This window comes from Mustela erminea, chromosome Y (genome assembly GCF_009829155.1).
Source record: "Mustela erminea isolate mMusErm1 chromosome Y, mMusErm1.Pri, whole genome shotgun sequence".
In the NCBI taxonomy this organism is placed as follows: domain Eukaryota; kingdom Metazoa; phylum Chordata; class Mammalia; order Carnivora; family Mustelidae; genus Mustela; species Mustela erminea.
In genome coordinates, this window is record NC_045636.1 from 2,961,892 (window position 1) to 3,086,546 (window position 124,655).

General features: G+C 45.1%; 4 protein-coding genes across 5 annotated transcripts; 1 reads left to right on the top strand and 3 right to left on the bottom strand.

Annotated features, from left to right (window-relative positions):
- The first annotated feature begins 8,719 nt into the window (after positions 1-8,719).
- Positions 8,720-48,128, top strand: LOC116583898. 2 transcript variants are annotated; one of them, XM_032331896.1, is made up of 15 exons: positions 8,720-8,747; positions 10,489-10,608; positions 10,926-11,088; positions 11,428-11,675; positions 12,076-12,212; positions 15,595-24,040; positions 24,901-25,098; positions 25,625-25,793; positions 26,978-27,237; positions 27,404-27,537; positions 27,643-27,943; positions 37,848-37,983; positions 38,433-38,680; positions 46,425-46,558; positions 47,486-48,128. In XM_032331896.1, the coding sequence occupies exons 2-15, from the start codon at positions 10,551-10,553 to the stop codon at positions 47,756-47,758; spliced, it is 10,905 nt and encodes a 3,634-aa protein (XP_032187787.1). In that variant the 5' UTR covers positions 8,720-8,747; positions 10,489-10,550; the 3' UTR covers positions 47,759-48,128. The 2 variants fall into 2 exon arrangements, with proteins under 2 accessions (XP_032187787.1, XP_032187788.1); XM_032331897.1 differs by having other exon boundaries at positions 10,986-11,088.
- Positions 48,129-54,617: 6,489 nt separating this feature from the next.
- LOC116583940 (testis-specific Y-encoded protein 1-like) lies at positions 54,618-58,343 on the bottom strand. The gene is made up of 6 exons (XM_032331961.1): positions 57,789-58,343; positions 56,325-56,402; positions 56,053-56,164; positions 55,706-55,851; positions 55,511-55,600; positions 54,618-54,845 (listed from the first exon to the last, which is right to left on the bottom strand). The coding sequence occupies exons 1-5, from the start codon at positions 58,341-58,343 to the stop codon at positions 55,529-55,531; spliced, it is 963 nt and encodes a 320-aa protein (XP_032187852.1). The 3' UTR covers positions 54,618-54,845; positions 55,511-55,528.
- Positions 58,344-61,967: 3,624 nt separating this feature from the next.
- Positions 61,968-70,277, bottom strand: LOC116583941 (testis-specific Y-encoded-like protein 1). The gene is made up of 7 exons (XM_032331962.1): positions 70,141-70,277; positions 64,149-65,187; positions 63,410-63,518; positions 63,198-63,302; positions 62,953-63,098; positions 62,774-62,858; positions 61,968-62,147 (listed from the first exon to the last, which is right to left on the bottom strand). Exons 1-7 carry the CDS (start codon positions 70,275-70,277, stop codon positions 62,131-62,133), a joined length of 1,638 nt encoding a protein of 545 aa, XP_032187853.1. The 3' UTR covers positions 61,968-62,130.
- Positions 70,278-77,511: 7,234 nt separating this feature from the next.
- Positions 77,512-81,566, bottom strand: LOC116583942 (testis-specific Y-encoded protein 3-like). Its single transcript, XM_032331963.1, has 7 exons — positions 81,415-81,566; positions 79,742-80,474; positions 79,051-79,128; positions 78,801-78,912; positions 78,556-78,701; positions 78,377-78,461; positions 77,512-77,676 (listed from the first exon to the last, which is right to left on the bottom strand). The coding sequence occupies exons 1-7, from the start codon at positions 81,564-81,566 to the stop codon at positions 77,654-77,656; spliced, it is 1,329 nt and encodes a 442-aa protein (XP_032187854.1). The 3' UTR covers positions 77,512-77,653.
- Positions 81,567-124,655: the final 43,089 nt, after the last annotated feature.

Genomic DNA, 124,655 nt, shown 5'->3' on the forward strand with positions numbered 1-124,655 from the left:
TACCAGAATTCCAGAATTCCAGAATACTTAGCATACAGTGTTATAATAGTGTCAGATGTGTAGTATAGTGATGCATCAGTTCCATACATAACCCAGCACTCATCATGACAAGTGCCCTTCTAATCCCCATCACCTCTTCCACACATGTGCCTACCCACCTCCTCTCTGGCAACAATCCGTTTCCTCTCTCTAGTCAAAACGTCTGTCCCTTGACTTGCCTTTTTCTCTTTTGTTTTCCTTTGTTCATTTGTTCTGCCTCCCAAATTCCACACAAGGGAAATCATGTGGTATTTTCTCTGACATTTTTAATTTCACATTATCCACTAGCTCCATCCATGCCATTGCCAAAGGCAAGATTTCATTCCTTCTACAGCTGGATTCTATTCCATTATATATCCCACAGATTCTTCATCCATTCGTCAGTCAGTGGATACCTGGACTGCTTCCATATCTTTGCTGTTGTCAGCAATGCCACTATAAACACAGGAATGTATGCATCCCTCTGAATTAGTGTTTTTGTATTCTTTGGGTAAATACTTAGTAGTGTGATTGCTGGATCATAGAGTATTTCTATTTTTTGAAGTATAACGAACAAAAACAGAGAAACAAAAAGACTGATAAAACAGGTGGTGGGTATTATAGAGGGCATGGATTGCATGGAGCACTGGGTGTGGTGCAAAAATAATGAATACTGTTATGCTGAAAATAAAAAATAAATTAAAAAAAGGAAAAATAATGAATAATGTTATGCTAAAAATAAATAAAAAATAAATTAAAAAAATAATACTGTTATACTGAAAATAAATAAATAAAAGAATAATTTTTAAAAAGTATATGACAAGAGAATATATATATACATATATATATATATATGTATATATATATATAAAAGAAAAAAAAAGAACCTCGTCAAAAGGAACCCCAAGTATAAGATTTATGTACTATCAGGACAAACCCAAATACACATAAACACTTAAACACTGCTGGAAGAAAAAGATGGGAGAGCGGTTATAAATTCTCAGTGTGTGCGAGGAAGGTTATTTTGATTCTTCCTGGATGTATCTTGATATCTTTGTTAAGGGACTCAACTTTCTCAAGATAAAGAGGAATTAAAAATTGGTTTACCTATAGGGGCAGCATTGATTGGGGAAAGAGAATTACCTTGAAGTTTAACTCTATATGAATATTGAAAAATAAAAATTAAAAAAAAGAACAAACTAAACTAAAATAAAATTTTAAAAAATTAAAAAATGGAAATGCAAAAGAAAAACATAGGTGTATGTATCAAAAATTTCAGGTTAAAAGGTTATTTTGGAATTTGATGTACTGGACACCTCACTGTGATGGTAAATAGGTTAAAGATTATCTGTATTTAAAAATAATGAGCCAGAATAGTGGGAACGAATTAAAAATAAAAGTTGTATCTCTGAAATAGTGGTAGTTCTCTTGTCATCTTCCCCCCCCACCACCCCGGTTGGCTTTCTGGGGGAGGAGCCTGCCACGTGGGTTTTCAGGCCAAGTTCCCAGAATTAAGTACCCCCCCCACCCCCCGTCAAAGGGGTGGGCTCTGAGGAAACCAGTTTTTCAGGCTTTTGTGCTCTGGAGGTTTTTATGTTTATTTGTTTGTTCATTTGTTTTCTCTTTCCTTGATGGCTTTTGATGGTTTTTGGAGGTTTAGAGGAAAGCAAACTGCACTCAGACCTCCCTCTCAGAGAGAAGCCTCAGTCTGTTCTCCTCTGGGTGCTCCAGAGCATATAAGATCCCTCTTGGCTGCTGGCAGAGCACGGTCCGAATCGCAGTCCCTGGGGACACAGGAACTCCTGCTTGTCCCCAAAACCATGACAGCAGTGGCGTCTGGGCAGGTCCAGACCGCTAAAGAGGTTCCAAGCAGTGGTCGCACACTGAGATTTTCCCTCTGGCCCAGGCTGGGAGTGCCTGGTCTTTCCCGGTCCGAGAGCACCTGGCTGGTGCCTGCACGCACCTCTCTCAGGGGAGGGTGTGGGGCACAACTCAGGCTCTGATAGCATGGTAGGGCGCGTGTGTGGGGACTGCAAAAAGTCTGTGCTTCCGCTGGCTGGTGAGGCTCCCAGCCCCTCATGGGAGCTGGACCCCATGCACTCTCAGGCGCGCTGTCAGGGACCAAGACCTGGTTTCTCTGCTGCGCTCTCTCTGGCTCAGCGCCAGGGGCAGCTGTCCTGGGTCTGGGGATTTAAGCCCCTGTCCCTAACTGCCCGGATTCCCACAATTTCCTCCCGCAATCCTTTTCTCTTTCTAAGTTCTTTCAACCAGACTCCAAGTTAATGCTGGTCCCCAGTCGCAGGGCACTCTTGTATTGGGGTATTACTTTCCAACCGGTCACCTCTGGTGGCTCCCTCCCCCTTTTGTTTATCTTCCGATATCAGTCCGCCATTCCCACTCCCCTTTACCTGCCCACTGGCGTCTTCTGCCCCTGTAGAGATCCAGATGTGTATAATTCTGATCTCAGGCTGATTTCATGGGTGATCGGAGTTCTTTGGTAGGTAATCAGCTCACTTTAGGGTGCAGGTTGAAATAGTGCCTCCTCCTACTTCCCCACCATCTTGTCCAAAAACCATAGAGTACTTCTATTTCTAACTTTTTGAGAAAGCTTCATACCATTTTCCAAGTAATTTGCATTCTCAGTTTGCATTCTCAGCAACAGTGCAAGAGGGTTCCTTTTTCTCCACATCTTTACCAACACCTGTTGTTTTTGTGTTGTTGATTTTAGCCATTCTGACAGGTGTGAGATGGTATCTCATCATTGTTTTGATTTGTGTTTCTTTGATGATGAGTGATATTAAGCATCTTTTCATGTGTCTGTTGGCTTTCTGGATTTTTTTTTTAGAAAAATGTCTATTCATGCCTTCTGCCCATTTTTAATTTGATTATTCATTTTTGGAGCATTGAGTTTTATAAGGTCTTTATATATTGCTGTCCCACTGTTGATTTTGATTGGAGTTCTTTGTGTTTCCTTCCCACATTAGGGAAATCTTCAGCTATGATTTCTTCAAATAAATTCCCCACCCCCTTTTCCCTCTTTTCTTTTTCTGGGACTCCTTTGGTACAAATATTATTATGTTTGATGGAGTCAATGAATTCTGTCTATTCTGTTCCATATCTTATTTCTTTTGTTCAGCTTCATTAATTTTTATAACATTGTCTTTTATATAATTTATTCATTCCTCTGCTTCCTCCATCCTTGTGTTCATTCAATCCAGCCTGTGCCAGTCTCAAGTTACTGCATATTTAATTACTGACTGTTTTTTCAACTCTTTTATCACTGAAGAAAGGGAGTCTCTTATGTTTCCTATGCTTTTCTGCAGCCCAGCTTGTATCCTTATGGTTGTTCCTTTGAATTCTCAAACAGTCAGGTCACTTATATATGTTTCACTTGGATATCTGGCTATGAAATTGATCTTGTTGTTTTTTTGGGATGAATTATTGTATCTTGGCATTTTGTCTAAGTCTCTGTCTTCTTTATTATAGAAAAGCCTATTATGTCCACTGCTCATGAAAGTTATGTCCTGTATAGACAAGGTAATGTATTGTCCAGGGCCTGTCACTTCAGGGAGTGTCTCTGCTGTGTGCTGTGTACACTCCATTGTTGTGTTTTGCTTGCTCTGTTCTTCAAGCCAGTTTCCTGCAAAAGCTTTCCTTGCCTGCTATGGGCAGTGTTTAGTCCCTGGTGTGAATGTGGTGGTTTTAACTAGGTGTGCTTTGGTCTGCTTGTGAAATGAGACCTGATGCTACTTCTACCAGAATTGACATCCTGAAGAGCTCTCTGGTCAGGAGCCATGATGTGAACAGGGATATCTGCTGGTCTTGTGAAGAGGCCCACCACACTGGGAGTGAGGCAAGCTTGACCAAGAAGGGAAGTACTTCTAAATCTCAGGGTTGTGAGACTTGCTGGAAGCTAGTTAAGTTGCCACTGTCAGTGCTGTACTGGTTATTGCAGGTGGCTCTATGTTTACACTGAGGAGCAGGCAGCAGAATGGTCCTAGAAAACTCCTTCGTACATGGAGAGGGGTTTCTGTGTTTGTTGATCTCAGAGAAACACTGTGAGAAGACTGAATCATCTCTGTAATGTGTGTCCCAGGTTTTTTTTTTTATTTGTTTTGTCTTGTTTTGCTTTGTTTTGTTTTGTTTTCAGATCTCAGTTTCTATACTGTTTGTCTTTGGGTTGTTTGCCTGCCTTCTGCCAGGAGCAGGACACTTTGAGTTCTATTCTAGCCCAGTCTGTTCCCTTTTAAAACTCCAAGATTTGGGGACAGGCTGTGTCAGGTGTTTTCACTTGTCTTGTATTGGAGGGGCTAGCCATCCAGGGACTGAGAAAGGTTTGGCCAAGATGTGCAGTTGTGCCAGAGCTCAGGGGCATGGGACCTGAGAAAATCATGCTGGGAGCCAGTATTAGGGCTGAGCTGCCCTTGGCAGGTATCTCTGCATTCATATTAAGAGGCAGGGAGGGCAATGGCACCTTTTATACCCTTTGTCCCCAGAGAACCTCTGTGAACAGTGGCTTTAACAGATTATCTGTAAGAAGAGTGAGCCATCCACCTTCTGTGTGCATATGGCTTTCCTTGGTTTACTGTTTCTGTGCTCTCTACCTTTGAGTTGTTCAACTGTCTTCTCTCCAGAGGCAGGGGAGCACCATAAGACTCTATCCCAGCTAAGCCTGCTGACCCTTTAAAGTCTAGTCTTCAATCCTTCCTGGCTGCAAGAATTACAAAAATTAGCCCTTCTCATTTTCCTAGTCAGTTATTTTGGGGAAAAGTTCTCCTTGTGCATTCCCCTGTGTGGTCCTCCCCCCCACCCTTTGTATTTCTGTGACAACTGCTCCCTCTCCTCCACAGTGTGAACAGCCTTCCCTTAAAACGCATTCCTACCTTCTTTGATGTGGCCTTTTTTCTCCTTCTAATTATAGAGCTCTGTCTGTCCTCAGGTTGATTTCTTGCATTTTCAGACTGATTTGATAGCTATCTAGTTGTGTTGGAGGAAAAGACTAGTTGTGTTGGAGGAAAAGCCAGCAGGGATTGAAGACTAGACTTTAAAATGTCAGCAACCTTAACTAGGATAAAGTTCTATGGTGCTTCCCCCCCCACCCCCCTTGGAGAGATGGCAGTTGAAAACTCAAAGGCAGATAGCACGGAACAGTGAACCAAGGAAGCCAGATGCACACAGAAGTAGGGTCCTCCTACTACCCCATCATCCTATCTCTCTCACAGAGACTGGTATCATAAGCTATTCTTTCCCTTTTACTCATTGTCATTGATTTTTCATTTTACACTATTGTGATCAGAAAAGATACATATGATTTTATATTTTAATCTTAGAGAATTTATTGAGACCTGTTTTGTGATTTAACATATGATGTTTTCTGGGAACTATTCTATGTGCACTTGAAAGGAATGTGTATTCTGTTGTTTTGGGTTGGGTGTTCTGAATATATATGTTTGACCCATATGGTTCTATGTGTCATTCAAAGCCACTGTTTTCTTGTTGATTTTTTTTAACTTTTTTTAAAAATTTTATATTTTTTATAAACATATATTTTTATTCCCAGGGGTACAGGTCTGTGAATCACCAGGTTTACACACTTCACAGCACTCACCAAAGCACATACCCTCCCCAATGTCCATAATCCCATCCCCTTCTCCCAACCCCCCTCCCCCCAGCAACCCTCAGTTTGTTTTGTGAGATTAAGAGTCACTTATGGTTTGTCTCCCTCGCAATTCCATCTTGTCTTGTTGATTTTTGATTGGATGATCTATTGATATAATTGGGTTACTAAGTCCTCTAGCTTTATTGTGGTAGTAGTAATTTCTTCCTTTATGTCTGTAAATAGTTACTTAAGTTTTTAGCTGTTCCCATCTTCTTTGTCTCCTCTTACAGTCTTTGCTTTAAAGTTTGTTTTGTCTGGTATAGTATTAATATTCCAGCTTTCTTTTTGCTTTTATTTACATTGTGAATGTTTTGCCATTTCTTCATTTTTTATTTGCATGTGTTTTTAGGTCTGAAGTGATAATCCTTTAGGTAACATATAGATGGTCTTTTTTTTTTTAATCCATTCAGTCTCTGTATATATTTTTACTGAAGGGTTTAATTAATTTACAATTATTTTGCCATCTTTAAAACTTGTTTTTTTAACTCTTCTCTTTTCCTTTCTTCTCTTGGCCCCTTTCTTTGTGGTTTGATGGCTTTCTTTGGTGTTATTTGACAGGAGCTCTCTGTGCCTCCTGGATCTGGATGTCTGTGTCCTCCACCATATTTAGGAAGTTTTCAGCTCACTTCTTCAAATAATTTTTTTACCCTATTTCTTCACTTCCTGGGATCCTTATAATGTAAATACATTATGTTTGATAACGTCACAGAGATCCCTTAGCTTATTCACATTTTATATTATTCTTTTATTCCTTTTTACTGCTTAGCTTGATTACTTTCTATACTTTGTCTCCCAGCTCACTGATCTAATTTGCTATTGAGTTCTTCATGTGTGACGGCTTATTTTTTGTATTTTCTCTCTTTGTGTTAAGGGTCTCACTGATGTCTCCACTCTTTTCTCAAGTCCAGCAGTAATTTTTTGATTGTTACTTTAAATTCTGCTCAGGTATGATCTCAGGCTTGTAAGACCACGTCCCGCCTGGGGCTCTGCGTTCAGCAGGGAGTCTGCTTAAGATTGATTCTCTCTCCCTTTACTCCTTCCCCTACTCACACTCTCTCTGTTTCTCTCAAAATAAAAAAAATCTTTTAAACTTAGATCTGGGTGTTACTGGGTGGCTCATTCAGTTGAGCATCCCACTCTTGGTTTCAGCAAGGTCATGATCTCAGGGTGGTGAGATCAAGCCCTGCACTGGGCTCCACACTCAGCTGGAATCTGCTTAAGGATTCTCTTTCTCTGCACCTCCCCTCCATTGGCGTGCATGCTTGTTCTCTCTTGAATAAATAAACAAATCTTAAAAAAAAGGAGATATTACCACAAGAAAAAAACTTGTAGCTGTGTGTTGATAAATGTCAATTAATACTATCATGGTGATCTTTTCACAGAATATACAAATGCAAAGTCATTATGTTGTACACCTGAAACTAACGAATGTTATATGTCAATTATACGATAGTTGTTTAAAAGTATAATTTAAAAAAGCTATGTCATACATCTAAAACTAATCCAGTGTTATAAAATAATTTTAAAAAATTTGAAAAAATAAATTATTTATTATGCATATTGTTTATCTCCATTTCATTTAGCTCTTTTGCTGTGCTTTTTGTCTCATTATTTCATTTGTGATGCAGTATCTGTCTCATGTTGTCTGACCCTCTGTGTTAATTTCTACAAATTAGGGAGTTCAGTTACATCTCCTGGTTTTGAAAGTAGTGGTCTTCTGAAGTCTTATATGCCTTATAGGGAAGTGTCCCCAGGGTTCACAGGTATCTCCTATTTGTTCCTGGATTTGTGCTATATTTTGGTTGAGGCTTATTTACTTCACTTCAGTGAAATGACGTGATCCCCCTTTGTCTGCTGTGGATGCACTGGGAAGCTTTTTGTCCCTGTGCTGTTAAGGCATGATACAGAGCCAGCATGGTCTTATATTTCAGTCATACCAGATGCTTGACTTCAGCACATTTGCTGGACTGCATTCACACAAGATTGTATACCATGACTGAGTGTGGTTATGTTCCTATCACCATGAATCCACCATGGCAGGATTCAATTTGGAGTGGCACCAATCCCTGCTTGGGCTTCCTTGCAAAAGTGTTTTGGGTCAAGAGCTACTTTACATGGAGGCTTGTTGAGTGGGTCAGGTTGAATGGAGTGGATCCACAGGAGCATAGGAAAATTCATAGGAGCATAGGTCAGGTGGAATTAGCAGGCTGAGTGAAGAGTGTTTGCATTGACTCCTATATGTCTGGGCATCTAGACTCTGAATTTGAGGGAAATGGTACATGCTAGCTCTTTTGTTCTTCGAGAAGTCTCCTAAAGATCCCTGCCCCTCCAGCACGTTATGAGATTAGTAAATACATTTCCTTCCTGTGTTCCCTAGTAGTTTTTCAAAGTGCTGTTGCTATGCTGTATATTAGGGGCGTTGTTTAAGGATAGAGACTCAGTAAAAAGAAGGGCCATCTGTACCCCAATGTTCATAGCAGCAATGGCCATGGTCACCAAACTGTGGAAAGAACCAAGATGCCCTTCAACGGATGAATGGATAAGGAAGATGTGGTCCATATACACTATGGAGTATTATGCCTGCATCAGAAAGGATGAATACCCAACTTTTGTAGCAATATGAATGGGACTGGAAGAGATTATGCTGAGTGAAATAAGTCAAGCAAAGAGGGTCAGTTATCATATGGTTTCACTTATTTGTGGAGCATAACAAATAACATGGTGGACAACGGGAGATGGAGAGAAGGGAGTTGAGGGAAATTGGAAGGGGAGGTGAATCACGAGAGACTATGGACTCTGAAAAACAATCTGAGGGTTTTGAAGGGGCGGAGGGTGGTAAGTTGGGTGAGCCAGGTGGTGGGTATTAATGAGGGCACGTATTACATGGAGCACTGGGTGTGGTGCATAAACAATGAATTTTGTTACACTGAAAAGAAATTAAAAAAAAAAACAGAACTAATGATGTACTATATGGTGACTAACACAGCATAATAATGGAAAAAAAAAATTTGATCTCATTTACAGTTGCACCCAAACCATAGGATACCTGCAAATCATCCTAACCAGAAAGGTAAGAGATCTGTACTCTGCAAAAATTTAACACTTGTGAAAAAAATTGAAAGGGACACAGAGAAATGAAAAAATACTGCATGCTCACGGATAGGAAAAATAAACATTGTTAAAATTTCCATAGTTCCCAAAGCAGTGTACAAATTTAATTCAATCTCTGTCAAAATACCACCAGCATTCTTCACAGAGCTAGAACAAATAAACCTTACATTATTTACGTTATTTTACATTATTTACAAATAATGTAAAATAAAATTTGTATGCAACCAGAAAAGACCCCAAGTGATCAAAGCAGTCTTGAAAAAGAAAAGCAAAGCTGGAGGCATCACAATCCAGACTTCAAGCTGTATTACAAAGCTGTAGTCATTAAGACAGACACATAGATCTATGGAACAGAATAGAGAGCCCAGAAATGGACCCTTAACTCTACGGCCAACTAATCTTCAACAAAGCAGGAACGGATGTACAACGGAAAAATGACAGGTTCTTCACAAATGCTGTTGGGAAAATTGGACAGCCACATGCAGAAGAATGACACTGGACCATTTTCAAAAATAAATTCAAAATGGAATAAAGACTTAAATGGAAAACATTAGATTTTGTCTTTGCTCTCTCTTCTGTTTTTAATTGCTGTTCTGTACAAGGACATCATAGAGATAAAGCATTTTTTAGTCTTTTTAAGGATGGAATTCAAAGTAAAATTGCTGACCAGAATGATAGAATGAACTCAGATAAAATCATGAAGCTGACTTCACTGGTATCTCATGATGTTATATGATATCTATATAGATATATATATCTCCATATATATATAATATGTTATATCTATCTATATATATAGATCTATATATATATCTCCATATATATAATATGTTATATATAACATATGATACATATATAGATATATAGATAGATATCATATATATAGATATCTATAGATATCCTATGATATCTAATGATATATGTGATATATATCATATAGATAATATTGATTATATGATATATATGATATATAAATAGATATATGATATATATGATATTATATATCATGATATGATGTTATATGCTATCTATATATCATATATATAATATATTTTATATATATTTAAAATATATATATTTTGAATATAATCAGTTTTATGTTTTCTATTCTATCCAGCAGAAACTAATCTTAACTAATATATCCCTCCACTGAATTGAGAACCCTATGAAGCCCAAGGCTTCCTTTCCTCAGAATTATGTGTTCAACTTTATAGTACACTCTATATGAGATTAGGTAAAATTTATTGAATTGTTGCTCTTTGCACGAGATTTTCATCAGAGAGAAGTATCTACAGCTCTTGAGATAACTTTCCACAGTTTTAGTTTCTATCATTTTCTATACTGATCTGTAAGTTGTTTTAAACTATTATTAATCAGTATTTCATAAACTTATTTCTGTGTTAGATCATATGGATCTAATTCTTTTAATTAGCATGTATATGTGGCAGGTAAGTAAAGCTACATGGTAATGCCAAATAGGTAATATTCTTTACAGGGTGTTGGAATGATATTCATTGTCTCACTCCAAAAATGAAGGTTAACCTTGAACTAAATAAAGTTTCTTTTAATTTTTAAATTATATTTAACTTGAATAAACTTGTTGTGTGTAACATTTCTAGGGCGGTGATCATAATAGAAGAAGGCAGTTATCTCATAAGTAGGTATTATGATGTCAAACATTCTATATCTTATAATTTCAGTCTCAACTCTGGCAGCTACTCAAGTAGAACGCTGTTTTGCATTCACATCCACTTGAGCCAACATGAGATCTCCACTTTGCCTCTACCAGTTTTGGGGACTGTTTTTTCACTGCTGTGGTGGTAAGTCACAGCTAATTGGGATTTTTTTTCTCTTCTTGTTTGTCTTAATACTGGGGAAAATATTTTTGATTTTCCTTAATCTTTTAAAATATCTTCTGTTTTTCTCCGTGATGTTTACCTCATTTGCTACTACTTATGCTTCTCTTTCACCTCATCTTACATTTTGCCACTTTTATTTACCTTTCTCATTATTCTCTATATTCTCTTATTTCCCATCTTCAACAAACAAAGGTAAGATGACAAATCTCATTAATCATACAGAAAGATGTTGTTTTCATGTTATATTTACTTCTTCCCCTCCCTATCTTCCCTTTTAGTACCCAATTCTCAAAAGCAGTGGTTAAGCTCATTGACCCCAACGTTTGCCCCATTGACAGCATCCAGAAACAACCCATGGCTAGTGTCTATGGCTGAAACATGCCAGGGTGTTATTCTGAGTCGGTGGTGGGTCCTCTCCACAGCCAGCTGTCTGAGTAAACTGTAAGTACAGCTAGAGTCACAATAAGAGATAATAGTTATATATACATTTTATATTTTTTCCAAAATTAATTTTATTTGCATTGGATACTGATGCATTCAAGGGACTTTGTCTTTGGAAAATAATATATTAACATGAAGTTTGGAGTTCTAAAAGTCAAATTCTATTCAATGTGTAATGTAGAGCATCATTTTACAGGCATGTAAATAGAAATTTGTTGGATTATATTGTTAACTAAGTTCAAACTTTCCATTAAAATTTCAGCTTAAATGGAAGTAAAATGAAATGGTTTTTCTCAGTATAACTTCATTATTCTGTTCTTCACTTTTCTATTCCTTTAGGAAACATTTGCACTCTGACATTTCAGGGATCACTGACCAAGAAGATTTCTTAATTGGCAAAAAAATATGCCTGCACCCCAGTTTTGATCCACAAGTTGGAATGAATCCAGTCAAAGGAGTTATAGGAGTGGTCCTTCTGCAGTACCCTATTAGAGGGGAAAAAATACCACTTTATCAGACTCACAACATCTTCTGGAAGAGCTGTTATAACTGCCAGTACAGACACTGCAGGGTATACCAATATCAGAGTAAGCCACAAGAGTCATGTTCTGTCATATCATAAAGGTAGCTCATATAATGATATAGAAAAGCAAAGCAAAATAATGTAAAAATAAAATAGGAAGTTAAAGAATCTTGTAAATAATTAAATCCATAGTATTCCACTTTATATGGAGTAAAAAAGGTAAAGTAATGATATCACAGGTTATAATATTCTGTGTTACATTATGTAAGAAGGATTTAAGAACAGCTAAAAAAAATCCAAGAAAATATGAGATAAATTTGTATGAGATAAGATGGAAGGAAAGGAAAAGTCAGAATATCTTGGTAATTTTGTATTAGAAGATTGGAAGCTATACCAACCTAGTAATAGATTATAATAATATAATAACCCATATCTCATCGTCCTTTCTATCTCTATTCCCTCAGAGCACAATAACTTTGGAACCAGTATCAAAACGCTGTCAGTTAAACTGCTGGATCTCTCATTCTGCCACCATCAACACATCCACCTAACCAAAAGTAACAATTTATGCATCTGGAGTCAGCCACAAGAAGACTGCTGGGTACTTACTGTATAAGGGCAAAGTTACCATTGGGGGGGAGACATAAAAACATATGTAAAATATAAAATGAATACAAGTTCACTTATGCAAGGTGAATACGTTCTGGCGATCTGCTGAACAACCTAGTGTATACAGTTAACAATCTTACACTGTACACTTAAACATTTAAGAGGGTTAGATAACGTGTTGGATGTTATTCCTTTAATGAAAAAGAAAGGTTTTTTTGCTTTCACATGCAACCCACTGTTAATGTTCATGTGATTATATATAATCATATATACATACATATATTATGTCAGAAAAGATTCAGAGATATATTTATGTTTAAGATCACAAATAAAACAGGAACACCTTCATCAGTAAAATTCCTTTATAAAACTTGTTTATTATAAAACTTGTTTAAATATATCCAAAGCAATGGGAAGAACAGGTTATCCTTGGATTGAGTTGGGTTGTTAGAATACAAATAGAATTCAGTTTTATAAATACACACTGAGTACTTAAAAGTTTTCAGTTAGAGATAAAATTATTATTTCTCCATCTTGAAGATGCAAAAATATTTAACAGAATTAGTGATGAGGAGTACCCACTACCACTACCAACATAAATATATATATATATATTAGAAAAGTGAATTTTATTACCTAAAATATCCAGCTTTTCATATGAGGCCATCTTTTTTTTTTTTTCCAGCATAACAGTATTCATTATTTTTGCACCACACCCCGTGCTCCATGCAATCCGTGCCCTCTATAATACCCACCACCTGGTACCCCAACCTCCCACCCCCCGTCCCTTCAAAACCCTCAGATTATCCAGCTTTTAACAACAACAAAAACAAGAGACAGGCAAAGAACAAGAAAATTTGAGTACTTCTATAAAAAACAACAATAAATAGAAACTGGCTCTGAGTAGAGCCAGATGCATTTAGCAGAAAAATATCTCAAAGCAGGCATTATTAATGTGTTCAAAGAATTAAAAGAAATATGTTGAAATGTTTAAAGAAATCATAGTAGCAATGAACAAAATATTCAGAATTTCTTTTAAAGCACAAAATTGTTTAGATCAATATTTACACTATTGATTTTGAATTGTTGGTTTCATATAATATATAAACATTGCCATTATATTATAAACATGAAAGGTTTAAAGACCAGTGTGACCTTTTTTCCTAAAGTTCTACCTAGGAGATCATATATTGCATTTTAGAAAGAGTAATATTTTGTTTGTAACAGATAAAATTTAAGAAGTCACTAATATCTACAAAGAAATTTGAAATAAAAAATAAGATAGGCAAAATTAAAAACATTGTTTGAAATTTACAAATAAGGAAATGTTAGAATCCGTGCTGGAAAAGGGATACGAAATGATATCAAATTCTTCTTAACAAACATATTGCCAAAACTTTCTCATACCCAAAAGACCAAAGAAAAAAAAAGTGTTGAAATCAATATTTGGTAAACTTGAAATTAAGGGAGACCATGTAACTGCAGCATGTTAGATTACAGATTGATAGGGTACAGAGAGAAAACAGCCCTGGTCCCAGTTCTTAGAAGATCCCAGCCTGGGCCAGGTCACCAGAATTTATGATTTAATAGGAGAGAATAGTGCAACATATTGGTAAAATATAATTTTGTTAATGTTCTTATTGAAGTCTTTATTGTGAACAGTGGAGATGACAATTATATCTACATTTGGATAGGTGAAGGGGATTTTTTAAATTTTGAGAGGAAAGTAGCTCTTTGCCATAGAGATAAGATGTGCAAATGTAAAGACCATTTAATACATAGAAAATATTTGAGTGGGAAAATTTGTAGGGGGAACATGGTTAGAAAAATATTTAAAAGGTGAGAAAAGAAAACCTTTTGGATCATATTATGAAATAATGGTGCATGGAATTGATGTTGAAGCCCTTAAAGTCACAGAAAAATTTTAATGCCAAAAAAGTGGATTTTAGAAAAATCAAGCATTTTGTGTTTTGGAAAGTGGTATGAAACACAGCCTTTAAAAAATCAAGTAAGTCAGATTTACTTAGGAATCTAACCAACCGAGTCTAGTAACCTACCTTTATACTCTTCACAGTTATTTTCTCAAAATAGTCTAGCATGAACTGCAAAAACTGTAAGAGATCATTCATTCATTAAACATTGATTGCCTAAACATGATTTGGGACTATTTAAGATTTAACATTTAAAAAAAACATAATTATCTTTATCCTTATGAAGCTTATTTCCAAGTTATGGGAATGAAATAAAAAAGTAAAACTTTAAGGGTATAAAACAAATTTGTTTAAAAAAAGATTTTATTTATTTGACACAGAGAGAGAGATCACAAGTAGGCAGAGAGGCAGGCAGAGAGAGAGGGGGAAGCAGGCTCCGTGCGGAGCAGAGAGCACAATGCAGGCTCGATCCCAGGACCGTGGGATCACAACCTGAGCCGAAGGCAGAGGCCCAACCCCACTGAGTCACCCAGCCAACCCTAAAACATACTTTTAAGAAAACAATTGGTGATAACAAAATGATGAAAATGTGCTATCCAAAGTAGGAGAAACGCAGAATGTCTTTAAAAATGTTCTATTTGAACAAAACCTTAAAGCCCTTTAGAGATCAGTCCAAGTAAATCCCATGAAGGAAGGCAATTCCAGGCAGAGGAGACTACTTTGGAAAAATTTCTGTGAAGAATGAAGCAAATATGATGGTATTAAAATGAACAAAGGAAAAATGTTGAACTGAGTAAAAATGCCTTTGGCTTTTACTCTGAATATCTGCCTGTCAGAAGGAGAATTAAGCAAGAAACAAGGCTGGGTGTGAGAGAATAGCAGCAGTGATGATGACGTGAAAATAAGAAATGACATCCTGAATCAGAGTAATGACAATGGAGGTGGTAAGAATGAACATAGTCATTACATATGATTGTATAAGTTGTGCCCTGCCTAGAAATATTCGGCAAAGAGAATAAGTGATATACAAAGGAAAATGCTAAATGTTGAATATGTAATTGCTATTTAGTGTTTTGGAGTTTTCTCTACATATCCTCTGTCATTTGTTTTTTCTCCTTTAATTTGAATTATAATTATGTGTGTGTAAATCATATTCTAGACCTTTGTGAAGTATGAACTAGGTAACATTTATTATTGTTCACTGTGTCATATGGATATATGGTAGAAAATATATAAATTATATATATTTTAAAGTATTTACAGATAATACTATGTGTATAACATAAATGTTATTTATAACATACATATGTAGCCATATATTTTATAATTTATATATATATTTACATATAATTTGTTACATATATTTTAATATACACCTACTATATATGTTTATCTGCCTGTTTGTCTCATATAACTTATGACTTATATTTTTTCCTCATTCAGGTACAGCAGGGTAGTCCTGTTCTCTGCTTTTTTGGCAAACACTGGAAACTGGTGGGCTTGGTCAGTGAATCCTCAATGGCCTGTTATGACCCTATTCTTGTCATCAAGACAGCTCCATATTTATCTTGGATGAAATGGCTTATCAAGACTTCCCAGAAGACACTGGATCCTATTTTTTCTCTACTCTGCAGTTTTACTCCAGGGTTAGAACATGGTCCACAAGACAGGCTTAGCCTGAACAGGGAAACTGCCATTTTGACCTCCCCTAGATTCTCTCTACAGTCAAGGAAGAGAACATTAGGCACTTTCCCACTGAACAGACAGCGCCGGAATCCTCCTCCCATATTTTTTCATTCAAATAATAGAGACTATTTTCCAGGCAGTAGAGAGTTACATCTTAAAACTAATCAGCTCTCCTCACCTAGCCAATTCCCAATGATACAATCTTGGACATCTCTTGGTACTAAACAGTGGGATCCTTCTGATATGTCTGAACCCTGGAATACCCCAACAGTTGATACTTCTGAAATTTTGGTTATTTCTGGAACACCAAAGACTCCAACACCTGACAAATCTATACCCTGGGAACTTCTTCAGAAAAATACAATGAACTATCAATACCAAACTATTACCAATTCAGTAAATTCTTGGGTTAATCCTTTAGCTGGTAAAATTGGGCTTCATACACTGCCATTAGTTAATTCTTCTATATCCAGTGTTTTGTTTTCAAATGGCATAGATGGATCCCAACTTCTTTCTGGGGTTAATACTGTACAGTCTCAAGTTCAATCTAGTAGGTTTCCTTTTCATGGTCAACTTCTAGCTAGACCCTGGCTGGAAATTACCCCTGACATTGCACCTTGGAAACATATTGTACCTGATAAAACAGAAACAGTGATGCAAATCCAATCTACTGAAGAGAATGTTGGAAGCCAAATACACCATGTAGTTGATAGAGTTCACACTGCTTTTAAACCAGTAACTTACAACTTGAATGGATGGGTTCCTTTAACAGCTAATAAAAATGAATTCTGGACCCATTCCACACTAAATTCATATGGATCTCTGTATCCTACAGTAACTCTTACCTTGGAACCTTGGTTCAAGTCAGTCTTGAGTTTAGGTGGATCCCAAGAACTTATAGAAAAGACCAATGAATACTGGAGTCTTCCTGAATCTAAGTCAGCTCAATTATGGACTTCCTCAGCACTTAATATTCCTTTTACCTGGATTCCACCTTCAAGCAATAATATTAAGTCTTGGGAAAAATATAAGACCAGTATTATCAAAGCATCAAGTCAAATGGATAGAATAAGTCCATTGATTGAACATGATGAGTCTATTATTGTCAAACCTCAGATTCAAACTGCAGATACAACATGGTTTTTGATACCTACTATTACAAATGTAATTAAGCCTTTTGTTCAGTCTAAAGCTGTTACAATTAGACCCTTGACTAAACCTGAAGCTGACATAGTCCAAACCTGGACCCAGCCAGAAACCCAAACAAGAAAACAACTGACTCAGCTGAAAGCAGATAAAATCAGACCATGGTTACAGACTAAAGCTGAAAAAATAAGATCCTGGATTCAGCCTAAGTTTCAAATAGTCAGAGCTAGAGCCCAGAATGAAAATGGTAAAGACAAATATTGGACCCCACCAGAAGCAGATATAATTAGATCCATGACCCACACTGAAATTAAAACAGTCAGACTTGAGAACAAGCCTAAAGGTGGTATGGCCAGATCCTGGTTATGGACTAGATCTAATCAAATGAGAACAAGTTCCCAGCCAGGCTTTCAAACACTTTACCCTTGGACTCAGCCTGAAGTTGACATGATAAGACCATGGACTCAGTCTGAAGCTGGTAGCATCCAACCATGGATGAAACCTGAAGCATCAACATTCAAAATCTGGACACAATCTAAAGTTAATACAATTACACCCTGGACAAGGCCTGAAGATGATGCAGCTAGACTTTGGTTGCAAATACAAACCAATACAGTCAGAACATGGAGCCAACCTGAATCTCAAACAACCATTTCCTGGTCTGAGCTTGAAGCTGATAGAGTCAGATCTTGGTTTCAAACTTTAATGCATACATTAAAACCTTGGATTGAGACAGAATTTCAGACAACTCACTTCTGGACCCAACCTGAAGGTGACATAGCCAGGTTTTGGACTAAATCTGAGGCTAACAATGTCAGAAATTGGTTCCAGACTCAAGTGGACACAGCCACAATGTGGACAGAGTCAGTATCCCAAGCAGCCCACCCATGGATACAGTCCAAAACAGAAATAGTCAGGCCATGGAACCAGCCTGTGGCAGACAAGTTAAGAGCCTGGATACATCATGACATTTATACTGTAAGGCCCTGGGATAAGCTTGAAGGTGATAAAATTAGATTCTGGACACAGTCTGAATCTGACACAAATCCTTGGATTCAGCCAGATATAGGTATAATCAATTCTGGGACACAAAATGAAGGGGATACATCGACACCATGGGCATGGGTGCAGGCTGAGACTCCAGAAGTTAATCCTTGGGTACGGACTGAAACTGAAACAGTTATAGTCTCAACCCAAGGAGAAGCTCCAGCAATTAATCATAGGACAGAGGTTTTACCTGATACTACATGGGCAAAGACTGAATTTCCAGGACAAAAGCTCTTGACGTATCCTTTGTCTCATACAGCTACACAGTTGACTCAGCCTGAACTGCCAGTGGCCAGTCTCTGGACACAACCTATAGATGATACAGTTACTCAGTGGAACCATGATGAACCTTCAGAAACAAATTCCTCAACAAAGACTATAGTTGATACAGCCATGAGGACACAGGCTGAATCTCCAGCAGTGAATCCCGGGATACAGTCTGAAAATGATACAGTCACATCATGGACCCCGGATGAATCCCTAGTCATAAATCCTTGGACAAACTCTATAGGTGATACAGTCACAAAGTGGGTCCAGAGTGAACCTTCAGAAGTACTTCCTTGGATAAAAATTGCAGCTGATACACCATGGATGCAGGTGGAGTCCCCAGCACTAAACCCCTGGATGCAGTCTGAAAGTGATATAGTCACACCATGGATACAGGTTGAATCCCCAGCACTAAACCCCTGGATGCAGTCTGAAAGTGGTATAGTCAAGCCATGGATACAGGTTGAGTCCCCAGCAGTAAATCCCTGGGTACTGTCTGAAACTAACACTGTCCTACTATGGACTCAGGCTGAATCTCCAGCAGTCAATCCCTGGATATATTCTATAGCTGGGACAGGCACTCAGTGGACCCAAACTGAATCTTTAGCAGTAAATTCTTGGACACAGCCTGTAGCTGATACAGTCACAGTGTGGACTCAGGATGAGCCTCCATTATTACATTCCTGGAAAAAGTCTAAAACCCATACACTTACAACATGGACTCTGACAGAATCTTTAGCAGGAAATTTCTGGAGACCATATGAAACTGATAGTACCACATTGTGGACCAACAAGGGAAATCTAGAAATAAATCCTTGGGCACAATCTGAAACTGATGCAGTCACAGCGTGGACCCAGGCAGAAACTCCTGGAATAAATTCGTGGCCACAACCTATAGCTGAAATAATTTCATCATGGACTCTGGCTGATTCTCCAGCAGTAAATCTCTGGGCAGAGACTGTGTCTGATAGTGTTATACTGTCGACCCAGGTTGAATCTCCAGTAGTAAATCCATGGTCACAATCTATAGCTGATGTGGACACACTGCGGACCCTGACTGATTCCATAGCATTAAATCCCTGGACAGAGCCTGTAACCGATACTGTTATACAGTGGACCCAGAGTGAACGTCCAGCAGTAATTCAGTGGACAAAAAGTGTATCCAGTACAGTCACATCATTTACTGGGGATGAATTTCCTGCATTAGAGACCTGGATAGACCCTTTGGCTGATATCACATTGTGGACCCAGACTAAAACTCTAGTAGTAAATCACTGGACAGAGACTGTAGCTTCCACTCTCACATCATGGACCCAGACAAAATCACTGACAGTAAATTCACTGACAGGGGTTGTAGCTGCCACAGTAATACCATGGAATCAGGCTGAATCTGCAGGAGTAAATCCCTGGATGGATGCTGTAGCTTTCACAGTATCACTGTTGACTCATGATCAGTCTCCATCAGTGAAAACCTGGACAGAGGCTGTAGCTTTCACAATCACACCACTAACTTATGCTGAATCTCTGGCAATAAAGTCTATGACAAAGGGAGTATCTGATGCAATCATACTGTGGAATCAAGCTGAATCACCTCTAGTATATCCTTGGACACAGTCTGAAACTGATGCAATCATACAGTGGACTCAGGGTGAATCTTTAAAAATAAATCCTTGGACAGAACCTGGCACGATCACACCATGGACTCGTGGTAAGTCCCTAGCAGTAAATCCTTGGACAGATGCTGCAGGTGACACAGTAACACCAATTAACCTAGTTGAATATCCTTCAGTACATCCCTGGACAACATTTGAAATGGATAATGTCACATTCTGGACCCAGGCAAATTCTGAAATCATAAATCTCTTGACACAGACCATAGGGGTTGATATAGTCACACTGTGGACCCAAGCTGAATCTCCTGCAGTGAATCCCTGGACACAGTCTGAAACTAACATAGTCACACCATGGACCCAGGCTGAATTTGCTACAGTAAATCTCTGGACCCAAGCCAAAACTAATCTAGTCACACTGCAGACCCATGGTAGATACCCAGCATTAAATCCCTGGGCAGATCCAGAAACTAACACATTTAGATCATGGTCTCAGGTTGAGTCTTCAAGAGTAAATCCATGGACACAGTCTGAAACTGACACAGTCACATCATGGACCCAGCCTGAATCTGCTACTATAAATCTCTGGACACAACCTGAAAATGTTATAGTCACACTGTGGATCCAGGCTGAATCTCTCGCAATAAATCCCTGGACACAGCCTGAAAATAACTTAGTCACACCATGGACCCAGAATGAATCGCCAGAAGAAAACACCTGGACACAGGCTTTTTCTGAAACATTCTTACCATGGACTATGGGATTTTTTCCAACCATAAAGCCCTGGATAGATACTGTATCTGTTAAAGTCATACCAGGAACCAAATATCAATTTTCAGAAGTAAAACTTTGGACACTGGAGTTGTCCAGAACTTTGGACACTGAGGTAGGTACAGTCAAAATGTGGATTCAGTCGGAATCTCCACCCTTAATTCCCTGGACAGAAGCTATAGCTTCCATACTCCCATTGTGGACTCAGACTGAACATCTAGCTGTAAATCAAAACCCTAGAGCTGATAGAGTCACAAAATGGACACAGACTAAATCTCCATCAGTAAATACTTGGACTCAGGTTCAGTTTCCAGCCATAAATCCATGGTCACAGTCTGAATCACCAGAAGTAAATATCTTGACAGAGTACAAATCTCCAGCCCTAAACCCATCAGTTGAGGGGAGTATAGGTACATTGTGGACTCAGACTGAATCTCCATTAGTAAATCCTTGGATAGAGCCTGTGGCGTCCATAGTCATTCCATGGACACAAGCTGAATATCCAGCAGTAAGTTCATTTACACAGACTGTAGCTGATACAATTATACTGTGGGCTCAAGCTGAATCTCTAGAATTAAATCCCTGGACAAAATCTATAGCAGATACAGTCACAGTGTGGGTCCTGGATGAATCTTCAAGAACAAAACCTTGGACACAGATGTTAGCTTCATCAGACAAAATTTGGACCCAAGCCAAAATAGTAAATCCATGGTCTACTTTTGGAATATTTCCACAGTTCACCCAAATTCAATCTGTACTGGTTAAAACTGGAACACAATTTGAGAGTGACACAGTCATAGCATTAACTCAGGGTCAGGCTCTTGCTCTGAATCCCTGGACAGAGATTGTGACTTCCAGAGACATTCTATGGACACAAGCTGTACATCCAGCAGTAAATCCCTGGACAGAGTCTAGTGCATCCAGATTCATTCCATGGACGCAGGCTGTGCCTCCAGCAGTAAATCCTTGGACTGTCACTTCTACCCAAGCTGAAACTCCAGAAGTAAATCCCTGGACAGAGGTTGTCACTTTTAGAGTCACTCCATGGACCCAAGCTATACCTATAGCAATAAATATCTGGACAGAAGCTTTCACTTCTAGAATCATTCCATGGACGCAAGCTGTACCTCCAGCAGTAAATCCCTGGAGAGAAGCTATCACTTCCAGAGTCACTCCATGGAACGAAATTGTACCTCCATCAATCAATCCCTGGACAGAGGCCATCACTTCCAGAATCACTTCATGGACCCAAGTTGTACCTCCAGCAGTAAAACCCTGGACAGAGGCCATCACTTCCAGAATCACTCCATGGACCCAAGTTGTACCTCCAGCAGTAAATCCCTGGACAGAAGCCATCACTTCCAGTGTCACTCCATGGACCCAAACTGTACCTCCAGCAGTCAATCCCTGGACAGAGGCCATCACTTCCAGAGTCACTCCATGGACCCAAGTTGTACCTCCAGCAGTAAATCTCTGGACAGAGGCCATCACTTCCAGAATCACTTCATGGACCCAAGCTGTACATCCAGCAAAAAATACCTGGACAGAGGCTGGGGCATCCAGATTCATTCCATGGACCCAAGCTGTATCCCGAGCATTAAATCCCTGGATAGAGGCTATCACTTCCAGAGTTACATCATGGACCCAAGCTGTAACTCCAGCAGTAAATCCCTGGACAGAGGCTGGTACATCTAGAGTCACATCATGGAACCAAGGTATGTTTCCAGTAATAAATCCGTGGACAGTGACGCTTGTTTCTACAGTCACACCATGGACCCAGGTTTCCTATCCACTAAATCCTTTGACAGAGACTAAAGCTTCTACAGTGAGAATATGGGCTCAGAATGAATATTCATTAATAAAAACCTGGACACATTCTGCTATTTCCACAGTTACATCCTGGACTCAGGCTGAATATCAAGCAGTAAATTCTTATACACCAAGTATAGCTGATATGGTCATATTTTGGACAAGGCTTATATCTGAGTCTAAGAAATCCTGGATTCTGCCTGAAGCTAGTATATTCAGTATTTCATTGCATCCTCAAAATGATACTACTCAATCCTTGATTCAAAGTGAAAATCAAACATCTTTTCTATCAACACATCCTGGAATTAATAATATCAATATATGGACTTTACTTGAATTTGAAACACAGGTATCATGGATAGTGCCTTTGTCTCAAGAAGCCAGACTCTCACCCCTATCTGAAACTGATATTAGCATATATTGGTTTAAAACTGAAACAGAGAGAGTAAGAACCTGGGACCACTCAGAATTTCAAACAGTGAGTACTTTGAAACAGTTTGAAATTGGTGGATTTGAGCCCTTGGCCAAACATGAAACTCCTGCAGTCATATCATGGGTTCCAACTAAAATTGGTGTATTCCCGCTCTGGAATAAGTCTGAAAGAGACAAAATAAGAACCTGGACCCTTTCTGGAGATGATGTCTTGCCACCATGGAGTCAGGTTGAAGCTAGTATATTCAGCCTCTGGATCCAGTCTAAAAGTAATACAATCACACCCTGGACCCAGGCTGAGACTCAGTCAGTCAGTATCTGGACTGAAGGAAATTCAGGCACATTTTGGCATCTGAGTCAAAATAATGTAGTTAAGCCCTGGTCCCACCTTGAATCTGAAATGACATCTTCCAGGATTCAAAATGGTATAAATAGTTCTTGGACTCAGTATGAAACTAGTACCATCAGATCTTGGACCAAGCTTGAAATTAGTACAGTGCAACCTTGGAATCAATTGGAAACTGTTACAATTAGATCATGGACCCAGTCTGAAAATGTAGAAATATACCCCCTTACCCAGAAAGAAGCTGGTACAGTAATAAGACATTGGTTCCAGACTCAAATGGATTCAATAAAACCTTGGAACCAGGCTGAAACTAATACAATTAGATCATGGACTCAGACTGGAACTGAAACAATCCAAATTTGGACCCAGACAGAAAGGCAAATAGTAAAACCTCCAACTTTATCTGAGATTGATACAATTACATCTTGGTTACAGACTCAGAGTGATACAAATAGACCCTGGATTAAATCTGACTCCTTGTCTGCCAACCCCTGGAGTCAGGCTGAAGTTGGTACAAATCACCCCTGGACTCAGCAGAGAGGTACTGTGAATCAACCCTGGACCTACTCTGAAATCCAGAAAGTCAGACCTTGGATGAAGCTAGAAGCTGATGCACTTAAATCTTGGTTCTACATGCAAATGAATAAAATCAGACCATGGACCAATTCTGAATCTCAGATCTTCAGCTCCAGGTTGCAGCCTGAAGTTGGTATGGTTCACCCTTGGATCCATCCTGAAACTCAAGCAGTCAGATCCTGGGCCCAACCTGAAACTGGTATTAATGCATCCTTTGCTATTCATAAACATGACAAAATCAGAACATGGATCCAAATGCATTATAAAGTTTATAGAATTATATCATTTGCTCCTTCTGAGGTTGAAGCAGATGGAGCAACTCTCTCCCTTTTATAAATTAATTTATTTATTTTCAGAAAAACAGTATTCATTATTTTTTCACCACACCCAATGCTCCATGCAATCCGTGCCCTCTATAATACCCACCACCTGGTACCCCAACCTCCCACCCCCCGCCACTTCAAACCCCTCAGATTGTTTTTCAGAGTCCATAGTTGGAGCAACTCTCTTAACTAGCCATTTTGGTTCCTAGTCTAAACATGTACCTTTTTTACCAATAGAAGTAATTCCTTCCCCACATCAATATTTAATAGCTTTGTCAACTGAGATAGGTACAACAGAAAGGCAGTATCAAATCAATTTTCTCCATTTGAGTGAGCTCACAAACATTCCCTTTCTTCCCTTTTCAAGTATTTGGCTTCCTGAAAGCCTTCATTACATGCAGTTTGTTAATAAATTACAAATTATCAAAACAAATGGAAGCCCTCATATAACATCTACTTCTCTTAGCCCCCTCTCTCCAACATTTTCCTTTCTTCTTCCTTGTTCTCTCCTACCACCATGTGCATTGTCCCGTTCCTGTTTGGTCATTTCTTCTTGCACATTCCCTTTATTCTGTATTTTCCCTCCTTGCTTCATTCTTTCTCAAGCAGCCTTTTCTCAAACTGTTCTCCTGCCCTTAGCCTCCTCTCCTGATAGCTCTATCAAGGAATTGTCTTCCTTAAAATTTATGAAAGACCATTCTTTCTCATACTTTTTCATATCTTCTTGCTGCTCCAGCCACACTTTTAACAAAAGAACCTTCTCTGATGACTGGATCTCAATCTGGAACCAAGTCAAAACAGCCTGAAGAAGATCCTCTCAAGTATTCGGAATTCAATGTTTCTTTGGCTGAATGTCGCCTAAGTGTGGTCTGGAAAGAGAGTACCCAGGCTTTCTGGCTCTTCAAGACAGCTGTTATTTCTCATGAAGCCACAGGCAAGTTAAGGGCATCTATTTGAGTTATAATCCTTGGGACCAAGATCTTTGTTGGAGCCTAAGACAAGAATTTCTGTATAGGTCAGGTTAGGTCTTGGACCTGGACCAGGACTTGGACAGGTCAAAATTCAAAGCAGTTTTTTGATCAGAGAATGGGGAATGGATAATAAAATCTTAACAGATGTCCACATACTGAGAGAAGACTAATTTTTGCTAGAATCAATTTAAGTTTTATAAATATAGATCCTTTCAGAGCATAATATTGACATACTTTTAGTGCTTAGAATGGTTTATTCTGTTTGAGAAATGAAAAGACATATGTTATTTTCAGAGAGTGTATACAGGCCATTTCTGTTCTCACCCCCAACTCTATAGGATTAAAAATATATATTTTTTCAAGCATTTTCCTAAAGTTGAAAATTTACAAACACTTTTATAAAGTCAAAATATAGGAAATCAAACTGTTCAGATAAAGGAGGTGTTAATACTAACTTCAAACTATTAAAAACATGGATTCCTTCTGCAGAATGTGGGTTACGACCTGGCCTTGTTCCCCACTGCCCCAACTGCTGGGAAGCTGAATTGGGTGAATTTCCTTGGATGGTTTCTGTGCAACTCTCTTTCTCCCATTTCTGTGCTGGCTCTATACTGAATGAACAGTGGATCCTTACCTCAGCTAGATGTGCAAATTTCATGTAAGTCTAAGTATGTCATTTCAAGATTCTTTAAAGAAGGTACATATTCTTTGTTTGCTACAGAAATCAAATTTAGTATATCTTTTTTCTGTAATCTCATCTGATACATTTTCTTAACTATAGAGAAAGCATCTCCTCTTGTATCTTGTCATATCCTTAAGTATCCTTAAATTAGTGCTTTCCCTATTTTTCACAGATAATTTCAGGATCCAAATCAATAGGTCTATAAAACTATACCCTATTTTTGTATAATTTTACCTGTAATAAAATGATGGAATGTTTAAATGGTAAGGCTCACAGTTTTCCATTTTCTGACTTCAACCTGTTATCTCTTAAAAATATGAATCTGTAGAATTATAACTATTTGAAAAATGCTCTTTTATAATTTATTTTTTATTTATTTTCAGCATAACAATATTCATTATTTTTGCAACACACCCAGTGCTCCATGCAATCCATGCCCTCTCTAATACCCACCAACTGGTTCCCCCAACCTCCAGCCCCCCACCACTTCAAACGCCTCCGATTGTTTTTCAGAGTCCATAGTCTCTCATGGTTCACCTTACCTTCCAATATTCCCCAACTCCCTTCTCCTCTCTAACTCCCCATGTCCTCCATGCTATTTGTTATGCTCCACAAATAAGTGAAACCATATGATAATTGACTCTCTCTGCTTGACTGATTTCACTCAGCATAATCTCTTCCAGTCCTGTCCATGTTGCTACAAAACTTGGGGATTTATCCTTTCTGATGGAGGCATTAATACTCCATAGTGTATATGGACCACATCTTCCTCTTTTGAGTATAGTTTTATTTCTTTGTTTAACATAGTGAAGTTAACCCATTAAAAAAAGCAAAGAAAACAAAGGTCCCCATAAAGGAAATAACTGTCCATAGTTATTTATATATTGTTAAGTGAGATATTTCAACTCCTAACTTTAAAAATGTATTTCACTATTAAAAAATAAATATTAGGATGCTTAATAATTTAATTTTTGACAAAGAAATGGTGTGCATTGTAACATTTAATTCCTCATCCCTGAAGGTGTCTAAATGAAGTAATGAAGGGAATAGGAGTAGTACATTAATGCTCACCTACACTTTATCTGATTCATGTTAACTCCAGAGTTCTTTTTCACATCAAAATATGTAATAATAAAATGATTGGTAAATTTCCCTCCCAGAAAAAACTCAGAAGCACTGGCCCTGGTCCAAGTGGGACTTATTGATCTTCAGGAGCCGGCTCAAGCTCAAACTGTAGGCATTCATCGTGCCATGCCCTACCTAGGTCCCAAGGGACCTTTGGGTCCTGGGCTAATCTTCCTGAAACAGCCACTACATTTCCAACCACTGGTGCTTCCTATTTGCCTAGAGGAGAACCTGGAGCAAGAGAAAAATATACAGCTGTATGACTGCTGGCTACCCAGTTGGTCCCTCATGAGAGGTAAGTAATGCTTAATATTTACAGGGATGGCATAGTATGATATATTTGGAAAGAAAATCGTATACTCTCATGTAATAGAATATTTATCATTATCTTTTACTTCAGACATATTTGTCCCTCACCTAGGATAAATCTAAAATCCTTTCTATTGTATGTTTTCTACTAGGAAGTCCTGGAATTCTGCAAAAAAGACACCTAAGCATTCTGCAAGTCAGCACATGTGCCCAGTTTTGGCCCAAGCTGAATGAATTCACTTTCTGTGTGGAAGCCAAGAAAGCTATGGGCGAGGCTGGCTGTAAGGTAATAGAGTTGAGGGGTGTGGAAAGCAGTTTTTCTTCAATACCAGAAGTTACTTCCTAGCCTCCTTTAGTATGTACATGGACATTTTCTCCTTGTTTCTTGCAGGGTGACTTAGGGGCACCTCTGGTGTGCCATCTACAACAAAAGGACACATGGGTGCAGGTGGGAATTTTGAGTCACTTCGATGAACATTGCACAAAGCCCTATGTCTTCAGCCAAGTGAGCCCATTCCTTTTTTGGCTTCAAGGAGTTACACGACCCAGCCATGCACCATGGTCACAGCAAGGGACCATGACTACCTCTGCTTCCATCTCCTTTTCAGTCTCTACTTCAATGAATGCCTCGGCTTTTACTGCCACTCCTGCTTCTATTCAGCCTCAGTTCATCTCTCTGCCGCAGCCTCAGAGTAAGGCCCAAGAAAATGGTAGTGAGGGAGGCATTAAAAAAATAAGGAAAGAAAAAAAAATAAGGAAAGAAAGAAAAGAAAAGGATAGGGAATTAGATAAGGAGGGGGAGAGTTTTTTTTCGCAGAGAAATGCATGAGTTTTTAATACAACCAATTAATAGGAATCATTAACCTCATAACTTTCAAAGGTATTTCATACTTGGTGTATTATTTAAAGTTCATAATATTTCTTTCTTATATAGATTACATGATTTTAGTAATTTTCTTACTGTGATACTCATGATATTATCAGAATAGAAAGAGGAAACAAGGTGAGTATAGACCCTCAAACTTTTTATTCTTCTAGCATAAACTTCTTTACTATTTTAGAGTCTTATAAATGTAATATCAGAATTTCAAGTTAATATATAATTTCTTGGTAGTAATATGTAATAATTTCTCTACTATCATATATTGAAATATCTTACATTGTGAACCATCTTTCTTTTACTATTATGAAATTTCTCATATTATTATCACTGACAACCTCACTTTTCTTTCCTTACGAATTTATTTCTAACATGGTAATATTTCTTCATATTATATTTTCACCTAATTAAACTTATTTATCATTTTCTTACTGTCATATCCATTGTAAAGGATGCTTGATTTTATTTTTATTTCTTTTCAGTGTAACAGTATTCATTTTTTTTGCACCACACCCAGTGCTCCATGTAATTCATGTCCTCTCTAATATCCACCACCTTGTTCCCCCAACCTCCCACCCCTCACCCCTTCAAAACCCTCAGATTGTTTGTTTCAGAGTCCATAGTCTCTCATGGTTCACCTCTCCTTCCAATTTACCCCAACTCTCTTCTCCTCTCCATCTCACCATGTCCTCCATGCTATTTGTTATGCTCCACAAATCAGTGAAACCATATGATAATTGACTCTCTCGATCCATTCATCTGTTGATGGACATCTAGGTTCTTTCCATAGTTTGGCTATTGTGGACATTGCTGCTATAAACACTCTCTCTGCTTAACTTATTTCGCTCAGCATAATCTCTTCCAGTCCGTCCATGTTGCTACAAAAGTTGGGTATTCATCCTTTCTGATGGAGGCATAATACTCCATAGTGTATATGGACCACATCATCCTTATCCATTCGTCCGTTGAAGGGCATCTTGGTTCTTTTCACAGTTTGGCGACTGTGGCCATTGCTGCTATAAATATTGGCCATTGCTGCTGTACAGGTGGCCCTTCTTTTCACTACATCTGTATCTTTGGGGTAAATACCCAGGAGTGCAATTGCAGGGTCACAGGGAAGTTCTATTTTTAATTTCTTGAGGAATCTCTACACTGTTCTCCAAAGAGGCTGCACCAACCTGCATTCCCACCAACAGTGTAAGAGGGTTCCCCTTTCTCCACATCCTCTCCAACACATGTTGTTTCCTGTCTTGCTAATTTTGGCCATTCTAATTGCTGTAAGGTGGTATCTCAATGTGGTTTTAATTTGAATCTCCCTGATGGCTAGTGATGATGAACATTTTTTCATGTGTCTGATAGCCATTTGTAGGTCTTCATTGGAGAAGTGTCTGTTAATATCTTCTGCCCATTTTTTTTAAAGATTTTATTTATGCATTTGGCAGATAGAGATCACAAGCAGGCAGAGAGGCAGGCAGAGAGAGAGGAGGAAGCAGGCTCCCCGCTGAGCAAAGAGCCCGATGTGGGGCTCGATCCCAGGACCCTGGGATCATGACTTGAGCTGAAGGCAGAGGTTTTAACCCACTGAGCCACCCAGGCGCCCCTCTTCTGCCTGTTTTTTGATATGATTATCTGTTTTGTGTGTGTTGAGTTTGAGGAGTTCTTTATAGATCCTGGATATCAACCTTTTGTCTGCAGTGACAGTGAAGGATACTTTAAAACACAAGTGAGATCATTCAACTTCTTTGCTCAGATATTTCAAAGTCTTTATCACTTTGATGATTTAGATACTGTAATTCCCTCAGTAGTCTAGTTTCTACCTTCAGCTACTCTCTACCCTTATTCCTTTTATACATATCTCTTCCATATTTTAATTTTTATATGTATGAGCTATTTCTTCAACTCAAAACTTTTATGACAAACTCCAAACATAACTTTGCAACTTCCGAACCTGAAAATCATACTTAAAGTAACAATTGCACATCACTCTAAGGTTTTATTTTCTATAATTTTTTATTTAAAATCCAGTTAACATACAGAGTATTAAATTATCTTCAATTAATTTACGATATAGTGATTCTATACTTCCATACAACACCATGGTGCTCAGTTCAGCAGCACATATACCTTACGCCATGGGCTCATCACAACAAGTGTACTCTTTCATCCCCATCACTATTTCACCCATTCCCCTCAATTACCCTCTGGCAATCCTTAGTTTGCTCTCAAGAGTTAACAGTTTCTTTCTTGTTTTGCTTCTCTTGTTCTTTTCCCCTTTGTTCATTTTTGTTTGTTTGTTTCTTAAATTTCAAATGCAAGTGAAATTATATAATATTTGAGTTTCTCTGAATGACTTATTTTGCTTATGACAATACCCTATATCTCCATACATGTTGTTGCAAATGGCAACATTTCAGTCCTTTCTGATGTCTGAGTAATATTCCACAGTGTATGTATGTGTGTGTGTGTGTGTGTGTGTGTGTGTGTGTGTGTTGTATGCGTATACACTGCATCTTCTTTATCCGTTCATCTGCTGATGGGGATCTTGGCTCTTTCCACATCTTGGCTATTATGGACATTGCTATTTTGAACATCAGGGTGCAGATATAGTACTGAATCAGTACTTTTTATTCTTAGGGTAAATACCTGGTAGCACAATTGCTCAGTCATAGGGCAGTTTACTTTTAATGTTTTGAGGAGTCTCTAGAACGTTTTCCAAGTTTGCTGTGCCAATTTGCATTCCTACCAACAGTGCAAGAGAAGAGGTCTCCTCTTTCTCTGCATCTTTGCTAACATTTGTTGTTTCTTATATATTTTATCTTCGTTATTCTGACAGGTGTAAGGTAATATCTTATGGTGGTTTTGATCTGTATTTCTCTGATGATGAATGATATATTGAACATTTTTTCATGTGTCTGGTAGCCATTTGGATGTCTATACATGTTTATTCATGCCTTCTGACCATTTCTTAACTGGGTTATTTGTTTTTTAGGTGTTGACTTTAACAAGTTATATTTATATTTTAGATATTAACCCTTTATCAGATATATTGTTTCCAAATATTTTCTCCTGTTCTGTAGGCTGCCTTTTATTTTTGTTGATTGTTTCCTTTGCTGTACAATTTTTTTTTACCTAGATGAAGTCCCAGTAGTTCAATTTTTCTTTCGATTCCTTTGCCTCAGGAGATGTGTCTAATAAGAAATTTCTGTGGCCGATATCAAGACAAGTTACCATCTGTGTTCTTTTCTAGAATTTTAATAGTTCAGTTCTCATATTTAATCCACTTTGAGTTTTTCTTTGTGTGTGGTGTAAGAAAATGGTCCAGTTTCATTTTTCTGGATGTGTCTGTCCAGTTCACCCAGCACCATTTGTTGACAAGAGTTTCTTTCCCATTGGATATTCTTTCCTGCTTTGTCAAAGATTAATTGAGACAAAATTGTAGGTTTATTTCTGGGTTTTCTATTCTGTTTCATTGATCTATTCTTATGTATTATGTATCTGTATACATTGTACCAGTACAATACTATTTTGATCATTAGAGCTTTGTAATGTAACTTGAAGGCTAGAATTGGGCTGCTTCCAGTTTAGTTTTTCTTTTTCAACATCACTTTGACAATTAAAATTCTTCTAACTGGACATAATAATAAAACATATGTATGTAAAAATAATTTTAAAAAATAAAACTCTTCTTTGGTTCTATATAAATTTTTAGAGTGTTCTAGCTCTAATAAAATTTTATAGAATTTTTTATAGTATTTTATAGTTTTTATAGGATTGCATTAAATTTATAGATTGCTATGGGTTGCAGATAATTTCACAATAATTTGTCTTCCAGTGCATTACCATGGAATGTTTGTCATTTTTTCCCTGTGCTCTACAAATTCTTTCATCCATACTTTACAATTCAGAGTAAGGTCTTGCATCCCTCTGGTTAGATTTATTCCTAGATAATTATTGTTTTTGGTGAAACTACAAATAGTTAATTTCTCTTTTTTGCTGCTCATTATTAGTCATAAAAATGTAACATATTTCTGTATTTTGATTTTGTATCATCTGACTTTGTTTTATCAGTTCTACCTGAATTTTTTTGGAGGGTGAGTTTTCTATACAGAGTGTCATGTCATCTGCAGATAGTGAAAGTTTAATTCTTTTTTGGTGATTTGGATGCCTTTTATTTCTCATTCTCTGAGGCTAGGATTTCTAATACTGTGTTTAATAACAGTGGTGAGAGTGGATAGATAACCTTGTTTTTTTCCCTAACCTTAGCAAGAGAGCTGTTTTTCACCATTGCAGATGATGTCAACTGTGAGATTTTCATATACAGCCTTTATTATGTTGAAGTATGTTCCTTCTAAACCTACCTTGTTGAGGACTTAAATTCATCAATGAATTTGTACTTTATCAAATGCTTTTTCTGCATATATTGAAATAGTCACATGGTTTTATACTTTTATTGATGTGGTGTATCATGCTGATTGATTTGTGATAATTGAACCCCCCACAACTCAGGAATAAATCTCATTTAATTGGGTGAATAATTTATTTAATGTATTGTTGGATTTGACTTGCTGGTATTTTATCAGGAATTTTTCCATCCATGTTCATCATAGATGTTGACCTGTTGTGGTCTTTTTTAGTGGAGGGTTTCTCTGGTTTTGGTTTTAGAGTAATTCTGTCCTCATAGAATGGATTTGGACATGATCTTTTTCTGTTTTATGGAATGGCTTGAGAAGAATCAGTAGTAACTCTAAATCTTTGGTAGAATTCATCTGTGGAGCAATCTGGTCCTGGACTTTTGTTTGCTGGGAATTTTTTTTATCATTACTATTACTGATTCAATTTGTATGATTATATATAATCAGCCTTTTCAAATTTTCAATTTCTTCCTGTTTCTATGAATTTACCCATTTATTGCAGGTTGTCCAGTTTGTTGGCATATAGTTTCTCATATTTTCTTATAATTATTTGTATATCTGTTTGTATATTTGTGGCGTTGGTTGTTATTTCTCCTCTTTCATTTGTAATTTTATTTATTTTAGTTCTTCCTCTTTTCTTCTTGATAAATCTGTTTGGAGGATTATTGATTTTATTGGTATTTTTCAGAGAACCAGCTCCTGATTTCATTAATCTGTTCTGTTGTTGTTGTTACTGTTGTTGTTTTTACTATTTTTAGTTTCTATATCATTTATTTCTGCTTTCATGTTTATAATTTCCTTCCTTCTCCTGGATTTAGTTTTTTTGTTTATTATTTTTTCTCTAGCTCCTTTAGGTGTAAGATGAGGTTGTTTATTTCAGACTATTTATTTATTTACCTAGTTATGTTAGTCATCATACAGCACTGCGTTAGTTTTTGATGCAGTGTTCCATGAGACATTATTTGCATATGTTACACCCCGTGCTTCATGCAGTACATGCCCTTTTTAGTACCCATCACCAGGCTGACCCATCCGCAATCCCCCTCCGCTCTGAAATCCTCAGTTTGTTTCCCAGAGTCCGTAGTCTGTCATGATTTGTCTCCCACTCTGACATTCTTGCTTGTTGAGGTAGGCCCATATTATTTCCCTCTTAGGACCACTTTTGATGAATCTCAGCAGTTTTGGACTATTGTGATTTCATTTTCATTTGCTTCCATGTACTTTTTAAATTCCTTCTCTGATATCCTTGTTGACTCTAAGTTCCACATATGTTTGGTCTTCCCAGATTTTTTTTTTCTTGTGGATGCCATCTTCTTTTATAGCACTGTGGTCAGAAAAGATGCATAGTATGACTTGAATCTAAAATTTGTTGAGGCCTGTTTTGTGGTCTTATATGTGATCTATTCTAGAGAATGACTCACGTGCACTTGGAAAGAATGTGCCCTCTGCTCTTTAGGAAGGAATGTCACACATATATATGTTAAGTCTATCTGGTCCATTATGTCATTTAAAACTGTTTCCTTGTTGATTTTCTGTGTGGATGGTATGTCCATTGATAAGTGTGGTGTTAAAGGCCCCAACTATTATTGTTTTATTACTAATGAATTCCTTAATGTTATCAACTGCTTTAGGTATTTGGGTGCTCCCATGCTGGATGTATAAATATTTATAGTTTTTATATAATCTTATTGGATTATCCTTTTATGATTGTATAGTGCCTTTCTTTGTCTCTTGTTAACAGTCTTTGTTTTAAAGTCCAGTTTGTCCCATAAAAAAATTGCCACTGTAGCTTTCTTTTTATAATCATTCATAAGAGAAATGTCTCTTCATCCCTTAATTTTAATCCACAAGTGTCTTTAGGTCTAAATGGGTCTGTTGTAGACAGCATAGAAATGGGTCTTATTTTTTCATCTTTTGTGTCACTCTTTGTCTTCTGATTGAAATATTCAGTCCATTTACATTCAACATAATTATTTATAAATACATATCAATGTATTTTGTTGTTTATGAAGATTTTCTTTGATCATATCTTGTATTTCCCTCTTTAGTGGTTTGCTGATTTTCTTTAGTAATATACTTGGATTATTTTCTCTTTATTCTTTCCATATTTGTTAGTGTTTTTGATTTATTGTTACCATTAGGTTTGTATATAATAATATCTACATTTAGAAGTCTATATTAAGTTGATAGTCATTTACATTTAAACCCACTTGTTATTCTCCTCCTTTCATTTTAATATATGCTGATGTGTATGTATATATATATATATATATATATTTATATATTTATATATATATTTATGAGAAACGATGAATAAGAGGGGAGGGGCACAGAGAAAGGAAGCGAATTTTAAACAGGCTTTCTGCCCAACATGGAGGTGGACTTGGGGCTTGATCTTACAACTGTGAGCCAAAATCAAGGGGCTCAACCAAATGAGCCAACCAGGCCCTCTATGCTTTTAAATTTTATTTTATTTTTTAAGGTTTTATTATTTGACACAGAGAGAGAGAATGAGAGCAAGCACATGTAGGGGGAGCAGCAGGCAGAGTGAAGGGGAGAAGCAGACTCCCCGCTGAGCAGGGACCCCCCCCCCATACAGGGCTTGATCTCAGGACTCTGAGACCATGACCTCAGCCCAAGGCAGCTGCTTAACTTACTGAGCCACAGAGGCTTCCCATATGCTTTTATATTTTAAATTCTTTTATCTTCTTAGTTCCTTACTCAACATTTTATAAAAATATTCATTTTTACTGCCTTTATGTTTCCTACCTTCATGCAATAACTTTTGGTCTCCTGTTCCCCTCAGAGTGTCCGCTTTTAATATTTCTTGCAGAACTGGTTTATTGGTCACTAACTCCTTTAGCTATCCCTTTTCTGGGAAACTGTTTTTCCTTCTGTTCTGAATTATATAGCCTTACTGTATAGAATATTCTTGACTACAGATTTTTCCCATTTAGCACTTTGCTTTGAATATATCATGCCACTGCTTTCTGCTGAAAATCCACTCTTCTCCTTATGGACTTTCCCTAGTATGTAACTGTCTTATTTTATATTGCTGCTTTCAAAATTTTGGTTTGTCACTCTATTTGCTAGTTTAACTGTAATATATTGTCATGGACCTGTTTTTTGTTGAGGGGTTTCTGTGTTTCTTGGATCTGGATTTATTTTCTTCTCCTGATTAAGGAAGATTCAACTACTATCTCTTTAAGTAAATAGTCATTTTTTCTCTTCTTTCTGACTCCTATAAAATGAATGTTACTACGTTTGATGGAGTCACTAGGTTTTTTTTGTGTACTGCTCTCTTCTCTCTTCTGCTCAGCTTAATTAGTTCTGTCATTATTATTCTCTGTCTTCTTTATTCTGTTTTCTAGATCATTAATTTGTTGCTCTGTTTCTGCTATCCTAATCTTTGTTCCTAATCTTCATATCCTAATCTTCGAATGAGAATATTTCTCATTCATTTATTGAGCTCTTTTTCTCTGATGTTATTTTTTTGTGTGTGTGTTAGTGGTCTCACTGATGTCTTCTGCTCTTTTCTCAATTCAGTGAGTATTATTATGACCATTATTTTGGATCTTGTATCAGTCATGTTACTTAGTTCTGTTTTGCTTAGACATCTGGCCCTAACCTTATCTTGTTCTTTTATTGAAGATAAATTTCTCCATCTTTTGATTTTGTCTAAGTCTCTGTGCTTGTTTCTTTGTGTTGGGGAAGTTAACTACATTTCCTTTTCTGGATGGTAGTGACCTTAGGAAGAAGAGGTTATGTAATTTCCTGCTGTATAGTATCCCTGTTCTCCACAGGCGCCACTTTTAGGCATGCTGCCAGTGTGCACTGCATTTGTTCTCTTGTTACATCCTAGCCACTTTATCATTCCAGCCAGTCTTCTACATAGGCTCTCTTTGCCTGTTCTGGGCAGTGTTTAGTCTCTGGCCTAATGTGATAGGTTTTTACTATGTGTGCTCTGGACTTCTTATGAAATGAAAAGTATTTGCACTGCCTCTGGAGCCAAGTCTTCACAAAACTCTCACGTTGGGAGATACGGGCAGGCAGGGGTTTGTGCTGGGCTTATGGGGAAGCCCACTGTGGTGAAAAATCCACCAGACTGAGATTGAGACAAATTTGACTGAGAAGGGCAGCCCTGCCAGAGCACAAAGGTGTGGAGCTTGATGTAAACAAGTTGTGTAGCAAGTGACCATGTGCACTGGTTACCACAGGTGGCCCTGTGTTTATTCTGAAGGGCAAAGGAAGTAAATGGTGCCTGTTAGATCCTTTATTCCTGGAGTGGTGCCTGTTAGATCCTTTATTCCTGGAGATGGTCTTTTTGTGAACACTACCTCTTTGGGACATCTTCTAAAATAAAGCCTCTCTGCTGTGTGCCCCAGGTGTTCTTCATATTGCTGTTTCCACACTCTATGTTCCAGTCTATTTACCTGCCTTTTTTCTAGGAGAAGTGACAGTGCCTCTGAACTTTCCCAGAGCCAAGCCTACTGGCTCTGGTAGGTCTTTACAGTCTTCAGCCCTGCTGGTTGCAAGAAATTACAGCATTCAGCCCCTTTTTCTTTCCAAGCTAATTCCTAAGGGGTTTGCTTTCCTTGTGTATGTGCGTGCTGGTGTGTCTGTCACCCTTCTTTTCCACCATGCCTCCCTACTCAGTGCAGTGGCCATGATCTATTTTTCTCCTAAACCACATCTACATACTTTCTGCCTTCTTGATATGGCTTCTTCTGTCTCTAGTTGTGTAATTTGTTCTCTCAGTCTTCAGATCAATTTCTGTTGCATTTCAGATAATTTGATAGTTATGTAGTTTTGTTCACTGGGTGACATGACTGTAGGGTCTTCCTGCTGTGACACCAGCATTCTCTCCTAAGTGTCAGTAAAATGTTAAAAGTATTTAAAAATTAAAAGTGGTTTAAAAGCTCAGTTCCTCCAGTACCACTTAAGTTAACTTTTTAATTTATTTCTCTAATAAATAGTCAAATAAAATTTTGCTTCATTTTTATTGTTTACTATGTTAGTGACACCTAACTAAGTAAGCTAACAGTTGAAAAAGAATTCCACTTGGGATGAGACCTATAATAGTTCCTAATATTTTGACAAATGAAATGTAATTAAAATGGGCCATAAAGAAATGATGGATTTGGAACATAACAATAAGGCAATTATTCTTTTTAGGGAAGTAGCATATATGTAACTATACAGACTGTGTTTGCAAGTCAATTTTGATAATAATGATGAGCTTAGCAGGACTAGGAAGGATGAAAACTTTTAAAGATGGGCTACTGAATTTACTATAATTCTCAGCTTTAGCAGATCGAATTTCTCTACGATATACCATGCCTTGGCAAGCCATGATCATCAGCTGTGGCAGTCAAATTTGCAGCGGTTCCATTGTTAGCAGCTCTTGGGTTCTCACTGCTGCCCATTGTGTCAGAAACATGTAAGTTTGCATCTGCTTCATCTAATACACTTTACTACAGTATTTTTAAATTAGTTAATGGAAGTCTTCTTTGGATTAATTTACTTCATATTATCTTTAAACAGTACTCTTATCTCTATAACATCTTTGTATCAGGCCAAGCAAGTAATTTGCCTCAATGTGCTTGATTGATATCTGTCTTAGCTAATACCTTTCTAATTCCACTGTGTATGAATTTTGAGTTTTTGTAGGGTTCCGAATTCCCTACAGGTTAAGTAGGAACATTGTACGTCATAACTAGTGAAATACATTAGGATGCCTAATAACTGATGGCTGCTAAGTTCTCATATTTCCCAATGAATATATTCATAATTTTTAAATTATATATTTATTTTCTTTTTTAAATTAATTTTATATTTTCAAGCCAATAATTAGAATATACTCTAATTGGTCTTGAACTACATACTTAGGAATCCTGAAGATACTGCTGTAATATTGGGCCTGAAGCACCCTGGAGCATCTCTGAGAGTTGTTAAGGTGTCTAACATTCTACTGCATGAGAGATTTCGGTTGGTGAGTGGGGCAGCAAGAAATGATCTAGCACTGCTGCTCCTTCAAGAGGTCCAGACTCCCATTCAGCTCTTAGCACCCCTGGGACATCTAAAGAACTTCAATAGCTCAGAATGCTGGCTTTCTGGGCCAAGAGTTCTCAAACCAGGTCAGTAGTTACTTTGCGTATTAGGACAGTGGTTCTAAGACATGTGAGATGGAGGGTCCATTATTTTTCTTTTTTATTTCTTTTTTATTTATTTTCAGCATAACAGTATTCATTATTTTTTTCACCACACCCAGTGCTCCATGCAATCCGTGCCCTCTATAATACCTACCACCTGGTACCCTAACCTCTCACCGCCCCGCCACTTCAAACACCTCAGGTTGTTTTTCAGTGTCCATAGTCTCTCATGGTTCATCTCCCCTTCCAATTTACCCCAACTCCCTTCTCTTCTCTAACTCCCCATGTCCTCCATGCTTTTTGTTATGCTCCACAAATAAGAGAAACCATATGATAATTGACTTTCTCTGCTTGACTTATTTCACTTATTTCTCTTCTATCCTGTCCATGTTCCTACAAAAGTTGGGTATTCATCCTTTTTGATGGAGGCATAATACTCCATAGTGTATATGGACCACATCTTCCTTATCCATTCATCTGTTGAAGGGCATCTTGGTTCTTTCCACAGTTTGGCGACCGTGGCCATTGCTGCTCTAAACATTGGGGTACAGATGGCCCTTCTTTTTACTACATCTGTATCTTTGGGATGAATACCCAGGGGTGCAATTGCAGGGTCATAGAGAATTTCTATTTGTAATTTCTTGAGGAATCTCCACACTGTTCTCCAAAGAGGCTGCACCAACTTGCATTCCCACAACAGAGGAAGAGGGTTCCCCTTTCTCCACATCCCCTCCAACACATGTTGTTTACTGTCTTGCTAATTTTGGCCATTCTAACTTGTATAAGGTGATAGCTCAATGTAGTTTTGATTTGAATCTCCCTAGGGCTAGTGATGATGAACATTTTTTCATGTGTCTGATAGCCATTTGTATGTCTTCATTGGAGAAGTGTCTGTTCATATCTTCTGCCCATTTTTTGATATGCTTGTCTGTTTTGTGTGTGTTGAGTTTGAGAAATTCATTATAGATCCTGGATATCAGCCTTTTGTCTGTCCTGTCATTTGGAATAACTTCTCCCATTCCGTGGGTTGCCTCTTTGCTTTGTTGACTGTTTCCTTGGCTGTGCAGAAACTTTTGATTTTGATGAAGTCCCAAAAGTTCATCTTCACTTTTGTTTCCTTTGCCTTTGGAGACATATCTTGAAAGAAGTTGCTGTGGCTGATATCGAAGAGATTACTGCCTATGTTTTCCTCTAGGAGTCTGATGGATTCCTGTCTCACGTTGAGGTCTTTTATCCATTTTGAGTTTATCTTTGTGTATGGTGTAAGAGAATGGTCGAGTTTCATTCTTCTACATATAGCTGTTTAGTTTTCCCAGCACCATTTATTGAAGAGACTGTCTTTTTTCCACTGTATATTTTTTCCTGTTTTGTCGAAGATTAATTGACCATAGAGTTGAGGGTCCATATCTGGGCCCTCTACTCTGTTCCACTGTCTATGTGTCTGTTTTTATGCCAGTACCATGCTGTCTTGGTGATCACAACTTTGTAGTAAAGCTTGAAATTAGGTAACGTGATGCCCCCAGTTTTATGTTTGTTTTTCAACATTTCCTTAGTAATTTGGGGACTCTTCTGATTCCAACCAAATTTTTGGATTATTTGCTCCAGCTCTTTGAAGAATACCAGTGGAATTTTGATCAGAATGGCATTAAAAGTATAGATTGCTCTAGGCAGTATCGACATTTTAACAATGTTTATTCTTCCAATCCAAGAGCATGGAATGGTCTTCCAACTTTTTGTATCTTCTTCAGTTTCTTTCATGAGTGTTCTGCAGTTCCAGGAGTACAGATCCTATACCCCTTTGGTTAGGTTTATTCCGAGGTATCTTATGGTTCTTGGAGCTATAGTAAATGGAATCAATTCTCTAATTTCCCTTTCTGTATTTTCATTGTTAGTGTATAAGAAAGCCACTGATTTCTGGACATTGACTTTGTATCCTGCCACGTTGCTGAACTGCTGTATGAGTCCCAGTAGTTTGGGGGTGGAGTCTTTTGGGTTTTCCATATAAAGAATCATGTTATCTGCAAAGAGAGGGAGTTTAACTTCTTCCTTGCACATTTGGATACCTTTTATTTCTCTTTGTTGTCTAATTGCTGTTGCTAGACTTCTAATACTATGTTGAACAAGAGTGGTGAAAGTAGGCATCCTTGTCTTGTTCCTGATCTCAATGGGAAGCCTCAAGCTTTTTCCCATTGAGGATGATATTTGCTGTGGGTCTTTCATAGATAGATTTGATGAGGTTCAGGAATGTTCCCTCTATCCCTATACTTTGAAGTGTTTTAATCAGGAACGGATGGTGGATTTTGTCAAATGCTTTTTCTGCATCAATTGAGAGGACCATGGGGTTCTTCTCTCTTCTCATATTAATTTAGCCCAGGAATGAATCCCACTTGGTCATGGTGGATAATCTTTTTAATGTGCTGTTGGATCCTGTTGGCTAGGATCTTGTTGAGAATCTTAGCATCCTTATTCATCAGTGATATTGGTCTGAAATTCTCCTTTTTGGTAGGGTCTTTGCCTGGTTTGGGGATCAGGGTAATGCTGGCTTCATAGAAAGAATCTGGAAGTTTTCCTTCTGCTTCAATTTTTTGAAACAGCTTCAGGAGAATAGGTGTTATTTCTTCTTTGAGAGTTAAGTAGAATTCCCCATGGAACCATCAGGTCCTGGGCTCTTTTTTGGGGGGGAGGTTTTTGATCACTGCTTCAATCTCGTTACTAGCTATCAGTCTATTCACGTTGTCAATTTTGGGAGTTCCTAGTTTTCCAGGCATGCATCTGTTTCATCTAGGTTGCCTAGCTTATTGGCATATAACTGTTGATAATAACTTCTGATGATTGTTTCTACTTCCTTGGTGTTAGTTGTGATCTCTCCCTTTTCATTCATAATTTTATGAATTTGGGCTTTCTCTCTTTTCTTTTCGATTAGTGTGGCCAATGGTTTATCGATCTTATTGATTCTTTCAAGAATCCAATTTCTAGTTTCATTGATATGTTCTACTGTATCTCGGGTTTCTACCTCATTGACCTCAGCTCTAATCTTGATGATTTCCCTTCTTATGTATGGAGTTGGTTTGATTTGTTGTTGATTCTCCAGTTCTTTAAAGTGTAGAGACAGCTACTGTGTTCTAGATTTTTCAATTTTTTTGAGGGAAGCTTGGATGGCTATGTATTTTCCCCCTTAGGACTGCCTTGGCCTGAATCCCATAGGTTTTGGACTGAAGTGTCTTCATTCTCATTGGTTTCCATGAATTGTTTCAGTTCTTCTTTGATCTCCTGGTTGATCCAAGCATTCTTAAGCAAGGTGGTCTTTAGCTTCCAGGTGTTTGTGTTCCTTCGGAACTTTTTCTTGTGATTGAGCTCCAGTTTCAAAGCATTGAGATCTGAGAATATGCACGGAATCATCTCATTCTTTTGTTATTGGTTGAGTCCTGATTTGTGACCCAGTATATGGTCTATTCTTGAGAAGGTTCCATGTGCACTTGAGAAGAATGAGTATTCTGTTGTTTTACGGTGGAATGTTCTGTATAAATCAATGAGGTCCATCTGTTCCAGTGTGTCATTCAATGCTCTTGTTTCTTTATTGATTTTCTGCTTCAATGATCTATTTCTGACAGGGGCATGTTAAGATTTCCTATTATTAATGTAGTCATATCAATATGATTCTTTATCTTGATTAACAATTTTCTTATGTAGTTGGCTGCTCCCATATTGGGGGCATAGATATTTACAATTGTTAGATCATCTTGGTGGATAGTCCCTTTAAGGATTATGTAGTGTCCTTCTGTATCTCTGACTACAGTCTTTAGTTAAAATCTAATTTATCTGATATGAGAAACACTCCCCGACCTTCTTTGAGGCCCGTTGGCATGAAAGATGCTTCTTCATCCCTTCACTTTCAGTTTGGGTGTATTTTTAGGTTCAAAATGGGTCTCTTGTAGACAACATATGGATGGGTCCTGTCATTTTATCCAATCTGCAACCCTGTGCCATTTTATGGGCGCATTTAGGCCATTCACATTGAGAGTGATTATTGATAGATACGTTTTTACTGACATAGTGTTACCTGAAGTCTTTCTTTCTGTATATTGTCTCTTTATTTCTGTTCAATGCTATTCTTAGGATTTTTTCCTCATTTATAGAACCCCCCTTAATAGTTCCTGCAGTGTCGGCTTGGTGGTTGCATAGTCTTTTAAGCCTTGCTGGTCTTGGAAACTCTTTATCTCTCCATCCATTTTGAATGTCAGTCTTGCTGATTAAAGTATTCTTGGCTGCATGTTCTTCTCATTTAGTGCCCTGAATATATCTTGCCAGCCCTTTCTGGCTTGCCCGGTCTCTGTGGACCAGTCTGACATTATTCTGATGGGCTTTCCTCTCTTATAAGGAGCCTCTTTGTCCTAGCGGCTTTCAAGAGATTATACCTACAATTATAATTCCTCAATTTGACTACAGGTGTCGTGATGTTTTTTTGGAATGTATAATCTTGGGTGGAGACCTTTTGGCCTCTAGTACATGAATGCTGGTTCCATTCACGAGATTGGGAAAATTTTCATGAAGAACTTGTTCCACTATATCTTCTAGACTTCTTTCTTTCTCCTCCCCTTCAGGGATTCCAATAATTCCAATTGGATTCCTATTCTAATAATTGGAACATTTCATGGCATCATTTATTTCCCTGATTCTGTTTTTGTGGTTTCTAAGCTGTTTGTTCCAGGCTTCCTCCTGATCCTTTCTATCTGTTTGTCCTCCAGATCACTAATTCTATCTTCTGTCTCAGTTACCCTAGCTTTGAGAGAATTTAGATTAGATTGGAACTCCTTGAGAGCATTGTGAACCTCAGCCCTGGTAGCTTTAAGCTCCGCCCTAACATTTTGAACATCATCTCTCATCGCTCAGCTCGGCCCTAATCAATTCCGTTTGGTCATCCATGGCTTTCTCCTACCTAGCTATTGCCTGGATAATTGTTAGCCTGAATTCTCTTTCCAACATATTGTCTATGTTGATAGCAATTAGCTCTGTTGCAGAAGGTCCATCCTCTGTATTTTTCTTCTTTGGGCATTCCTCCTCCTAGTCATTTGGTGAGAGATGTTTGAATAGATGTAGCTGGATGTATTGACCATGGTGCAGTCAAGGTGCACTGTGGAACACTTCTGAGCAATCAGGATTCGCCACCCAAATGAGAGACAAAAGAAAAGAAAAAGAAAAAGAGAGAGAGAGGAAAGGGAAGATGAAAGAGAAGGTTCAGCCCAGATGGGCCCCAAGGTAAGATTTATGAAGTAGACAAACAAAAACAGACAAACAAAAAGAATGATAAAAGTTTATGACAAGAGAAAAAATATATATATGCAAATAAAGGAGGAACCTCATCAAAAAGAACCCCAAGTGTAAAATTTATATACTATCAGGACAAACACAGAAACACTGGTGGAAGAAAAAGATGGGAAAGTGGTTGTAAATTCTCAGTGTGTGCGAGGAAGTTTGTTTTGATTCTTCCTGGATGTATCTTGATATCTTTGTTAAATGACTCAACTTTCTAAGATAAAGGGGGATTAAAAATTGGTTTACCTATAGGGATAGTATTGATTGGGGAAAGGGGATTACTTTGAAGTTTAACTCTATATGAATATTATAAAACAACAATAAAAAGGAATAAACTAAACTAAACGAAAATTTAAAAAAAGAAATTCAAAAAATAGAAATGCAAAAGAAAAACATAGGTGTATGTATCAAAAAGTTCAGGTTAGAAAGTTATTATGGAATTTGATGTACTGGACAGCTCACTGTGATGGTAAATAGGTTAAAAAAGTTATTTATATAAAAAAAATGAACCAGAGTAGTGGGAACGAGTAAAAAATAAAAGTTTTCCTATGAAGTAGTGGTGGTTGTTCTCTAGTCGCCTTTTTTTTTTCTTTCTTTCTTGATTTGTTTTCTGGGGGAGGGTCCTCCCACATGGGTTTTCAGTCAATGATGTTCCCTGAGATAAGTCCTCCTGCCCACCCCCCCAAGGGGGTGGGCTCTGAGGTAACTGGTTTTTTTCAGGCTTTTGTTCTCCGGCGGTTTTTGTTTGTTCACTTTTTTTTTTTTTTTCTCTCACCTTGACCAGTTTTGATGGTTTTTGTAGTTTTAGAGGAAAACAAAGTGCACCCTACCTCCCTCTCAGAGAGAAGCCTCAGTCTGGCTGCAGAGCCCAAATAAGTTCCCCCTTGGCCTCTGGCAGAGCAGGTTCCAAGTCGCGGTCCCTAGTGATGCAGGATCTTTTGCTTGTAGCCTAAGTGAGGGCAGCAGCGGCTGTCTGGGAGCTCCAGACTGCTGTAGAGGTTCCAAGCAGCAATCGCACACTGAGATTTTCCCGCTGACCCGGGCTGGTAGTGCCTGGTCTTTATTTCTGGGTCTAAGAGCGCCTGGCTTGCGCACACCTCTTTCAGGGGAGGCTGTGGGTCACGCGTGGGTCTCAAGCTCTGATAACAGGGTGCAGATCCGAAAGCACCAGGCTGGGCCTTTGTGCACCTCTCTGGGGGGAGAGTTTGGTGCACTTGTCTTAGGCTCTGAACAATGGTGCATATCAAAGGGCGCTGGTTGGGCCTTTGTACCTCTTTCAGGGGAGGATGAGGGGCACTTGCATCTCAGGCTCTATAGCAGGGCTCGTGAGTTCTGCCATCTGGTGTGGCTCCCATCCCCTCACAGGAGCCGGACCTCTTGTGTTCTCGGGCGCGCTGGCGGTTAGGGTCCAAGACCTGGTTTCTCCATCAGGAGGAGGTTTCAGCACCAGGGGTGGCTTTCCTGGGACTGGGGACTTAAGCCCCTGTCCCTAGCCGCCCCGATTCCCACAATCTCCCCCCTCCCCCGTGATCCTTTGCTCTTTTGGAGTGTTTTCAACCAGTCTCCAAGTTAATGCTGGTCCCCAGATGCAGGGCACTCTCGCTCGTATTGGGGTATTACTTTCCAACCGGTCACCTCTGGTGGCTCCCTCCCCCTTTTGTTTATCTTCCGATATCCGTCCGCTGTTCCCACTCCGCTTTACCTGCCCACTGGCATCTTCTGCCCCTGTAGAGATCCAGACGTGTATAATTCTGATCTCAGGCTGATTTCATGGGTGATCGGAGTTCTTTGGTAGGTAATCAGCTCACTTTAGGGTACAGGTTGAAAAGGCGCTTCCTCCTACTTCCCCGCCATCTTGTCGCCAATATTGAGGGTCCATTTTTTTGATGTTAAAATTTAGGTAAGAACTCTAACCAGCAGTGTCTCCATTATTAATTTTAATTTTTAATCAAAATCAGATATACCCTGGGATTGGTTTTACTTATAAAATGATAGCATTGATAATAATTCCATAAGTTTTCAAATGTGCAAAACAATGCAAGGAAAATCCTTCTATGCACAGCCAAGCTCCATAAATAAAACAAGCATGAACTGCTTCCTAAGTATGTTAATTTTATAATAAAGAAAAACATAGGTCTTTGTTTTTATTTATATTTAAGAAAATGAAGCTAGATATGTCTGAAATTTATTTTACAAATGAAAATCAAATTGTTAATTATTTGAAATGCCATTTAAAAACTGAGGGGAATTATAATGGATAAATTTTTGCAGTAAGATGGTGATAACAAATAAATGAAATTTCTTAGAACTAAAATTTAGAGATAATTTAAAGTGATCATGATATCATCTTATTAGTTTGTGTTAAAATGCAGTCTATGTCCCTTGGATTTCTTACTTTTTACCTCTTTTTTTCTAGGAGAGACTGATGAGGATCCAGAAATGTTACAGATGCAGGTGATGGGAGCTTCAAGTTGTGCCCACCTCTACCCTGACATTGGCAGTTCTATTATCTGCTTCATTACTCAGGCGAAAGGCTTAGATACAAATGTGGTATACAGCTCCTTTTCCTATTTTTAAAATTCTAATTTATAGAAACTATAACTTTTTCTATTTATAAAAGTGTAAACCATGTAATCAATAAGTTAGAAATATAAGAAATTGGATTTTTATTGAATGGGAAAAAACAAAATTACAGAACAAACTTCCACAAAAAAAAATGTTATTAATCTCCAGTTTATCTGACACTTGTTATTCTTTTTTAAAATTTATTTATTTGACAGAGAGAAAGAGAGATCACAAGTAGGCAGAGAGGCAGGCAGAGAGAGGGGGAAGTAGGCTCCCTGCTGAGCAGAGAGCTTGATGCGGGGCTCAATCTCAGAACCCTGAGATCATGACCTGAGCCGAAGACAGAGGCTTAACCCACTGAGCCACCCAGGTGCCCCTGACATTTGTTATTCTTAACTATCAACACTGAAGAGTTCTTTTAGTAGTTTCCAAAGAAATTAGACATTTCATATAATTCTGTATCTACTAATTTCTGCCTCCTAAGTTTCATCATATGTGAAACCTTAATTTGCCTTTATAAACGCCATCTTTATGGACTGTCAGTAGCTTTATCAGCAGTATATCTATGAGAGGAATCTATTTGGTAATTATGTTGATTGTATTCTGTAACTATATGAGACCTCTTTATTTTTTCAATAGTTTTCCTTTTTTCCAACTAACAAAGTCTAATATTAATGATTTAGGGATGCCTGGGTGGCTCCATACGTGAAGCATCTGTCTTCAGCTCAAGTCATGATCTCAGAGTCCTGGAATCAAGTGCCACATCAAGCTTCTTGCTCAGCACGGAGTCTCTCTCTCCCTCCGTCTGCCACTCTCCCTGCTTGTGTGCGCGCACACTCTCTCTCTCTTCTTTCTGAGAAATCTTTAAAAAACAGAGTGATTTAACCAAAATTCTACTATTACCTTTCATAGGAACCTGTGACTCCTGGAAGTGCTGTTATGTGCAGACCAGTGTCTGGAAATGGCAGCTGGAGACAGATAGGCCTTACCAGTCTAAAGGCACTTGCTACCATTGTCAGCCCACACTTTTCCTGGATATTATCCACATCAGCAAAAGCAGGTCATCCCCTAAACCAGGCAGTCATGCCTTGGGTGGAAAAGCCAAAGTCATCCAGTCTTCATAAACAGGCAACAACACTACCACTTTCATCATTAATGATTCTTGCAATGCAGAGTCTGTTGTAAACCAGTGGTTGTCCTGAACACTACTACTCCAGTCACATTGTGATTTAAAAAAGAGATAAGAACATAAATTAAAACAAACCAGTTGAATTAAGACTCTAGGTTCTCCACAGTTATTCCTTATAAAAGCATCTATTCTATTAAAATAAGAGTCTACCGAGTTTAACAATTTGAAATTTCAAAAATTTAGAACTGTCCAAAATGACATTTGTATAATAGTGAATAAGGTAATAAAAAAATAAATTTCATCAACAAACACACACATATTATATTCTCACTATGTATGACTTTAGGGGGCCCATGTACTCCAAAACATATACAAATAAACCTATTCTATTTGTTAAGAATAAAGAGTATTTTATAATTTCAAGCAGTAAAAACATAGATTATTGTACAATGCAGACAAAACCTACATAAAAATAAAACTAAAAAGAATTGAGTAGTTTTGTTTGGAATTCCCTGATGCAATAAAACAACTTAACAGAGGGCTAAGAAAAGGAAAACAAGAAACAGAACCCGAATTATTAAAAATCACCTCGGTAAGAAGACAACAGAGTGTGGCTTGGATTATAAAGATTATAAAAATTAAGCAGAGAACATATATATAAAGGCAAGATAGTTGTATGAAACTGAAGAATCAATAAAAACACGTGCAAGTAATATAGCATGATATAATTAACTGCAATTGAAATTAAAATTAAGAAAAAAGAAAGTCTAGGAAAAATGAAAAAATATCACGAATACAATTGTCTGTAAAGGTATGATCATCAGAGACAATTTTATTTTTGTACAAAGAAATTCCATTGACCCAGCTTGGGAGACAGACGGCATGAGTCTTTCATGGAGCCAAAATAATACAGCAAAGCAGACCCAGATGCCCATCCCGTGAGACAATGTCTGGGCGAATCCTGTGGAGAAGGTGGTGGGAGTTGCTGTCAGCCAGATGACTACAGTGTGCACCCTTAAGAAGGCCGGACAGCAAGATGCTGTGGCTGGCATTCAGGTGACACAAAGCATGTATGCATGCACCTTCACCATTAGGGAAAGAGCACCTTGCATTGCATTCTGCCAATACTACAAATGCCATGGGAGGGGTTCCCAGTTTGCCTGGCCTGCAGAGGATAACATGTCCTCCCTCACCTTCCCATCTGCAGGCCAGCAAGATCAGACCATCAGTGGAACAGTAGGTTGGGCCATCACATCCTCAGTGCTGGCCTCTACGTGTGGAGAGAGAATACCCAAAGTGTGGCTTCGGATGAACAAATTAGGCTTGGGACATTTGGTTTGGGGCCAATGCAAGCCAATGACCCCCAACATTACAGGAACAAACGGATTTTTTACACCATGTCTCAGTCGACTCAGTTGTCAAAGTGCCACATGTACAGTGGCCTGGACTTGGAGGTACCTGTTGTGGTTGCTCTGGGGATTCTATATCCTCAACGTATGCCGGCAGTTCCATACTGATTCTTGAGGCCACGACATCTTCTGTGCCCTCGCACAGGTCTTCTTCGGCTCCGTCTCCTGAATCGGCGGTGGATGCATGCCATGGCTCCACTCCTAGGGCGGCCAGACTAATGTTATCGAGGGGGTTCGAACTGTGCAGAGTTCATGCCGGCTGCATTCTGAGGTGCCAGCGGTGTTCAGTACAGCCATGTGCTTACACACCCATGTGTGTTCAGACCAAGTTTTCTGTGTGTGCCCACAGGTGCACATCTATGCAGGTAGATGTAACACTACCGGAGGGGGTACACAGGTATGGCCTTCCATGTACACATAACTGCATATGGAAGCGTGACCACAGAAAGGCTTTGATCATCAAGTCAATGGGGCTGATGGGCTGGCATCTGGACACTTGCTGCCTCAACATGGGACGGGGCCAATGTTTCATGTTTAGTGGCTTTGTTTTGGCTTATGTTGTACAAGTCAGTCTTGCAGGGGCTGCTAAACAGGATACCCTCATGCTCCTGTCTAGGTGGTAAAATGGAAAGCAAGTGCGGTTTTGATTTTAGCTGTCCTGGCTCCCTGTTTTAGTGGTGGGGACGTGGGCCGAGACGCCCTCACCCTCCATGCACTGCCACTATGGGGCGCTCCCTGACGTCTGAAGGGATCCGCCCTCCACAGCCTCACCCTTCTGTCCTGGCAAGGCCAGGCCGGGAGAGGGGCCAGGCCAGGCTTCCACGTCAGCCCAGTGCCCAGAGCCCGAGTGACAGATGCTTAGGGGCGGGAGACCCTGTACCCTCCTCTCCCCTAGGCTTCACGTCCTTGACAACAGCCTACCAAATGCCACAAGCATAGAGAAATCCACTGTGGTCCCTGAAATGGCCCGGGCCGAGGACCCCTTAAGACCAGGCTCTACACGGGAGCTGTCCCGCTCCCGCTGCTCAAGGAAGAACCAGCACGTAGGGCATCTCAGCGGACGAACACAAGCAGAGCCAGGTGGCAGCATGCGGGAGCTCGTCAAGGATACTCCGGCATTTGCAGACCAAGTGTCCCAAAAGATCAGTCTCCCGTACGCTCCGAGAGAGACAAGCCTTCCCTCCTGGAGTCTCAGGCACCACCAACCGCCCCGCAAGGGGCAAGGCTTGCTCATACAGCTCATCAACTCCACAGCCTGACATGGAACAGGCGTTTCCCACTGCACAATGCAGGGACAAGAAGCATCCGTGACGTTTGACCGCCAATCCCTCCTTTGGGAAAGAGCCACTGCCGCAGGAAAGGTTCTTCTACCAAATGTGGGCAGGGGGGCTGGGCCCGCTGAAGGGCAGAAAGGATCCTCGGGAACCTCACCCTCAGGGCTGCTGCCCTTGGAGCCTCTATGTTAGCTGGGGGTAGAGGAGCGCCTGGCAGGCAAACGCTCACACCTCCCCCACTGTCCTGGCCGCAGACTGGAACCTCTGCCAGCCTCCCTGGGCAGACACGTCTCAGGTGAGTAGACACGGCTTGGGGGCGGTGGACCCAGGGGCTCGCCTCAACACCTCCCAGATGAGGCTTGCGACAGGTACTGTGCATGCCATAGCTCTGTCCATGGGACCGTGCACACGGCTAAGTCCTCAGAAGATGGACGGTGCCCAAGACGGTTGAAGCAGCCGGTGCGCACTCAGCCCTTCAGAAGGGGTTCATGCTCCCTGGGGTGTTGAGGAAGACTAGGTGCGCCTATCAGGGCATTTCCCTTTGGGGAGCATAGAGGGTAGGGGGTAGAGCATAAGCGGATAGAGGGCATTGGGCACTTGCCTTCAGACCAGGAGAAGGAGGTGTATCAGGCTCAGGGGCAGCACGGGACAGAGAGCACCCAGATGGGTGTCCTGGGTCTTGCATTCGGCAATACTCCACCCTCTCCTCTGTTGACCATCTGGGGGACCCCAAGCTAAGGTCCTAGGGAAGCAGGAAACTGGGGATCACAGGGAAGCATGGGTGGATTGGTATGAGCGTGTCTCTGGACACATGAGTGTGCAACGGTTGTGTGCCTGGGAGGGTGAGTGAGTGTGTGCAGGGCAAGACATGAGAGTGACTGAATCACTGTGTGTGTGGGGGGCAGGGGAGGGATTTACCGGTCTTGACCCTGAGTGTATGTGTCAGAGCCTGTGAGTGGCTAATAGTCTGTGGCAGGGGTGGGGGGTTTAAACCGATGGTGTGCCTGTGTGTGTGTGTGTGTGTGTGTATGTGTGTGTGTGAGTGGGCACACGACGCGAGACGCACAGCTTTGCCGGCCATTTACTCTCCCTCCGGCGTCCTGGACCAGAAGAACGTTGTCATACCTAAGTTCCCACTTACCCCTGTCCGCCCCTAACAGTTCCTCCACAGGGCCTGGCCTCCACTCCACAGCATTGTTTCAGCGTCAGAGAGGATGACCATGTCAGCAAGAGGCAGGCCCCTTGCCAGACCGGTAGCGAGCACGGGCACTGGGGTCCAACGGAAAATGAAACTACAGGCCCAGCCGTGCTGTGTGCAGTGGATGTGCCTGAGGACATCCCCAGGGAGCCCTCTGGAGGACTGGAATCGCCGTCCCCCAAACCCAGACACTTGATATGTTTGGCGCTGGCTCATCCTTCCCTTTCCTTGACCTCTGTCTTTACCCCAGGGAAGACATGAGGCCTGATAGCTGGCCTTTTGTTCATCTCCTCCCGCTGCCCAGCACCACCATCTGCAGGGGAAGGACCTCCCCCCGCTGGGATGCCGTCCCAGAGCTTGTTTGTCCTAGACTTCTGGGCAAGCATGAGGGCCCATCCCTTCCTCAGAATGGGGATTCCCAGGCAGCATCGTAAGCACCAACCTTACACCAGGAGCTCAGGCACACCACCTGCTCCTTTCCGTGAAGGAGCTCATTCAGGAGCCTACACACAGGAACATACAGGAACATGGGTGACATCGGTCTTCTACATTTCAGTGGTTTTCCGCGGGGGCCTCAGTCGACCGTGTGTTTCACCCCGGCACCAGGCTCCGTGGGAAGTTTTCACAGCTTCTGGTTGAGTGGGATGCTTCCGCATATGCATCTCAGCAGCGTGAACCTCCCTGGGTGGGACAGATACGCAGACACAGACACACGGACACACGGGCACTCAGGCACTCAGAAGGGGGCTCTGCATTCCCACACATGGTCGCTGAAACAAAAGAAAGGAGACGGCACATGCACACACAGACACACACACAGCCGCACAGACACGCACACACACACACAGAGTGAAAATACAAACACACCCCATCGGGCTCCATTCAAACACACAGACACACACATACACAAGTGCTCATGCAAACGCACCGAACACACGAAATACACACATGTATCTATGGAACTCAGGCATGTACACCAGACATGCTTGCAGGCACAGAGGTGCTCGTAAGCACACACACACACACACACACACCATATAGCTCTCACAGAACGTCTCTGGCACAGGCATACACATTTGGTCCCAACTCAAATAGACGTACCCAGGTGTGACCAGGGACACTGGTAGTCACACACACAAGAGACCACATCCAAAGCCTCTGGCAGACAGGCATACACAACTGACCCCAGCACATCGGAGCATGCACACTCACACAACTCTTACCCTTGAGGAAAGGGAAGAATGTAAGCAAAACCCTTGTTCTGCATCCTAAAAGAACGCACGTGTACACAAGCCTGCACACACACACACACACACACAGCACACACACATGCGCGCGTTCATTCGAACCCACTGTACACACTACATACACACTCGTGCATATGGATCTGAGGCATGCACACCATCCCTTGCATGCAGACACATAGGCGCTTGCAAAAACACTCGGGACACACCCAATTGCCACAAGGTCTCTGGCACAGGCATACGCATTTGGCCTCACCATAAAAATCATACACGTGTGTGCCCAAAACCACTAACATGCATACCCCACCACCTCTATGGCCTCTAGCCCATAGGCATATACAACTGACCGTGACACATCCGAGCATGCACACACGCACATAGCCCTAAGGGTACAGAAGCATGTAAGCAAAACCCATCATCTGTGTCATAAAGAACACACACGTAGCCACTCTCTCTCTCTCCTACACACGCACGCACAAACACACACACCATGTTCATGCTTACAATCACAACGAGTACTCTACGCACATACACCAAACACACACAGAGAGCATACGCAGGCATGCATCCCTGCCCTCCCAAACACACAGCTATGCTTGCAAGCACACGCACACACAGACAACACATACAAGGTCTCAAGCATAGGCGTACATAGTTGACCCTGCTCAAAAAAGAAGTCTGCCCCTGGTCCCCCGCAATCCATAAACATCCACAGAACTGGACACACTGGCATTCTCACCTGTCCGAAACGCATACTCCTACGCACACTCCCTGAGGATGCAGACACATGCGAGGAAAACACACGACCTCCCTGACTTAGAAATGCACACTCAACCGCTCAAGCACACCCACACGTGCACGCACACGCACACGCACAAAAGCCCATGCAAACCCACATGCATTCCCTGCACACATCCTATCTCTGTCACGGACTCATGCACCCTCAGCCCAAACACTGGACACAGAAGTGCACATGGAAATATACACCCACAACACACACCAAAGCTCTCCAGCACTTGTACAAAGAAGGCCCCAGAGAGACACAGACACACACACATGCACTACAGGTTCTTTACTGAAGAGGAGGCACACAATGCATACACGTGGTCGAGGGCATAGGGCCATTCCCCATTGCCCATTCACACACACACACAAAAACACACACACACACAAACACGTCCGTGTGCAGGCGCGGACCTGCCCTCAGCTGCTCCCTCACACATAAACACTCAGGATGTCACCCATCCCATGGAGCACACCTGCGTTCCCTCACACATCCGTGGAACTGTCCCCTGCGCTGCAGGAGGATCTGTTGTCACAGGGAGGGACCGAGGGACCGTGAGGGACCGCCTCGTCTTTGGTCCTCCCACGACCCTTGGTTTTGCGCTGGAGCTTTCCAAGAGCATGCATGGCATTGCAACTCAGCAATGCAGGGCACAGTTCCAGGTTCAAGGGCAACAGAAAAAGCTCTCCAAGCCATGTGAATACGGTGGTACGAGGAGCCCAGGGGCCCCCAGGGCCCCGCTCGGGAGCACCTTACCCCTCCTGTGTGCCCCGCTCTACAGAACAAGACTTCCCAAGAGAGCCCCGCCTCTTCCCATCCTCGGCCAGATCCTGCTTGGAAGGGTGGGGTTCTCTCCCCAGGCCAAGAACGGCAGTGCCCTGCCCCCTTGCTCTCCATCACCCCCACCCATGGAACCCAACAGGATGGGGGCTGGAGGGTCCCAACAGGCTTTTTGCCTCCTTGCCATTTCCTGTGCCCCCAATAGAAACCCACACATGGACACAAGGTGCTTTGTAACTTGTTTATGGCCCTTCTCCCTGACCCTGCAGCTAGGGGCAGGATCCTCTCTCGCGCTGCCCCTGCTGATCCTTGTCCCCTTTGCTGTCCCGTGCAGGCTGAGCACCACGGAGACGAGCCCATCCATGTCTCTCAACGGTGGAGGCCTCATCAGATTCTTCTTGGTGGTGCAACGCGGATGCTCTGTGATGTCCACTTCCACACAGCTGCCATGCCGTGACACACACACACACACACACGCACGCACGCATACACAAACACACACACACACAGAGAAACATGAAAATACACACAAAAGTCTTAGCTATTTGTGAAAATGTATGATGCCAGGGATAGTGAACGTGATGTTGTGAGCATGCCTTGTCCTCGTGGGATCCCTGTTCCTCCACAGCCAGGGCACTGTGACCCTGCTGGGGATGGCCTGGGACCATTCCCAAGGACGTGTGAACGGCTGTGGGAGGACACGCGGTGCTCAGGCATGTGGACGGCCGTCAGGGAGTCGTGGTGCAAGAGTGGGCTGGGACAAGGAGCCCGACTCCCAAAGACAGGCAGGCCATCCCCAACTGAATGAGTGGCAGGAGGACCGAGAGAGGGGCCGACAGCCATGGGAGACACTTCAGGAAAACGGGCTGGAGGAGCCTTGCTTCTCCGGATGGGCCAGGGGTTTTCCGAAGGACAGCATGGCGGGCATGAACCTGCCGGACTAGACCCATCCTCGGCCCTGTGTGTGCGCTCTGAGTTCCCCCAGGCTCACTTCCCACCCTGCCACCTGCTCCATGGGTCCAAGCTCCTCTGAGCCTCAGTTTCCCCGCCACTAAATTGACTGTCCCCTGGCACCCCTCCCCACAGGGCTCTGGACCCAGCCCTCCTGGCTCCTCACCGACAGGTCCTCCTCTCAGCTCATTCCCATAGGCCGCCTTCCTGCCTCGGGTAGTACTGCAAGGGATTGGGCCACAGGTCCTCGATGATGATCTGGTAGGGGACAAAAGGTCAGCTGAGCACGAGGCCCCCGACCCCGTTCCCCAGCAGCCAGGACTCCAGCATCTCCGCTGCTGACGAAGGCTGCAGGGGCCTCACCCCGGCGATCCTGTTGGACCCTGGGCAGCTGGGGTCACACAACCAGTTGAAGAAGTTCAGGCCGCTGGGGTCTCGCCTGCGGCTGGCAGCACCACGTTCATAATCCCAGAACCACTGGACTGGAGTGCAACGAGTCTCCCTATATCCTGCGGGACGAGGAAACTTAAGGGAGGCTCTCCGAGGCCTAGGACCCACGCCTGCTCTCGCTCTCAACCGACGACCTCTCCCCCTTCCTGTGCCAGATCCCTGCACTGCCCCGACCACCCCGCACTCCTCCCTTTCCAGCCCCGGGCCCTCATGCCCGGCAGCCCTCCGCCAGCTCCTCTGAACCTCAAGCCCACACCTACCGCCGATGCTAAGGTGATACTCCTTAACGATCACGTCGTTCTGGAAGTAGGGGTTGCTCCCAAAGTAAAACATCAACCTGCAGCGGTACTTGGGACGACCCAGTTCCTCCACCTGCCGCAGGAAAGCAAGAGGAGGGGGAGGGGGAGGGGGCGTTGACCCAGGGTGTTCTGCGTGACTGACTGACCGCGGCTCTCAGCAACTCTGCCGCACCCACTCCAGCTCAAACCCCACTCCCAAGGCACCACCGTTGGCCTCAGGCTCCAGGGCTAACCTCTAAATAGGTCATGTAGCTGAGCATGTCTGTGTCCTCGTCACCTATCACAGCTGATATCTGGGGGTGATTCAGGATCTGCCTTGGGTCAAGGAACCTCGACGTCAAGGGCACCAGGAAGAGAACCAGGAACGCCCTGGCCCTACCCGACTGAGAGCCAGGGACGGAATGCGGCCTGTGCAGAAACAGCAGGCACTGCCCCCCTCCCAACCTCCCCAGCGCTTGCCCGTTCATCACCATGCACTGCACTGGGTCATCGCAGGGCTTCGAGGATCAACAGGGCTGAGGCTCCCGGGGCCCAAGAGGGCAAGGCCAAGAGCCCGCCTGCTCTCCCTGCCTACGTCCTCTCTGGCCTGTGCCCGTGCTCGGCTGGGCCAGGAGGCAGTCAGTCACCACTCAGGATGTCTGGATGGGCTCGGTCCCCCTCACGGCCCCGTTTGCTTGTGTGCTCACCCGAGGCCCTGGGCCCTTGAGGGACCTTCTGTGCCCACAAGGGGGCTCCTCCGCTCGCTTGCAGCATGGCTGCACATCCAGGGTCCCAAGCAAGGGCCTGGCAGAGTCAGCCACACAGGGAGCAAAGGGGTAGGGCGGGAGGAAGGGGCGGGAGGGAGGAGGCAGAGAGACAGAGACACCCAAACCCTGACGACCGACACAGACGGAGGGCTGGGAGGGTTGAGACAGAGAGAGGGAGCGAGCGAGCGCCGGTGGGGGACATGAAGAGGGAGAGGCAGGGAGGGAGGAAACGTGACTGTGAGCACCAGGGCCAGGGGCCTCGGCCTGCTTCAGGAGGGCCTGTGGAGACAGAGTTTGTAGCACCCTGGGCACCGTGTCCAGGGTCCCGGGGCCCGCTGAAGTCTGGCAGCCTGCTGACTGACGCTCAATGAGTGCAAGCGCACAGAACTCTAGGTCTCCTGGGAACTCAGCAACGATACACGGTTTGAAGGACACGGAATGAGGCGGGCAGCCTCTCCATCTGACCCATTTACCCCCCAAATCCTTTCCTTCCAACATGTGCTCTGAGCCAAGTGGGCCTGGGCTTCACTAGGAGTCAAGAGGGTTGACACGGGTTCCGGGACCGCAGAGGCGTGTGGGGGTGCTGCAGCCCCAAAGCACTGGCCCGGAGCTTCCACTCAGAGAGGACTCCACAGGTCTCAGGCTCTGCTTTTCCCGCCAACGCCCACTCCCCGCACCCACCACATCCGGGACCACCCACTGCTGGACCCCAGCCCCCTAGGCAGTGCAGTACAAGGGTAGGCCCAGGGCTCGGGGGGTTGCGCCCACTGCTGGCCGAACAGCCTACTGCTGGCAGGTGCCCACTGCTGGAGGCGTGGGGGCCGTGGTTGGGGGAGCCCGGCCCAGCTTCGCAGTTCTCTTGCCCCTGGATCAGGCTCTGCTCCCTGCTGCCCTGCTCCCACTGTCGTCCACAGGAGCCAAAACCCAGCCGGAGCCATGAAGGAAGGATACGGCGTGTGCCCAGAAGCCAGGACTGGCCTGGATGACGGCCCTCCTCGGAGCCAGGTGACCACACCGCTTCTGATTCATCCTGCGCTTGAGCCGCAAGTAGGCCCTGGTGGCTTGGGCATCCACTGAGCGGAGCGCTTCCTGAACCACCTGCAGCGCGGCAGGTGCGGCCCCGACTGTGTCGGGCCGGGGCACCGGCTCTGCCTGCGACAACTCCTTCGGCTTCTCGACCCGCTCTGCTTGCGCCACCTCCTCGTCTTCCACCGCCAGAACCTCCTCGTCTTCCACCGCGGGCACCTCCACCTCTGCCAAGTTATCCTCCACCACCAGCACCAACTCCTGCCCCCCACCGGCCTCCTCTCGGCTCTCCTGGGCCTTAGCTTCCCGCACAGCCGCGGCCACCACCCCCGCAGCCTCCTGGGCCAGAAGCGCCCCCGCGTGCCCCCAGGAGCCGTTCTCCCTGAGGGCCCCCGCCTCCTCACCGCCCCTGTCTGGGACCAAGGTCGTCCCGGATTCTGTCGCAGCCCCGCCTTCCCTGGACCTCGACTCCCTCTCCATGTGGCCATGGCCCTGAGCCCGGGCAGCTGCGGAGGGCCGGCGATGAATGTGGCACCGGCAGGTTCAGCTCGGACATCCGGGAACCGTGGTGGGCAGCAGCCACTTATCCGAGTGCGCGGGTCTGAGGCACCCATGTGCACAGGGCCTCCGGGCAGCCGCGGCCGGGGCTGACACGGCGGGACAGGGCGTGCTCCCGGCGAGTCACGCATGCGTCCTGGGAGGGATACAGCCTCCGATCCCAGCGCAGATCGCCGGTTGCTCTGCGGTCTAACCAGCGATGGGGCAGTGGGCGTGGTCACCACCAGCCTTGTCCCTGGCAGGCCCCAGAGCCAGCCAGGAAGCCTGCCCTTGCCCCTCCACCGCGGTGGCCTCCGCGCCTCTCAACCCTTCTTGTTTTTTTTTCAGAGACACATCTCAGGCCTTCCCCACTAGTGCCCTGGTTATCACAGGCCCATTCGCCCCTTTCTCATCCGTCTGTCCAGGACCCCTCGCCTGTCGCCAGCAATTGAAATCCAGCGGCTGAATCCCGTGTCTGCCCGCCGCCCGAAAGCCTCCCGCGCGCTCCTTCTCAGCAGAACGGGGGAAAAGCCCTGGGGGCATCAGCTGGTGCTCCAACTGAGCCACATCACTGCCCTGTGGTTTTCCCCCTTGACCTGCCCAGTGGTAGAGGGAGCCAGGAGCCTCCCACCAAGGTGCTGGGTGCTGGGACCATCTGCCTCCCGAGCCCACCACCTCCCTCCCGGCTTTCCTTAAAAGAAGGAAACTGCACACAAAATACTTTCCCTCAAGTAAATTAGCGAAAAGAGCCAAGGTCCCTGGCCACCTGGGTGCCCACAGAGCCGCTAAGCAGCCCCAGGGAGGTCCGGGATTGGGACTGGGCAGCATGCTAATGGGCCAGACTTTTAATCCAAAGAGAAACTCTGCAAATTGTCTGACCAAGCCAGTGGCCAAAGGCTCCCACTGTGCTTTCCTCTGCCCGACTCCTTTCCCTTTTTCTCTGTGTGTCTTTTCCTCTTTGCTTTCTCCTTCACCACCGGACTTTCTTACAAGGGCTCTTGTGTCTTTCTTCTAGCTCTGCTCCAAGTTCTGCCTTAGTCTGTGTCTGCCACTGAGTGGAGTACCAGCCGGGGAGGGGATGGACAAGTGAGCACTGACAGCACATGTGCCCTTTCTCTGGTACTCACCACGTCCTTCCGGTCCGAACCACACCTCATAGAGTCCAAGAGCCAAGGGGGACGGGGGTACTGTGGCGGGCGGGATAGGACACATGCTGCCTGAGGGGTCAGGAAGGCTTTCTGGGTGAGGGCAAGGCCATCAGCCTTGTGGTTGCATCATGGGAGGGCCTCCTTTAAAAGGAATGGGTCAGTGTGTCCTGGGGGATTTTGACCGGAAAGAAGCCGGAGGAACTCCCTTGGCGTTAAGTGCAGGGTGTGTGTCCCCACAAGTGTCACTCTCTCAATCTGCTTCTCAACACAAACACACACCCCTGCAGGGAGAAAAATGCATGGCTGTCTATGGGGAGATGAAAAAATCTGAGACAGTCCTTGAGACAGCGCAGACTTCGGAATTACTGGTACAATCTAAACTGACCAGCATGTGCCTTCCTGCCCAAGCCATTGGAGGAGGCTCCCCCTGGGATTACTGCAGGAAAAGGAGCAAAGCCCTGGAGAGGGAGAAAGCTCGGGTGGTGACAGCGGGAGGGGGATGAGAGGGAGACTGGGAGGAGAGAGAGAGAAGCCCAGAAGGAGAAGAAGAGCTGGCGGAATGGGCGGGAGGGAGAGAAGGGAAGAGAGGCACAGGGGCAGGTGGGAGAGGAGTGTGCCTGGATGGGGAGGGAGAGACAGGCAGGGAGCGGCGAGGAAGGGCGGAGGCAGGGCGGGAAGGACGGGTCTGCCCCCAGCTGAATTCATACTTTGCAAGGCCTATAGACCCAGAGGACACAGTGCCTGTGAGGAAGGGACCCCCCCGCCAAGCGTGGGAAAGCCAAAAATCGGCTGAGCAGAGCTAAATCCAGTGGTGTCAAGGAGGGCAGCTGTCATGTGTCCCGAAAATATGAGACAGCGAGTGAGGAAGTCACGGAGGAATAGAGGGTGGAAACAGTCAGGGAGTACACAGTCACCAAGTAGTGCAATGGTGGACTGCCCTGTGTCGCTAATGGGGCTGGTCAGTAATGGGGCTTCACGGCACTGGAGTACGATGTGGACGACAGCAGAACGAGCAGGTTTTGAAAAGCTGGCCACGTCTATGCTACGAACGAGAGACTGGCCTTTTAGTCCCAAAGTCACAAAGAATTTGAAAGTGGGAGGAGCGAGGCTAAGACCTCAGAAGATGGACGCTGCCCTACATGGTCGAAGCAGCCTGCGTGCACTTGGCCCTTAACCAGGAGAGCATGCTGCATGGGGTGTTGCTGAGGACTAGGTGTGCCCTCTGGAGGCATTTCCCTTTTGGTGCTCTAACCGGATAGAGGGTATTGGGCACTTTCCTTCAGACCCTGGGGAAGGAGGCCTATCAGCCTCAGGGTCAGCACGGGTCAGACAGCACACGGGTGGGTGTCCTGGGTCTCGCATTCAGCAATACTCTGCCCTCTCCTCTACGCACCATCTGGGGGACACCAATCCAACGTCCTAGGGAAGCCGGGAACTGGGGATCACGGGGCAGCGTGGGGTTGTCAATCCGTGAGCGTGTCTCTGGACATGTGTGTGTGTGACTTCTGGGTGCCTGGGAGGGTGAGGGAGTGTGTCCACGTCAGGACATGAGAGTGACCGAATCACTGTGTGTTGGGTGCGGGGTGTTGGCTTTGCTCCTGGGTGTATGCGTCGGGCTATGTGAGTAGCTAAATATTATGAGGCTTAGGCCAGTTTGAAACCGATGGTGTCCATGTCCGTGTGTGTGTGTGTGTGTGTGTGTGTGTGTGTGTGTGTGTGACACACACTCTCCCTGGCATTCATTCTTCCGTCCAGCCACGTGGGCCAGAATGACAGTGTCATCTTTCCTACCTTCCCTCGTCCCACTTTCCCCTCTCCAACAGTCCCTCCACAGGGCCTGGCCCCCACTCGCTCCCGCTGTATCTGGGGCTGAGAGGATGACTGTGTCAGCAAGGGCCTGGGCACCCCTGTTTAGAAGAAAGGAGAGCACTGGCTCTGGGGTTCAAGAGACTAATGAAACTACCGTCCCACCCTTGCTGTGTCTGAGCTCATCCACCAGGGAGCATCTCTGGAAGAGGGTCATCGCCATCCACCAAAACTTGACACTGGACATGTCTGGCCCTGGCTCGTCCTTCCCTTTCCTTGACCTCTGTCATTTCCCCAGGGAAGACATGAGCCCTTTCAGTCAGCTGGCCTTTCGCCAGTCAGCTGGCCTTTCGCTCAACTCCTCTCCCCGCCCACTCCACCGTCCCCGGGGGAAGGACCTCCGCCACGCTGGGATGCAGTCCCACAGCTTGTGTGACCAAGATCTCTGGGCAAGCATGCATATTCCCTTCCACGGAATAAGGATGCCCAGGCAGCGTAGTAAGCATCGACGGGAATCCCATGAGCTCCGGCACCCCACCTGCCCCTTTCCATGAAGAAGACCGTGTGCGAGCGTAAGCACAGTAACACACGTAAGCACGGCTGACATCGCTCTTCCACATTTTAATAAATTCACAGGGGCCCTCAGTCGGCCCTGGGTTTCTCCCCGACACCAGGCTCGAGGGGGTCCCTGCTCGAGGGCCCAAGCTGATCATTCGGCTCCCTCTGAAAGGTCCTGGACGCTTTGCGGGCAAGCGCAAGGCTCTTGCGTATTCACCTCAACATGCTGAAGTTCCTAGGAGAGACGGATACAGACACAAAGACACACAGGCACACATGAGGAGGCCGGTGAGTATCCTCTATGGGCCATACGCTGGTTTGCTTGAGGGTTTCAAGACCCTTTCGGGGAACGGAGGTCATTCTGCCCTGCCCCTCTCCCCGGGCCTTGATGGCGATCACCTGACATTTCCTCCAGCCACGTAGCAAATATCTCTGTGCCTGCTGGCCAGTGTTCTCTGGATGATTGCGGTGGGCACAGGAGACTGCCCCGGGAGATGACTGGGAAAACTCTACCGATGAACACAGAAAGGTAACGGGGTACGCATGAGCCTTTACACCAGGGAACCCAGACTCTGTGCCAAGGGTGGCAAGAGGCACTGAGGCGGGCTCAAAGCTGAGGCAGTGCTCAAAGGTGAGGCGCCTGCTTCTCCAGCTCTGCTTTTGGTGTGGCCTGACCTGCGTGCCTCAAGCTTCCCAGGCAGAACCAGTTTGACACCGCACTCCCTGACTCATGCTGATGCCCTTTGCACACGGTATCACCGCCTCTTGAGAGTTCCTGAGCCGCCGTTTCTTCATCTGGGAGGCCCAGGTGCCACGGAGGCCTACGGAGCATTTTCAGCACCCACGTACTGGGAGTCTCACCTGCCCTCCTCTCAGTTCCCTCGGCTGGGGCCTTCTTCCTCACGTAGTACTGCAGGGGATTGGGCCACAGGTCGTCCATGATGATCTGGCAGGGGACACGGGGCGGGGCTCAGATGCCCATCCCAATCCGCTGGGGAACACAGCCAGGTTCATGTGCGCGGTCTGTCCCCGGGACCCACCTCAGCTATCCTGCTAGACCCGGCAAAGCTGTGGTCAGAGAGCCAGTTGAAGAAGTTTAGGCTGCTGTTGTGGTGTCTGCGGCTAAGGGCCTCCCGTTCATAACAGGGGTGCCACTGGATGGGAGTGGAATGAGACGGCTCGTACCCTGCAGGAAGATGGGTACGTGCAAAGGCGCTGCCTAATGCATCAGGTGCAACCCTGCCGCCTCCACCTGCTGCCACCCCTCCACGCAGAGGCTCCTTACCAGCAGCCCTGAGGACATACTCCTTCTCAACAACTTCATTGCGGAAGTAGGAGTTCTTGCGAAAGAAGAGCAGGACCCTGCGGCGATCACGGGGAGTTCCTCCACCTGCCGGGCGGCAAAGTGGGGGGCAGGGTTGAAATCTCTGTCCAGCAGACCCTTCCCCTCGTGGCTTTGGGGAGGAGTCTCTTCTGTCACCCGCTCCTCTCCCATACCCTTGGCCAGCCTCCGTCTCCCGGGCCAGACCTGCAAATCCGTCATGGAGACAAGTATGCCTTTATCTTGGCCACTGAGCATGGCTGACAGCTGCGGGTGGTTCACAAACTGCTTTGGGTCAAGGACTCTCCCAGGGCGGGAGATGAAAGAGCTAGAACAACGGAGCAAGCCTGGACCGCAGGTGGGCCCCGCATGCCCTCTCCTCCCACTGGGACCCACTCCCTCCTCACGGCCTTAGTCAAGGCCCCATGGGCCCGCGCACGGCCTGTGGCATTAGGTAGTTAGGTAGCGCACGGCCGGGCACTAACCCAGAAAAAGCTGTGCGTCCTCGGAGACCTCCCTCCCGGCCCACGCCACCCCTCTCTGGCACATCCTCCTGTACTGATGGCTAGGCAGAACTGGCTCCTTCCCAGGCAGCCTCCATTGGTGCCTCCGGCATCCGCTCGCCTGCTACGTTCTTCCCAGGGGAGCCTGAGCTTTGAGTGGAGCTGTTTTGTGGGACGCGGCCCCGGGGCTATGCCTAATTCTGACCCGGGCTTCTGCTCCTACTAGCCGGCGGACCTTCAGGGCCTCCTGCGACATCAAGGGCAACCTGGAGGCCCCACCAGGGACCCCCACCCGGAAGCAGGAATTCGAAACCATCCTGATCACCGAGGCGTGAGCCGGGCCCCCTGCCACAGGGGTCTCCTGCACTAGCCCGGCCACATCGGGGTCCCTCCATGAAGGTAGCAAGGATACAGCCTTGGCCCAGAAGCCAGGGATGCCCCGGATGAGGGCGCTTCGGCGTTCCAGGTGATGCCGCCGCCTCTGCCAGAACCTGAGCTTGAGCCGAGAGTAGGCCCTGCTGGCGTCCTTGTTCACGGGCTCCAGCTCTGACTGCAGGGCCTGGAGGGCCTGGAGCGGGGACCGGGGCGTACCTGGCCTTGCCCCTCGCTCTTCTTCCCCTTCCTGCTTCTCCTGCAGCTCCTGGGCTTCTTTCTCCTTCTGGCTCCCCTCCCTGGCCTCTTCCCTCTTGCCCTCCTCCGCCTCCGCCTCCACGTCCTCAGCCACCTGCTCTTCAAAATCCTCCTCTTTGGCCTCCTCAGCCTTAGCCTCCACAGAATCCCCCTCAGGCTCCTCTTCCTCCTTCAGATGCTCATCCCCCTCCTTAGCCTCTTCCTCGACAGACTCTTCCTTGTCATCTTTCTCCCCTTCGTCCTTAACCTCCTCAGCCGCCTGCCCCTCTGCAGCCTCCTCCTCGTCTCCCTCCTCAGCCTCTTCAGGACATTGCACCACTTCAGTGTGCTTCCTTTCATCCTCTGCGTCCTCCTTGACCTCCTCGGCGTCCTCCCGGTCCTCTTGACCCTCGTCCCCCTCGTCTTCCTCTGCCCCAAGGTCAGGCGCCGCCACTGTGTCCTCCACCAAGACCACCAATTCCGCCCCCAGGCCGGCCTCGCCTTCGGCCTGCCGGGCCTCGGCCTCCCACACAGGCTCTGCCGCCACCGCCCCGGCCCCTTCGGCCTGCAGCGTCCCCACTTCGCCCCCGGCACTGTGCTCCCTGACGGCGCCCGCCTCCTCACCGCACCCTTCCCGGACCAAGGCGGTCCAGGATTCTGGGGCAGCCCCGTCTTCCCCGGACCCTGCCCCGCTCTCCATGTGGCCGTGGCCCTGAGCCCTGGAAGCGCTGGAGGGAAGGAGATGGACGCGAGAGCACGTGGCTCTCCACGCAGCCCTGGCAGCTAGGGCTCGGCGCTGGGAAATGACGGCGGACAGCAGCCGGCCAGCCGCGGGTGGGGGCCTGGGGGACGCGTGCGCACAAGGCCTAGGGGAAGCCGGCGACGCGCAGAGGAGGCAGAGGCACGCATGCGGCTTGGGCCACGGGAGCCCGCCCAAGCCACGCCCAGGATGATGGTGGTCCCCCGGGGCCAACCACTGACACGGTGCCGCACAGGGCCTTCTCTGGCCCCGCCCCTCACCCCCCCACGAGCCAGCCAGGGAGCCCCACCGTACACCTCCTCCAGGGTGGCCTCAGGCTCCACCTATGGGATCCTTGCGTTCCCGCCCCCACTCCCCACCACCGCCCGACCCCCCACCCCGTGCGCCAAGCCACTAACACCCCCATCCCGTGGCCGCCTTCACCATGCTCTCCGCCTGGTATTTGAAGCTTGTCGAGGAGAAACTGTCCCTTGCCATTCCCCAACACGGTCCTCAAAGACTGAGGACACCGTATGCACGCCGGGGAACCCTGGTCCGGCGTGCGTGGAAATCGTCAGCCCAGGCATCGCAGAAGAGTGCCATTCCAGGGGACAGAGGCCCGGAAGCTCTGTGCCTCGCTGAGGGATGGGGGTTGGGAAGTGAGGCCGCAGTTCCCCCCAGCCCCTGTCCTTGGCTGCTCAGCACAAGCAGGACCGAGAGTGCTCCATCCGTCTGCCTAGCCTTTCCTCATGCTCTCCTCTCCATCTTCCCCTCTCTCGCTCTTTGTATTCAGGGCCTCTTTCTCTGCCCTCTCTCTGCCCACGGGGTCTCTGGAAGACCAAGGCTTCAGCAAGAAAGGTGCAGAAGCCTCTCTGAGCAGCTCTTCTCCCACGAAACAAAAGCCTGCGGCCCCTCTGTGACTGGCCACTGGTCACGTGACCAGCAATATTGTCCCAAGCTGGGTGCCCCGCCACCACACACACGAACACTCACACACGTTCAAGGCGCACACATCCACACACTCACACGTCCACAGCACAGGCAGACACATACGGCCCCACCCACCAAAAAATCATACACACGTGTGTCCAGGAAAACTCACACTCACCCAACACTCAAGAACACCCAACCACATCCACGGCCTCTGGCACACAGGCATACACAATTTACCCCCAAACATCTGAGCATGCGCACGCACGCACACACACACGCTCCTGAGGACATAGAAACGTGCGAGCAAACACATACTCTGAGTCAGCAGGCACACACGTAGCCACCCAAGAGCAGGTGCACACATGCGCGCCGCACACGCTCACGTGTGCACACTTATGCAAGCACACAGAACACACTACCCCAAACACACGCACGCGCACACACACAAACACACACACACAACACACAACACACACAACACTGAGGCATGCAGCCCTGCGCTACCTGACATACACAGCTAAGCTTGCAAGCACAAGCACCCTGAGATGAGACAGAGAAGGTCTCTGGCTCAGATGTACACGGTTAACCCTGCACTGAAAAAAAAAAAAAGCACACCTGTAGGCCTACTCCATCAAAACACATTCACAGTCTTTGACACACAGACATGCACAACTGTCCCCCCACACACCCCCGAGGATACTGACTGACACATGTGAGAAAAACACATGATTTCTGTGATACAGGAATACACACACACAGCTCAGACACACACGCACACACACACACACTCATGCTCACACAAACACACATGTGCTCCCTGCACACATCCTGGTATTGGCACAGAGGCATGCACCCTTATCTCACCAATGTACACTAAAGGGCATGTGTACCACACGCAACCCCAACACACACAAAAACTCTCCAGCACAACTGTATGTAAACAAGCCCCAGAGCAGCATCCACAAACTCACACGTGAGCTTGCGCGCGTGCATGCATGGCTTCCACACCGAGCATGCACTAGTGGTAACACCTATACCTGCTGGTACGCACACAAACACACAATCACCCATGGGCCTGAAAACACACAGACACACAACAGACACTCGGGGGCATGCAAGGATATGAACCCAGAGCACTCGCATACAAGGTCTCCGGCACACAGCCATATACACATAGCCCCGCAGGATCACACACCCAGCCGTCCCTGAAAAAAGCATACACACACAATACACACATGCGCCACCTCACACACAGCCATGCAGAATTCTGCATGCAGGTATACACACATGCATGTGTGCTTAGATGCACACAAACTGGTGCAACACACACGGTCCCTGCTCCTGGGCATGACCCTTGGCCGCACAAACATACAATCCCGCGCATGTAAACACACAATCGAACGGAAACGAAACAAACACCTACACACATGGGGCCCATCAAGGAGGCATTCATGTTCACCACAAACTCACACATACGTGCACTTGAAACTACACACAAGTAACAGGCAAGCATTGGTGGCCACACTCAGAGGCACATATATGCACATGCCAACATGCACATGAAGCATATATGAACACATCCAGGCCCTATGCGTGTGAAGTCACACGAGGCCTCGCTACACTCACCCTTGGCGTTCAACACAGACACAAAACACAAAACACACTGTCCCCGGGATGCAGGCCTACACCCTGGGTCAATCTCACACACACGGACACAGGGAAACACACATGGACAACCCATAACTACACATGATGTCCTGCACACATGTGATCCAATTGGAACAAACATGCCCACACACGTGCAGAAGGATAAACAAACGGTCAAAAGCTCAGAGGAACGCTCAGGTGGCACAAGGTGCTTGACGACCACGCGCCCACGCGCGTGCACTCACACACACACACACACACACACACGTGCATGCAGAAACAACAGATACACATGCAAACCGTCCCACACCCGCTCCCCAACCCGCAGCACACTCACGACGTCACACAGCCAACAGCGCACACCTGCCTTCCCTCAGACATCCATGGAACTGTCTCCTGCGGGTGGGTGGTGTTAATCAGCGGGAGGGTCGTGAGTCCACAGGGACCACGAGTGACCGCCACCGCCTTTGTCCTCCCGGGACCCTTGGTTTTACGCTGGATCTGACGAGAAGCATGCGTGGGATCACGTCACAGTAATGCAGGGCACAAGTCCAGGGGCAAGGGAACTGGGCAGATCTCTCCAAGCAAAGTGAATGTGGGGGTAGGCGGAGCCACGGGGCCAACAGGGCCCCGCTCGGCAGGAGCCTACCCCGCCTGTGTCCCCTGCTCTAAAGAACAAGGCTTGGCAAAGAGAGGTCTGCCTTTTCCCATCCTCCCCCCAGACCCTGCCTAGGAAGGGCGGGGGTCTCTCCGCAGGCCAAGCCCTGCCGCGCCCTACCCCCATGCTACACATCACCCCCACACATGGAATGCAACGGGATGGGGATTGGAGGATCCCACCGGCCCCATTTCCTCCCTGCCATTTCCTGTGCCCCCGATATAAATTGACACACAGACACAAAGTGCCTCGTAACTCGCTTATGGCCCTCTCCCTGTCCCTGCAGGTATGTGCAGGATACACTCTAGACCTGCTCCTGGTGATCCTTTTCCTCGTTTCTCTCCCCCACAGGCAGAGCAACACGCAGACTCACACGTCTCACACGTAAAACAACGGCGGAGGGCCCCTCAACTTCATCTAGGTGGTCAAACTGCGATGTCCATTTCCACCCAGCTGCCATGCCCCTATACATACACACATGCAGACAGACAGACAGGCAGACACACACACACACACAAAAATACTCACAGAAATGTTAGCTCTTTGGGAAACTGTATGATGCCAAGGATATCCATGGTGGTGTTGAGAGCATGCCTCGTCCTTGTGGGATCCCTCTTCCTCCTCGGCGAGGCCTTCACGACCCCTCCTCCAGATGGCCTAGTACCATTCCCAGGCATGGCCATAGGGCTGTGGGAGGACACGTGGTTCTCGGGAACATGGAGGCAGGGAATCATGGCACAGGAGGGGACGGGACAAATGAGCCCCACTCCCAAAGACAGGTAGGCCATCCCCAACTGAATGAGTGTCAGGAGGACCAAGAGAGAGGGACCGGCAGTCTCGGGTGACAGTTCAGAGGAATGGGGTGGAGAAGCCTTGCTTCTCCTGACTGAGCAGGAACATTCTGGCTAACAGCCTGGCAGGCCTGATCTCCCCCAGGTGGACACACCCGCTGCCTGGGGGTGTTCCCTGACTTTCACAAGCTCCCTTCCCACGCTGCAACCCGCACCTGGAGCAACCTGGGGCCCAGGCTCGTCGGAGCCTCGGTTGCCCTGCCGCTAAGCTGACAGTCCCTGGCACCTTCCTTCCACATTCAAGACCCAGCCCTCCTGGCTCCTCACCAACAGGACCTCCTCTCAGTTCATTCCCATCGGCTGCCTTCCTGCCTCGGGTAGTACTGCAAGGGATTGGGCCACAGGTCCTTGATGATGATCTGGCACGACGAAATGGGCAGGTGAGCACGGGGCCCAGGCCCCGTTCCCCAGCAGCCGGGTCTCCAGCATCACCGCTGCTGACAAAGGCTGCAGGGACCCCACCTCGGCAATCCTGTAGACCCTGGGCACGTGGGGTCAGATGACGAGTTAAAAAAGTTCAGGCTGCTGGTGTCCTGCCTGCAGCTGGCAGCTCCACGTTCAGAATCCCAGAACCACTGGACTGCAGTGCCACGAGCCCCCCTGTATCCCGCAGGACGAAAACATTTAAGGGAGGCGCTCCATGGCCATGGACCCACGCCCCCTCTCCCTCTCAAGCTCCATCCTTTCTCCCTCCTGTGCCAAATCCCACCCCTGGCCCGGCTACCCTGCCTTCCTCGCTACGCGCTCCCAGTGCCCAGTGTCCTACCGGCAAATGCTAAGGCGATACTCCTTAACGATCGTTTTGGTCTGGAAGTAGGGGCTGCTCCCAAAGGAAAACAACAACCAGCAGCGGTACATGGCACACCCCGTTCCTCCACCTGCCCCGCCAAAGAAAGAGGAGAGGGAGGGGGACGTGTCCTCTCGGTGTCCTGACTGAGTGCCTGGCCATGACTCGGAACAACCTTACCTCGCCCCCTCCCGCTCAAACCCCACTGCCAACGACCTCCGCCAGCCTAGGTCTCCAGGGCCAGCCTCTAAATTGGTCAGGTAGCTGAGCATGTCTGTGTCCTGGCCGCCCGTCACGGCTGATATCTGCCGATCCATTCAGGATCTGCCTTGGGTCAAGGGGCCTCGACGTCAGGTGCTCCACAAAAGAGAACCAGGATGGACCCAGCCCTTCCCGTCTGAGAGCAGGGACAGAATGGGGCATGTGCAGAATCAGCAGGCACTGCCACCCTCCCGACCTCCTCAGCGCTTGCCCTTCCCTCACCCATGCTCTGCACTGGGTTTTCGCTGGGCTTCGAGGATCAACAGGGCTGAGGCTGACTGGGCCCAACATGGGAAGGCCAAGGGCCTTCCTTCACTCCCATCCTATGGCCCTCTGGCCTGTGCCTGGATCTTGCGGTGCCAGGGGACAGTCACCGCTTTGGAGGTCTGGATGAGCTTGGTCCCTCTCTCACGGCTGTGTTTACCTGTGTGTTCGCCTGAAGCCGTGGGCCCTTCTCTGCCTACACGGGGGCTGCTCCACTCACTTGCAGTATGGCTGTACACCCAGGTGCAAAGCAAGAGCATGGCAGATGCAGCGAGACAGGGAGGGAAAACGGTAGGGTGGGAACAGCGGGGAAAGGAGAAGAGAGAGAGACACAGAGACCCAGACACTGAGGAGGAGACACAGAGGAAGAGCAGAGAGGAGAGAGTGTGAGGGGGAGGGGGACATGGAGAGGGAGAGGCAGGTAGGGAAACAACGTGCCTTAGGGCATCTGGGCCAGGGGCTTCAGGTCTGCCTCAGCAGGGCCTGTGGAGACAGAGTTTGTAGCACCCCCTACACCATGTCTGGGCTCCTGGGGTTCTCTGAAGCCAGGCCGCCAGCCGACTGGGTTTCAGTGTGCCCTTGCAGACAAACCCGTGGGTCTACACCGAACAATTTGGGAAACTACACTGCTTGTGCAGGACAGGGTAGGGGGTAGGCAGACTCTCCATCTGCCCCATGTACCCAGAGAATCATTTCCTTCCAATATCTGCCCTGAGCCAGGTGTGCCTTGGCTTCACTAGGTGTTGAAAGTGTTGACACGTGTTCAAGGACCCCCAGAAGACTGTTGGGGGTGCTGCAGCCCCTGTTCAGGAAGGTCTGAACAGGTCTCATCCCATCCCCTGCCCTTCTCCCCAGTTGCCACTCCTGCCCAGCAAACACCCACTCCAGGACCACCCTGGGCTGTGCATTAGAGGGGTGAGGCCACTGCAGGGGTAGGGTGCCCTGCTGCGGGGGAGTGCCCACTGCTGGAGGGCTGGGGCCCATTGTTGCGAGAGCGGGACCAACCCCACAACTCTCCTGACCCTGGCTCTGGCCCTGCTCTGCCACTGCCCTCCTCCCTCTCCACCTCCACTGCCACCAATGCCAGCCAGCAGGATGAAGGTTACCGCCTGGGCCCAGAAGCCAGGGATGCCCTGGACGATGGCCCTTCTTCCGGACAGGGGAGAGCTCCGCTACTGATTCTTCCTGCGCTTGAGCCGCAAGTAGACCCTGGAGGCTTGGGAATCCAGAGAGCGGAGCGCTTCCTGAACAACCTCCAGCGTGGCAAATGAGGCCCCGGCCGTGTCAGGCCGCGGCACCGGTTCTGCCTGGGGCAGCTCCTGGAGCCTCTTGTCCTGCTCTGCTTGCGCCTCTACCTCATCTTCCACCGACACTACCCCCGCCTCCAGGGCCCAGTGGTCCCCCGCGCGGGCCTCTTCTGTGTCCTGCTGGGCCTCAGATTCCCGCACAGCCTCTGCCGCCATCCCCACAGCCTCTAGGGCCAGAAGCGTCCCCCGTGTGCCCGCTGGAGCCCGGGCTCCCTGAGGGCCCCCTTCCAGGACCCAGGTGGTCCAGGATTCCAGGGCAGCCCCGCCTCCTCGGGACCTCACCTACCTCTCCATGCGGGGTGGCCGTGAGCCCAGGCAGCTGTGGAGGTAAGGAGATGGCCGCATGGTGGGCAGGTTGAGCTCTGCGGCCCGGGAGGCGGGTGGGTAGCAGCCACCTATCAGAGTGCGAGGGCCTGGGGCACTCATGCACATAGGGCCTCGGTGCAGGGGGTGTCGGGGACAGCGGTGGTGGAGGCATGCGTGTGGCCTGGGCTGGATGGTGCCTCTGAGCCATGCCCAGGACGCTGGGTGACAGTGACAGGGCAGTGGACGTGGCCACCACCAGCTTTGTCCCTTGCCTATGCAGGAGCCAGCCAGGGAGCAGCCAGTGCTCCTCCTTCAGGGTGGCCTCTGGCCCTCAACCCCAATCGTTTTCTTCGGAGACACCACCAGGCCATTCCCACAAGTCCCCTGGTATCCCAGACACACTCTACCCTTTCTCATCCGTTCTCCTGGGACCACTCGGCTGGCACCAGAGAATTGAAATCCAGCGGCTGAATCCCCTGTCCGCCCGCTGCTCGGAAGCCTCAACCGCCCCTTCTCAGCCAACCTGGGGCAAAGCCCTGGAGTCATCAGCTGGTGCTCCACCGTTGCCTCCTCATTGTCCACGTGGCTTTCCCCCTTGACCCACCCAGTGGTGGAGGGAGCCAGGTGGCCACCACCAAGATGCTGGATGCAGGGACCATCTCCCTCCCCCACCCCTCCAACCCCCAGGTCCCACCTTTCCTTAAAACAGAGGTACTGCACACAAAGCAATGTCCCTGAAGGTAGTGAGCACAGAGCCGAGGTCCGTGGCCGCCCTGGTGTACAGACCTACTAAGCCAGCCCCAGTGAGGTCCGTGGTTGCGGCTCGGTGGCATGCTAATGGGCCAGACCTCTGGCCCAAAGGGTAATTCTGGGTATTCTTCCGTCCAAGCCACCGGTAGGACTCGCTCCCGCTGTACTTTCCTCTGCCAGACCCTTTTCCCTGTTCTGTCAGCGTCTCTTCTCCTCTTTGCGTTCCCTTCTGTCGCCTGACTTTCATGCAAGGTCTCTGTGGTCTTCCTTCCAACTCTGCTCCGAGTGCTCCCTTTGTCTGTGTCCGTCACTGAGTGGAGTACCAGCCGGGGAGGGGATGGCCAAGTGAGCGTTAGTAGCACGTGTGCCCTTTCTCTGGTACGCACCAGGTCCTTCCAGTCCGAACCACACCTCATGCAGGTCCAGTCTGGGGGAGGGTGGGGGATGGTCATGTGGCCGAAAGGACACACGCTGCCGGAGGTGTGAGGAAGTCCCCATGGGCGATGGCAAGGCTGGCCGCGTTGGGGGTGCATCATGGGGGTGCCTCATTTTAAAAGAACGGGTGGCGGTGTCCTGGGGGATTTTGACCGACAGAAGCAGGGGGAACTCCTTTGAGGTTACGTGCAGGGTGCTTGGTGGGTGCGAGTGTCTCTACTAAAAGTCTACTTGTCAGGGCAAACGGGACGCCTGCAGGGACAGAAATGCATGGCCGTCTGTGGGAGAAGACAAATTTTCTGAGACTGTCCCTGAAACTGTCCAGACTCTGGAATTACTGGTACAATCCAAACGGACCTAGCCCATGCAACTGTACCCACGGCACTAGAGGAGGCTTCTGAGGCAATACGGCACTACAAACAGCACAGCCTTGGAGATGGGGAAGGCTCAGGTGGTAACACGGAGAGGGGGCGAGGAGAGGGAGACTGGGACAAAAGGGAGAGAAGCAGAGAAGGCTAGGAAGAGGTGGGTGAGAGAGGGGGCATGGGAGGGATGCACAGAAGGGACGAAGGGACATGGGCAGGAGGGAGAGTACTGTACTAGCAGGGGTGGAGGGGGAGAGAGGGAGGGAGCGAGGAAGGGCAGAGACAGGGAGGCAGGGCCTTGACTGCCCCAGCTAAATTCATACATTGCAAGGCATACAGACCAAAAGGACACATTGCCTACGAGGGACCACCCACGTGCGCAGAAGCAAAAAGTCTTCTGAGCAGAGCTCTATCCGGTGGTGTCAACGAGGTCACCAATCATGTTTCCTGAAAACAAGAATCATATACCAAAGGGGGAAGTAATGGCGGAACAGGAGGTGGAATCATGCCACGGGTACACAGAAACCTAGTACTGTAGTCGTGGACGTCAGTCTGCCCGGGTCAGTAAAGGGGCTTCAGAGCAATGGAGTAAGACGTGGACGACAGCAGAACGGGCAGCCTTGAAAAGCTGCCCATGTCTATGCTGTGTGCAAGAGCCTGAGCTTTCAGTCCCAAAGCCACAGAGCAGTTGCAAGTGGGAGGAGTGAGAAAGATGAGTGACCACATGCCCTAAGCGAGGCCACGAGACCCTTACCCCTCGCGCATGGGCGGTAGGTGCGGGGCTGTTCCTCAATTCCCAAGGACGCGTCACCACGTACCTTATGGCCCGGGCAGCCAAGGACTTCTTGGGGCTCACCAAAGATTACAGACGCCGCGCCAACCCCGTTGAAGGAGGAGAGGGTTCTGACTCCAAAATGGAAGAAACAGGGTCCATTTCACAGGCAGACCGCCTCACAGGTAAGAGCTCATACAACAAACACAAGTCAGGCCAACAACCCGGCAGCTGTAGCAACGCAGACTCTCCAGGGCTCAAGGCACTTATGGGGACCCAACACTGGCATAGCCAGGATGCGCACAGATGCCAGATCGGAGACGTGACGGCACAGGTAGAGCCAGACCAAGTCACGCTCAAGAAGACACAGAAACACAGGAACAGAGCCGACCCCCACCCCCTTTACCCAGACAAGTACACGAAGTTCCAGAGCGGCCAGGCACAGACGCACGTGCTCCAGAGCCATGAAGGCAGAACGCCTGGCAATTCCTCAGGTGGTCCTCTCCCATCAGACAGCACTCTGGGTTAGAGAAGTTTTGTTCCCTTAGTGCCCAGGTTCCTGGTCATGCTGCTTCGAGGAGGGCAGCGGTAGACCAGACAGAGAGTGCTGGGCAGCGGGGCAAAGGTTACTGGGCAAGGGCACCAAGCTCCTGGGCGGGCTGCCATGTTCCCATTCAAATTTAGTTTTTTTATTTTTATTTTTTTAAGTTCTTTCAAGGGCCTAGAGAGTGAGGCCCCTGCAGATTCACTGTGAAGGTGCTGCCAGTCAGGGCGTTGATCATGCCCCTGTCTACCACGTCCATGGGGCTGATGGGCTGGCATCTGGAGACTCACTGCCTCAACTTGGGTCAGGGACCGATGTTTCATGGTGAGTGGCTTTGTTTTGGCTTGTGTTGCAAAAGTCAGCCCTGCAGAGGCTGCTAGACAGGAGACCCTTGTGCTCTTGTCTAGCTGGGAAAATGGAATGCTAGCGCGGATTTGTCTTACATGTCCTGGCTCCCTGTCTTAGGGCTGGGGACCCTGGCACTGACTCCCTCGCCCTCCATGGACTCCTAACACTGGGGGCTCCCTGACCTCCAAAAGGACCTGCCCTCCACAGCCTCACCTTCGCTCTGGACCAGGCCAGGCCGGGCTGGAAGGAGGGGGTGGGCCAGGCTTCAATGTCAGCCCAGTGCCCAGAGCCAGGTTGGAGATGCCTCGGAGTGGGAGACTCCGCTCCTTCCTCTCCCCTAGACTTCACATCCTTGGCGACAGCCTACCAAACGCCACAAGCATAGAGGAAAACGCAGCAGCCCCCGAAATGGCCCAGGCCGAGGACCCCTTAAGGCCATGCTCTACACGGGAGTTGTCCCGCTCCCGCTGGTCAGTGAAGGTCCAGCAACTAGGACAGTTACAGCCGACCACCACAAGCAGAGCCAGGTGCCAGCATGTGGACACCCGTCGAGGATGCCCCAGCATTTCCAGATCAAGAGTCCAAGAAGACCGGTCTCCCCTACACTCTCCAGGGATGAGCCTTCCCTCCTGGAGCCTCAGGCACCTCCACCCATTCCAGGAAGGGCAAGGCTAAGTCATAGGGATCATCAACAGCACAGCCTGACACGGAACAGGCGATCTGCACTGCACATTGAAAGGCACCAGGAACACCCATGAGATTGGCTGCCACACCCTCCTGGGTGAGGCTGGTGACAGGTAGTCTGTACACGCCAAGATGTTCCATGGACATTCACACAGAAGGCTAAGACCTCAGACAATGGACAGTGCCCTACGCTTTTGGAAGCCGCCTGTGCGCACACAGACATCAGCCAGGGGAGTGTGCTCCCTGAGGTTTTGGTGAGGACTAGGTGTCGCTCTTGGTGGCACTTCCCTTTTGGCGTCTTCACCGGATGGAGGGCATAGGGCTGATGCCTTAAGCCCATGGAGAGAGAGAAGTATCAGCCTGAGTCAGCATGGGACAATCACTGCATGGGACGGGTGGCTGTATACAGGTCTTCGCATTCAGCAATCCTCCTACCTCTCCCCACTCTCCTCTGTTTACCATCGGGGGGACCCCAAACCAAGGACCTAGGGAAGCAGGGAACTGAGGATCCTGGGGCAGCGTGGGTTCGTCAGTATCTGAGTGTGTCCCCGGACATGTGAGTGAGTGAAGGTTGTGTGGGTGGGAGGGGATGGGAGTGTGTGCATGTCAGGACATCAGAGTGAGTGAATAGTGTGTGGGTGGGGTGGGAGGGCGGGACTGGTCTGCTCCTGAGAGTGTGTTTCAGTTATGGGAGAGGCTAATGGACTCTGTGTGTTTGTGGGGGGGTTGGTATTGAAACCTAGATGTCCATGTGTGTGAGTGTGTGTTGTGTCGCTCCCCTGCCTTTTGTACTTCCTCCCAGCCACTTGGGCCAGCATGAGAGTGTCACCTTTCCTACATTCCCACCTCCCTCTGTCCCCACTCCAACAGTCCCTACACAGGGAATGGCCCCCATCTTTCATGGTTTGTTTTTTCTTACTCATTTTTATTCTTTTTTTTTTTTTTTCCTGGTACTGAGAGGAGGACTGTGTCAGCAAGAACCCGGGCCCCTTGTTAGACCAACGGAGACACTGGCACTGGGGTTCAACAAGAGTAATGAAACACCACTCCCCGCCCTGTGCTGTGTAGTGGATGTGTCTGAGGACTACCACCGGGGAGCACCTCTGGAGGACCGTCTTCGCCATCCGTCGAACCCGGGCACTGGACATGTGCGGCCCGGGCGCGTCCCTCCCTTTCCTTGACCTCTGTCATTTCCCCCGGGAAGAGATGAGCCCTGTCAGCAGGGCTTTGGCGCTTGTCTCCTCTCCCTGCCCACACCCCACAACCCAGCGGAAGGACCTCTGCCCCCTGGGATGCCGTCCCCGTGAACGTGTGACCTGGACCTCTGGGTAAGCATAGGGGCCCATCCCTTCCACGGAGCCGGGATACCCAGGCAGAGCGCAAAGCACCAACGGGAACCCCGTGAGCTCAGGCACCCCATGCCCCTTTCCGTGGAGAAAAGCGTGCACGATCATACGGACCCCAACGCACATAAACACAGCGGGCATCGTATCACTACTTTTCAGTATTTTTCCAAGGAGGCCTCTGTTGGCTCTGTGTTTCACCCTGGCACCACACTTCAGGAATTCCCTGTGCTGAGCAACCCGTCTGACCATTCGGCTCCGGCTCAATCTGAAGTTGCTGACTGGTTCCGGTCAAGGGCGATGCTTCTGCATATTCATCTCAACATCTTGAAGCTCCCTGGAGAGAAGACATATACAGAGACACACGAACACACAGGCTCACAGGAGGAGAACCGTGTGTAACCTCTGTGGGCCGTACGTAAGGTTGCTTGAGGGTTTCAAGGCCCTCCCGGGGAAGGGTGGTCATCCTCCCCCGGCCCTCCGCCGACCCGGGCTGCGATCGCCCTCCATTTCCTCCACCCACGTAGTAAACATATCTCTGCATGCTGCCCAGTGTTCTCGGGGTGATTGTGGTGGGTGCAGAACACTGCCCGCAGAGAGGAAGGGGACAACCATGCTGATGAACACAGAAAACTGACAGGGTGATGCGTGAGCCCTAACACCATGGTACCCAGACACCTGTGCCAAGGGTGGTGGGAGGCACGTAGGTGGGCACAGAGGTGAGGTGGTGGCTAGTCGACCTGCAGGCAGGAGTCCATGGCCAGGGAATGGCACTTCCCACAAGGGCAGCTGCTGAGCCCATTCTGCTTCTCCAGCTCTGCTCATTGACGCCGCCTGGCCCTGCCTTCCTCAAGCTTCCCCAGGCAGAACCAGTTCCACACTACCCTTCTGCAGTCTCCCTGTCTCAGGACCATGCCCTTGGCCCTGGGGCCACTGCCTCTGAGTGTTCCTCGGAGCCTCAGTCTCTGCATTTGTGAAGCCCAGCTCCCACGAAGCCGCAGGGAGCATTTTCCGCACCCCCGCCCCGGTCTTCTCACCTGCCCTCCTCTCAGTTCCCTCGGCTGGGGCCTTCTTCCTCACATAGTACTGCAGGGGATTGGGCCACAGGTCGTCCATGATGATCTGACAGGGGAAATGGGGCGGAACTCAGATGCCCATCCCAATCCGCTGGGGAACACAGCCAGGTTCACGTGCGCGGTCTGTCCCCGGGACCCACCTCAGCTATCCTGCTAGACCCGGCAAAGCTGTGGTCAGAGAACCAGTTGAAGAAGTTTAGGCTGCTGTTGTGGTGTCTGCGGCTACGGGCCTCCCGTTCATAATTCCGGTGCCACTGGATGGGAGTGGAATGAGACGGCTCGTACCCTGCAGGAACATGGGTACGTGCAAAGGCGCTGCCTAATGCATCAGGTGCAACCCTGCCGCCTCCACCTGCTGCCACCCCTCCACGCAGAGGCTCCTTACCAGCAGCCCTGAGGACATACTCCTTCTCAACGACTTCATTGCGGAAGTAGGAGTTCTTGCGAAAGAAGAGCAGGATCTTGCGGCGATCACGGGGAGATCCGAGTTCCTCCACCTGCCGGGCGGAAAAGTGGGGGAGAGGGGTGAAATCTCTGTCCAGCAGACCCATCCCCTCCTGGCTTTGGGGAGGAGTCTCTTCTGTCACCCGCTCCTCTCCCATACCCTTGGCCACCCTCGGTCTCCCGGGCCAGACCTGCAAATCCGTCATGGAGACAAGTATGCCTTTATCTTGGCCACTGAGCATGGCTGACAGCTGCGGGTGGTTCACAAACTGCTTTGGGTCAAGGACTCTCCCAGGGCGGGAGATGAAAGAGCTAGAACAACGGAGCAAGCCTGGATGGCAGGTGGGCCCCGCATGCCCTCTCCTCCCACTGGGACCCACTCCCTCCTCACGGCCTTAGTCAAGGCCCCATGGGCCCGCGCACGGCCTGTGGCATTAGGTAGTTAGGTAGCGCACGGCCGGGCACTAACCCAGAAAAAGCTGTGCGTCCTCGGAGACCTCCCTCCCGGCCCACGCCACCCCTCTCTGGCACATCCTCCTGTACTGATGGCTAGGCAGATCTGGCTCCTTCCCAGGCAGCCTCCATTGGTGCCTGCTACGTTCTTCCCAGGGGAGCCTGAGCTTTGAGTGGAGCTGTTTTGTGGGACGCGGCCCCGGGGCTATGCCTAATTCTGACCCGGGCTTCTGCTCCTACTAGCCGGCGGACCTTCAGGGCCTCCTGCGACATCAAGGGCAACCTGGAGGCCCCACCAGGGACCCCCACCCGGAAGCAGGAATTCGAAACCATCCTGATCACCGAGGCGTGAGCCGGGCCCCCTGCCACAGGGGTCTCCTGCACTAGCCCGGCCACATCGGGGTCCCTCCATGAAGGTAGCAAGGATACAGCCTTGGCCCAGAAGCCAGGGATGCCCCGGATGAGGGCGCTTCGGCGTTCCAGGTGATGCCGCCGCCTCTGCCAGAACCTGAGCTTGAGCCGAGAGTAGGCCCTGCTGGCGTCCTTGTTCACGGGCTCCAGCTCTGACTGCAGGGCCTGGAGGGCCTGGAGCGGGGACCGGGGCGTACCTGGCCTTGCCCCTCGCTCTTCTTCCCCTTCCTGCTTCTCCTGCAGCTCCTGGGCTTCTTTCTCCTTCTGGCTCCCCTCCCTGGCCTCTTCCCTCTTGCCCTCCTCCGCCTCCGCCTCCACGTCCTCAGCCACCTGCTCTTCAAAATCCTCCTCTTTGGCCTCCTCAGCCTTAGCCTCCACAGAATCCCCCTCAGGCTCCTCTTCCTCCTTCAGATGCTCATCCCCCTCCTTAGCCTCTTCCTCGACAGACTCTTCCTTGTCATCTTTCTCCCCTTCGTCCTTAACCTCCTCAGCCGCCTGCCCCTCTGCAGCCTCCTCCTCGTCTCCCTCCTCAGCCTCTTCAGGACATTGCACCACTTCAGTGTGCTTCCTTTCATCCTCTGCGTCCTCCTTGACCTCCTCGGCGTCCTCCCGGTCCTCTTGACCCTCGTCCCCCTCGTCTTCCTCTGCCCCAAGGTCAGGCGCCGCCACTGTGTCCTCCACCAAGACCACCAATTCCACCCCCGGGCTGGCTTCTCCTCGACTCGTCCTGAAGCCTAATACCCTCTTCAGACTTGTTTCACAACAGACAAATCTGTCGAGGTTCCCTTGGCATTAATTCCTCTTCCCCCACACTTTCAATTGAGAATAACTTCTTCTTCAAGGAGCACAAAGTTACCTGAAATGGGGTTTTCCATAGACCACTTTCTCTGTGGGAATATAGTGTCAGTTCCTGTTGCTTAAACCCTATGAATGCTCAGAGGCTTTTCCCCTGATGAACTTATTGGCAGTAAGTAGCACTCTCCAAGGAGGGGGATCTATTGTCAGGGACAAAGGCACCTTCCATATCCTCTCAAACAGACACTGGGCATCTGCTCCATGTTCTGGTAAAAGTATTATTTCACCTTTCCATTCTCCACACACTTATTTCTTGGTGTTTCATCTGTGGCACTTTCCTCTAGGTTGCACATGTCCTTTGGAAAATGCTTCTGTCAGCAGGAATCACCATGTTCCTGAAGCATTCAGGTGTCCCCAGACTTGTTTTCAGGGCAAGGAGAGGGCATGATTTCCTGTTCCTGCAACACACCTGTGCCTGAGGGCTTCTCCAGAGAGATATCTTGCTGTTGGTTGAATGTTGCCTTCTGCATGGACTTGTGTCTGCTTATTCCGAATGATGATCCTTCTATAATCAAAAAGCCTTGGATTGGATATTGTGTCTCTCTTTTGGCATCAAGTAGGTAGTTGAGTGTTCCTTCATAAAACTTGGGCTTACGGTTGGGGGTACAATGGTTTCCATATGATTCTGCATGTGTATTGGAAAATACTTTTATTGTCACCAAGCAACGGTTGCTCCCATGCTGTGTTCTCCACACGTGCTGTCTCAGAGGGATGCATAAGGAACATTACCTGGTGCTTACAAACACACATGCTGGAGGACTTCTGGCTCGATGCTACTTGTTCGTTCAATTTTGCATTCTCTACACACTTCTTTCTGCCCTTCAGACACATGTCACCTTCCATCTCTTATCACGCACATCTCTGAGAGGGCATCTCTCCTCTGGAAGCCATCCTGCATGGAGAATCCCTCCACTGCAGACTCATTCTCACAGTAAAATGGGTGACAGTTTCCTGCTGACTCTACAGGAGTCTTGGAGAAGGTTTCCATTTCAGGAAGCAGACGTTCCTTGAAGGCTGTTTGTCACACATACTTCCTTCACACGGGGAAGGATAGGACCCTTTCCCTTTTCTTAAGCACCTAAGTGCTTGAAGCCTTCCCACTTGCAGAAATGTGCTCACTGAACATTGCCTTCTCCACAGACCTTTGCCTAAGCATCACAACATGGCGCCTTATCTTGATTACCACACCTCAATTTGATCTGTCCTCTGTCTTCTAGAACAAGAAGGAGTTGAGATTTCCATTTTCCAAGTCCTATTTCTCAAAGGTAAAGCAGGGTGGGCCTTTTGAAAACACATCCCCACTGTGCCTTTTGGAAACACTTCTCTGTTCAGGAAGGTACTGAGTACTGGAATGTTTGCTCCTGCACACCCTTCTGCTCACACAAAGGAGAAGATATTTGTTCCTACCAGACAGGACAGGCTTCTCCTTTGATGATTATTGGAGGTCAACTAAGTATGCACCCAATACAGACTTGTTTCCCTTTGGATGGGCCATGGTACCTTCCATATATATCCACAAATATATTTGATTTTGCCTCTATGTTCTAGAAAAAGAACCTGCTCAGAGTCAATGCTCAGGTGATTTGCCCATGACTCTATACCTCCAGGCAAGAATGTTTCAGTCTTCTGAAAGCAAGAGGGGACTTAAACCTTGTTTTCTCCACAGACATCTTTCTCTTGCCGTCACATAGGCTTAAATACATACATGCCAGATGCTTGTTTTTGGAGGATCCTGTGGGTCACAGAAAGATGCTCTCTCCACAGAATTACTTCTACACATCAGCTACATGGCCCATTCCACATCTGAACACACCTATAATTGATATTCCCTCTGTTTTCTGGGGAAAAAGAGTGGGTTGCCAATTCCATACTCCATATACTGTTTCTCAGAGTTAAATGTTTGCCATTTACATCAGGATTCCAAACATGCACTTAGAAATGCTCCAATCTGCCAGATGCCGCAGATAGCCAAGGATTCTCAGAACACAGCAGCCAAAAACTAAGGATGTATTTAACAGTTACCCACGTAACACAAAAAAAATAAACAATCAAAAAAACTAATGAAATAGAAAACCTCTTCCATCCAGACAAGACATGACTGGCATGTTTTGTTTTCCTTATGCTTGCTTTCACATGGAATGGTAGGGCACCTTCCTATTGCTTCAACATATACATGCAGCAAGATCTCTGCCTTGAAGGATATTTTGTTCCTTCATTGTTGTGTGCTCCACAGACTTGACTCCATGCATTAGGGTAATGACTGCCATCCTGTGCTGCCAGGTACATATTTGATATCGCCACTACATTTGTAATAAAGTATACATTGAGAATTGCTCCAATGGACTGTGATTCTTAGAGGTTCAACAGAAGTGGATTCCTCAAGATTCCACACAGCTATTTGAAAGCCTTTCTATCTTTGGGATGTCATAGTTGACTTGAATGGTCTGTTGTCTGTCGACTGCTTTCACAGTGGGAAGAATAGGGCACTTTCCTGAATCTTGAACAAATACAATGTAGAAGGAAACTTCTCGTTTACTCAAAGTTGCATTCTCCACAGAATTTTTTCTGCCCTATGGGGACTCAGAACCTTCTGTATATAAACACACTTGTATTTGATATGGCCTGCAACTGCTGAAAGGAGAATTTGCCGAAACATCCATCCTCCATGGCCTTGCCTCTCAGAGATCCAGCAGCAATGGTATCCTCATGATTCCACACATCCATTGGAACTTTTGCCTATCCTCCTGAGGAAAGCTGTTCTATAAACAGTGGCCCTTTGCTTTGATTCCCAGGGGGGAAAGATAAGAACAGTTCCTGTCACTTAAACACATACATACTCCCAGATCCCTCCCTTGAGGAGACTTGTTATTTGCTGAAAGTCTCAGTCCTACAGACTTATTTCTATGTGTCAGGGACATGGCACCTTCTCTATCCTAACAGGCATAGTTTTGCTCTCGATCTCTCCTGTGGAACCCAGATTTCGTTGAGAGTTCCAATATCCACAGAGGAGTTTGTCCGGGTTACCTCTGCACTAATTTTCTATTCTCCCACACCTTCCATTGAAAAACACTTCTTCTTCAAGGAGCAAAATGTCTCATGAAATTTGATTCTCCAAAGACCTCCTTCTCAGAGGGAACAGCACTGTTTCCTGTTCCAGCAACATCTGCATGTTCAAGGGCTTCTCCATTGAAGAACTTGTTTGCTGAGGGTAGTGCTCTCCACAGACTGAGATCTATGCCAAGGACCATGGCATCTTCCCTATCCTCTCGAACATGTACTTGACATCATTTCACTGTTCTGGAAGGAAGCATTATTTGATATTTCTATTCACCTATGACATGTGTCTCAGTGTTGTGCTGGCAGTGTATTCTGCTTGAGTCCATCTGTCCATTAGAAAACATTTCTGTCTGCAGGTACCAAGATGCTCCTGAAGTGTTGTGGTCTTAGAAGACATGTTTTTCATGGGAAGGATAGGGCACCTTCCAGTTGATTCAACACATGTGTGCTTGAGAGATTCTCCCTCAAGGAAGCTTGTTGTTGGCTGAACATAGCTTCTGCACAGACTTGTTTCTGTGCATTCTGAACACAGAACCACCCATAGGCTGCTATGTTTGCATTGGATATCATGTCTCTCTTCTTAGAATCAAAAAGGCAGTGAGTGTACCTTCTTAAACTTGTGACTATGGTTAAGTGAACAACAGTTTCCTCGTGATTCTGCACATGCAATGGGAAACACTTCTCTCTTCATAATGTAAGTGAGTGCTTCAGCACTGTGTTCTCCACAGACGCTCTCTCAGAGGGAAGCAGAGGGATTTTTTTTCTTTTTTTTTTTCATTTTTATTTTTATTTTCAGCATAACAGTATTCCTTATTTTTGCACCACACCCAGTGCTCCATGCAATCCATGCCCTCTCCAATACCCACCACCTGGTGCCCCCAACCTCCCACCCCCACGCCGCTTCAAACCCCTCAGATTGTTTTTCAGAGTACATAGTCTCTCATGGTTCACCTCTCTTCCAATTTCCCCCAACTCCCTCCTCCTCTCTAACTCCCCTTGTCCTCCATGCTATTTGTAATGCTGCACAAATAAGTGAAACCATATGATAATTGACTCTCTTGACTTGACTCTATGATAATAAATCTCTTGACTTATTTCACTCAGCATAGTCTCGTCTAGTCCCATCCATGTTGCTACAAAAGTTGGGTATTCATCCTTTCTGATGGAGGCATAATACTCCATAGTGTATGTGAACCACATTTTCCTTATCCATTCATCCGTTGAAGGGCATCTTAGTTCTTTCCACAGTTTGGCGACTGTGACCATCGCCCCTATAAACATTCGATACAGATGGCCCTTCTTTTCACTACATCTGTATCTTTGGGGTAAATACCCAGTAGTACAATTGCGGGGTCATAGGGAAGCTCTATTTTTAATTTCTTGAGGAATCTGCACATTGTTCTCCACAGTCGCTGCATCAACTTGCATTCCCATCAACAGTGTAAGAGGGTTCCCCTTTTTCCATATCCCCTCAACACATGGTGTTTCCTGTCTTGTTAATTTTGGCCATTCTAACTGGTGTAAGGTGGTATCTCAATGTGGTTTTAATTTGAATCTGCCTGATGGCTAGCGATGATGAACATTTTTTCATGTGTCTGATAGCCATTTGTATGTTTTCATTGGAGAAGTGTCTGTTCATATCTTATGCCCATTTTTTTATATGATTATCTGTTTTGTGTGTGTTGAGTTTGAGGAGTTCTTTATAGATCCTTGATATCAACATTTTGTCTGTACTGTCATTTGCAAATATCTTCTCCCATTCTGTGGGTTGCCTCTTTGTGTTGTTGACTGTTTCCTTTGCTGTGCAGGAGCTTTTGATTTTGATGAAGTCCCAAAAGTTTATTTTCGCTTTTGTTTCCTTTGCCTTTGGAGACATATCTTGAAAGAGGTTTCTGTGGCTGATATCAAAGAGCTCACTGCCTATATTCTCCTCTAGGATTCTGATGGATTCCTGTCTCACATTGAGGTCTTTTAGCCATTTTGAGTTTATCTTTGTGTATGGTGTAAGAGAATGGTCGAGTTTCATTCTTCTACATTAGCTGTCTAGTTTTCCCAGCACCATTTATTGAAGAGACTGTCTTTTTTCCACTGTATACTTTTTCCTGTTTTGTCGAAGATTATTTGGCCATAGAGTGAGGGTCCATATCTGGGCTCTCTAGTTTGTTCTACTGGTCTATGTGTCTGTTTTTATGTCAGTACCATGCTGTCTTGGTGATGACAGCTTTATAGTAAAGCTTGAAATCAGGTAACGTGATGCTGCCAGTTTCATTTTTGTTTTTCAACATTTCCTTAGCGATTCAGGGTCTCTTCTGATTCCATATAAATTTTTGGATTATTTGCTCCAGCTCTTTGAAGAATGCTGGTCGAATTTTGATCAGAATGGCATTAAAAGTATAGATTGCTCTAGGCAGTATCGACATTTTAACAATGTTTATTCTTCTGATCCAAGAGCATGAAATGGTCTTCCATCTTTTTGTGTCTTCTTCAATTTCTTTCATGAGTGTTCTGCAGTTCCTTGAGTACAGATCCTTTACCTCTTTGGTTAGGTTTATTCCCAGGTATCTTATGGTTCTTGGTGCTATAGTAAATGAAATCGATTCTCTAATTTCCCTTTCTGTATTTTCATTATTAGTGTATAAGAAAGCCACTGATTTCTGTACATTGACTTTGTATCCTACCACGTTGCTGAATTGTTGTATGAGTTCTAGTAGTTTGGGGGTGGAGTCTTTTGGGTTTTTCAAATAAAGAATCATGTCATCTGCGAAGAGAGAGAGAGTTTGACTTCTTCCTTGCCCATTGGATACCTTTTATTTCTCTTTGTTGTCTGATTGCTGTTCCTAGGACTTCTAATACTATCTAGAACAAGAGTGGTGAGAGTGGGCATCCTTGTTGTGTTCCTGATCTCAACGGGAAGGCTGTAAGCTTTTTCCCATTGAGGATGATATTTGCTGTGGGTCTTTCATAGATAGATTTAATGAGGTTCAGGAATGTTCCCTCTATCCCTATACTTTGAAGTGTTTTAATCAGGAACGGATGGTGGATTTTGTCAAATGCTTTTTCTGCATCAATTGAGAGGACCATGTGGTTCTTCTCTCTTCTCATATTAATTTGTTTTATCACATTGATTGATTTGCGAATGTTGAACCATCCTTGTAGCCCAGAGATGAATCCCACCTGGTCATGGTGGATAATCTTTTTAATGTGCTGTTGGATCCTGTTGGCTAGGATCTTGTTGAAAATCATAGCATCCATATTCATCAGTGATATTGGTCTGAAATTCTCCTTTTTGGTAGGGTCTTTGCCAGGTTTGGGGATCAAGGTAATGCTGGCTTCATGGAAAGAGTCTGGAAATTTTCCTTCTGCTTCAATTTTTGAAACAGCTTCAGGAGAATAGGTGTTATTTCTTCTTTGAAATTTGGTAGAATTCCCCAGGGAATCCATCAGGTCCTGGGCTCTTGTTTCTTCAGAGGTTTTTGATGACTGCTTCAATCTCGTTACTAAATGTTGGTCTATTCAGGTTGTCAATTTCTTCCTGGTTCAATTTTGGGAGTTTATAGTTTTCCAGAAATGCATCCATTTCATCTAGGTTGCTTAGCTTATTGGCATATAACTGTCTGATGATTGTTTCTACTTCCTTGGTGTTAGTTGTGATCTCTCCCTTTTCATTCATAATTTTATGAATTTGGGCTTTCTCTCTTTTCTTTTGGATTAGTGTGGCCATTGGTTTATCTATCTTATTGATTCTTTCAAAAAACCAGCTTCTAGTTCCATTGATACGATCCACTGTATCTCTGGTTTCTACCTCATTGATCTCAGCTCCAATCTTGATGATTTCCCTTCTTATGTGTGGAGCTGGTTTGATTTGTTGTTGATTCTCCAGTTCTTTAAGGTGTAGAGACAGCTGCTTTGTTCTGGTTTTCCATTTTTTTGAGGGATGCTTGGATGGCTATGTGTTTCCCCTTTAGGACCGCCTTTGCTGTATCCCATAGGTTTTAGACCAAAGCGTCTTCCTTCTCATTGGTTTCCATGAATTGTTTCAGTTCTTCTTTGATCTCCTGGTTGATCCAAGCATTGTTAAGCGAGGTTGTCTTTAGCTTCCAGGTGTTTGAGTTTCTTCTGAACTTTTTCTTGTGATTGAGCTCAAGTTTCAAAGCATTGTGATCTGAGAATATGCAGGGAATCATCTCAGTGTTCTGGTATCGGTTGAGTCCTGATTTGTGACCCAGTATGTGGTATATTCTGGAGAAAGTTCCATGTGCACTTGAGAAGAATGAGTATTCTGTTGTTTTACGGTGGAATGTTCTGTATAAATCAATGAGGTCCATCTGTTCCAGTGTGTCATTCAATGCTCTTGTTTCTTTGATTTTATGCTTTGATGATCTATTTCTGAGAGAGGTGTGTTAAGATCTCCTATGATTAGTGTATTCATATCAATATGACTTTTTATCTTGATAAACAGTTTTCTTAGTGTATTCATATCAGTATGACTCTTTATCTTGATAAACAGTTTTCTTGATAACAGTTTTGGCTGCTCCCATATTGAGGGAATAGATATTTACAATTGTTAGTTCATCTTGGTGGATAGTCCCTTTAAGAATGATGTAGTGTCCTGTATCTCTGTATCTCTGACTACAGTCTTTAGTTTAAAATCTAATTTGTCTGATATGAGAATCGCTACCCTGGCCTTCTTTTGAGGCATTGTCATGAAAGATGCTTCTCCATCCCTTCACTTTCAGTCTGGGTGTATCTTTAGGTTCCAAATGGGTCTCTTGTAGACAACATATGGATGAGTCCTGTCGTTTTATCCAATCTGCAACCCTGTGCCATTTTATGGGCACATTTAGGCCATTCACAATGAGAGTGATTATTGATAGATACGTTTTTAGACATCGAGTTACCGTTGAAGTCTTTCTTTCTGTAGACTGTGTCTATATTTCTGTTCAATGCTATTCTTGGGATTTTTCCTCTTTTATAGAACCCTCCTTAATATTTCATGCAGTGTTGGCTTGGTGGTTGCTTAGTCTTTTAAGCCTTGCTGGTCTTGGAAACTCTTTATCTCTCCATCCATTTTGAATGTCAGTCTTGCTGGATAAAGTATTCTTGGCTGCATGTTCTTCTCATTTAGTGCCCTGAATATATCTTGCCAGCCCTTTCTGGCTTGCCAGGTCTCTGTGGACAGGTCTTGAAGTTATTCTCATGGGCTTCCTCTGTACATAAGGATCTTCTTTATCCTAGGTGCTTTCAAGAGGTTCTGCTGGAGAGACAAGATGGCAGGGAAGTGGGAGGAGGCGCCCTTTTAACCTGCACCTTAAAGTGAGCTGATTACCTTCCAGAAAACTTCGTTCACCCACAAAATCGCCTGAGATCAGAATTATATACGTCTGGATCTCTACTGGAGCAGAAGACACCAATGGGCAGGTAAAGTGTTGTAGGAACGGAAGACTGATATCAGAAGATAAACAAAAGGGGGAGGGAGCCACCAGAGGCAACCGGTTGGAAAGTAATACCCCAAAACGAGAGAGAGTGCCCTGTGTCTGGGGACCAGCATTAACTTGGAGACTGGTTGAAAACACTCCAAAAGAGCATAGGATCGTGGGGGAAATTATGGGAATCAGAGCAGCTAGGGACAGGGGCTTAAGTCCCAGGTCCCAGGACAGCCTCCCCTGGTGCTGAGGCAGAGAGAGTGCGGCGGAGAAACCAGCTCTTGGTCCCTAAGCCGCCAGCGCTCCTGAGAATGCGTGGTTTCAAGCTCCTGTGAGGGGATGGGAGCCACCCCAGTCAGCAGAACGCAGGAGCCCTGCTACAAAGCCTGAGATACGCGCGCACGTCCATCATACTCCCCTGAGAGAGTTACAAAGGCCTGGCGGCACTCTTTGACTGCGCCATTGTTTCAGAGCCTAAGACGTGCGTCCCAATCTCTCCCCTGACAGAGGTGAGCAAAAGCCCATCCTGGTGCTTTTGGACCTGCGCCCCGTTCTCAGTGCCTGAGACGCGCGCACGACCCATAGCCACCCCTGAAAGAGGTGCGCACAAGCCTGGCACTTTTAGACCCAGAAAGACCAGGCACTCCCAGCCAGGGCCAGCGGGAAAATCTCAGTGTGCGATTGCTGCTTGGAACCTCTCTGGCGGTCGGGAGTTTCCAGACAGCTGACACTGCCTCGGCTTTGGGTACAAGCAAAAGATCCTGCGTCCCCAGGGACTGCGACTTGGAACCTGCTCTGCCAGCGGCCAGGGGGGAACTTATTTAGGCTCTGCACCCAGTCTGAGGCTTCTCTCTGAGAGGGAGATCAGGGTGCGGTTTGTTTTCCTCTAAAACTACAAAAACCATCAAAAGCGGTCAAGGTGAGAGGAAAAAAAAAAAGTGAACAAACATAAAAACCGCCAGAGAAAAGAAGCCTGAAAAAAACCAGTTTCCTCGGAGTCCACTCCCTTGAGGGGGGTGGGAGGACTTAACTCAGGAAACATCATTGACTGACAACCCACATAGCAGGCCCCTCCCCCAGAAAACAAACCAAGAAAGAAAAAAAAGAGAGAGAAAAAAAGGACTATAAGAGAACAACCACTACTTCATAGGAAAACTTTTATTTTTCACTCATTCCCACTATTCTGGTTCATTTTTTTTTTACACATAGGTAATTTTTTGAACCTATTTACCATCACAGCAAGCTGTATAGTACATCAAATTCCATGATACCCTTCTTTTTCTTAAATTTTTAAAATTTATTTATTTTCAGCATAACAGTATCATTATTTTTTTACCACACCCAGTGCTCCATGCAATCCGTGCCCTCTATAATACCCACCACCTGGTACCCTGACCTCCCACACCCCCAGCACTTCAAACCCCTCAGATTGTTTTTCAGAGTCTATAGTCTCTCATGATTAACCTCCCCTTCCAATTTACCCCAACCCCCTTCTCTCTAACTCCCCATGTCCTCCATGCTTTTTGTTATGCTCCACAAATAAGTGAAACCATATGATAATTGACTCTCTCTGCTTGACTTATTTCACTCAGCATAATCTCTTCCAGTCCCGTCCATGTTGCTACAATAGTTGGGTATTCGTCATCCTTTCTGATGGAGGCATAATACTCCATCGTGTATATGGACCACATCTTCCTTATCCATTCGTCCGTTGAAGGGCATCTTGGTTCTTTCCACAATTTGGCGACCATGGCCATTGCTGCTATAAACATTGGGGTACAGATGGCCCTTCTTTTCACGACATCTGTATCTTTGGGGTAAATACCCAGGAGTGCAAAGGCAGGGTCATAGGGAAGTTCTATAATACCCTTCTAACCTGAACTTTTTGATACACACACCTATGTTTTTCTTTTGCATTTCTATTTTTTGAATTCCTTTTTTTAAAATATAGTTTAGTTTAGTCTAGTTTATTCCTTTTTATTTTTATCTTCTAATACTCATATAGAGTTAAACTTCAAAGTAGTACCCTTTCCCCAATCAATACTACCCCTATAGGTAAACCAATTTTTAATCCCCTTTATTTTAGGAAAGTTGAGTCCTTTAACAAAGATATCAAGATACATTCAGGAAGAATCAAAACAACCTTCCTCGCACATACTGAGAATTTGTAACCACTCTCCCATCCGCTTCTTCCACCAGTGTTTCTGTGTTTTTGTGTTTGTCCTGATAGCATATAAATCTTACACTTGGGGTTCTTTTTGATGAGGTTCTTCTTTATTTGCATATATATATTTTTTTCTCTTGTCATATACTTATATCAGTCTTTTTGTTTGTCTGTTTTTGTTTGTCTACTTCATAAATCGTACCTTGGGGCCCATCTGGGCTGAACCTTCTTTTTCATCTTCCCTTTCTTTCCGCTCTGTCTCTCTCTCTCTCTTTTTTTTCTTGTTTTTATCTTTTTCTTTTTCTTTTCTTTTGTCTCTCATTTGGGTGGGGAATCCTGATTGCTCAGAAGTGTTCCAGGGTGCACCTTGACTGCACCACGGTTGATACATCCAGCTACATCTGCTCAGTCATCTCCCACCAAAATGACTAGGAGGAAGAATGCCCAACAGAAGAAAAATACACAGGATGAACCTTCTGCAACAGAGCTAATGGCTATCAACATAGACAATATGTCGGAAAGAGAATTCAGGCTAACAATTATCGAGGCAATAGCTAGGTTGGAGGAAGCCATGGGTGACCAAATGGAATTGATTAGGGCCAAGGGAAAGCGAAGAGAGATGATGTTCACAATGTTAGGGCGGAGCTTAAAGCTATCAGGGAGGAGGTTCACAATGCTCTCAATGAGTTCCAATCTAATCTAAACTCTCTCAAAACTAGGGTAACTGAGACAGAAGATAGAATTAGTGATCTGGAGGACAAACAGGTAGAGAGAAAGGATCAGGAGGAAGCCTGGAACAAGTAGCCTAGAAACCACAAAAACAGAATCAGGGAAATAAATGATGCCATGAAGCATTCCAATGTCAGAATTATTGGAATCCCTGAAGGGGAGGAGAAAGAAAGAATTCTAGAAGGAATAGAGGAACAAGTCCTTCATGAAAATTTTCCCAATCTCGCAAATGGAACCAGCATTCATGTAATAGAGGCTGAACAGTCTCCACAGAAGATTATACATTCCAAAAAAACATCATGACACCTGATAGTCAAATTGAGGAATTATAATTGTAGGTATAATCTCTTGAAAGCCGCCAGGGCAAAGAGGCTCCTGACTTACAGAGGGAAGCCTATTAGAATAACGTCAGACCTGTCCACAGAGACCTGGCAAGCCAGAAAGGGCTGGCAAGATATATTCAGGGCACTAAATGAGAAGAACATGCAGTCAAGAATACTTTATCCAGCAAGACTGACATTCAAAATGGATGGAGAGATAAAGAGTTTCCAAGACCAGCAAGGCTTAAAAGACTAAGCAACCACCAAGCCAACACTGCACGAAATATTAAGGGGGGTTTTATAAAAGAGGAAAAATTCTAAGAATAGCATTGAACAGAAATATAGAGACAATCTACAGAAAGAAAGACTTCAAAGGTAACTCGATGTCAATAAAAACATATCTATCAATAATCACTCTCAATGTGAATGGCCTAAATGCGCCCATAAAATGGCACAGGGTTGCAGATTGGATAAAACGACAGGACCCATCCATATGTTGTCTACAAGAGACCCATTTGGAACCTAAAGATACACCCAGACTGAAAGTGAAGGGATGGAGAAGAATTTTTCAGGCCAATGTGCCTAAAAAGAAGGCTGGGTTAGCAATTCTCATATCAAGAGGTTCTGCCTACAATTATAATTCTTCATTCTTACTATTAGATGTCTCGAGGACTTTCAAGAATCTGTAATCTTGGGGAGAAACCGTTTGGCCTCTAGTACATGAACGCTGGTTCCATTCCCGAGATTCAGAAAATTTTCATGAAGAACTTGTTCCACTATATCTTCTAGACTTCTTTCTTTCTCCTCCCCTTCAGGGATTCCAATAATTCTGACATTGGAACGTTTCATGGCATTATTTATTTCCCTGATTTCCCTGTTTATGTGGCTTCTAAGCTGTTTGTTCCAGGCTTCCTCCTGATCCTTTCTCTCTATCTGTTTGTCCTCCAGATCACTAATTCTATTTTCTGTTTCAGTTACTCTAGCTTTGAGAGAATTTAGATTAGATTGGAACTCATTGAGAGCATTGTGAACCTCCTCCCTGGTCGCTTTCAGCTCTTCCCTAACATTGGAAACATGATCTCTGGTTGTTTTCAGTTTGGCCCTAATCAATTCCATTTGGTCACCCATGGCTTTCTCCAACCTAGCTATTGCCTCGATAATTGCTAGCCTGAATTCTCTTTCCAACATATTGTCTATGTTGATAGCCATTAGCTCTGTTGCAGAAGGTTCACGCTGTGTATTTTTCTTCTGTTGGGCATTCCTCCTCCTAATCATTTTGGTGAGAGATGGCTGAACGGGTGTAACTGGATGTATTGACCATGGTGCAGTCAAGGTGCACCCTGGAACACTTCTGAGCAATCAGTGTTCCCCACCCAAATGAGAGAAAAAAGAAAAGGAAAAGAAAAAAAGAGAGAGAGAGAGAGAGACAGGAATGAAAGGTGAGATAAAAAAGAAGGTTCAGCCCAAATGGGCCCTAAGTAAGATTTATGAAGTAGACAAACAAAAACAGACAAACAAAAAGACTGATAAAAGCATATGAGAAGAGAAAAAAATTATTATATATATTTGCATATATATGCAAATAAAGGAAGAACCTCATCAAAAAGAAACCCAAGTGTAAGATTTATATGCTATCAGGACAAACACAAAAACACAGAAACACTAGTGGAAGAAAAAGATGGGAGAGTGGTTATAAGTTCTCAGTGTGGGCGAGGAAGGTTGTTTTGATTCTTCCTGGATATATCTTGATATCTTTGTTAAAGGACTCAACTTTCCCAAGATAAAGGGGGATTCAAAATTGGTTTACCTATAGGGGTACCATTGATTGGGGGAAATGGGATTACCTTGAAATTTAACTCTATATGAATATTAGAAAATAAAAATTTTAAAAAAAGAATAAACTAGACTAAAATAAACTAAAACTTAAAAGAAAGAAATTTAAAAAATAGAAATGCAAAAGGAAAACACAGGTGTATGTATCAAAAAGTTCAGGTTAGAAGGTTATTATGGAATTTGATGTACTGGACAGCTCATTGTGATGGTAAATAGGTTAAAAAATTATCTATATAATAATAAAAATTATCTCTATAAAAACATGAGCCAGAATAGTGGGAACAAATTAATAATAAATATTGTCCTATGACGTAGTGATGGTTGTTCTCTTGTCTTCTTCTTCTTCTTCTTCTTTTTTTTTTTTTTTTCATTTCCTGGTTGGTTTTCAGGGGCCTGCCACATGGATTTTTCAGTCAGTGATGTTCTCTGAGTTAAATCCTCCCACCCCCCCTCCCAAGGGGATGGGCTCTGAGGAAACTTTTTTTTTTTTTTCAGTCTTTTTCTCTGGAGGTTTTTATATTGGTTCACTTTTGTTTTTCTCTCTCGCCTGACTGCTTTTGATGGTTTTTGTAGGTTTAGGGGAAAGCAAACTGCACCCTGACCTCCCTCTCAGAGAGAAGCCTCATTCCAGCCCATATAAATCCTCCCTTGGCTGCTGGCAGAGCAGGTTCCCAGTCATGGTCCCTGGCGATGCAGGATTTTTTGTTTGTACCCAAAATCATGGCAGCGGAGGCTGTCTGGGTGGCTCCAGACTGCTGGAGAGTTTCCAAGCAGTGATTGCACACTGAGATGTTCCTGCTGGCCCAGGCTGGGAGTGCCTGGTCCGAGAGCACTGGGCTGGTGCCTATGTGCAATTCTCTCAGGGAAGGGCGTGGGGCACGACTTGGACTCTGATGGCATGGCAGGGCACTCACGTGGAGACTGCAAAAAGTCTGTGCTTCGTTGGCTGGTGAGGCTCCCAGCCCCTCACGGGAGCCAGGTCCCACGTGCTCTCAGGGGCGCTGTTGTTTCAGGGACCAAGACCTGGTTTCTCTGCCGCACTCTCTCTGGCTCTGTGCCAGGGGTGTCTGGGGACTTAAGTCCCTGTCCCTAACACCCCGATTCCCACATTTCCCCCCGGTGATCCTTTGCTCTTTTTGAGTCTACCAGACTCCCAAGTTAATGCTGGTCCCCAGGGGCAGGGCACTCTCCTATTGGGATATTACTTTCCAATGGGTCACCTCTGGTGACTCCCTCCCCCTTTTGTTTATCTTCTGATATCAGTCCAAATTTCCCACTCCACTTTACCTGCCCCCTGGTGTCTTCTGCTCTGGTAGAGATCCAGACGTGTATAATTCTGATCTCAGGCTGATTTCATGGGTGATCTGAGTTCTTTGGAAGGTAATCAGCTCACTTTAGGGTACAGGTTGAAAGGGCACCTCCTCCTACTTCCCCGCCATCTTGTCTCCCCTCTCACAGACTTCTTTCTGATCCTCAGAGTCTCAGAACCTTCCGTATACAAGCGCACATGTATTCAATATGGCCTGCATCTGCTGGAAAGGAAAATTACTTGAGACTTCCATTCTTCTTCCATTCTTCCATTCTTCACAGACTTGTTTCTCAGAGATCCCATGGCAGTGGAATCCTCATGATTCCACACATCCATTGGAAAACCTGCCTATCCCCCAGAGGAAAGTTATTCCTTATACCTTGTGCCCTCTGAATAATTCTTTCTCTGGGGGAAAGAAGGGCCCATATAACCATTGCTTAAGCACATACATACTCCCAGGTCCCTTCATTGAGGAGACTTGTTTGCTGAAAGTGGCGTGTGCCACAGACTTCTTTTTACGTGTCAGGGACATGGCACCTTCCCTACCATTAGCAGGCATAGTTTTGCTCTAGATCTCTCCTCTGGAAAAAATGTTCATCATCACTAGCCATCAGGGAAATTCAAATTAAAACCACATTGAGATATCACCTTATACCAGTTAGAATGGCCAAAATTAGCAAGACAGGAAACAACATGTTTTGGAGAGGATGTGGAGAAAGGGGAGCCCTCTTACACTGTTGGTGGGAATGCAAGTTGGTGCAGCCTCTTTGGAGAACAGTGTGGTGATTCCTCACAAAATTAAAAATAGAGCTTCCCTATGACACTGAAATTGCACTACTGGGGTTTTACCCCAAAGGTACAGATGTAGTGAAAAGAAGGGCCATCTGTACCCCAATGTTTATAGCAGCAATGGCCATGGTCACCAAACTGTGGAGAGAACCAAGATGCCTTTCAATGGATGAATGGATAAGGAAGATGTGGTCATGTACAATGGAGTATTAAGCCTCCATCAGAAAGGATGGGACTGGAAGAGATTATGCTGAGTGAAATAAGTCAAGCAGAGAGAGTCAGGTATCATATGGTTTCACCTATATGTGGAGCATAACAAATAACATGGAGGACATTGGGAGATGGAGAGGAGATGGGAGTTGAGGGAAATTGGAAGGGTATGTGTACCATGAGAGACTATGGACTCTGAAAAACAACCTGAGGGATGGAGGTTGGGAGGTGGGGGGGGGGGGGCAGGTAGAGGATATTAAGGAGGGCATGTATTGCATGGAGCACTGGGTGTGATGCAAAAAACAATGAATTCTGTTATGCTGAAACATTCCTCTGGAACCCAGAATTTGTTGAGAGTCCCATTCTCCACATAGGAGTTTGATTGGGCTACCTCTGCACCAATTTCCTCTTCTCCCACACGTCCATTTGAAAGACACTTCTTTGAGGAACAACATGTCACGTGAGATTTGGTTCTCCACAGACCTCACAGACCAAGATGTTCCTGAAGTTTTGTGGTCTCCCTAGACTTGTTTTCATTGGAAGAATAGGGTGTCTTCCTTTTGCTTTGAAATATATGTTGTCGAGGGCTTCTCCCTTGACGAAACTTCTTGTTGGCTGAACATTACTTTCTGCACAGACTTGTTTCTGTGCATTCCGAATATGGAATCATCTGTAGGCTACTGCACTTGGATTGGATATCGTGGCTCTCTTCTGGAATCAAGAAGGTAGTGAGTGTTCCTTCTTAAACTTGTGTCTAGAGTTAAAATAATGGTGGTATCCTCATGACTCTTCAATGGGAAAGGCTTCTACCTTCTACCTTCACCATGCAAGTGACTGCTTCAATGAATGTACTCCTCGGATGTACTCTCAGAGGGAGACAGAGGGTACTTTTCCTGGTGCTTAAATCTGACATACTGGATGACTTCTGCCTTGATGTCACTTGTTTACTCAACGTTGACTTCTTGACACACATACAAGGCAGAAGGCTCTCCACTGACATTTCTTGTTGTATGCTCGAAGTTGCAACTCTTCAGACTGGTTTCTGCACAGGGACTCAGAGCCTTCCATATAGCAGATCACAGGTATTAGATATGGTCTGTCTCTGCTGACAGAATTACTTGAGAGTTCCTTTCTTCACAGACCTATGTCTCAGAGATCCAGCCATGGTGGTATCCTCAGGATGCCACCCATCCATTGCAAAACCCACCTATCTTCAGGAGGAAAGCTGTTCCCTACACACTGTGCCTGCCTCAGACTTGTTTTGCAGTGGGAAAGATAGGGCCCATTCCCAAAGCTGAAACATCTCCATCTTCCAATATTCCTCCCTTTAGGGGAGACTGGTTATTTACTGAAAGTGGAATTACCCACAGACTTATTTCTACGTATCAGGGACCTGACATCTTCTGTATCATAGCACACAAAGATTTGCTCTCGATCTCCCCTCTAGAAAACAGAATTCGTTGAGAGTTCCATCCACCACAGTGAAGACTGTCGAGGTTCCCTCAGCACTCATTTCCTCTTCTTCCACACTTCGCATGAAGAAACATTTCTTCTTCAAGGAGCACAATGTCACCTGACATGGGGTTCTCCACAGAACACTTTCTCAGAGGGAAGTATAGCATACACACGCATGCTCATAGGATTCTCCGCTGAGGAACTTGTTGGCTATGGGTAGCACTCTCCAAGGATGGGGATCTATTGCCAAGGACCATGACCCCTTCTGTATCCACTCACACAGACACTGGGCATTGTCTCTATGTTCTGGTAACAAGCAATATTTGACCATTTCATTCTCCATGGACTTGTTTCTTGGTATTCCATCTGCAGCCTTTCCCTCTAGATTGCACATGTCCATTGGAAAATGCTTCTGTCTGCAGTAATCATAATGTTCCTGAAGTGTTGTGATCTACCCAGACTTGATTCAAGGGCTGGAGGAGGGCACACTTTCCTGTAGCATCAAGACATACATGCCTGAGGGCTTCTCCCATGAGGAATCTTATTATTGGGTGAACATTTCCTTCTGCAGGGACTTGTTTCTGCAATTTTGGAATAACAGTCCTTCCATAATTTACCACCCTTGGATTGGATATCATGTCTCTTTCTGACATTAAAAAGGTAGTTGGGTGTTCCTTCCTAAAACTTGTGTCTTGAGTTTGGAGAATGGTGTTTTCCTCATGATTCTGCATGTGAATTGAAAAAGGCTTCTATTTTCACCAAGGGATTACTTCAATGCTGTATTCTCCACACATGCTTGCTTAGAGGGATGAATAGGGAATGTTTCCGTGATTGCAAACACAAATGCAGGAGGGCTTCTGGCTTGATGCTCCTTGTTCACTCAAAGTTTCATTCTCCACACACTTCTTTCTGCCCTTGAGGCACATGGCACCTTCCCTCTCCTATCATGCACATCTCCAAGAGGGCATCTCTCCTCTGGAAGCCAGCGTGTGTGGAGAATTCCCTCCACCCCTGATTCATCTCTAACAATGAAATCAGCACTAGGTTCCTCTTGACTCTACCCAAGCCTTGGAAAATGTTTCCATTTCAGGAAGTAGAGGTTCCTTGAAGGCTGTTTGGCACACAGACTTCATTGTTACAGGTAAAGTCACAGCACTTTCCTGTTTCTTAAGCACTTACATACTTGAAAGCTTCCCACTTGCAGAAACACTCACTGAACATTGCCTTCTCCACAGACATTTGCCTAATCATCACAGACATGCCACATTCCCTTGATTACCACACCTAGATTTGATCAGTCTTCTGTCATCTTAAAGCATAAGTAGTCTAGGCATTCATTTTCCATGGAAATGTTTCTCAGAATTAAAGTGGGGTGGGCTTCCTGAGGATTTCTTCCATGTGCCTTTGAAAATGCTTCTTTCTTCAGGAACGAAGAGACTTCTGGACAATTTTGTCCTGCACACCCTCCCACTCACACGAAGGAGAAGGTATATCTTTTCACAGACAGAAACCAGATTGGCTTCTTCTTTGAAGATTCATGGAGGTCAGTGAAGAATGTGTTCCACACAGAGTTGTTTCCCCTCAGATGGGCTATTGCATCTTCCATATATTACCACAAATACATTTGATACTGCCCCTATCTTCTGAAAACAAGAATGGTTGGAGAATTCCCTCCTTCCAAACTAGGTGCCTAGAGTCAAAGGTCAGGTGGTTTGCCCATGATTCCACACCTCCAGGTGATAATGTTTCAATGTTAGGAAAGAAGTAGGTGACTTGAACATTCTGTTCTCCACAGACTTCTTTCTCTCACCATCGGATAGGCCATGTCCGCATTCCTTAAATGCATACACGCCAATGCGTCTTCATGGAGGATCCTATGGTTTGAATAAAGATACCCTCACCACAGAATTACTTCTACACATCATGGACACGGCCCCCTCCATATTCAAACACACCTATACTTGATATCCCCTCTGTCTTCTGGGAACCAGAAAGGATTGCAAATTCTGTACTCCATAGACTCCTTTCTCAGAGTTAACTCTTTGCTATTTACCTCAGGATTCCAAACGTGCACTTAAAAATGCTCAAATCTACCAGATGTTGTAGATGCTCAAGGAGTCTTAGAACAAGGTACCACAGAGGTATTTTAGTTGACCACATAATACAATAAAAATAAACCATCCAAAAAAAAAAAAAAAAGAAAGAAAGAAAGAAAGAAATAGAAAGCCACCTCCTTCCAGAGAACAAGACATGACTGGAATGTTTTATTCTACCTAGGCTTGTTCTCACAGGGAAGGGGCAGACACTTGCCAGTTGCTTCAACACATACATGCAGTAAGGCTTCCCCTTAAAAGATATTTTGTTCCCTCAACGTTCTGTGCCCCAGAGACTTGTTTCTGTGCTTTAGGGAAATGGCACCGGTCCTATCCTGCCAGATACATACTTGATATAGCCTCTCCATTTGGAACAAGTATACACTGAGAATTTCCCTTGGAGATTTGTTTTCTCAGAGGTTCAAGGGTTGCAGGTTCCTCGTGATTCCATACAGCTATTTGAAAACCACTCTGTCGTCAGGATGTCAGAGTTGAATTGAATAGTGTTTTCTCTGCCGACTACTTTCTCAGAGGGAAGGATAGGGCACTTTCCTGATTCTTGCACATGTATGAGGCAGAAGGCTCTCAAATGAAGTTTCTCGTTGTTTGCTCAAAGGTGCATTCTCCTCAGACTGGTTTCTGCACTTCTGGGACTCAGAATCTTCTGCATTCCAGCTCAAGGATATTAGATATGGCTCTCACCTTCTCAAAGGAGAATTAATGGATATTTCCCTTCTCTGCAGAGACTTGTGTTTCAGAGATCAAGATGCAGTGGTATTTTCAGGATTCCACCTGTTCATTGCAAAACCCACTTATCTTGAGGAGGAAAGCTTTTCCCTAAGCATTGTACCCTCCTAAGACTTCTTTTGCAGCAGGGAAGATAGGGCCCATTCCTGCTGCTGAAACACCTTCATGCTCCAAGGTTCTTAATTGAGGAGACTTGTTGTATGTGGGAAGCAGCTTTCCCCACAGACTTATTTCTACGTGTCAGCAACCTAACATCTTCCATATCCTAACACACAAAGGATTTCATCTCAATCTCCCCTCTAGAAAACAGAAATCATTGAGAGTTCCATTCACAAGTCTGTTGAGGTTCCCTTGGCACCCATTTTTTCTCTGATTTCATAGTGAAATCAGTACCAGTTTCCTCCTGACTCTACCTGAGAACATTTCCATTCCAGGAAGCAGAGGTTCCTTGAAGGCTGTTTGCCACACAGACTTCTTTCTCACAGGGAAGGTTAGGGCACTTTCCCATTTCTTAAGCACATACATGCTTGAAGTCTTCCCACTTCCAGCACTGATCATGCTCAGTGAACATTGACTTCTCCACAGACTTTTGACAAAGCATCACAGACATGGCAAATTCCCTCCATTACCAAACCTCAATTTCATCTGTCTTCTGTCTTCTGGAACCAGAAGGAGTTCAGGCACCCTTTTCTTATGGACCAGTGTCTCAGAGTTAAAACAGGGTGGGCGTCCCAAAGATTCCCCCATGTGCCTTTGAAAATTCTTCGATCTTTAAGAAGGAGAAGAATACTAGAATGCTTTGTCCTGTACACCTTCCTGCTCACAGGAAGGTATTTGTTTCCATGGATGCACACCAGACTGGCTTCTCTTTGGAAGATTCTTGGAGGTCAATGAAGAATGCATTCTCCACAAACTCATTTCCACGTGGATGGGCCATGGCACCTTCCATATGAATGCAATGTTCTGCAGACAACAACATGCTATCAGGGAGAAGCCATTACAGCATGTATGTGTTTCTGCAACAAGCAAGTGCTCTACCCTTCTCTCTGAGAAACAATCCTGTGTGTAACAAAAGGTTTAAGTCATGCCTTCTGGTATGAGGAAAGAAGCATTTCTCAGTATGCATGTGGCATCATGAGGAAAGTGACAATGCTTTAATTCTGAGAAATAAGTCTCTGCAGAACGGAATTCAGACTGAGTTCCAGTTCCTGGAAAACAGAAAGCTATCCAATGTAGGTGTAGCAGTATAGGTAGGGAGCTTTGCCCCTGACTGGTGGAAACAACACTGTGGAGAGTGGACCTCTCAGCCAAAGGCAGGATACTTCCAGGGAGAAGCTTCTTAATGGGTGCATGAATAAACTACACAAAAGTGCCCTTGCCTTTTCTCTGAGAATGAGATATGTGAAAAAACAGCATTCAAAGAATCTCTGCTTGCGGGCGCCTGGGTGGCTCAGTGGGTTAAGCTGCTGCCTTCGGCTCAGGTCATGATCTCAGGGTCCTGGGATTGAGTCCCACATTGGGCTCTCTGCTCAGCAGGGAGCCTGCTTCCTCCTCTCTCTCTGCTTGCCTCTCTGCCTACTTGTGATCTCTCTCTGTCAAATAAATAAATAAAATCTTAAAAAAAAAAAGAACCTCTGCTTCCTTAAATAGAAGCCTTTTGCAAGGCACAGGGGAATCATTAGGATACTGGCACCCATTTTGCTTTAGATATGAGCTTGTGGAGAATGGCATTCTCAATGAAACTTTGCTTCCAGAAGATAAATGCAATACCGTGCCTCTGGGTGTTTGTCTAGGGAAGGAGTTATGTCAGTTACGTGGAGCTCAAAGTGTATCAAGTCTTTAACCTGGAAAGAGCAACAGCTCTCACCAAGGGACAAGTCTTCCAGCAGCAAGCCACAGGAAAGCTCTCCTGTCCTTCCTATTTAGAAGGAATCTGTGGAATATACAGCATTTAGGGATTTACAAGTATTCTGAAGTTAGAAGCATGTACCCGTGGAACCATAAGGAAACCACTGGTCCCTTAAGTCCAGTAACACATTGGAAGAAGAAAAACTCCACTCCCTCCTGGTTTTCAGAAGAGAGGGGTGAGATCAAATCCATGGTTGGTAGCATATGGAAGGTTCTATGCAACAAGTCCCAACTGTCAAAAAAAAAAAAAAAAAAGTCCCTGTAGAATTCAACCAGCACCCAACACCAAGGATCCTCCAGAGAAGAGTCTTGGAGCACATATTTGTTGAAGCCACAAGAGAATGCCCTAGCCTTCCCATGATAAACAAGTCCAGGGAGACCACAAGGCTGAAGGTACAACTTGGAGGGCTTCCGATAGAAGTGTTTCCAAACAGATGTGTAATCAAGAGGAACCCGCTGCAGATTTAACACATGGGAATGAATCTATATTGGATGGATCTGTTGAAAAATTCTGTTCTGCAGAAACTTGGAGCCATCTCAAATACATGTTGGCTGGTATAGGGAGGGTGCCATATCGGTGAAGAATATCCCCTAGTCTGTGGAGAGTGCTCATCCAGCCCACAAGTTCTTAAGGGTAGAAGGCTTATGGCTTTCAGACACAGGAAAGAACGTTTTCCTTCTCTATGAGAAGAGGTCTGTGGAAATCCAAATATCAAGTATCTTTTTGCTTATTAAAGAAATATTTTCAGTGGGAATGGTGGAAGAAAAGGAAAGGGCTACAGATTGTACACGAACCCATAAGTCTGTGGAACATGGAACTCCCACCAATTCTCACTTCTTGAAAAGAGATTGACTTCAAGTAAATGGATGGTAGTATAGAGAAGCTTCCCTGACCCTGACAGATTGATAGGAGTCTGTGTAGAATGCCACTTTCAAGGTACATCAAGGTACATGTCTTCCAGCATGGATGTGCTCAGACAACATGGAGATGCCATATCCTTCCCTTGGAGAAAGCAGTCGTTGGAGAACACAACTTTCAAGGAAACTCAGACATCCTGAAGAAAGAGAAGTTTTTATGTGGATGGGCAGAATTATGAGGAACCTCCTGGATCAACCTCTGTGGAAAACAAAACTAATAATGACCTGTGAGGAATGGCATTCTCCATGTATCCTTGTTTTGAGAATGTTAAGATTATATCAAAGAAATGCATAGGAGGACAGAAATGGTGTCATGTCCCTGAGGCATGTAATGAAGTCTATGGACAACACAATGCTCAACAGACAACAGTATCCTATCAGGGAGAGACCTTGTATCATGTATGTGTTTCAGCAACAGGAAGGTGCCCTGTCATTCATATGAGAAACACTGCTGTAGAGAACAAAATGTTCAAGTCATGCCTTCTGTCCTGAAGAAAGCATTTCGCAAAGTATGTGTGGCATCCTGAGGAAAATGACAAGGCTTTAATTCTGAAAAACAAGTCTATGCAGAATGTAATTCAGAGCGAGTTCTAGTTCCCAGTAGACAGAAAGGTTATTTAACAGAGGTGTGATAGTATATCAATGCCCCTTACTGGACAAAGCAACACTGTGGAGAGTAGACCTCTCAGAAAAAGGCAGGATTCATAAAGGGGAAAGCCTTTTAGTGGGTGGGTGTATATGGAATATGAAAATGTCTTAGCCTTCCCTCTGAGAACAAGGTCTGTGCAGAAACAGCATTCAAGGAATCTCTGCTTCCTGAAATAGAAGTGTTTTTCAAGGCATGAGGGGAATACTTAGGACACTAGAGCCCATTTTGCTAGCGCCCATTTTGCTATGAGATATGAGCATGTGGAGAATGGCATTCTTGAAAAATTTTTCCTTCCAGAAGATAAGCGTAATTTACCTCTGTGTAAGTTTCTAGGGAAGGAGTCATGTCACTGACATGGAGCCCCAAGTTTATGCAGAATGCGACTTGGAGTGAGCAACAGCTCTCTCCAATGGACAAGTCTTCTAGTTTGTGTTCTCTGAATCCATAGGAAAGTTCCTGACCTTCCCACCAAGAAAGAGTCTGTGGAATACACAGTGTACAGGGATTCACAGGTATTCTGAAGATAGAAGCATTTTCCTGCGGAATCATGAAGAAACTACTGTGCTTTTAGTTCAGAAACACATGGGAGGAAGAAACACTTCACTCCCTTCTTGTTTTCAGAAGAGAGGGGCGAGATCAGATCCATGGTCGGTAGCATCCTGGAAGATTCCACACAACAAGTTCCAAGTGTCAAAGCAAGTCCCTGAAGAGTGCAACCAGCAGACAACACCAAGTTTCCTCCAGGGAAAAGCCTTGGAACATGTATGTGTTAAAGCCTTTTGTAAGTGCCCTAGCATTCCCCTGAAAAACAAGTCAAGGAGACCACAATATTTAAGGTACATCTATCAGGGGGCTCCTGATAGAAACGTTTCCAAGTGGAGACTTGCAAGCAAGAGGAACCTGCTGCAGCATTAAACATGGGAATGAATCAATATCAAATGAAACTGTCAAGCAATTCTGGTTTGCATAACATGGAGCCATCTCAAATGCTTGTTGGCTGGAATAAGGAAAGTGCCATACTCTGAAGAATATCCCCTAGTCTGTGGAGAGTGCTCCTCTCAGCCCACAAGTTCTTAAAGGGAGAAGCCTCTGTCATGTATGGATTTCAAACATGGGTAAGAGCATTATGCTTCCCTCTGAGAAACAGGTTTGTGGAAAACCAAATGTCAAGTACCATTTTTGCTTATTGAAGAAGATTTTCAGTGGGAATGGTGGAAGAAAAGGAAAAGGCAGCAGATTGAACATGAACCCATAAGTCTGTGGAGCATGGAACTCCCCCCTAAATCTCGCTTCTAGAGGAGAGATCATCTTCACAAAGATGGGCGATAGTATAGGGAGAGTGCCCTGACCCTGACACATCAACAAGAGTATGTGTAGAATGCCACTTTCAGCCAACATCAAGGGACTTCAAGAGATGCATCTTCCAGCATGGATGTGCTCAAACAACACAGGCATTCCCTATCCTTCCCTTGGGGAAAGCAGTCACTGGAGAACACAATAGTCAAGGTAATTCGGACATCTTTCAAATAGAAACGGTTTTACATGGACACACAGAATCATGAAGAAACCCCCTAGATTAGCCTCTGAGGAAAGCAAGACTAATAATAACCTAAGGAATGGCATTCTCCACGTGTCCTGGTTTCGAGAAGGTAGACCCGATATCAAAGAGATGTTTGGGAGGAAGGGAATGGTGCCATGTCCCTGAGGCATTGAAACAAGTCTATGGAGAATGCAAAGTTCGGCAGACAACTATATCCTCCCAGGGAGATTCCATACAGCCTGTATGTGTTTCAACAACAGGAAAGTGCCCTACTCTTCTCTCTTAGAAACAATTTTGTGAAGCACAAAAGATTCAAGTCATGTCTTCTCACCTGAGAAAAGAAGCATTTCTAAGTATGTGTGGCATCCTGAGGAAAATGAAAAGGCTTTAATTCTGAGAAACAACTCTATGCCGAATGGAATTTAGAGTGAGTTCCAGTTCCTGAGAGTAGAAGGGCTATCCAATGTAGGTGTGGTAGTATAGGTAGTGAACCATGCTCCTGACTGGTCAAAACAACACTGTGGAGAGTGAACCTCTCAGTCAAAGGCAAGATTCTTCCAGAGAGAAGCATTTTAGTGGGTAGGTGTATATGCAATACAAAAGTGCCCCAGCTTGCCCTATGAGAATGAGGTCTGTGTAGAAACAGGCTTCAAGGAATCACTGCTTCCTGAAATAGAGCATTTTGCAAGACACAGGGGAATTGTTAGGATTTTGGTGCCCATTTCACTTGAGAGATGAGAATGTGGAGCATGGCATTTTCAATGAATTCCTGCTTCCAGAAGTTAAATGCAGTGTTGTACCTATGTGTGAGTGTCTAGGGTGGGAGTCATGTCTGTTATGTGGAGTCCAAAGTGTATAGACTTCAACTTGGAGTGAGCAACAGCTCTTACCAATGGATACGTTTTCCAGTTTGTGTGCTCTGAAGCCACAGAAAAGTTCCCTGTCCTTTCCACCAAGTAAGTCTGTGGAATACACAACATTTAGGGATTTACAGGTATTCTAAAGTTAGAAGTGTTTTCCAGTGTACCTGCAGGATCATGAGGAAACAACTGTTCTTTAATGTCCAGAAACACACTGGTGATGGAACACTCCACTCCCTTCTTGTTTCAAGAAGACAGGGGCGAGATCAAATCACAGTCTGAAGTGTCCAGAAAGTTCCATGCAACAAGTACCAAGTGTGGAAACAAATCCCTGCAGAATACAAGCAGCACCCAACACCAAGTTTCCTTCAGGGAAAAGCCTTGGAACACATGTGTTGAAGCCACAAGAAAGAGCCTTAGCCTTCCCATGAAAAACAAGTCCGGGCAGACCACATGGCAGATGGCACAAATCAGGGGCTCCTGATAGAAGTGTTTCTAAGTGGAAATGTGCAATCAAGAGGAACCCGCTGCAGATTTAACATGTGAAAACGAGTCTATATTGAATGGAACTATCGAACAATTCCGGCTTCCAGAACAGGGAGCCATCTCAAATGCATGTTGGCTGGTATAGGGGGTGCCATATCACTGAAGAATATCCACTAGTCTGTGGAGAGTGATCTTCTCACCCCACAAGTTCCTAAAGGGAGGAGGTTTCTGGCATGTATGGCTTTCAGACATGGGAAAGGGTGTTATGCTTCCCTCTGAGAAACAGGTCTGTGGAAAATCAAATGTCAAGTACCTTTTTGCATATTAAAGATGTATTTTCAGTGGTAGTGGTGGGAGAAAAGGAAAGTATGCAGATTTACATGAGTCTGGAGCATGGAACAACCAAACCAATATCTCACTTCTAGAAAAAGATCAACATCAAGTGTATGGGTGGTAGTATAGAGAAGTTTCCCTGGCCCTGACACATCGACAGGAGTCTGTGTAGAATGCTACTCTCAGCCAACATTAAGGTATACCAAGAGATACATCATCCAGCATGGATGTGTTCAAACAACAAGGACATGCCCTATCCTTCCCTTGGAGAAAACAGTCATTTTAGAACACACATTCAAGGAAAATTGGACATCCTGAAGATAGAAATATTTTTACGTGGATGGGCAGAATCATGAGGAAACCACCTAGATCAACCTCCAAGGAAAACAAAACTAATAGTAACCTGTGAGGAATGGCTTTCTCCATGTGTCTTTGTATTGAGAAGGTAGAGATGATATGAAAGAGATTCCTGTGAGGACAGGAATGGTGCCATGTCCCTGAGGTATCAAAACAAATTTATGGAGAACAAAATGTTTAGCAGACAACAATATCTTCGCAGGGAGAGGCCTTACAGCATGTATGTGTTTCAGCAACAGGAAAGTGCCCTACCCTTCATCTGAGAAACAATCCTGTAGATAACAAATGGTCCAAGTCATGCTTTCTGGCCAAAACACAGAAGAGCTATCCAATGTATGTGTGATAGTATAGGTAGGGAGCAATCCCCTGACTGGTCAAAACAAACCTGTGGAGAGTGGACCTCTCAGCCAAAGGCAGGCTTCTTTCAGGGAGAAGCCTTTTAGCAGGTGGGTATATATGCAATAGTCTGTGAAGAGTGCTCCTTTCAGCCCACAAGTTCTTATAGAGAGAAGACTTCTGGCATGTATGGCTTTCAAACATTGGAAAGGGTGCTATGCTTCCCTCTGAGAAATAGCCCTGTGGAAAACCAAATGTCAAGTACCATTTTGCCTATTGGAGAAGTATTTTCAGTGGGAGTAGTGGGATAAAAGAACTCGAAGATTGAACTCAAACCCACAAGTCTGTGGATCATGGAAGTCTCCACCAATTCTCACTTCCAGAATATAGATCGACTTCAAGTATATGTGTGGCAATATAAAGAAGGTACCCTGACCTGATATAGCGACAGGGTCTGAGTAGTATGCCACGCTCAGCCAACATCAAGGTAGTTCAACAGAGATGTCTTCCAGCATGGCTGTGTTTTGAGAATATGAACGTGTCCTATCCTTCCCTCTGAGAAAGCAGATATCAGTGAATGCAATTTTCAAGGAAACTCTGACATCTGGAAGGCACAACATTTTTACATACATGGAGAGAATTATGAGGAAACCACCTAGGTCAAATCCTGAGGAAAATTTTTAAAAAAGGCAAACAACTATTTTCAACATTTTGAGGGACCTCCATGCTGTTTTCCAGAGTGGCTGCACGAGCTTGCATTCCCACCAACAGTGTAGGAGCAAATGGCGACAACATGGATGGAACTAGAGCGTATCATGCTTAGGGAAATAAGTCAAGCAGAGAAAGACAACTATCATATGATCTCCTTGATATGAGGAAGTGGTGATGCAACATGGGGGCTTAAGTGGGTAGGAGAAGAATAAATGAAACAAGATAGGATTGGGAGGGAGACAAACCATAAGTGACTCTTAATCTCACAAAACAAACTGAGGGTTGCTGGGGGGAGGGGGTTTGGGAAAAGGGGGTGGGATTATGGACATTGGGGAGGGTATGTGCTTTGGTGAGTGCTGTGAAGTGTGTAAACCTGGTGATTCACAGACCTGTACCCCTGGGGATAAAAATATATGTTTATAAAAAATAAAAAATTAAAAAAAAAGGCAAACAACTAATAATAACCTGTGAGGAATGGTATTCTCCACATATCTTTGTTTCGAGAAGGTAGAGACGATATCAAAGAGACTCCTGGGAGGACAGGCATGCCATCATGTCCCTGAGGGATTGAAACAAGTCTGTGGAGAATTTAACGTTCAGCAGACAACAATGTCCTACCAAGAAGAGTCCTAACAGCATGTATGTGTTTCAGCAACAGGAAGGTGCCCTACTCTTCTCTCTGAGAAACAATCCTGAGGAAAACAAAAGGTTCAAGTCATGCCTCTGGCCTGAAGAAAGAAGCATTTCTCAAAGTATGTGTGGCATCCTGAGGAAAATGACAAGGCTTTAATTCTGAGAAACAAGTCTCTGCAGAATGGAATTCAGAGTGAGTCCAGTTCCTGGGAAATAGAAGGGCTATCCAAGGTAGGTGTGGTAGTATAGGTAGGGAGCAATTTCCCTGACTGGTAGAAACAACATGGTGGAGAGTGGAATTCTCAGCCCAAGGTTGGATATTTCCAGGTAGAAACCTTTTTTTGGATGATTGTATATGCAACACAAAAATGCCCTAGCCTTCCTTCTGAGAACGAGGTCTGTATAGAAACAGACTTCAAGGAATCTCTGCTTCCTGAAATAGACATGTTTTGCAATCCATCGGGAACATCATGAAGACACCAATGCCCATTTCACTCTGGGATATGAATATGTGGAGAATGGCATCCTCAATGAATTATCCATTCCATAAGATGAAGGCTATGTTGTACACCTGTGTGAGTGTCTAAAAAGGGGTCATGTCACTTACATGGAGCTACAAGTCTATGGAGAATGCACTATGGAGTGAACAACAACTCTCAACAAGATACAAGTCTTCCAGGGTGTGTGCTCTGAAGCCACAGGAAAGCTCCCTGTGGTTCCCAATAAGAAAGAGTCTGTGGAATACACAGCATTCAGGGATTCACAGTCATCCTGAAGAGAAGAGCATTCTCCAGTGTATCTGTAGAATCATGAGGATACCACTGGTCCCTTAAGTTCAGAAACACTTTGGAGGAAATAACACTCCACTCCCTTCTTGTTTCGGGAAGAGAGGAGTGAGATAAAATCGATGGTCAGTAGAATCTGGAAAGTTCTATGCAATACATCCCAAGGGTAGAAATAAGTCCCTATCAAATGCAACTTGCAGCCAACACTAAGGTTCCTCTAGGGAGAAGCCTCAGAACTCATATGCATTGAGCCTCAGGAGAGCGCCTTAGACTTCCCCTGAAAAATGAGTCTGGGCAGACCAAAAGGCTGAAGCCACATCTTGAGGGCAGCAGATAGAAGCATTTCCAAGTGAGATGTGGAATCAAGGGGAACACACCGTAGATTTAACACTCAAAAACAAGGCAAGGTCAAGCAGAACTGTTGAACAATTCCAGTTTCCAGAATTTAGAGCCATCTCAAATGCATGTTGACTGGTATAGGGATGGTGCCATGTCCCTGAAGAATATACACTAGTCTCAGGAGAGTGCTCCATTGGCCAACAAATTCTTAAAAGGAGAGACCTTCTGGTATGTATGGGTTTTGGACAAAGGAATGGGCACTCTGCTTCAGAGAAAGAGATCTGTGGAAAATCAAATGTCAAGTATGTTTTGCTTATTGACAAAGAAGTGTTTTCAGTTAGAGTGGTGGGTGAAAAGGAAAGCACCACAGATTGATCTTGAACCAGGAAGTCTGAGGAACATGAAACTCTGTACCCATTATCACTGGCAGAAGAGAGATCAATTCAAGAGTACAGGTAGTAGTATATGGAAGTTACCTGACCCGGACACAATGACAGGAGTTAGAGAAAAATGCTACCTTCATCCAACTCAAGGTACATCAACAGAGGCATCGTCCATCACGGATGTGTTTGGACAACACAAACATGTCCAATACTTTCCTCTGAAAAAGCATTTTGTGGAGAACACAACAATCAAGGAAACTCGGATATCCAGAAGACAGAAATGTTTTTACTGGATGGGTGGCATCATGAAGAAACTGTCTATATCCATATCTGAGGAAAGCTAAACTAATAATAACCTGTGAGAAATAACATTCTCCAGGAATTCTTGTTTTGAGATGGTAGAGATGATATCAAAGAGACACCTGGGAGTAAGGCATGGAGCTAAGTCCCTGACCTGTCAAAACAAATCTATGGAGAATGCAATGTTCAGCAGATAATGATATCTTTCAAGGGAGAGAGGTCTTATAGCAATAATGTGTATATCAACAGGAAAGGGCCACGCCCTTTTCTCTGAGAAACATTTCTATGAAGAATAAAAGGTCTTAGTCATTGCTTAGTCATTGCTACAGGCCTGAGAAAAGAAGCATTTCTCAATAGAGGTGTGGTATCATGTAATACAGCTCTCAACTCTACACCAAGGCAAGATCCTTCCATAGAGAAGCCATTTAGCAGGCAAGTGTTTACGCAAAATGAAAGTGCCCTAGCCTTCCCCTGAGAATTAGGTCTTTATAGAAAACATCCTGCAAGGAATCTCTGCATCCTGCAGTAAAATCACTTACCAAAGCTTGAGAGGATTCATGAGGAAACTCAGCCCATTTCACTCTGACTTACAAGTCTGTGGAGATTTGCATTCACAACAAATTCTTGCTTCCAGAAGATAAAAGCAATGATCTACCTATGTAGGAGTGTCTAGGAAAGAAGTCATGTCACTTACATGGAGCCCCAAGTCTACGGAGAATGCAACTTGGAGTGAGCAACAGCTCTCAGCAAAGGACAAGTCTTCCAGGGAGTGTGCTTTGAAGTTCAGGGAAGTTCCCTGTCTATCCCACTGAGAAAGGGTCATGGAATACACAGCATTTAGGGGTTCTGAGGCATCCTAGAGAGAGGAGAGTTTTCCTGTATACCTGTGGAATGATGAGGAAAAACCACTGGTCCTTTAAGTCCAGAGTCACATTGAAGGAAGGAACACTCCACTTACTACTTGTTTCCAGAAGAGAGGGGTGAGAGCACATCGATGGTCAGTAGCATCTGGAATGTTCCATACAACAGGTCCCAGGGGTAGAAACTAGTCTTTGATGAACGCAACTTTCAGCCAACATCAAAGTTCTTCCAGGGAGAAGCCTCAGAACATGTGTTGTAGCCACTGGGCAGCACTCTAACCTTCCCCTGAAAAACAAGTCCAGGCGGACCACAAACTGAAGGCACATTTTGGGGGCTGCAGGTAAAAATGTTTCCAAATGGAGACACTTGGAAATGAAGGGGATCCCACAACAGATTTAATACTTGGAAACAAGGCTATACCAAATGGAACTGTTGAACAGTTCCCATTTCCAAAACTTGGAGCCATTTCAAGTGCATGTTGGCTAGTATAGGGAAGGTGCCATATCGCTGAATTTGTCCTATTCCCTGGAGAGTGCTCCTCTCCACCAACAAGTTCTTAAAGGAGAGGCCTCTGGCATGGATGGGTTTCAGAGCCAGGAAAGGGCACTCTACTTCCCTCTCATACACATGTCTGTGAAAATCCAAATGTCAGGTATGTGTATTGCTTATTGACGAAGAGTAAGACTGGTAGCAGAACAGGAGAGTGACACAGACTGAGCCTGAACCAACACGTCTGAGGAATAGGCAACTCTCCACCAATTCTCACTGCCAGAGGAGAAATTGACTTGAAGAGTATGGATGGAAGTATGTGGAAGTTGCCATGACCCTTACACATCGACAGAAATTTGTGTTGAATGCCACTTTCAGCCAACTTCACGGTATGTTAAGAGAGGTGTCCTCTAGCATGTATGTGAATGACAACACAAAGTTGTGCCTGATAGTTCCCTCTGAGAAAGCAGATTTTGGAGAACACAGCGATCAAGGAAACTTGGACATCCGGGAGTCAGAAATGCTTTTGGTACATGGGCGGCATCATGAGGAAACTGCCTATATCCACATCTAAGGAAAACTAAACTAATAACCTGAGAGGAGTGGCATTCTCTAGGTATCAGGTTTCGAGAAGGTAGAGAGGATATCGAAGAGACAAACTGGGAGCAAAGGCATGCCACCATATACCTCACGAATCAAAAGAATTGTATGGAAAATGCAATGCTCAACAGACAATGATATCCTACAAGGGGAGGTCTTAGAGCACGGATGTGTTTCAGCAACAGGAAAGGGCCCCACCCTTCTCTCTGAGAAACAATCCTGTATAGAACAGTAGGTCTAAGTAATGGTTTCTGGTGTGAGGAAAGAAGAATTTGTTAATGCAGTTGTGACATCATGTAATACAGTTCTCAACTCTAAGCCAAAGGCAGGATTCTTCCTGGAAGAAGCCTCTTAGCAGGCAGGTGTTTAGACAAAATGAAAGTGCCCTAGACTTCCCTCTGAGAACCCGGTTGGTGTAAAAAACATCCTCAAAGAATCTCTGCATTCTGAGTTAGAATTGTTTTCCAAGACTTGAAGGGAATCATCTGAAAACTGGCACCCTTTTCATTCTGAGATAGGAGTGTGTGCAGAATTGTCTTTTCAACAAATTCTTGCCTCCAGATGATAAATGCAATGTCCTCCCTATGCGACAGTGTCTAGAAAAGGATTCATGTTGTTTACATGGAGCCCCAAGTCTAAGGAGAATGCAACTTGGAGTGAGCAACAGCTCTCAGTAAGGGACAAATCTTCCAGTGAGTGTGCTTTGAAGTTCAGACAAGTTCCCTGTTTATCCCACTGAGAAAGAGTCTGTGAAATACACTGTATTTAGGGATTCATAGAAATCTGAAAGAGTGGAGAGTTATCCCATGTAACTGTGGAATGATGAGGAAACCACTGGTCCTTTAAGTCCATTGAAGGAAGGAACACTCCCTTTCCTTTGTGTTTCCAGAAGAGAGGTGCGAGATCAAATTGATGGTCAGTACTATCCTGAATGTTCCATGCAACTAGTCCCAAGGGTAGAAACAAGTCCCTGCCAAATGCAACTTGCAGCCAACACCAAGGTTCCTCCAGGGAGAAACCTCAGAACGTGTATTTGTTGAAGCCACAGGACAGTGCCCTAACCTTCCCATGAAAACAAGTCTGGGGAGACCACAGGCTGAAGGCACAACTTAGGGGTTACAGATAGAAGCATTTCCCTATGACCCTGCCATTGCACTCCTGGGTGTTTATCCCAAAGATACAGATGTCGTGAAAAGAAGGGCCATCTGTACCCCAATGTTTATAGCAGCAATGGCCACGGTCACCAAACTATGGATGCCCTTCAAGATGCCCTTCAACGGACGAATGGATAAGGAAGATATGGTCCGTATACACTATGGAGTATGATGCCTCCATCAGAAAGGACGAATACCCAACTTTTGTAGCTACATGGACGGGACTGAAAGAGATTATGCTGAGTGAAATAAGCCAAGCAGAGAGAATCAATTATCATATGGTTTCACTTATTTGTGGAGCATAATAAATATCATGGAGGACAAGGGGTGTTAGAGAGGAGAAGGGAGTTGGGGGAAATTGGAAGGGGAGTTGAATCATGAGAGACTACGGACTCTGAAAAACAATCTGAGGGGTTTAAAGTGGCGGGGGTGGGACATTGGGGTACCAGGTGGTGGGTATAATAGAGGGCACGGATTGCATGGAGCACTGGGTGTGGTGAAAAAATAACGAATACTGTTTTTCTGAAAATAAATAAATTGAAAAAATTTAAAAAAAAAAAGAAGCGTTTCCAAGTGTAGATGTAGAATCAAGGGGAAACTGCCACAGATTTAACCCTTGGAAACAAGGCTATGTTTCATGGAACTATGAAACAATTCAGTTCCAGAACATGGAGCAATCTCAAATGCATGTTGGCTGGTATATGGAAAGTGCCATGCTGCTGAAGAATATATCCCATTTCCTGGAGAGTGTTCCTCCCCTTGAACATGTTCTTAAAGGAGAGGCCTTCTGGCAGGTATGGGTTTCAGACCAAAGAAAGGGTGCTCTGCTTCCCTCTCAGAAACATATCTCTGGAAATACAAATGTGAAGTGTGTTATGCTTACTGAGAAAGAAGTGTTTTCCGCGAGACTGCTAGGAGAATAGGAGAGTGGTGCAGGTTGAGCTTGAACTAGTACTGAGTAACATGAAACTCTCTACCAATTTCCTATCCCAGAAAAGAGATTGACTTCAAGAGTATGAGTGGTAGTACGGGAATGTGCCCTGACCCTGACACATCAACAGGAGTTTGTGTAGAATGCCACTTTCAGCCAACTTCAAAGTACTGAAAGAGAAGCCTCATCTAACATGGATGCGTTCGGGTAGTATGAACACCCCATACTTCCCTTTGAGAAAGCAGATCATGGAGAACAAAACAATCAAGGAAACACGTATATCCAAGAGTCAGAAATGTTTTTAGGTTCATGGGCATCATCATGAAGAAACAGCCTACACCCATGACTGAGGAAAACTAAACTAATAATAACCTGTGAGGAATGGCATTCTCTAGGTATCCCTGTTTTGAGAAGATAGAGATGATATCAAAGAGATGCCTAGGAGCAAAGGCATGGTGCCATTTCCCTCACACGTCAAAAGAAGTTTATGTACAATGCAATGCTCAGCAGACAACGATATCCTACAAGGGAGGTTTTACAGCATGGATGTGTTTCAGCAACAGGAAAAGTCCCCACCCATCTCTCTGAGAAACAATCCTGTTTAGAACAAAAGGTCCAAGTCATGCATCTGGCCTAAGGAAAAAAAGCACTTTTCAATGTAGGTGTGGCATCATGTCATACAAGTCTAAGCCAAAGGCAGGATACTTCCAGGGAGAAAACTTTTAGCAGGCATGTGTTTACTTAAAAGGAAAATGCCCTCTGAGAATGAGGTCTGTGTTGAAAACTTCCTTCAGGGAATCTCTCCATCCTGAAATAGAATCACTTTCCAAGATTTGAGGGGAATCATGAGGAACTGGCACCCATTTCACACTGAGATATGAATCTGCGGGGAATTTCATTCTCAATGAATTTTTGCATTCAGAAGATAAATGCAATGTTCTACTTATGTGGGAGTGTCTAGTAAAGAAGTCATGTCACTTATGTGGAGCCCCAAATTATGGAGAATGCAACTTGGAGGGAGCAACAGCTCTCAGCAAGGGACAAGTGTTCCAGCGAGTGTGATTTGAAGTTCAGTCAAGGTCCCTGTCTATCCCACCGAGATAGAATCTGTGGAATCCTCAGTGTTTAGGGATTCACAGGCACCTGAAAGAGAAGAGAGTTTTCCTCATCATTCCACTGGTACAGAGGTACAGTTTTCCTTCAGTTTTCCTCTGTACCTGTGGAATGATGAGGAAAACTCTGGTCCTTTAATTCTGGAATCCTATTTAAGGAATGAACAATCCTCTTCCTTCTTGTTTCTGGAAGAGAGCAGTAAGATCGAAGGTTGGTATCATCTAGAATATTACATGCAATAAGTCCCAAGGGTAGAAACAAATCCCTGCTGAATGCAACTTGCAGCCAACACCAAGGTTCCTCCAGAGGAAAGCTCGGGACACAAATGTGTTGAAGCCACAGGACAGTGCTCTAGCCTTCCTCTGAAAAACAAATCTGGGGAGACCATAAGCTGAAGGCACATTTTGGGGGCTGCAGATAGGAGCGTTTTCATTTGGAGATGAGGAATGAAGGGGAACACACTGCTGATTTAACACTGGGAAACAAGGCTATACCAAAGGGAACTGTCCAACAATTCCAGTTTCCAGAACTTTGAGCCAACTCAAATGCATGTTGCCTAGTATAGGGAAGGTGCCATGTTGCTGAAGAATATATCCTATTTCCTGGAGAGTGCTCCTGTTTGCCAACAAGTTCTAAAAGGAGAGGCCTTCTGGCATGGAAGGGTTTAGGAGCCAGGAAAGGGCACTCTGCTTCCCTCTGAGAAACACATCTGTGGAAATCCAAAGGTCAAGTATGTTTTGCTTATTGAGAAAGAAGTGTTTTCAGTGAGACTGCTGGGAGAACAGAAGAGTGGGGCAGGTTGATCTTGAACCAGCACTAAGTAACATGCAACTCTCTACCAAATCCCTCTCCCAGAATAGAGATTGACTTCAAGAGTATGGGTGGTGGTATGTAGAATGTGCTATGACCCTGACACATTGACAGAAGTTTGTGTAGAATGCCTCTTCCAGTCAACTTCAAAGTTCTTCAAGAGAGGCATCACCAGCATGGATGTGTTGAGACAACATAAACGTGTCCAATCCTTCCCTCTGAGAAAGCAGATCTTGGAGAACACAACAATCAAGGAAACTCAGACATCTGGAAGGCAGAAATGTTTTTACAAGGATGGGTGTGATCATGATGAGACCACCTATATCCACGTCTGAGGAAAACTAAACTAATAATAACTTCTGAGGAATGGCATTCGCCAGATATCCCTGTTTTGAAAAAGTAGAGACAATATCAAAAAGATTCCTGCAAGTAAAGGCATGGCACCATGCCCCTGACTCATCAAAACAAGTCCATGGTGAACGCAGCGTTCAGCAGACAATGATACCCTACAAAGGAGAGGTCTTACAGTATGGATGTTTTTCAACAACAGGAAAGGACCCCATTCTTCTCTCTGAGATACAATCTTGTGCAGAAAAAAAAGTTGAAGTCATGCCATCTAGTCTGAGGAAAGAAGCTTTTCTCAATGTATGTGTGGCATCATATAATACTTCTCTCAACTGTAAGCCAAAGGAAGGATTCTTCCAGGGAGAAGCCGTTTAGCAGGTGGGTACTTAGGCCAAATGAAAGTGCACTAACCTTTCCTCTGAGAATGAGGTCTGGGTCTCCCCTTCCTTCAAGGAATCTCTGCATCCTGAAATAGATTCTCTTTCCAAGCCTAAGGGGAATCATGAGGAAACGGGTGCACATTTTTCTCTGAGATATGAGCCTGTGAAAGATTGCATTCACAACAAATCCTTGGATCCAGAAGATAAACACAATATCCTAGGTATGTGTGAGTGTCTAGGAAAGGAGTTTGTCAGTTACGTGGTGCTCCAAGTTTACAGAGAATGCAACTTGGAGCGAGCAACAGCTCTCAGCAAGAGACAAGTCTTCCAGCAAATGGGCTTTGAAGTATAGGAAAGTTCCCTGACCATCCGACTGAGAAAGACTCTGTGGCACAGAGAGTGTTCAGGGATTCGCAGACATCCTGAAGAGAGGAGCATTTTCTGGTGTACCTGTGGCATCATGAGGAAACCACTGTACATTTAAGTCTAGAATCACATTGGAGGAAGTTACACACCACTCCCATGTTTTTTCCAGAGGGTCAAGATCAAATCTGCAGTCAGTATCATGAGGGAAGTTCATGCTTCCCATCCCAAGGGTGAAAACAAGTCCCTGCCGAATGCAACTGGCAGCCAACACCAAGGTCCTTCAGGGAGAAGCCTGGGACCACCTATGTGTTGAAGCCAAGGACAGTTCCCTAGCTTTCATCTGAAAGCAAGTCTGGGAGACCACAGGGCCAAAGGCATATCCTCGGGGCAGCAGATAGAAGTGTTTCAAAGTGGAGATGTGGAATCAAGAAGAAACCACCGAAGATTTAACACTTGGACACAAGGCTAACTTGAATGTGACTGTCAAGCAATTCAGTTTCCAGAACTTGAGACATCTCATATTCATGTTGGCTGGTATAAGGAAGGTGCCCTGTTCCTGAAGAATAGATGCTAGTCTCTGGAGAGTGCTCCTATCCACCAACATATTCTTCAAGGGAGAGGCCTTCTGGCATATATGGATTTCAGACACAGGGAAGGGTGTTCTGCTTCCCTCTGAGAAACAGTTCTGTGGGAAAAAATGTCAAGGATGTTTTGCTGATTGAAGAAGTGTTTTCAGTGAGAGTGGTGGGAGAACAGGAAAGCACCACCAATTGAACTTGAGCCAGCAAGTCAGTGGAACATGCACTCTCCACCCATTCTCACTGCCAGAATAGAGATAGACTTCAAGAGTATGGGTGGTAATATACGGAAGGTATTTTGCCCCTGAAACAACCTTTATGAGATGTCTGCATCCTGAAATATAATTGTTTTCCAAGGCTCAGGGGGAATCGTGAGGAAATTGGTGCCCATTTCACTTTGAGATACAAGTCTATGGAGACAAGAATTCTCAACGAATTCTTGCTTCCAGAAGATAAACACAATGTCCTACCTATGTGGGAGTGACTAGGAAAGAAGTCATGTTCTATACATGGAGCCCCAAGTCTAAGGAGAATACAACTTGGCAGGAGCAATAGCTCTCAGCAAGGGGCAAGTCTTCAAGTGAGTGTGCTTTGAATTTCAGGCAACTTGCCTGTCTATCCCACCAAGAAAGTGTCTGTGGAATACACAGTATTTAGTATTCACAGGCATCCAAAATAGAGGAGAGTTTTCCTGTGTAGCTATGGAATGATGAAGAAACCACTGGTCCTTTAAGTCCAGAATCCCGTTGAAGGAAGGAACACTCCAATTCCTTCTTGCTTCAGGAAGAGAGGGGCGAGAGCATACTGATCATCGGTAACATCCTGAATGTTCCATGCAACTAGTCCCAAGGGTAGAAACAAGTCCCTGCCGAATGCAACTTGCAGCCAATACCAAGGTTTCTCCACGGAGAAGCTTTGGAACAAATGTATGATGAAGGCACAGGACAGTGCCCTAGCCTTCCCCTGAAAAACAGTCTGGGGAGACCACATCCTGAAGGCACATTTGGGGGGGTTGCAGATAGAAGTGTTTCCAAGTGGAGATGTGGAATCAAGGGGAACCTGCCACAGATTTAACACTTGGAAACTAGGCTATGTCGAATGGAACTGTCGAACAATTCCAGTTTCTAGAACTTGAGCCACCTCAAATGCATGTTGGCTGTTATAGGGATGGTAACTTGTCACTGAAGAATATAACCTATTCCCTGGAGAGTGATCCTCTTTTCCAACAAGTTCTTAAAGGAGAGGCCTTCTGGCACGTATGGGTTTCAGACCCAGACAAGGGTGCTCTGCTTCCCTCTGAGAAACACATCTGTGGAAACCCAAATGTCAAGTATGTTTTGCTTGAAAACAATGAAGTGTTTTCAGTGAGAGTGGCAAGAGAACAGGAAAGCGGCTCCCATTGATCTCAAATCAGTAAGTCTCTGGAACATACAACTCTCCACCAATTCTTCCTTCCAGATGAGATCCACTTTGAGAGTATGGGTGGTAGTATACAGAAGGTACTTTGCCCCTGACAAATCCACAGGAGTTTGTGTAGTAAGACACTATCAGCCAACTTCAACATACTTCAGGATAGGCATTGTCCAGCATGGAGGTTTTTAGACAACACAAAACTGTCCAATCCTTCCCCTGAGAAAGCAGATCTTGGAGAAGAGAACAAAGAATCTCTGACATCTGGAGTAGAGTAACATTTTTATGGGGATGGGAGGAATCATGAGGAAACCACCTACATCAACATCTGACAAATTCTAAACTCATTGTACCCTGTGAGGAATGGCATTCTTCAGGTATCCTTGTTTCCAGAAGGTAGAGACGATATCAAAGAGATGCCTGAGTTTAAGGGCATGGTGCCATGTCCCTGATGCACCAAAACAAGTCTATGGAGAATGCAACATTCAGCAGACGATGACATCTTACAAGGGAAAGGTCTTACAGCATGAATGTGTTTCAGCAACAGGAAAGGGCCCCACTGTTCTCTCTGAGAAACAATCTTGTACAGAACAAAATTCTGAAGTTATGTCTTCTAGCCTGAGGAATGAAGCATTTCTCAATGTACATGTGGCATCATACGTAATACAGCTTTCAACTCTCAGCCAAAGGCACAATTCCTCCAGGGAGAAACATTTAGGAGGTGCATGCATGTTTATGCCAAATGAAAGTGCCCTAGCCTTCCCTTTGAGAATGGGGTCTATATAGAAAACATCCTTCAAGGAATCTCTGCATCCTGAAATAGAATAATTTTCCAAGGTCTGAGAGGAATTGTGAGGAAACTGGCACCCATTTCCATCTGAGATACAAGTCTGTGGAGAATTTGCATTGTCAACAAATTCTTGCAATGTCATATCTATGTGTGTGTGTCAAGGAAAGGAGTCATGTCACTTATGTGGTGCCACAAATCTACAAAGAATGCAACTGGGAACAAGCAACAGCTCTCAGCAAGGGCAAGTCTCCCAGCGAGTGTGCTTTGAAGCATAGTAATGTCCTGTCTATCCCACCAAGAAAGAGTCTGTGGAATTCACAGGGTTCAGGGCTTCACAGGCATCCTGAAGACACAAGCATTTTCCAGTGTACCCATGGAATCATGAGGCAACCACTGTTCCTTTAAGTCTAACATTGGAGGAGGGAAGACACTACTCCCTTCTTGTTTCCAGAAGAACTGGAAAGTTCATGCAACAAGTTCCAAGAGTAGAAACAAGTCCCTGCCATGTGCACCAAGGTTCCTCCAGGAAGAAGCCTCAGAACATGTATGCCATGAAGCCACAGGACAGTGCCCTACACTTCCTCTGAAAAGCAAGTCTAGGGAGACCACAAGATTGAACAAACACCTTGGAGGCTGTCGGTAAGAGTGTTTCTAAGTGGAGATGTGGAATCAGTGTGAATCTGCTGCAAATTTACACTGGGAAACAAGGCTATGTAGATTGGGACTGTCAAACAATTCTGGTTTCCAGAACTAGGAGCCATCTCAAATGTATGGTGGCTGGTGTAGTGAAGGTGCCCTGTCCCTAAAGAATATATCCTACTTCTGAAGAGTGCTCCACTCTGCCAACAAGTTCTTCAAGGGAGAAGCCTTCTGGCATGTATGGGTTTCAGACACAGGGAAGGGCACTCTGCTTCTCTCTGAGAAACATGTCTGTGGAAAAACAAATGCTGTGAAGTGTGTAAACCTGGTGATTCACAGGCCTGTACCCCTGGGGATAAAAATATATGTTTATAAAAACAAATGTAAAGTATGTTTCGCTCGTTGAAGAAGAACTTTCATTGAGAGTGGTGGGAGAACAGGAAAGTGCCATGTTTCAGCAACAGGAAAGAGACCCACCTTTCTCTCTGAGAAACAGTCTTGTGCAGAACAAAATGTCCAAGCCATGCCTTCTGGACTGAGGAAAGCAGCATTTCTCAATGTACGTGTGGCATGATGTATTACAGCTTTCAACTCTAAGCCAAAGACAGGATTCTTCCAGGGAGAAGCCTCTTAGCAGGCAGGTGTTTACACGAAATGAAAGTGCCCTAGATTTCCCTCTGAGAACAAGGTTTCAATCGCTTCCCAAGGCTTGAGGGGAATCATGAGGAAACAGGAGCCCATTCTGCTCTGAGATACAAGTCTGTGGAGAATTGCATTCTCAATGAATTCTTGCTTCCAGAAGATAAACAGAATGTCCCACCAATGTGTGAGAGTCTAGGAAAAGAGTCATGTTGCTCACCTGGTGCCCCAAGTCTGCAGAGAATGCAACCTGGAGTGAGAAACAGCTCTCAGCAAGAGACAAGTATTTCAGCAAGTGTGCTTTGAAGTACAGAAACTTTCCCTGTCTATCCCACCATGAAAGAGCCTATGAAATACATAGCATTCAGGGCTTCACTGGCATCCTGAAGACATGAGCATTTTCCAGTGTACCTGTGGATTCCGAGGGAAATACTGTTCCTTTAAGTCCAGATTCATGTTGGAGGAAGGAACACACCACTCCATTTTTGTTTCCAGAAGAGAGGGGCAAGATTAAATCCACAGTTGGTAGCATCCAGAAAGTTCCATGCAACATCTGAAGGTTTGAAACTAGTCCCAGCCAAATGCAACTTGCAGCTAGGTTCCTCTAGGGAGAAGCCTCGGAACACGTATGCATTGAGCCACAAGACAGCTCTCTAGTCTTCCTCTGGAAAACAAATACAGGGAGACCACAATGCTTAAGCCACATTTTGGGGACTGCAGATAGAAGCATTTCCAGTTAGAGATTTGGAATCAGGAGGAGTCCACCACAGAAGGAGTCCACCACAGATTTAACACTTGGGAAAAAACACTATTTCGAATGGGACAATTCCAGTTTCCAGAACTTGGAGCCATCTCAAATGCATGGTGGCTGCTACAGGGAAGGTGCTGTATCACTAAAGAATATATCCTAGTTTCTGGAGAGTGCTCCTCTCTGCCAACAAGTTCTTCAAGGGAGAGACCTTCTGGCATGTGTGTTTTTCAGACACAGGGAAGGGCACTCTGCTTCTGCCTGAGAAACAGGTCTTTGGAAAACCAAATGTCAAGTATGTTTTGCTGATTGAAGAAGTGTTTTCAATGAGAGTTGTGGGAAAACAGGAAAGAGCCACCAATTGAACTCGAACCGCAAGACTGTGGAACAAGCAGCTCTCCACCAATTCTCACTGCCAGAAGAGAGATAGACTTCAAGAGTATGGGTGGTTGTAAGCTAAAGGTGCCCTGCCCCTGACATGTTGACAGGTGTTTGTGTACTATGCCACTTTCAGTCAACCTCAGGGTACTTCAAGAGAGGCGTTGTCCATCAAAATGGATAAAAGACCTCAACATGAGATGGGAATTCATCAGAAGTAATCTCTTCGATATTAGCCACAGCAACTTCTTTCAAGATATGTCTCCAAAGGCAAAGGAAACAAAAGCCAAAACAAACTTCTGGGACTTCATCAAATTCAAAAGCTTCTGCACAGCAAAGGAAACAGTCAAGAAAACAAAGAGTCAACCCACAGAATGGGAGAAGATATTTGCAAATGACAGTACAGACAAAAGGTTGATATCCAGGATTTATAAAGAACTCCTCAAACTCAACACACACAAAACAATCATATTAAAAAAATGGGCAGAAGATATGAAGAGACACTTCTCCAATGAAGACATACAAATATCAGACACATGAAAAAATGTTCATCACCACTAGCCCTCAGGGAGATTCAAATTAAAACTACATTGAGATACCACCTTACACCAGTTTAGAATGGCCAAAATTAACAAGACAAGAAACAACATGTATTGGAGAGGATGTGGAGAAAGGGGAACCCTCTTCCACTGTTGGTGGGAATGCAAGTTGGTGCAGCCTCTTTGGAGAACAAGAAATTAAAAATAGAGCTTCCCTATGACCCTGCAATTGCACTACTGGGGTTTTACCCCAAAGATACAGATTTAGTAAAAAGAAGAGCCATCTGTACCTCAATGTTTATAGCAGCAATGGCCACGGTCGCCAAACTGTGGAAAGAATCAAGATGTCCTTTAACGGATGAATGGATAAGGAAGATGTGGTCCATATACACTATGGAGTATTATGCCTCCATCAGAAAGGACGAATACCCAACTTTTGTAGCAACATGGACAGGACTGGAAGAGATTATGCTGAGTGAAATAAGTCAAGCAGAGAGAGTCAAGTATCATATGGTTTCTCTTATTTGTGGAGCATAACAAAAAGCATGGAGGACATGGGGAGTTAGAGAGGAGAAGGGATTTGGGGGAAATTGGAAGGAGAGGTGAACCATGAGAGACTATGGACTCTGAAAAACAATCT

What these genes read in the sequence shown, in the direction of transcription:
- LOC116583898 (XM_032331896.1), top strand. Translation starts at nt 10,551, where the DNA reads ATGAGATCTCCACTTTGCCTCTACCAGTTTTGGGGACTGTTTTTTCAC. An exon ending in GCCCATTGTGTCAGAAACAT is followed by an intron (nt 37,984 to 38,432) that starts GTAAGTTTGCAT and finishes CTACATACTTAG; the next exon opens with GAATCCTGAAGATACTGCTG. An exon ending in AAGGCTTAGATACAAATGTG is followed by an intron (nt 46,559 to 47,485) that starts GTATACAGCTCC and finishes TACCTTTCATAG; the next exon opens with GAACCTGTGACTCCTGGAAG.
- LOC116583940 (XM_032331961.1), bottom strand. Translation starts at nt 58,343, where the DNA reads ATGGAGAGGGAGTCGAGGTCCAGGGAAGGCGGGGCTGCGACAGAATCC. An exon ending in CTGGCTTCTGGGCACACGCC is followed by an intron (nt 56,403 to 57,788) that starts GTATCCTTCCTT and finishes GACCCAAGGCAG; the next exon opens with ATCCTGAATCACCCCCAGAT. An exon ending in GTATCACCTTAGCATCGGCG is followed by an intron (nt 55,852 to 56,052) that starts GTAGGTGTGGGC and finishes CTCGTCCCGCAG; the next exon opens with GATATAGGGAGACTCGTTGC.
- LOC116583941 (XM_032331962.1), bottom strand. Translation starts at nt 70,277, where the DNA reads ATGGATCGGCAGATATCAGCCGTGACGGGCGGCCAGGACACAGACATG. An exon ending in CTGGCTTCTGGGCCAAGGCT is followed by an intron (nt 63,519 to 64,148) that starts GTATCCTTGCTA and finishes GACCCAAAGCAG; the next exon opens with TTTGTGAACCACCCGCAGCT. An exon ending in GAGACGGAGGCTGGCCAAGG is followed by an intron (nt 63,303 to 63,409) that starts GTATGGGAGAGG and finishes GCCGCCCGGCAG; the next exon opens with GTGGAGGAACTCCCCGTGAT.
- LOC116583942 (XM_032331963.1), bottom strand. Translation starts at nt 81,566, where the DNA reads ATGGAAACCTTCTCCAAGACTCCTGTAGAGTCAGCAGGAAACTGTCAC. An exon ending in CTGGCTTCTGGGCCAAGGCT is followed by an intron (nt 79,129 to 79,741) that starts GTATCCTTGCTA and finishes GACCCAAAGCAG; the next exon opens with TTTGTGAACCACCCGCAGCT. An exon ending in GTATGTCCTCAGGGCTGCTG is followed by an intron (nt 78,702 to 78,800) that starts GTAAGGAGCCTC and finishes ATGTTCCTGCAG; the next exon opens with GGTACGAGCCGTCTCATTCC.